Genomic DNA, 144,179 nt, shown 5'->3' on the forward strand with positions numbered 1-144,179 from the left:
ATAAGGTGTTCTACCTTCCAGGAGGACCAGTAAGGAAATTGTAAAGGATTCCAGAATAGAATTTGTATTCATTTACTCAGCCTGATATCAGTACTATCTTTTTTCTTTTATCTCCTCTTTTACTTTTCCACCCCATATCATACATTTTCACTTACTTCCCTCCTTTTCCTTATTCTGTAAATGTCCCTTCCCTTAGTAATAGGCAAGAAGCAATCACTTCTGAAATTGATTAAAACAAGAAAGACCATGCTTATAACTCATTTTTTAATTACATAGATTTTCCATGTTTATTGCAATGATATTTCCTTGCCTACATACATGCAAAAAGATATGGCAAAAATAAATTCTGGCAGGAAATATTAGATAAACAAATTGGCCTGTTAACTATTATCTTTCATTACACAAAGCAGATAGTTAAGAATATAGAAGTTATACATCAGACTCATAATATCCTTATCAGGTGTATATCTGGCTTCAGAGATTAATTCATGAATTTACTAAGTTTAGAATTCTGCCAAGTCCTAGATTCATTATTCTGTTAAGAGGATCTATGCCCCCACCCTGTACCTGAGGATTTAGGAGGACAATGTCCCCCTATATATATTATAAAATTTGAAGTTTTTAACTTAAAACAAAACTGTTTACTGGGCCCCACACAAATAGTAAGGACTGAAACCTTTGTTCAATATTGTTTAAGAACAAAATGATCAACACAGTTACAATCTACTAAATCACTAAATGTCATTAGAAGCCAGTTCCATACGCCAACCAATGCTATGACGATTCTTCAGTGTTGAAGAACCTGATCTTCACATATAATGTCTCTGAGAAAATGTGTAATGGATATGACATAGCCACTTCATCCCACCATCGTGCTGGTGAGGAAAGGGTATGTTACAGAATCCTTTCAGACTGAATAGAAGAGTGAAGTTCAAGGAACGAGGCAGCAGTTGGATCTTTTCAGAAGCTAGATGCCCCAAATTGGAAGATTTCCTCAACACCAATGAATTTGTACTAAGATAATACTTTCTACAAAAGGTTCATTATTTCTTGTCTAAGGTGGTAACGTGGAACTGAGCCTGAAATGTTCATAGTGCTTATGCTTTTAAGCTAAAAAGTTATTATATGATTTTAGCAAAGTCCTGTCTTCAGCAGCTGATGGTTTGAAAGAAACATCTTCATCTTCTTCATCTAGCTGTAGACTACCAGAAGACAAGCGGATTCTGGCCATGGGTGACTTTATTCCTTTACCATACAAAGAATAGTAGTCTGGTTTAAAAATCTCTGCTTCCAAATCACTGGATTCACTAGCTACATTCCTTTCTGCTGTACTCTGATCTGTTAGAACTGCTGGAAACTCCTGCTCTGCAAACATACATGTAAACAGGTCTGCCTTACGACTGAGAGCAGGACAAGGCCCTAAAGGTCTGAATTCTGACCCAAAAGGAAAACGGATAGTTTTCATGTCTGATTGGCTCTGGGACCATTTAGGGATTTGCTCTGGAATGTTGTATTCAAATGTATCTTCTAAATTCGGGTCTTCCTCTTCTAGATCTACATTGATGTTGGTTCTACCACTAGTTCTGGCCATTGCTTCTTGAAGTTCTTGAAGGTCTTGCTGAAAGCTCTTAATTCTGATACTCCTTGGGCTTCTTTTGGCTGACTTCATTGCCATGGACTCTATACAGCTGTCTGCCCTTATTCTTTCCTCTGCCAAGATTGGAGATCGTCTGGGCACCTGAGGTGGCTTGTCCACATAAAAAAAGACTTGGGGAGGCATGATATCAACCTGCTGACTAGTACAAGGAATATAGGGCACATCTGTATAAGTTAGTTGCCTCGCTGGACTCACTTTGCTTGTGAGGCAGGAAGATGTGCTCATCTGATTGTCATCAAACTTACAGCTTGTTTGGAAGGAGCTTAGCGGACTTCTCTCAAAGAAATCTCTGGGATCAGGGTCAAGATTGGGGTCAGTGTTAAAGACAGAGTCTATATAAATAAAAGGGAAAGAGGAACTGCTTTGGGACTGATGTAAAAATGTGGGATCCGCCTCTGGTTTGGAATACTCCAGTTCAGCTGCAAATGTCACCTCCACTGCAGAGTTCCTCCTCCTGCTGTCTAGTCCCGGCTCCGATGCATGCACTCCATTCACATTTCGGTAGTACCCACCACCATAAGAGAGTCTCAAATCTTCCACCTTAAGAAAAAGGACACATTGGTGAAAGAAAGAAAAAGACATTTGGTTGGGGTGGGGGTGGGGATCTAATGAGCCTCCAATTTTGAAAAGGTAGTTTTTGACACAATCATTTCAATCCAGGTTCTATCTAGGGTAGATAAATACATACAGAAAGGGTGACAACTTACACCACATCCCAATTTATGTGTGACAAAGTACACATGATGCTATTCTTTCTCAATGCCATCTCCCTTCCAAACTGTGACGGTTATGTACTTAAAATGTTTGGTTTGGGGGGGATGGGCAGAGGGAGGGTGATTGGTGGGATCATACCTACGGTGCATCTTACAAGGGTACATGTGAAACTTAGTAAATGTAGAATATAAATGTCTTAACACAATAACTAAGAAAATGCCAGGAAGGCTGTTAACCAGTGTGATGAAAATATGTCAAATGGTCTATAAAACCAGTGTATGGTGCCCCATGATCGCATTAATGTACACAGCTATGATTTAATAATAAAATTAAAATAAATAAATAAATAAATGTTTGGTTTGGTAGCTATATTAATGAACCAGGAATCCTGCCTATTAGTCCTGGCTTTGTCTCTGACTTGCTGTGTGACTTTAGACAAGTGTCCTAACTTTGCTGTTTCAGCCTTTTCCCTATTTTCTATAAGATGGTGCGCGGGAGTGCTATGAATGGCATGAGAGCTTCATATACTAACTGGTCCCTTTCATCATTATACCTCTGATGCCTTTGTATAAAAACTGCCTGTTACTTGAATGAAAGCAAGAGAGTTTATGAGACCTATAATTACTTTTTTAAAAAGAGCAAGAGGAAAATAATTAACAAGGCTCATACTATAAATTTCAAAGGAAGCCATCATCTCACAGTCCCAGGAGATCAACACTTTGTCCTTCAGTTAGATAATTACACAGTAAAAGTACTTTAAAACCTCAACCCAAGACCTTATACCTTCCTCTCAGCCTTAAGATTTTCATAGGTAAAGATGCAGAGCTCTAAGTTTAAAAATTCAAAGCCATAAAAATTCTTTGGGATCTGCATTTTGCAAGATGTTACCAATACAGGTTGAAATTTGAAGGTGCATCAGATCCTTCCAATCTAGAAAGTACACACCATCGATAGTTTACTAAATGGTCTTCTATTGGCAGGAAAGATTGAGCTGACAGACCTCCCCAGGAGGCTAACCTACTCCAACTGAGTAACCTTTTTACACACTGGGATTCTGGCAGAATCAATTCTTGGAAGCATTTGAACTTTGGATGAATTACATTTATCTAAAGAAGTAGGAATTTTCAGAAATCTTACTTGCTTTGACACATCAGAGAGGAGGTCTGGCGAGGACCTGCACTGTCGTTCATGGTACTGAGATGGATACTGTTTCCTGAAATCCCCAAACAGAGAAGTCACCGAAATGACCTTCATGTGAATACCAAGATACATATAAACCTCTAACTGCAACTTAAATCAACATGAGAGACAGAAACAAAAGCATGTACCTTTCAAATGGCAAGCTCTTCAACCTCCCTTTTTTCCCGTATTCCAAAAGCTGCCTTTGAGTTCTTCCACTATTATAAGGAAAAGCTAAAAATTATTAATCCCAGTCATAAGCCAATAGGCTACTAAAACTTGATTGCATCATTTTTTTGTTGTTGTTAAAACCCAAAGAGTCTGGATGGATGACATATGTTGTGAATCTTTGGACACTGCATTAATGATAATACCTACTTAGCCAAGGACCAGGCAGAGAGCAACCTCAACTCCTCAGAAGCCAAGCATTTTTAAAATGCTTCTGAACAGGGTTATATAAACAACTAAAAATTCGGGGCTTTGAAACTAACATACTTTCTTTTAAAGACCTTTATTCTGCCTCAAAATCAGAGTCAACTGACTCTTATTTTACATACTACTTCTAATGAGGTTATTTATCTGGTTTCTCAATCCATGGTAGAAGAAAAACAGCTAACTAAACAGAAGCAGAGGATTGCTCCAATCTGACATATGCTAGTAAAGAAAGCCAGCTTACTGCTGGGAGAAACACAAGAGCCAGAAAAGAAATCACAAGAATAATAAAACCCCAAAAGTCTGGGCTATTTATCACTGAAGTGCAGGGCCTGACATGCCTCCCCCACCCTGAGGCCATCACTGCACTACAGCTGCCTGCAAAAGATAATAAGCGATGTTTGTAATAACTCAGGTCATTAAGAAAAGGGCAAAATATGTTCAGTATCATCTGTTTAAGAAGGCAGAGGTTTATAGAATACGGTCTGGAATGACTCCATCAGAAATATGTAAGGATTTTAGATCTCAATTTTGACTAAGGCAAGTTTCCACGATTAGAAAAACCCTTCATGTGGAAGCATTTGATCCACATTTTTTTTTTTTATCTTAGCTAAGAGTTTTGAAAACTTCTTCCAAAAAATTTGTAGGCTGGTGTGTTCAGGTAAAAACCAGATCTTATTATTATTATTTTTTTTTACATTCTTACATTCTGTTTATTCTTTCTCTCACATACTAAAAACCAGATCTTAATTCAAACTCATTTCTTCTATTCCTCTGAGGTATGATCTACAGTGAGGAGCCTCCATGCTATATTGCTCAATCTTTTTAATCCTTTATCCCCTCCAGCACTTTGTCATTCTACATTTTAACACCAAAAGAATGCTGTTGAGCTTTCTTCTCCATGGCTTGCACATAAATTGGATATATGGGAAACAATAGATTTATTGAGCACATATTCTCAAATTGCCTATATCCCCCCCACCTTGCTGAGATTCTGATCCTACCCCTTAGGTAAGGTGTCCCCATTCTCCTGCCTCCTTGTTAAGAAACATTGACTTAATGTGTCACACAGAGAATGAGCAGCAAAGGGTATAATCTTTGATGTGATTGAAATGGATTCTTTATGGCTTCTGGAGTTGGAACAACTCCTATGTCTCCCATGTTATTATTGAAAAGAAGCAATGTGTGTAGTTTGCCTGTGTGCGAAATTTAATTACCTGTAGCGGAAACTGGAACCCTTGCTGCAGAGTAGGGTTTTAGGCTTTGATTTGGGCTCTTCAGAAAGCCTGAAGAAAGCATGGTACTCTACACAAGTCTTCCAGAAAGCCTTGCAGGCATCTCGACTGGCCATGGTGAACTCCAAGGTGTCCTTGCACAGAACCTGTATAAACCAATTTCCATCAAGCAACACATGCTCCAAGAATATCAAAGGCCTTCAAATCCCAACCTCTTCTAAAGTATCCGTCCAGCAGCCCATGCACCTTCTGATTTTCCAATTGGCTCCCTGCAGGCTTCAAACCTACTGAAACCTAATGATTGGCAACCCTCCGAGGAACAGACAGGGCTACTGCTCACAAACAGAGCCTTCTCTAAGAAGCAAATCTTGCTCTGCACACTCCCTTCACCTTAAATGCTTTTTCCCTCCCTCTTCTCTGCCAGGAACATTTTTATGAAGTTGTAAATTATGTTAAAATGAACATCAAAGGGCATCTGTTCAAGGTGACAAGAAGTTGTAAATGACCAACAGGAAAGGGAAGGTAGGAGGAGATTTCCTTACAGATGGAAGGGTTTATAGGATGTTTGTGTGTACATGAGTCTTTTTAATGTACCAGCTAGAAACACTTCTTCCTCTATGTGCTATGTTGTTCTATGATAGTCTGTATTGCTCGTTTAGCTTATTCTAATCTGTCTAGGAGAGCTTGGCTTTCCACACGCAAAGTACACATTTTCCCCATTCCCTGACTGACTATATACCCCCATAGGCCCAAGACTACACAGTATCGTCGCAGCCTTGTTTCCAGTCACACTTTCAACCTACTGCACTGATCCCCTTTTCTTACCCCTTTTAGGATTCCTATGTGCAGCCCCTGGAGCTCTCCATGAGCTTCACACTGGATCTAGTCTCCTGAACTGCTTAAGTAAACACTTTTACATAAGGCCAACATCCAGAGAATGAAGCCCAAACTTCTAGGTCTTCAGTAGGCCTAAGTACACATTTGTCATTTTTATATGGTCTTAAGGGAACTTCCTTTCTAGCACCATCGTCTCACCTATACAAAGCAGCCTTCCCCAATAATTGCTTCTTTTGCCTACATGTATACCCACCTCCCTCATCCTGCTTGGCTTTGTCATACAGTAGGTGTTCAATAATTTTTGCTTAAGGAAAGTGGTGAACATATTTTGTAAAATCGAGCAGATAACAACAAATCAATATGTCTATGGTCCTGGATCCAGCTATTCCTGTTTGACTTATCAAATCCCTAAAAAATAGTTTCCATTGGGTGGCGCCTGTGGCTCAAAGGAGTAGGGCGCCGGCCCCATATACTGGAGGTGGCGGTTCAAACCTGGCCCCAACCAAAAACTGCAAAAAAAATTGTTTACATGGAGATTTGCCTTTTAGCCCGGTCACCCCATTTTCCAGTTACCTTTTTCATTCTAAACTGCCAATCATATTTCTTAGTGTTTTGCCTTAGTAAAAATGGGACTAAAGTTCTGGTTGAATTCTATAGAAGCACAAGAGAAGGCATATCACCCCTCAGGGACAGCCAGCTCTAACCACTTGTATTTAAATCATCTACAGAAACAACAAAAAAATTCCAAGTGAACACAAAGTAAAATAAATATATATATTATAAAGCTACTTACCAAGATGTTGGCATGGAGTTTGATAAGAAAATGCTTTCTCTTAAAACTCAACTTGCGGATTTTAGCCCAATTGAAAGTATTAATCTTTGTATTTCCCTATAATGAAACACATGGCTGATTTCAGAATGTATCAGCACAAGTTGGTTTGTAAGACAGTGAAAACCTGATAGAAAAATGCACTTCATGAATGGGACCAGGCTTGACCCTTCTCTTGTACAGACTGATCAAGTCACACTATGTAGAAGTTATGGCCAAAGAAGCCATTGCAGGTGGAATACAAGGCTATTCTGGAATGCAAGCAAGAAGGGGTAGGCCGGGAGAAAATTTCTAGACACATGGAGAGATCACAATAGGAAAGGATTATTGTAATAGCTTCTCTAATCTCATCCCTTTCTTGTGTTTCCAGATTCATCTGTTTAAAAAAAAAAATGTCCTCTTTCTTTTGCCACTCCATTTGTCCAAACACCTTTAGTAGCTTCTCACTGCCTGCATCAAGTCTTGGCTGTATCTCACTGCCCTGTTTATAATGAATACACAACCTATACTCCCACAGCTCCCACAAAACACTCTTACATCTAACTCTGTACATTTCTCCTGTAGTGTGTTCATTCTCTTTATGCAAAATGCCTTCCACATAATCAAGCCTTCTTGCCAGCTCACATAGAAACTCCTCTAGCACATCTTCTATTTAATTACTGCAGCCTATACCCATTTCTAACTCCTTTAAACTTCCTTGGCTTTCCTGGTCTGCCCAAACAGCTTAGTTTTTATTTGGTTGATGTTTGTACAATAGGGAATATATTCACATTATTGAAAAATCAAAGGTATACAATAAAAAATATATATATGTGTGTTATGAAATCTCACTCCTACTACTGTCATTCCTACTTCTGTCCCCATCTATCCATTCCCTACAGGTAACCATATTTATAAGTTTGTCATGAATACTTGACATACAACCACAGGTAAATATAATAGATTTGCTATCAATTACAAGTAAATATGACCAACTACTTCCTTTTCCAGCTGGTGAGAAGACTGAGAGGTGGAATCACCTTAGGAAAGAACAACCAAGTTTGATCTGAGATGACTCCCTGCCCCCAAGCTGAAGGGTTTGAAAAGAAAGAGCTGTTACCCGCAACACCAATACTCCCATGTGAGCAACAGCCAGGTGAATCTGCATCCCTTCACCATCGCTGGCAGGGTGAGGCCTGATGCCATACATGTCCAGCTTCCTTGCTATGTCCAGTAGCAGAATGTCAGATTCAGCTGGGCTCCTGCCACTGAAAAGGGAAAGAATTTATGAGCCTAATAAATGCAGGAAGAATGACACTTCCACCCTGAGAACTCCACGAGGAGCTCGGCGTTTTCTTGAGCCTGAAGCTTCTCAAGCTTAAGGGCTTGCTTTCAAAAGGCTGTCCCCAGCTTTAGTGCTTTCTAATCGGGGAAGCAGGTCCCATTTAAAGTACTTACATGTGCTTCTGATGAAAGTGCATGATCTTACTCTCTAAACAGTCTTGGTTTGGTAAGTACCAGGTTTGCGCCAGATGCTTCCTATCTGTTTCTTCATGAAAGTCTCCCAGTTCGGCTGCAAGACAGAAAAAGTAACATTTTTCACAGTACCACTTAGGAGTTAGGCAGTGGAGCACTGAGCACACCCTCTGGCCTCCTTCAAACAGCTCTTTCTTTGCAGTCAGTGCAGTCCCATGTCTCTCACCCCATGCTTTATGTATATTTATGTTTCCATGGGGGAAGAGGGGAACTGACCCCTTTTTGAATCAGAATCAGAGGGTTGCTATGAGGTCTCAGTATAGAAAGTCACAGGCCAGTGTAGATCTTTAAAGGCTCCAAGATTCCAGTTGAATATTTTGTTAGATGTTTTTTTTCCCATGTCCCATTTATGATCTCTCCTACTACCAATCAGCTGCTACCCTGGTTCCCCGAAAATAAGACAGTGTCTTATTTTAAGGTGTGCTCCCAAAGATGCGCTAGGTCTTATTTTCAGGGGATGTCTTATCTGTCCTGTAAGTAGGTCTTATTTTCGGGGAATGTCTTATTTTCAGGGAAACAGGGTAGTGTAGGCTGAATTTTGGCCCCCTCCTACCACCACCAAGTTCATATGTTGAAGTCCAACACTCAATACCACAGAATGCAACTATGTTTGGAGATAGGGCCTATAAAGAGGTGAGGAAGGTGAATTGACACTATTACGGCAGTCCTTAATCCAACACGACTGATGTCATTATAAGAAGAGAAAATGTAGACACAGCACAAATGTGAGAAAGCAGAAAAAAGATCATGTGAACACACAACAAGGAGGTCATCAGCAGAAAACAACCCTTCCTACAGCTTGGTCTTCGATTTCTAACCTCCAGAACTGTGAGAATAGCATTTCTGTCATTTAAGCCACACAGTCTCTGGTATTTTGTTATGGCAACCATAGCAAACTAATATAGCCCCCCAATCTCAATCCATCTGATACATTATCAAAAAAGGGGAATGTAAATGTCAACTACAATGCAAACCAATCACGGCCAAGTCATCACACTGTAAATTAGGAATCTAGTAAATCCCCAGCCATATAGAATCCCAAGTAGATGAATCTTTTGGGTTTTCCAAATAACTGGAAGTTATCCAAGATCATAATTTACTCTTTTCTAGGTGTATCCATTATCAACATCTATTACAGCAGTATGCCTACAAAGGCAATTGAGGTAGTTAGAGTTATCTGCTCTTAACATAAATGGCCTCAGACTGTTTTGATTTGGGGATTCTTTTCTTTACAATTTCTATGCATCCTTCCTCTCTATCAGATGTACATGAATCACTTTATGGTCACTGAAGTCCCCTGAAATCAAAGTTTAGAACACTTCATAATAAATTAGGACTTCTAATCCAACATATAATGGGAGTCCAGATATCCAAACCTGTTAGCATGTTATGTTCTGTAAGGGCAAATAGACTCTCCATAGAATTCTATGGTGCTTTCCTATTGAGTAAAAGCATGGACACTGGGGTATCTACTTTGATTACTAGAAGACTATTTTTTTTTCTCTTCTATCTTGATTTTACATTTGTTTTAGACAAATAGTATATTCACTTTTAGAGGTGAGGTTTATATGTATATTTTGAAATCACAATACAATGAAAATTTCCATATATGTATAACCACTGTTTTAAAGACCAAAGCAATTGCTATTTTCTTTTTTCTTTATTTCTACCAATATTGATAAATGTACAAATCCCACTAAAATTCAGTGACTCAAATGGTTTCACTGATTAATTCTATCAAATCTTTGAAGAAGAAATAAATACCAATTCTACAAACTTTTCAAGAAAATAAAGGTGGAGATATTTATAAACTCATTCTACAAAGCCAATATTACCATGATACCAAAACCAAATAAAGATATCATCAGAAAAATATAAGGCAACATCCCTCATGAATGCAGAAAGAAAAATCCTCAACAAAATACTAGTAAATTCAATATAGTAACAAACAAAAAAAGATTACACACTGTGACCAAGTGGTATTTGTCTAAGGATTGTAAGGTCAGTTCAACATAGGAAAAGCAATTAATATAATACACTACATTAAGAGAAAAAATGGAAAAAAGCCCAACACGCATTGTCATCTAGATCATTGGTTCTCAACCTTTCTATTTTACTTTATTTTTTTAATTTTTATTTTATTATTTATTTATTTTTATTTTTTTTTTTGCAGTTTTTGGCCAGGGCTGGGTTTGAATCTGCCACCTCTGGTATATGGGGCCAGCGCCCTACTCCGCAATGTATTTTCATTGTTACAAAGGGGTCGCGACCCACAGGTTGAGAACCACTGATCTAGACAGATGCAAAACTAACATTGGGCAAAATCCAACATATGTTCATGGTGAAAAAACAAAAGAATAGAAAACAAAAACAAACAAGAAATTGAAGGGAATTTCTTCAACCCAATAAATATTATCTATGAAAATCCTACAGCTAACATCATAATAATCATACCAAATGAAGAAAGACTGAATATTTTCCTTTCAGACCAGGAACAAGATAAAGGAGTCTGCTCTTGCCACTTCTATGCCATATCATACTGTTCTAGTCAGTGCAATGAGCCAAGAAGAAGAAATATAAAGAATTTACACTTAAAAAGAGAAAACTGTGTTTACTTACAGTTAACATGATCCTATATGTGGAAAATCCTAAGGAACCCATGAAAAACTATTAGAACTAATAAATGAGTTCAGCAAGGTAGAAGGATAGAAGAGCAATATACATAAACAGTAACTGGATTTGTATACACAAGCAATGAACGATCTGCAAATGATATTAAGAAATCAATTTGGTTTATAACAGCATCAAAAAGAATAAAAATACTGAGAAATAAATTTTACAAAAGAAGTGTTAAACTTGTGCATTGAAAACTATAAAACATTACCAAAAGAAATAGTTAAAAGAGCTATATAAATGGAGAGATATTTCTGGTTCACAGATGAGAAGATGCAATATTGTTAAGATAGCAATATTTCCAAAAATTGATCTTTAAATTCAATGCAACCTCCATCAAAATCTCAGCAGACTTCTGTGTAGATGTTACTAAATCATTTTAAAATTTACATGGAAATGCATAGGGCACAGAATAACCAAAACAATTATTGTTAAGATAGCAATATTTCCAAAAATTGATCTTTAAATTCAATGCAACCTCCATCAAAATCTCAGCAGACTTCTGTGTAGATGTTACTAAATCATTTTAAAATTTACATGGAAATGCACAGGGCACAGAATAACCAAAACAATTTTTTTATTCCAGGTTAATTTGAGGGTACAAAGAATTTGGTTCTAATGTTTGCCTTTGTTAGGTATAGTCCCTGTTGTTGTTGTGTCCCACCCCCGGGAGGTGTGTCATATACCCCTACATCTTGCCCATGAAGTGGGAGCACACCAATCCCGCTCTTGCCTCCCTAACTAAAACAATTTTGAAAAAGAACAAAGTTGGAGGATGTACCTTCCCTGTTTCAAAAATTACTTATAGTAATCAAGATAGTGTTGTAATAGAATAAGAATAGACATAAATCAATGAAACCTAATTAAGAGTCCAAAAATAACTCCTTACATTTGTGGTCAACCAGTTTTTGACAAAGACACCAAGACAATTCAATGGGAGAAATAATAAACTTTTCAACAAATAGTGCTGAGATAAATGGACATCCACATACAAAAGTATGAAGTTGGACCCTTACCTCACACCATACACTACACAAGCATATAACAAATTAACACAACATGGATCATACACCTAAAAATAAAAGAAAAACCTATAAACAAATGTTCATGGCTTGGTGCCTGTAGCACAGTGGTTACAGCACCAGCCACATACACCAAGGCTGGCGGGTTTGAATCTGGCCCCGGGCCAGCTAAAATAATGATGACAACCGCAACAAAAAATAGCCAGGCAAAGAAAAACTGATAATTTCATCAATCAGAAATGGCAAAGACGAAATAACAGCAGATTCCTCAGAAATTCAAAAACTCCTTAATGAATATTACAGAAACTCTATTCTCAGAAATATGAAAATTTGAAAGAAATAGACCAATACTTAGAAGCACGTTATCTTCCTGGACTTAGCCAGAATGAAGTGGAAATGTTGAACAGGCCTATATCAAGTTCTGAAATAGCATCAACTATACAAAATCTGTCAAAAAAGAAAAGCCCAGGACCAGAAAAGCCCAGGACATCAAAATTCTACCAAACCTTTAAAGAGGAACTAGTACCTATATTATTTAACCTTTTCCAAAATAGAGAAAATGAAGGAATACTACCCAATACATTATGAAGCAAACATCACCTTGATCCCCACAACAGGAAAAGACCCAATAAGAAAAGAAAATTATAGACAAATATCACTAATGAATATTGATGCAAAAATATTCAACAAGATCCTAGCAAACAGAATACAGCAACACATCAAACAAATTTTTTTTTTTTTTGGCCGGGGCTGGGTATGAACCTGCCACCTTCAGTATATGGGGCCGGCGCCCTACTCCTTTGAGCCACAGGCACCGCCTCAACATCAATTATACACCACGACCAAGTGGGCTTTATCCCAGGGTCTAAAGGCTGGTTAAAATATGTAAATCTATAAATATAATTCATCACATGAACAAAATACAAAACAAAGACCATATGATTCTCTCAATTGATGCAGAAAAGCTTTTGATAATATCCAGCATCCTTTCATGATCATAACACTTAAGAAAATTGGCATAGAAGGGACATTTCTTAAACTGATAGAGACCATCTACAGCAAACCCACAGCCAATATCGTATTAAAAGGAGTTAAATTGAAATCATTTCTACTCAGGTCAGGAACCAGGCAAGGTTGCCCATTGAATCCACTGCTTTTCAACATTGTAATGGAAGTCTTAATCATGACAATCAGGCAAGAAAAGGCAATTGGGTATCCATATAGGGTTAGAGGAGATCAAATTTTCACTATTCACAGATGATATGATTGTATATCTGGAAAACACCAGGGATTCTACTATAAAACTCTTAGAAGTGATCAAGGAAGGCAGCAGCATCTCAGGTTGCAAAATCAACATTCATAAATCTGTAGCCTTTATATATACCAACAATAGTCAAGCTGAAAAAACAGTCAAGGACTCTATTCCGTTCACGGTAGTGCCAAAGAAGATGAAATATTTGGGAGTTTACCTAACAAAGGATGTGAAAGATCTCTATAAACAGAACTATGAAACTCTAAGAAAAGAAATAGCTGAAGATGTTAACAAATGGAAAAACATACCATGCTCATGCCTGGGAAGAATCAACATTGTTAAAATGTTCATACTACCCAAAGCAATATACAATTTTTTTTTTTTTTTTTTTTTTGGTTTTTGGCCGGGGCTAGGTTTGAACCCGCCACCTCCGGCATATGGGACCGGCGCCCTACTCCTTGAGCCACAGGCACCGCCCAGCAATATACAATTTTAATGTATACAATTTTAATGCAATCCCTATTAAAGCTCCACTGTCATACTTTAAAGTTCTCGAAAAACTAATACTTCATTTTATATGGAATCAGAAAAAAACCTCAAATAGACAAGACATTACTCAGAAATAAAAACAAAGCAGGAGGAATCGCACTACCAGACCTCAGATAATACTACAAATTGATAGTGATCAAAACTGCATGGTACTGGCACAAAAACAGAGAGGTAGATGTATGGAACAGAATAGAGAACCAAGAGATGAACCTAGCTACTTACCATTATAAGCCAATTAAAAACATTCAGTGGGGAAAAGATTCCCTATTTAATAAATGGTGCTGTGTGAACTGGCTGGTGACCTGTAGAAGACTGAAACTGGACCTACATCTTTCACTATTAACTAAGATAGACTCTCACTGGATTAAAGATTTAAACTGAAGACATGAAACTATAAAAATACTGAAGAAAGTGCAGGGAAAATTCTTGAAGAAATCGGCCTGGGCGAATATTTTATGAGGAGGACCCCCCAGGCAATTGAAGCAACACCAAAAATACGTTACTGGGATCTGATCAAACTAAAAAGCTTCTGCACAGCCAAGAACACAGTAAGTAAAGCAAGCAGACAGCCCTCAGAATGGGAGAAGATATTTGCAATTTATGTCACTGACAAAGGTTTAATAGCCAGAATCCACAGAGAATTCAAATGCATTAGCAAGAAAAGAACAAGCAACTCCATCTCAGGGTGGGCAAGGGACTTGAAGAGAAACTTCTCCAAAGAAGAAAGGCACACGGCCTACAGAAACACGAAAAAACTGCTCATCATCCTTAATCATCAGAGAAATGCAAATCAAAACCACTTTGAGATATCATCTAACTCCAATAAGATTAGCCCACATCACAAAATCCCAAAACCAGAGATGTTGGCGTGGATGTGGAGAAAAGGAAACACTTCTGCACTGCTGGTGGGAATGCAAACTAATACGTACCTTTTGGAAGATGTTTGGAGATCACTTAGGGATCTAAAAATAGACCTGCCATTCCCTCCTACAATTCCTCTACTAGGTATATATCCAGAAGACCAAAAATCACTTTATAACAAAGATATTTGCACCAGAATATTTATTGCAGCCCAATTCATAATTGCTAAGTGATAAAAGAAGCCCAAGTGCCCATTGACTCATGAATGGATTAATAAATTTTAGTATGTGTACATCATGGAATTTTATGCAGCCTTAAAAAAATGGAGACTTTACCTCTTTCATGTTTACATGGATGGGGCTGGAACATATTCTTCTTAGTAAAGTATCTCAAGAATGGAAGAAAAAGTATCCAATGTACTCAGCCCTACTATGAAACCAATTTATAGCTTTCATATAAAAGGTATAACCCAACTATATCCCAAAAAGGAGAGGAAGGGGAGGGGAGGGCAATTGGTGGGACCACACGTACTGTGCATTTTACAAAGGTACACGTTAAATTTATTAAGTGTAGAATATAAATGTTTTACACAATACCTAAGAAAATGTGGTGAAGGCTATGTTAACCAGTTTGATGAAAATATTTCAAATGATATATAAAACCAGCACATTGTACCCCATGATTGCATTAATGTACACAACTATGATTTCATTAAAAAAAAAAAGTCAAAAAAGAAAAAAGAATTAAAGAGTGAATACCAGAAAAAAAAAAATGGCCAGGCGTTGTGGTGGGCATGTGTAGTCCCATCTACTGGGAGGCTGAGGCAAGAGAATCACTTAAGCCCAAGATTTGATGTTGCTATGAGTTGTGATGCCTTAAGCCCAAGATTGAGGTTGCTGTGAGCCGTGATGCCACAGCACTCTACTAAGGGTGACATAGTGACACTGTCTCAAAATAAAAGAAAAAAAGAAAAGAAAAAATGTTAGGAGAAAATTTTACTACCTTAAGTTATGCAAAGAGTTCTTAGATAAGCATGATCCACTAAAAAATATTCAGAAAATAGCCTCGGCACCTGTACCTCAGCGGCTATGGCATCGGCCATATGCACCGGAGCTGGTGGGTTCAAACCCAGCCCAGGCCTGCCAAACAACAATGACAACTACAACAAAAAAACATAGAAGGTGTTGTGGCAGGCGCCTGTAGTCCCAGCTACTTGGGAGGCTGAGGCAAGAGAATTGCTTAAGCCCAAGAGTTTGGGGTTGCTGTGAGCTGTGACGCCACAATACTCTACCAAGGGTGACATAGTGAAACTGTCTCAAATATATATATATAGATATATAGTCATAAAATGGAATGCTATGAAAATTAAAACCAGCTATACTTCAAAAAATCATTAAAAAATGAAGAAATCATTACAAAATGAAAAGACAAGTCATTGATTAGAAGAGAAGTTTGTAAATTGCGTATGTCATAAAGGTGTTTTCAATCCAAATTTATAAAAAATCTCTTAGAATTCAATTATGATGGGGCAGCGCCTGTGGCTCAAGGAGTAGGGTGCTGGTCCCATATGCCGGAGGTGGCGGGTTCAAACCCAGCCCCGGCCAAAAACCACAAAAAAAAAAAAAAATTCAATTATGATGTAATTCTTCATTTTAAAATGAGCAAGATGTTTGACTAGGCATTTTGCCAAAGAAAGCATATGAATAAGCTCATGAAAAGGTGCTCAATATCATTAGCCATTCTGAAAATGCTAATTATAATTGCAATGAGATACCTGTTCATACCCACTGGAATGGCCCTAATCAAAAAGATACGCAATATCTTTCATATCATATGAAATGTCACTGATGCTGTGGAGAAACTGGAAACCTCAGACATTCCCACTTAGAATTTGGAAAATTTTGGAGACAATTTGGAAAACAGTTTGGCAGTTTCTTAAAATGATCAACATAAATTTACCATCAGTCTGATGAAGTACACTTCTAGAAGCAGCCCTATTGAAATGAAAGCATGTCTTCCCACAAAGACTTGTGTGCCAATGTTTATAGAATTTTCTTTTCTTTTTCTTTTTTTTTTTTGGCTTAAATAACAGAAATTTATTTTCTCACAGTTCTGGAAATTGGAAGTCCAAGATTAACGGTCAGTCTCTGGCTTTCTATAGAATTTTCTTAATAGCTAAACTAGGAATAATCCAAATGTCCATGACCATTTGAATAGATGAGCAAAATGTGGTAAATCCATAAGATGAAATACTATGCAAATAAGCTGCTGTGATTCATGCTAGAATATGCGTAAATTTCAAAAACATTATTTTGAGTGAAAAAAGCCACATGCAAAAGATCACATTTAATCATCCCATTTACATGAAATATCCACAAAAGCAAATGTATAGAAACAGACAGTAAATGAATGGTTTCCTGGTGCTGAGCATGGAAACAGGGAATGACTACAATGTGCATGAAAGATACCTTTTGGCATGATAGAAATGTTGTGAAACTGGCTGGTGGTAATGGTTGCACAATGATGCAAATTTACTAAAAATCGTTGAGTTGTGCATTTAAAATGCTTAAAACAGGTGAATTTTATGATATATCAATTATACTTCAGTAGAGCTATTTTTAAAATAAATCTCAATCTATCTATCTCTCTCTCTCTCTCTCTCTCACACACACACACATACACGCACACACACCAATCTTCCAGTTTATTAAACACAAGACCCCATGTCGACCCTAAGGAAAAGAAGAACACATATCACTCTTCTCATTTTTTTCTCCATACAAGTTATGACAACCTCAAATGACAGCTATAACATACAAATAAATAACACCAATAACAGAAGGTGACAAATGTTATGAGCACCTTCACTGTTATCTGTTGGTCCAGATGTTGGCCATCATCTCTCTCTCCTGCAATATCTTATCCGGTCCCCACCCCCACAGCCATCATTCCTTCCTCAGGTCTATTTCACCATAGTAGCCCACACAATCCTATCAAAACCTAATTTAGATCATTTCACTCCTCTGCTTAAACTGCTTCAATGGCTTCTCAGCTCTAGAGTCATTCTCTAGGTTTCATGGCCCTCCATGATGACTGTTTCCTTTTCTCGCTCAGCTCCAGCCAGACTCAAAAGCCTTTTTGATGTTTCCCAAACACCTTAGGCCTGCTCTTACCTCAGGCCCGTTGCACTGGATGTTCTCTCAGCCTGGAATACACTTCTATGGGATTTTGCTACATGGCTTACTTTCTCACCTCCATCAAGTCTTTGCTGACACACCTACGCAGTAAGCCTACCCTGACAACCTTACTTAAATACTCAGTTCCTACCCCAGAATTCCCCATCTTCCACCCAGGCTTCTCTTTTCTCCATTGCTCATATCCTTTTTCCATGTATTACATAATTTATTCACTTATTTTGATCATTGATTCTCCTCCACTGTGAAAATATAAGTTCCATGAAGGCAAGGATTTTTGTCCATTTTGTAAGATGCTATGTTCCCAGTACATATAATAGTATCTGGTATGTGGTAGGTACTCAATATATTTTTGTTGAATGAATTACCAAGAGTTACGAAGAGAGTTCATGAGAGGGAGGCTTCATTTGAAATGTACAAATTGTGTTTTGGAGACAGTGTCTGGCTAGAGCAGAGAGATGTATAAGAGATTGAAAGAGATGAGGTCAGAATGTGGAGGTTTTTGAAAACCTAGAATATAACAAGCATCTAACAAATGTTACATGAATAAAAAATTGAACAAATAAATGAGCAATCTGGTTGTGTTCTGCACACTGCCTTAGAGTCCAGTGCAAGAGTCTGACCAGGGTTGATTGTGAGAAGCTAATTTACTGAACTGTAGCTTTTTTCCAAAGAAAAATCTTCTGTTGGCAAACAAAACATTCTCTGGAAAAGCTAAAACACTCTGTGCTATGCCTGAAATGGCCACTAGGGAATGCCCAAATCCATAAGGCTGAACTGTTAAGAATGAAATTGGACTCCCCCATGAGACAACACCCAAGAGCCACAATCCCCATCTTTCTCCAGCATTACTTCTTCTATCTGCTTCACCCCATGTCCCCATCTCAATGCTAAGCACAATACTGGACATTAGTGTCCTAGGCTTTCGAAACTCTTCAAAATGGTGGCGCATTTTTCACTACCTCTCCTAAACAGGCCCTATGCTTGAGCTTTACAGGGTCATTCTTTGGTCTCTATATATACTACTGCTTGTCTCATCACCTTTTTTTTCCATGCTGTCACCTCTACTTATCACTACCTATCCAATTCCTGTATCCCTTTAAGGCAATGGTTCTCCACCTTCCTAATGCCGTGGCTGTTTAATACAGTTCCTGTGGGTCGCGACCCACAGGTTGAGAACCACTGCAAGGCACAGCAGAAAAGCCTCCAGCAGCCTTCCCTGACTAGTATTGCTCTTACTGCCTACTGCCTTTCTAAGATCCTGGGGCTCTCATCATCTGTCTCAGTCAGAAGTCACTCGGCAAACACCAATTCAGACCTTTTCCCTCTCTAAGCACTTAATTCTGGAAGTCCTGGTCAATTCAGAAAGCTACCATTGCTGGGCTGTCAGGAAAGAAAGGCACAAAGGTCAAAAATGAACTTAGGAAACAAATTAAAAAATGAAATTATGATTCTGCAGGATCTGTAAAGAACAGCTTATTTGGGGGGGGGTGTCTCTGTAAAAGAAAGGAAAATTCTAACTGTCCCTAGAAGAGATACTATATCCAGCTGCCTAAACCCTGCCTTTAGGGCTGCTAGAGCAGCCTGGCCTGACCTGCCCAGTGTCACCTCCTCTCTGGCAGGCCCCTTGCTGTTCCCCAGGCCACCTTCTATCTACTTTCATTATTCAGCTAACTCCAACTGCTTAGCTGCTAGCTAGCATACGGGGAAGTATACTAGATGCCCAGGGCCTTTTTCCCTTTTAGCCTCTCTCCACCGGTGTACTCTGTACTTTGTTCTCTAGAACCATGAATGTGACAATGTGCCATAGACAGCATGTATCAGAGATATATCCTGAGGCAAACAGAGGGAATGGGAGAATTCCTGGCAAAGTCTATGGCCAGATTAGCCTAAACCAGCTCCTGGACAGCAAGCCCAGGGACAGTTGGATTGAGGTAGGAGAAAATTACCATTTCCTTTTAACCTATAGAACCACCTTGTGAGAAGGTATTTTTTTTTTTTGATCAGAGTTTCACTATGTCGCCCTCAGTAGAGTGCTGTGACATCAGAGCTCACAGCAAACTCAAACTCTTGGGCTTAAGCGATTCTCTTGCTTCAGCCTCCCAGAGAAAGTATTCTTGTCACTATTTACTGACAAGGAAATTCGGGCTCAGAGAAGTGAGAGGACTTCACCCTATAAAAATTAGAGGGGTGGCTTGGCACCTATAGCTAAGTGGTTAGGGCGCTGGCCATACGCACCAGGGCTGGTGGGTTCAAACCCGGCCTGGGCCTGCTAAACAACATGACAACTACAAAATAAAAAAAATAGCTGGGCATTGTGACAGGTGCCTGTAGTCCTAGCTACTTGGGAGACTGAGGCAAGAGAATCACTTAAGCGCAAGAGTTGGAGGTTGCTGTGAGCTGTGACGCCACAGCCCTCTACCGGGGGTGACGTAGTGAGACTCTGTCTCAAAAAAAAAAAAATTAAAGGGTTTAGAGACAGGATTTGAATCCCAATCTGAGTAACCACAATGAGCCAGTCCCTTCCCATTGGACCACAGTGTGCCTCTATATCATATCCAGCTTTCTCTCCTCTGTAAGTCCTAACACAGTGATGGGCACACTGAAGGAGGTGAGCTTTTTTGCTTGGTTCTTTTTTTTTTTTTTTTTTGCAGTTTTTTGGCTGGGGCCAGGTTTGAACCCACCACCTCCGGTACATGGTGCTGGCGCCCTACTCCTTTGAGCCACAGGAGCTGCCCGCTTGGTTCTTTTTTGTTTGTTTTTCTATTTTTTTTTTTATTATTATTGCAGTTTGGCCAGGGCCAGGCTCAAACCCGCCACCCTTGGTATATGAGGCTGGCACCCTACTCACTGAGCCACAGGTGCCGCCCTCTTTTGCTTGGTTCTGTACCTGGCTGATAGCCCCAAAGCAGACATTTGCTACTTACATTGTAAGATGTGAGATACCATCAACGCTGTACAGTTGTCACTGCATGGAAGCCTTCCTAGAGCCAAATCCTTCTTTATTTGAAGAGTAAAAAGATATCTGCAAAGAAATTGGGAAAAAACTCTTGAGAAAGAAATAGGAATAAGAAAGAAGCATTTCCCTTCTCCCAGTTTAAAGATGATTCAAGAAAGGAACAGTGCTCCCAGTCAGTCAGATGCCTTTTTGGGGTGGTGAGTAATACATAAGCTTTGCTTTAGCCCCAAACCAGCCCCAGACCACAACTTGGCTGATCCAGCACTTTGGCAGCCATTAGGAATCACTCTGGCCAAATCCTCCCGCCAACTTGAGGGAGTTGGCCAATCATCCTCTGGTGGTTTCTGCCACGTAGCAAAGCCGTGTCCCCAGCTACAGAAAAAAAGGAGATCCAGCAAGAATAAGTACATTCAGAGTACCGGTAGTGTACTGTTTACAAAATGGCATCAAATACGCACCTTGATAATAACTTAGGAGGTTCATGAAGCAAAGAATGATCATGTCATTTCACAATTATGGAAATAGAGGGACTAGGCGATTTTGACAAATCATATCACCCAAAGCTAGTGAAACTGTGGCTTGAACTCGAGCCTGCCACTGAAGTTGGGCTGCCTTCTATCCAAAAGATTATGTTTCTGAAATCAAAGACTTGAGGGCTTATTCCCACCCATGTTATTCCCTTTGCCTACACCACTGCTCTGTATCACCAGAGCCCAGCGTAGTACTTTATACAGAGTAGCTACATAATTAATGTTTACTGAAAGTGAACTAAACCAGACTACCCTTTTTCCCACTGAAGCCTTATCAGAGACCCATAAAATGGAGGTTGATATCCAAGGCTCTGCCAACAGATAGCATTTTTCCCACATGTGTAAGCCTTTATCAAAAGAGAATGAAGTTTTGGAAGAAAATGTATATAACAAAGACTCTACCACTGACTGCCTTCTTCCATGGTCCAAATTAGCTCTCTTATATATTATTATTTTTTAAAGACAGGGTCTCATTCTATTGCCCAGGATGGAGTGACAGAGTTTCACTATGTTGCCCAAGGTGGTCTTAAACTCCTAGCCTCAAATGATCCTCCCAAAAGTTCTGGGAAGACAGGCAAGAGCCATACATGATACCCAGCCCTAATATTTTATTTGAGAAATTAAAACTCTTATTGAGTATCTACTGTGAGCACATCCGTATGCAAAATATGATTTTCTAAATAAAGTTCTATGTGGATTTTTTTTAAACCAATTAAGCCTTGAAGGCAATGTGGTAAATCAAAATTAATTGCAAGTGATAGATGAAAATTCAGATTGAAAAAACAGGTATACTAGCAGGTGATTATTCAGTTTACAGAAGCATTCATCATTATAATCTTTCAAATTGTGAACTCCCCTAATGCATTAAAAATGATTCCATTAGAAAAATTCTATCTGCACACACTCTCAGAAGCCCATGTATTAGCTTAAAATAGGCATCCTTGTAAACTCAACTACAGTTAAGTATTCTTTAATAGACCAATGGGAAAAAATAAAGGGAGCCTAACCTTTGCCATTGCCTATTTTCAAATGTAGGTGTAAATTAGAATAATCAGCTTGGGTTACTACAGGGTAAGTGAATTTCATTTTGCTTCTAGCAAGAAAGAAAGGAAATTTGTTGTCATTTGACACGGTCCTTGCTGATAAGAAGGCAGCTGCTTGCTACAAATACCAAATCCTTGCTCTGAACAGCTGATGAATTATTTACCATCACATTGATTTTCACATTCTTTTTTTTGAAAAAGTTTATCTACATCAAAATTGGTTACAATTAGAAACTCGACTAAAATGGGTTAGCAAATGCAAACTGATATAGATATAAAGATATGAAATTATTGGCTCAGCGTGTGTGGCTCAAGCAGCTAGAGCGCCAGCCATATACACCTGAGCTGGCGGGTTCAAATCCAGCCCGGGCTTGCCAAATGACAATGACAGCTGCAACCAAAAAATAGCCGGGCGTTGTGGCAGGTGCCTGTGGTCCCAGCTAATTGGGAGGCAGAGGCAGGAGAATCGCTTGAGCCCAGGAGTTTGAGGTTGCTGTGAGCTGTGATGCCACAGCACTCTACCCAGGGTGACAGCTTGAGGCTCTGTCTCAAAAAAAAAAAAAAAAAAAAAAAAAGATACAAAGTTATTTGGGAAAGCAGCCTATAACACACAAGTGTGGAGAGAATTAGAAGGGGGGGGGAGAGGGAGAAAGAAGCTTGTGACAAGTGACTTTTGCAAAGGCCCCTTAGAAAAGTCCTGTATAAAAGGGGTGAAGATGAACTATCCATGAACCACATTGGGGTGGAGGCATCAGGGAGAATACCTGCCAACAACCTGTGATCTTAGGCACGTCATGTTCGCTCCCAGGACCCATTTCCTCATCTGGAAACCAAGAGGACCGGACCAGATTATCTCTTAGATCCCTTCCATGTGTAAGAGTGGAAGTGGAGTAAGGTGTGGGCCAGAGTTATGTGTTGACAATGTATCTTTGCAGAAGTAGATTTACATTGCAATTCTGACGGACATTTTTCATAAGTGTATGTCATCATTACAGAATATTTTGCCTTCTACCTAAGTACTACATCAACACAAGCCTCCCGTTTTCAATATCCATGGAAATTGGCTGGCATCATACCTATACTGTTAAGCTGCCCTCTGAATGAAAGAGATGTCATGAAGGAGATGCCAAGATCCCGCTCCTTGTTGTAGCAGTTAATGGCATAACCCTCAAGTGGTCACCCAGGCCTGACACCACTTCTAGAACATCACCCCTCCTTCTTGCAGTTCTTGCCCTTTGGAACATTAACACCTGAGACCAGCCAGGCCCACCCCTCTCCAACTCCTAACCATTTCCCAGAGAGTGACTTTTAACATATTCTTCTTAGCAAAGTATCTCAAGAATGGAAGAAAAAGTATCCAATGTACTCAGCCCTACTATGAAACCAAGTTATAGCCCAAGATTATGGGGAAAGGGGATAGGAAGGGGAGGGGGGAGGTTGGGTGGAGGGAGGGTGATGGTGGGACTACACCTACGGTGCGTCTTCCAAGGGTACATGCGAAATTTACTAAATGTAGAATACAAATGTCTTAACACAATAACTAAGAAAATGCCGTGAAGGCTATGTTAACCTGTTTGATGAAAATATTTCAAATTGTATATAAAACCAGCACATTGAACCCCACGATTGCATTAATGTACACAGCTATAATTTTTTTTTTTTTTTTTGCAGTTTTTGGCCAGGGCTGGGTTTGAACCTGCCACCTCTGGCATATGGGGCTGGTGCCCTACTCCTTTGAGCCACAGGTGCTGCCCCACAGCTATGATTTAATAAAAGAAAAAGAGAGAGAGAGAAAAAAAGCCAAGCCAATGTAAAGAGGTCCCGAAGCCCTTGCCGTGATAAACAGGGAATAATGATTAGCATCATAACATCATAAAGCAACCGCACAAGTCAACACCATACCTTGTGAGTTCTTCACGCAGATGTCCAGGGTCCACTGGGAAAAATTTCACCATAAATTTGAAAACAACCTCCTTAGGATCTTAAAACACAATAGCTCCATAAGTTTTATATAAATGTTCATCAAAACAGTTACACACACATCCCTCTCCTTTTTCCTCCCCTCTCCATGACTCCCACACACTTTTATTTTAAATTTTGATTTTTCACATATATAAAATGTTCCACTTCTAAATTGTGTCTCTATGAAGATAGCAATTGGGAAAGTTCTCCCGCCCTTTATCCTTTTGAGTTTACTTTTGTAAAAACATGCCCCTTTGGGGCCTACTCTGTCCGCTCCTAAGAAATGTCCCATTCTAAAGAATATACTACTTACTACTTGGATTCTACGTTCCTGGCTGAGAAGAGCCCAGCTTCAGCTGGGGCAGGTGAATATCACCTGATCTACGGATCTCATAAAAGGAACTGGAAGCAGTTTGGACTGATGCCTCTATCTTAAAATAAACATCAAGGAAACACATGTACTATCTTCACACCTACTTACATTTGAGAATAAGAAAAGAAAAAAAAAGAAAAGAAAATAGTGATTAATTCTCACATAAATTGGATTTAATTTTGACCAAAGTACATTACTTGAACATTAATCTTTAATTCGACTTATTATGTTGAAGATATTGCCTCCTCATTTATAAGTGAAATATGTTTGTAATTTCCCTTTATAATGATATATTTTTTTCCAATTTTAATATCAGGTGTATCCAGATGTAGTAGAATGATTTTGAAGTATTTCTTCTTTTTCTGTCGTCTATAAGATTTGGCATGATCTGTTTTTTGAAATTATTTTTTATTTTTATTTATAAATACTACTTGTCTATGTTGTGAGACTTTGGAAAAAATAAGAAGTTAACTGATGACTCCATACTGAACCTCAAAGTCAAAGCATTCTATGCTAGACATACTCTTATATGACGATGTGAATGTTACTTTTTTGGCATTATTATTATTGCTCAATATTTTGTTGCAACAATCGTCTGATTTCTTTTCTGAATGTATTTATCTTCATTTGTTCTTTACAAGGTTTTTGTTTCTAGTCCTTATCTCGAAAATTGTTATTGTTATTAAATTTTAAGCCTTTTTAATTTTGTGAAGGCAAAAAATGGAAACCAAATAAACACACGTATATGTTTAGAGAAAATTAAAAAAAGGAAACTCTTTACATCAAAAGTAAACATATACACGCAGCATTAGCACCACTCATTCAGTAAATATTTGTTGGGTGCCTATTATGTGCATTTCACTAGGCAGGTACTGAGAGTAAAAGGACAATTAAGAGGTTGCAGTCAGGCAGAAGAGACAGACATCTACACAGACAAGTGCAACACCACAAAGTGCCATGTGACGTATAAGTACTGAGTACTAAGGAAGCACAAAAGAGAGAAAAGAGTTTGAAGGATGTTAAGGAAGTCTTTTCAGAGGGGTTGACACCTGAGTAGGGCTGCCAGATTTAGTGAATAAAAACTGCAGTACTCCCAACTCAATTGGAATTTCAGATTAACAATCTCATGGAACACACTTATGTAAAAAAAATTATTCTTTATTTATTTGAATTTAATTTAATTGGGCATGCTGTAGTTTACCTGTGAAGACTACACCTGAAATCACTTGTGTCATAGTCACCTGAGGTGGGAGGTAAAGTGTGGTGGCTCATGCCTATAATCGTAGAATTCTGAGGGCCAAGCTGGGATGATTGCTTGAGGTCAGGAGTTTAAGACCAGCCTGAGCAAGAGGGAGACCCTCATCTCTACAAAACATGGAAGAATTAGCTGGCCATAGTAATGTGTGCCTGTAGTCCCAGCTGCTCAGGAAGCTGAGGCAGGAGAATCACTTGAGCCCAGGGGTTCAAGGTTGCAGTGAACTGTGATGAGGCCACTATACTCTAGCCCAGGTGACAAAGTAAGACTCTGTCTTTAAAAGAAAAAAAGAAAAAAAACTGAGGTGGGCATACAAAGTGAAAGTGGTTGATTAGTCACTGGGAAAGGCTAGAAAGGTAATTAGAGTTCTAGCGCTTTGTGTATCATGCTCATGAGTTCCAACCTTTCTACCCTAAGGGCAATAGGGAGTCCTGGAAGCATTTTAAGGCAGGAGAGTGATGTGTTCAGGTTTGTATTATCAATAGAGCCCTCTGAGAGTGGTGGAGATGATGGATTGGGGGGAATCGGTGCAGAAGCTGTTGGAATAATATGACAAATGATAGTTACACAGTGGGAACACGCAGAATTGTGGGAAGCACAGCACACAAAGAAAGAGCAGGTGGCAGAAGAGGAACCAATAAAAGACACTAAAACAGTGTTTCTCCAAGTGCTGATGGAAATCTGCCTGCCTCAGAAACACCTGTGGAATTTGTTAAACCTGCAGGTTGTTGGCCCCAACCCAGGAATGAGGCCCAGGAATCTGCATTGTAACAAGAGGCCCAGATGATCCTAATGTACACTGAAATTTGAGAACCACGGCACTAGATTGTGAAATATAGGCGAAAAATATTTCATATATATTAGGCACTCGATTATGAACTGAAGCAAATGAGTAAGGCTTGTGGTGGGATAAAACGAAAGGACCTTCAGGCCGAAAGTGAACGGCATTGCAGATTGACATCAAGGATGCTTGAAGATTTGCGGCACCCGAGCATGAGATATATTCCTCGAGCCAATCCACAGAGTGTTGTAATTACATGGGTTCTTCAGATTTATTCCAAGAGCCAGCAGCACGATTTCCTTCATCTCAGGCAAAATTAAAACAATTTTCTAAATTGCTAAATTTACTGGATGTATGAAGGATTGATATATCAAAGCCCTTCTCCCCCCCCCCCTTACATTAAGGTGAGGAACTGTGCAGTGTGGCAGAAATATTTTTCAAGTTCTAACTGGTAACTATATTTCTTAAATGATTTTCCATACTTACTTTTTGCTTGCTTTGTTATGGGCTTCAAAAGTTCCAACCAAACCTGTAACAACAGTAAGGAAAAAAATTGGTAGAATATGGTATTGAGCAGAGCTTTTTATTTTCTTTTTGGTAACAGGAAAAGGTCAATATAAAGTAAACAAATGCTGGCTCATCAGCTGTAGCTCAGCAGTTAGGCCTCCAGCCACATACACTGGAGCTGGCAGGTTCGAATCCAGTCTGGGCCTGCCAAACAACAATGACAACTACAACCAAAAAAATAGCCAGGTGTTGTGGCGGGCGCCTGTAGTCCCAGCTACTTGGAGGCTGAGGCAAGAGAATCGCTTGAGCCCAAGAGTTGGAGGTTGCTGTGAACTGTGACACCACGGCACTCTACCCAGGGCGACAGCTTGAGACTCTGTCTCCAAAAAACAAACAAACAAAAAAGAAATAAACAAATGCCAGGACTGTTTGGACTTCTATAGATAAGTTAGAAACAAACAGCAATGTCACAGAGATGGTGTACCTTCACCACACTCAATCTGCCTCCTTACAGTTTCCCAATGACAGTGAATATTGTTGATCTATAAACTCTTTCTTGTTGACATTTCAATGACTGTTCCTTGCCTTAGTAGGATGACAGTGGTGTCACATATATGGCTCATCAGTTGCTATAAAGACTAATGAAGGCATTTAGTTCCCCATTTAAATCCTACCGTTGCCAAATGCCAGCTTAATGGACACAATGAACCTTTGTGAGAAGATGCCAGATTACACATGTGCCGAGGCAGGACACAGAGGAAAATTATCACGAATGTTAGAATCTCAGAGAGAAGAAAGGAGACTCCCCTGAATATTTATTGCTAAGGTCAGGATCTTAATTCAAGGGGTTGAGGTACAGTCTCTGGAAAGTAAAAATGTAGAGGGCACCAAAAAATGTATACATATTTTAAGCAAGGAAAAAAATCTGTATTCAAATTGTAATAGGCGGGGAGGCACCTGTGGCTCAAAGGAGTAGGGCACAGGCTCCATATGCTGGGGGTGGTGGGTTCAAACCCAGCCCGGCCCCAAACTGCAAAAAAAAAAAAAAAAAAAAAAAAGCTTTAAAAAATTGTAATAGGCAAGTCACGTTTGACGTCTGCAATTACAACAGACACAAGCTACAACATAGATAACAAGCGGTATCAGTGTATGCTGAGTATCATAGTTTTAAGATCGTTTTTCCCTTGCTTAAAATGTATATACATTTTTTGGCACCCTCTGTAGATAAAGCATGGAGAGCTGCTCACAGAGTGATAAAACAGGACGATGGACCATGGGGTAGAAGTGTTTGTGCTTGGCAAACTGAAGTGACTTTTGATCAACTTGGAGAGAAGATGAAAAAAATAGTCACTAAATTCAATCAAATGATTTTTTTATTTTTCATTCAGGGACTTGAGCCCTACGTACCCAGCTACAAATTGTATTTAGAAACAATTTTAGACACAAAGAACCCTATAATGAAACCAACTTACATTATTTCCAGAATGGCTGCAGAATTCTAATCCAAAATATTCCTTTTCTGCAAGATTTAGATGGCTGCAACTCAGGTTAAACAGTGCCCTTCCAGATGACTTTTGCTAAAGAAAACAAAGAGATCATATAGCACAGTTTGCGTTCCTAACCTGATATTGCTACTAAAGCGTGGAATAAAGCGCAGAGGCAAACAAACTCTCTTCAAGACCTGTTCCCTTTAAGCACCATTTAGAGAACCAGCATCCTCCTAAATAACGTTGAGCTTTATAGATAGATCCATATATTTATCTGTAGATTGTTTTAGGGACATCCCTTTTTTTAAAAAACCCTGAGACTAATGACAAACCCTCTTGGGAAAAGAGAGCCTTGCACTTAACTGTGTCTAGCTAGATCTGCAAATTTACCCTTTCAATGGAATACTTCAATCAATTCTTCCTACAGGCAATTTGAATGATTTTTTTTTTAAATTGACAGATAGTTTAATCAAGATGTAAATCTGACCCTGCTACTCCCCTGCTTAAAATCCTTCAGTGGCTCCCCTCAGGATAAAGCGTCTACTCCTTAGCATGGGAAGCTGGGCCCTCTCCTCCTCATGTGGCCCTTGCTGCCCCTCCTCCAGCCTCGTCTCATGCCCCTCCTGCCTGACACTTTCAAGAGCTGCCTACTGTTCTTAGGCATATTATTATTATTCCTTGCTCATATTATTCTACTAACCGCTTTTCCCACCTTGCTTTGGTTTGGCTTACTCCTACTCAGCTCAGATGTCATGGGGGGGGTCTCCAATGTTTACGATCTTTATCAGCAGCAAACTGCGCCAAGGGCAGGCCCCAGTACCCCCAAACGCCCTGGCTTACCTCAAACATGGCCCTTCTTACTCTGGAGGTCTATCTTCCCCACTAGACAGAATTTCTCCATAGCAGGGCCTTTATTTTTCTTGTTACTCACCAGGTCTAACTCAGAGCATGGCACTTAGTGAGGGCTCTTGAAACGTGTGTTGATCCAACATGAAATTGATCATAGGAGAAGATGAACCCTTGAGCAGATTCCATTTCACAGCTTTGCCTACCTACCAAATCTGCATACAGTACCGTGTTCCCATAAAGCCACATGTATTATTTTCCTTCATGAAGCCCACACACACTGTGAGCCCCAAACAGTCCCTTTCTCATTCTTCTCTGAGAACAGGAGATTTGAACCACTCTCTGTGAAAACCTCTCTGAGCTGAGTATGGCTGGCACTCATCTTCAGCCACCACCAATGCTAAACCAGAGGGTTGCTGCTGCAGGGAGGACTGTGATGGGAAAATTGAGCCCTGGCTGATAAAGACATGCTGCTGAAAACCCCTAGTTAAAGCCGAGTCACGCAGTGCCTATAGTGTGTTGCAAAGGAAGCCGGGCGCGGGGAAATGTAGTTGGAAATCACCGACCCACAGAATTAACAGCAACCTTGAGAGGTCAGAGAGTCCATCCACCACCCCCCACCCTCAAGGCAGTACCACACTGAATAGAGCCCACATCTGGGATTTAATAGCTTCCAGGAAGGTGGTCAACCTTACCCCCTTCCCCCACCAACCAAAAATATGCCCCTCTCGCCTTGCACTTCTCCCCACTTGGTTCCACTGCCCAGAGCTCTACCGACTTATGATTCGTTTGGATTAATCCGGGTCCCATTTTTAAATGCAAACTGTCGGCAAAGGGTGAAACCTATTGCATCCCTAGCACCTGGGGAGAGAGTTGCCCTGCTGAGGGAAAGGGGGTTGGAATTGATTTCAGAGATCACATTGGAGACAGGGTCCAGGAAAAGGGGGTCAGCCCCAGGGGCAGGGGGAGGGGGATGCCAAGGCAATGGGGGGGGTAGGAGGAACGTTAGGAAGGAGGGGGGTGTTTTTGCCTATGTGGCAACCTTGCCTAGGGCAAGTGCTGACACAGACCATTCCAGACAGATGAAATCGCTCCTATTTTTAAAGTCCTCCAGACAAGGAGCTGCCACAGGATTTTTATTATGAAAAAAAAAAAAGAATTTCTAAAGAGAGAGATGACAGCAATACTTTTTTCCAACACCAAAGAAACATTGCAGTCACGAGGACTAAATTCCGTCATAGACTCCAGTTTCTTTGCAAACAATTTAAGAAGCTCGAGATTTTCCTTTTTCCTCTTCACTTTTTATTCTTATTTTCCATTGGGGCACTTAATCCTCCCATATCAATGCTGTCACATTCCATGTGTTCGTATACTTAAATGTTTCTGCAGTCACAAAGAACATATAGCCATATTTTTTTTTTGTTTGTTTCAAATTAAGGCTTTCTTTTTGTTCCCTTCAGTAAGATCCCATACCGTGTTTATAAGAATAATTCCCTGATTCATCCATTCTTGTGTAAGTGTTGCCAACTGGCTCTAAAAGCCCTTGGCATTTACACATTTGGAGGTCAGGCGCTCACGAGGCTTAAGCTCTCCACCCCCATCTCCAGGAGAGGCATTTCCCTTCAGTCCTCCATAGTGTATGTTGTAAACTTGGCCAGCCTCATGGAATGTGTTGCATAATAGGTAAGGTCTTGATTCTGTCTCAACATGCAGACTTTAATTTTTTTCTGCCATTATGATCCAATTCCTCGATTTTGATGTTATGATTATCATGCTCATAATATCTCCTTGTATACAACTTTCCAATTTTCTCTTTTCTGCGCTTCTGATTCTCTGTATAATTGCTTGCTTGCTCTTGTTTAAGCTGGCTCTTTTCAATATTCTCATCAAGCTCCTTAGGGAATCTAAATTCGTTACCATCAGTCAGTCCTCCCACTCAAGGAATTAAAAGTCCAGTCCTGCAGCCTGTCTTGTCCTCATCTCCCTTGGATTATAGTAGGGCAGTGTCTGCTGTTTAAAATCTGTCCATACTGTGCTATATCATTTTAAACAAACTTTTGAAAACTTGTATTTATAATCTCTAATTTACTGCATTGTAACCATTGGACACTGATTCCTAGGGGATCCAAACTCATCTTCTCATGGGAACGATAATACTCAAAGTGGCTAGCTCTAAAAACCAATTTACCAAAGTTTCCATGCACTTGAGATTGTCATATACCAATGAGTTAAAATAATAAACCTGAATTGTAATCTTGCTCACTTATTAACTGGATGAATAGGGCAAATCATTTAGCTCACATATTGTGCTACCTTTTCAAGTACCTAAAGATGGAAATTGGAAATTATGTGTTTGAATACTTGGTATTAAGTACAGTGCCTGGCAAAGAGTAGACATTCAATAAATGTTTACTGAATAAATAGATAAATGGACCCGAACATTCAACTTGATTCATGTACATAACCTTGACAGTCTTCTCAGGAGGAAGAACAAATTAGTCATTAGGTGACCTTGGACAAACTACTGAAATGTTCTGAGCCTCTGTTTATTCATCTGTAAAATGGAGATGATAATGATATTATTTCAGGGTTGTTATGAAGATTATTCACATCAAAGTCTTAGTACTGTGCCTGGCACATCATATGACTTCAGCAATGCACATATATGGATAAATACACAGAAATGACTCTGCAAGGATATACATCAAACTGTTAGCAACATTATCCCTAGAAAGCAGATAGAATAAAGAGGATTTTAACTTTTTACTCTATACATGTCTAATTTTTTTTTTCTGAGCAAAGATAGTAGAACCTTTTTTTTTTTGACAGTAGAAACTTTTTTAACCAACTTCCACTCCACACACAGATAATGCTTTCCATTCCCTCTTTAAAATATTGGCAGATATCCACGTGGAGATGAAAGCTCATGGCCAGTAGGTTCTCTAATACAGTTATATACTTTGACGGCAACTGAGTGAATCCCATGCTTACTAATAATTTTCTTGAACATATTTTTGATAGTTCTCCTTGCTATTATAATACACAATTTAATTAAATCATATATAAAATTATTATGATCACTAAAGGCAAGAGTTATTTCCATGAAAATTAAGTTGATCACTTTGTAAACACTTAATAAGGGAGAATCCCCAAAACGGTGCTTTCAAATTAGTTTTAGATATGACAGCAGTAAAAGATTGGGGGAGAAAATACATCAAAATCTGGAAGGGGAAGGATTCTGTACTCGAACTGCTTTGCAAGCATCTACTTTCTTATTCCATGTTAAATAAAACAATACGGGAAATCAGAGATGACACAGTATGGGTTTGGTTTATTAAAGAAAGGGAAAAGAGCAACAATCAGAAGTCTATACTGGGAAAAAAAGAAAAGGCCTTGGCCCTACTTTAAAAGTTTGGCTATGTATATGTTTTATGTTAAAGTAACAAGTTTAAGGTGTTTGTGTGTATATGTATATGACTTATTATGAGTCTGCTTTAGCAAATTTTATCAATTAACTGAAGAATGAGGACTTTTTTTTTCTGAGAAAGAGTCTCCCTTTGTTACCCCTGGTAGAATGCTGTGGTGTCATAGCTCACAGAAACCTCCGACTCTTGGGCTCAAGTGATTCTCTTGCCTCAGCCTCCAGAGTAGCTGGAACTACAGGTACCCACCACAACACCCAGCTATGCTTTAGAGACGGGGTCTCACTCTTGGTCTGGTTGCTCTTGAACTCCTGAACTCAGGCAATCCACCTGCCTTGGCCTCCCCCCAAGTGCTGGGTTTATACGCGAGAGCCACCGCGCCCAGCCTTAAACAACCACTTTTGACAACTAGAAAAAATAAATTCTAATATTTCCATGTGGTGATTAACTTTAAAAGAACTACATAAAAGCCCTATCGACTATACAATTAAGTTTCAAAAAAAGGATAAATTTGAACAAAATATAGTATATCATTAATAGTAGCATAATGGGTTGTTGTTACTTTTTCCTTAAGCTTGCTATATTTCCAGAGGTATGCAATAGATATTATAAAAGTTAAAAGCACAGTATCATACCAAGTGTATTACAAATGCTTCTCCTGTGTCCAGTGCTGATTCTCGCGTTCATAATATTTCTTTTAGTCCCTTCAGCAAATTGCTCTCAAAGTCACAGATGACAATCATTCATTCTCCCAACTGTATGTTTATCCCTAATATTTTATTCCAAAATATGACTGTCTTAGCTTGGAATTCCATATCAGGATACTATCAACTGGGAGGCTTAAACAATAGAAATGCATTTTCTCACAGTTTTCCAAGAATGTGCTGGGCACTTGCAATAAATATGAGGCGGCACCACATCCTGGTGGCTACAAGTGTGGGCTCTGGATCCAGACACACCTGGGTCTAGTCCTCACTCCCCTACCCGCTAGAGGGGTGGTTTTGAGCAGGCTGCTTACCCTCTCTGAGCCTCAGTTTCCTCAATTGCAAAATAGGATTGTGGAAGGTAGACACAAAAGGTCCCATATTACATGATTCCATTTATATGAAATATCCAGAATAAGCAAATCCATAGAGGCAAAAAGCAAATTAGTGGTTGCCAGGGGTTGAATGAAGAGGGGGAAATGGGGAGTGACTGCTAATTAGTATGGGATTTATTTTAGGAGTCATGAGAATATTCTGGAATTAGATAGTTGTGATGGTTGCATAACATAATGAATATGCCAAAAAAACACTGAATTGTACACTTTGAAGGGATGAATTTGCTGGTATGCGTATTGTATCTCAATTTCAAAAACTATCATAGGGAGGATGAAATGAAAATATTCATGCAAAGTGTTTTACATAGTGTCACACCCGTAAGTAGAGCTCAACAAGTGTTAACTATTTGTAGGGTGACCGTATAATTTATTGACGAAACCTGGACATTTTTGAGGATAACAGAGGCCAGTAGAAATAATTATATTGTCAAGACAGGTATAACGAGGCCTTCTTTGGACTAATCTTAGTGTATGGTCAGCTAGCTATCAGCATCTGGACCATCCAAGGGGTCAGTTTTCCCAACAGCAGTATTGGTTTGCACATTCAAGATCTGCAATATTGAGGATCACACACGACTGTAGATTTCCTCTCACAGAAATGGTGACTGCTGATCCAACGGCAAAATTACCTTTTGATCATTTAAACCTCTGATTTCACATGTTCATAGGTAGGGCTCATAACAGCCACACAAAAAGACAGGGACAGAGAACTGCTTCATCAGTCTTAACCTTCTTCTTTGAAAACATTTCAAAAGCCAGCTCATAACATCTCCTTTAGCATGTTTTTTTTTATTTTGTTTTGTTTTGTTGCCGGGCGGGAGTTTGAACCCGCCACCTCTGGTATATGGGGCCAGCACCCTACTCCTTTGAGCTGCAGGCACCACCCATCCTTTAGCATGTTTTTTACTCCATTAATTGCTCTCTTTTTTGAGCTCTTTTTACTTTCCTGTTTGTAATTTTCATCTGCCCAAACGTTGGGCTTAATTTTGATGCACTTGCCTTTCTCCTTCTATATATGCCTTTACCTTTTTTTTCTTTTTTGCAGTTTTTGGCCAGGGCCGGTTTTGAACCCGCCACCTCCGGTATATGGGGCCGGTGCCCTACTCCTTTGAGCCACGGGCGGTGCCTCATATGCCTTTACTCTTTTGTGGCCTTTCCACTGTCCCTTCAATTCAACATACATTATTGAGAGCGCCTGCTCTGTGCCCAGTACGTTCCTAGGCCCCAGGGATAGTGAGATGAACAAGACACAGACATAGGCACACCAGGCTGGCAGACCGGGCGGACACATCAGTGGTTAATCACAGTAGTTTGAGCGAAGTGTCCTTGTGGCAGTATGTATGCAGGAGACAATATGAGACCACATCCGAAGGGCATCTAGCCCAAAAAGATGGGTAAAGAGATTCCTGACAGAGGAGACGCCTAATTTGAGACAGGAAACAAAAGTCGAGGATAGCCAGGTGAAGAAAAGGAAAGGAAAAGGGGGTCACAGGCAGAAGAGATTAGGAAACCTGGTGTGCACAATGAAACTGCAAGCAGTTTGGTGTTAATAAAGGAGAAAGTGAGACACAAGGGCTGGAAAAGTGGGCAGGAGTCATAGCAAGGAAGGCTTTTTATGACACGTGAAGCCATGTGGTGGGAGTTGGTGCAGGGTCGGGGCAGGAGTAGCTGAGTGATTTTAAGCAGGGAATTAACATGCCCACGGGTGTGTTTTAGAAACACCAGCCGGGAAGTGGTTAGGGCACCACTCCCCAAACTGTGAAGTGCATGTGAATCACCTGGTCATTGTTAAAATGCAGGTCCAGAGTCTATAGGTGTGGGGAGAGGCCTTGGAATCTGCATTTCTAACAAGCTCCCCCATAACACTGATACTGTGGACTGTGGCTTACACTTTGAGGAACAAGGGTAGAAGGGACATGTGGCAGAGGTGCCAAGCAGCCAAGTGGGGGCTTCTGTAGGAGTTTAGGTAGAGAGAAGATGGGAGCCTGGACTAAGCCAGTGGTAGTTAAAATAGTAAAGATAGGAAATGAGATGTTTCCAGAGGAGGTGCAATTGGACTTCAGGAGGTAAGAGAGACAGACAGTCCCAGAGATCCCTGGTACTCTCACTGCAGGCCTTAGAGGCCTGCTCCCGTTTTGCCTGCTGCCAGGGTAAAGATTTGGATGCACCATGGCTAAGCTGTGCTTACATTTTGCAGTCTTTCATTCACCTTATATACCACCTGGTTCATCCCTGACATTTCTTTACCACTTGGCGCCCCGAGCACATGTACACCCAGAGGCTACTCAGTAGCTTGCCTCACTTACTCCTCACAGACCCCCTGTTGCTGAATTCTGCCCACCCTGCCTATCTACAGAGAGAGGATGTGCAGAACATTCCCCACCCACGTGCACACACATCAGAGCCCCTCCTGCGACTTTCCCTACCCTCGTGCAGGTCTGAAAAGAAAACCACAGCTCGTTGTATCAAAAGCTCTCTGCTGGCATAAAGTCATAAAACGTTTTGATACTTCACCTCTGATGTGTTCACTATTTCCTTTTAAAGTCACCTACCTGGCATTTTCTTTCTGGCCTTTGATGTAAAAACTTAGCGCTTCCTCGTGTATCATGTCTTATCACTTTTGTCATTTACCCCAGTCACCCACTCAGGCACTGTCCGGCATCAGTTCCATCCATAACAATATAAGCACACTGTCACTCAGCAGCTTTGTGGGGACCACTGTGAACTAGTTCCTTCTGGCTAATTTCTGTCTCTCATTTACTCTTCAAATCCTGAACTCTCAATAGCATTTTGAAACCCAAAACCAAACAGAGCACTCTAGCAAGAAGATCGGACTCGTGCTAAGTAGAACAGGAAGTCTGGAGATATTTCTGCATTTTGGTAACTTTGGGTGCAGATTCAGGTTAAGCACGTTTTCGGTGATGCTGATTGAAATTCAGCCATGCCATGAAATCTTGCTCTGCACCTTGAATGACACTGCCTCATTTCGATAGAGCGCTCTGTTTATAAACGTCAATAGGCAGGCTCCCTATTTACAGAGAGCTTGGGCTCCTCTGAAGATAAGCCCTTTTCCTTTCCTATCATCCACAGGCTGCTTCCAGGAATCTCAGAACTTCATGGGGATTAAACCACTGGAAAGTCTCCTTTTAAAAGACTGTTTCACTGTTTATTAAAATTGCAAATTTTCTGACACTGAAAAAAAGGCATGCATCTTACACATTTGCCGATATAGTCAGATGCAACCAGTTTTCTAAGAAATAAACCGAACATAATTTTGAAAGTAAGTTTACACTTGATAAAACACCTCAGAGAACTGGGAAAAGAAGCTCCTTCAGGACAGGGCAGGAGAAATTCACTGACCAAACTGTACCCCTCTTGGGAGTTTAACTCCTGGGAAAAAGAGAACTGCTAAAACGGTGAGAGGCTAATTAGCAGGTAGCAGCAGTTTGTTCTAAAATGGAGCTCTCTCTGCAGGCAGTCTTGTCTTTTCGCATCTGGTGGAGAGCAAGGTGCAGTTAGACACATCAAAGAACAAAGAATAAGAAGGAAGTCAGCTGAGGCCTGGTTCCCCAGAGCCGTAGGACTCAGCGATAAACCCTGGGGGGCAGCACAGTTTAACTGACTACTTAAGATTTCTTGGTGTTGCAAGAGGAGAAACAGCCTCAATGCCTTCCTCCACCTTAGTTAAAAGTTACTTAATGATCTAACTAGTTATCAGAGGATTATATCAGCGAGTCCTCCCCTGTTCTGACATTGTGAAAGCCGTCATGACCCTAGACTAAAGAAAAAAAACACCAGATGCACAGCTTGGGAAAGTAATAAACACTGCTCTTCAGCTACAGACAAGAGGGTTGGATGATGTATAACTAAAGATAGAACTTCCGGGGAGGGTGTAAGAACTCTGTGGAACTCTCTCAAAGTAAGGTAGGCTTTGAGAATGACCTTCCTGTGTTCCTGGGATTCTGAATCTTGATATTAACAAAGGACAACTTTATCCCACATGGTGTTTGGCCCTTGCTCCTGGTTCCTGTGCCACCGTGACAGTGGGGCTAAGCAGAGAGAACAACCCTTATAGATGCTTGTGGCCATGTGAAATTCACACCAAATTACAACTGGTTTTTATTTTATTTCTGAAAACATAAAGCAGTTCAAAATGTTGCCTGTGTGAAAGATGGAAGGCTTAAAGTTGCTCAGGATTAACTTCCAAGAAAAATTTCTGGGCCACATGACTGGCCTGGAAGATCCTGGGGAATCAAACTGAGCAGCTGCCAGATCACCACCCCCTACACCCACGGCTGTGTTGATACTGACTAAACCAAGTTGGGCAGAGAACTCTGGAATCAGATAGCCAGTCCACTACCTGATAAACAATATTTTCTGGCAGACACAACTTCAAAGCTTCAAAGGAAAGTGAACGTACTGTTTGCCTGAGGCTTCATCGGGCCTGGCAATGACTTGAACAGGTTGCATCTGATTCACGGTCTTTGCTGGAGTTGCTGGATGGAGTGTGAAAGACTCACCCTCAGAATTACCCTTCATACTAAAAAAAGGACAAAATCTACAAGATTTCTACCCTAACAACAATCTTGCCCCCATTTCTAGGACATTGAAATTATCATGCCTATATTGAAAAGACTGTTGAAAAGTGACAGTGTAATAACAGCATTCTCAAGACAGTGCTCCCAAGTCTTGTAGAAATTACTAACTACTCTGGGTAATTAAAACAATTATAATTGTTTGTTTCCACGTAATGCTTTAGCACTAAATCCATGTGGCATGCATAATGCACAACCAGATTCTAAGTGGTAGTTTGAATTTTCTTTTAAAGTTGAAATTTATTCTGTATGTGTCTAGCAATATGAGACACACAGGACGAAACAGGGATCAGTGATATCATGTGCTCCAAGCCCCTCATTTTACAGGTGGGAAAGATTTAGATCCAGAGAGGGTAAGAGACTTGCCTAGGGTCTTTCATCAGGTTAATAGCAGACCTGGGATTGGAATCCAAGTCTTCTGGCCTCCGGTAATGGGCTTATTTCATTACACCAGGCTGTCCTTAAATGTAAAGAGAAATCTAATATCTAGGCATATGAAGAATAAGAGATAAACAGCTAAAAGTTATTTTTTTGATTCATTCCTTCCTTTCATCTTTACTGTTTTCTCCTAACTTTATCTCTTCTCACATTTGGACTGTATTGTCGACTCACTTTTCTCTCTTTCTGCTGATTGTCGCTTTAATGTCTCTAGCCTCCCTTTCCTTACTTGCACCAATTCTCTTCATTCCTAAAATCAGCTTTACTCCATTTAGAGAGTGCTATGTCGCTCAGCAGGGCTGTGGGTAGGTGGGAAGCCATGCTGTTCTGACGGGTTGTGAATTTCACAGAAGCCCTGTAAAGAAGTCATTAAGGAATAATGCCTTTTAAAACGTCTACTTAATAAAAGGCCACCACAGAACCCAGCGTCTTAGGGCTACTGTGGAGAAGCTGTGTTGACTATACATAAAATCTTTTTGAATATGTTCAGGAAACTATTCCGAACTAAGTGGAATGGGGAGGCACATGTGGAGCTTAGGGACGCATAAGAAGGCATTGCTTCAATGTATAACATCTACACCAAGATGTTAAAATCCGGGTGGTGAGATTATACTTGAATTTTATTTTCTCCACTTGCTTACTAGAATTTTCCAACCTATTCGTAATGAACGCAGGTTCTATTGTTTATTCAAGCTGGATGTGAAAATTTAAATTAAAAAAAGCCCAACAACCTATAAGGGCTTGTAACCGATTAGCTAAATGAGAGGTCACAGAGCTATCACTTGAGCTAATCTCCTGTGAATGAGTCACAGAGGTGCCTCATTCTCCATCCTTTCAACACGCTCATGGTAGCCAGGTGTGCTTTCTTGTCAACATCTGTGCACAACACTAAGGGACCAGTTCTACCCTGGCGCGGAAAGCCCGTAAGGGGCCCCCTTTAAGGGTCTCCCTCCACCTTGCAGTAGTCACTTAGGGCCTCTTATTTCACTCCTCCTTCCCTACCCAGACATCTGCCTGGGTTCCCAACCCTTGTTAACCTAGTCTCTTCTGTTGGGTTCCTGCTGCTTAGTACTAACTTGGACCCACAATGGCAGGTGGTTACACTCTGCTTTAGTCTGCACTCCTCTTGACTTATTGCCACATATGTTGTGCACACAATAAGTGACTCACAAAGCTTTTCTGGACCTGTGCCTCAGCAGTATAATAACTCCTAGGCCTGCTTGCAACTTTCTGTCCCTTTCCTTTTAGCCTACACTAGCATGTACTCATCCAAGTCCTGAGTGCTAATTCATACATGTGAGTGATCTGGACTCTATAAACCAAAGCCCAGTGGTTGCAGATTCTTCTCTGTCTGATGTAGTCTGGGGCTGGCCCCAGATTGGGGCACTTCTGTCATTTACCGTCCTCGACTATTTCAATATGGCAGCTCTATTTTTAGGTTGTGCAACATAAAACAGTTGTCTGGAATTCTCAAATTGTGCCCAGGTACAAGCACAGCCAAGCCCAGAACATTTTTAATACATGTATTTCTTTTAAATAGTACACATCTAAAATTCTAATGTATAAGAAAGAAAGAGAAAGTATGGTTTAACTTGCAAAGTGTAGAATTGTAGGGAACCTGGGAAGGGAGTTGCAGCAGGATTTGTAACTTATTAGCAATCTTTAGTGGGAAACTGGGTCCCTGGAGATACTAATCTTTGTGTCTTAAAATTAGTCGCAAACTCCCAACGAAACCTTTTCCAATACCTTTCTCCTTTAATTACTTAAGTGGAATAATTTGTGCAGAAGGATCTGGTGAAGCTGACTCATTGCTATTTATAAATCAAAACCAAAGATATATTATAAATCAAAACCAAATCCCTTCTGAATGTTGAATTTGACATTTGCTTTTCCCAACTTAAGAGGCTCCAATCTACATTCTTCCAAATGCAGAAACGAACAAACGTGTTCACAATGGTTTCCACAGAGAGAGACCTGAGAAACCTTTGTAGATTATTAGTAGAGATGATCTCTCCTTTGTTGTCCTTTGAGGGAGCCTGGGGTGGGGCTATTTCTGGCAACCTCATTTCAAACAGTCAGTGAGGGCTTACTGTGATCACACAGTTTCACATCCATGCAGGGCTGGTCCAGGGAAAATTTCGTGCTGTAATACATGAAATGTTTTGCATCTCCCTCCTGACTTAAAACTTGGCTTCCTAGAATATTTTATCAGCTAAAATAAGCTGATAAAATGGAGCAGGGATTGGCTGCCTGGTGGCCAAGAGCAAGAACAGAATTCTTTTGTTTATTCAACAGATATTGAGCATCTAGTATGTTTCAGGTTAAGCACTGACTATTCAACAGATATCCCTTGCCTTCACAAAATTAACAGAACTCATGGATTGCTTTTAGACTCATAACCCCACCCTCTGAGCACCGAAGAACCTTTCCTTTTGACCTCATCTATTTCTCAGATGCCACTTATCTTTCCTACTTTGTCCAAATCTCTGATCCATTTACATTACCCATTTGTCCCATGAAAACTCTCAGAGAACACTGGCAGGCCTGCTTTGCCCAGGTCAGTTTTTCCTGACAACTGCAGACCCCATTTTCTATACCAGCACCCCCAACACACACAAGACCTATTTAGGGTATGAAATGCTAAGATAAGTCCACAGTACCCTGGTGGCTCTTAAGGACAAGCCTTAAAATGTGGATGAAGTGGTCAAGTATGTGGGCTCTTACTCATACGGCCCAGCTCAAATCCTGTTTCTGCCTCTTACTATCTATTACATCACTTTAGACAAGGTACTTCACCTCTCTTTCCAGTTCATCTATCAAATGGAAGGATTGATAGTACCTATTTCATGCAGGATGTCAATGAGGTAATGCAGGTAAAATACTTACACAAGTGCCTGGCACATAGTAAACATTCCCTTGATACATTATGTATTTTGTATTTTGTTTTGTTTGTTTGTTTGCAGTTTGGCTGGGGCCGGGCTTGAACCCACCACCCTCAGTATATGGGGCCAGAGCTCTACCCACTGAGCCACAGGCGCTGTCCCCATTATGTATGTTAGCTATTATCATTACTATTTAAGTTAGAAAAGAATTGAGTGGTAATTACAGGTTATAGACAATGATATTTTGGGTGAGATGCCTGGAATTTCCACATCATGTAGTGTGGCCATTAACAGCTTAGAGAATCTGGCCTTGACACTATGAGAGGAACCCTGTATTCTTTTTTTTTTTTTTGAGACAGAGTCTCAAGCTGTTTCCCTGGATAGAGTGTCCCATGGCATCACAACTCACAGCAACCTCCAACTCTTGGGCTTACACAGTTCTCTTGCCTCAGCCTCCCAAGTAGCTGGGACTACAGGTGCCTGCCACAATGCCCGGCTATTTTTTTTTTTTTTTTTTGTAGAGACAGAGTCTCACTTTATGGCCCTCGGTAGAGTGCCGTGGCCTCACACAGCTCACAGCCACCTCCAACTCCTGGGCTTAAGCGATTCTCTTGCCTCAGCCTCCCGAGTAGCTGGGACTACAGGCGCGCCCGGCTATTTTTGTTGTTGTTGTTGTAGTTGTAGTTGTCATTGTTTGGCAGGCCCGGGCTGGATTCCAACTCGCCAGCTCCTGTGTATGTGGCTGGCGCCCTAGCCACTGAGCTACAGACGCCAAGCCAGAACCCTGTATTCTTATGTAGGAAATGGACATTATACAGACATCACTTTTAATTTAATTTTATTTATTATTTTAATGGACAATTATATATATTTATCATATCCAACATGTTGTTTGGAAATATATATAGATGGCAGAATGGCTAAATCAAGCGAATGAACATACGCCTTTACCTCACATACTTACTATTGGAGCTGTGTTTTAAAATGAAATTTATTTTATTTTATTTTTAGGCCCATTCAAAAAGCAACAATATGTGTTCATTTAAAAATCAGAGGGAAAAAAGAAACAGAAAAGCAAAAGGAAGTAAAGTGCCACCTGTCAAAAGATAGCCAATCTAAGGATTAAAGAGTAAAACTTTCCAGGTAATTCTCAATGAATATCACATAATACTCTTTGATGATCAACTTAAAAAAATACTTAGCATTATATTACGAATATCATCATTAACTCCTGTTGCATATAAGAAGCCACCGTTGGACGTGCGAGTTGTTTTTTCCATTTAGCTATTGCAAACAGAACTAGGGTGAATGATAAATGTACAGACATCTTTGCACACAGTCTTAACATTTGTGTTAGGGACGCATTTCCTTCAGATACATTCTTCCAGAAATTGAATTCAGACTGCATTATTGCTTATTTGTCTTATTTTTGTTTGAGAGTTTTAATGAAATACTAAATTTTCTAATTTTTGTGCAAAATTTTAATTAAATATGGAAATACGAATACAAATTGTGGGGAGGATTCAAGACAGTAATTTACCTTGCTTGGAAAGCATTGAAAGGATTTCACGAACCCAAACTGGCTGTCAGAATTCTGGAGGCAGAAGGCTAAGGAGGAGAGAGTTGGGGCTCTGGAGTCAACACATCTACTTTTCATTCCTGACGCAAATACATACTTGCAGCTGTATGAACTTGAGCTCATATTTAACCTTGCTGAAACTTCATTTCTTTGTATGAAAAATCTCTTTTATGACTTGGCTCCAGCTTTTCTTTCCAGTTTCAGTTCTCAGTTTCTCCCCACTCTCTCAGCACCCTCTGCACTCAGTTTTAAGATCCAATCAAATTGTACTACTCAATAGGCCAATTCTGTGCCTGCACGTCCCCCAATGTCCCGACACATATCTAAATAATTAATACTGGCCATTCAGAACTCAGCTTAGATGTCAACTCCCTGAGAAAACCCTGCCTGACCATCTTTTCCACGCACATACTTCGTAAGTGCGCCAGAAAAAAACCATCCTTACCACTGTCATTTGTGTACATCACACTGTGGGCCATGTGGTGACTCATGCCTATAATCCCAGCACTTTGGGAGCCTGAGGTGGAAGGAATGCTTGAGGCCAGGAGTTTGAGATGACCCTGGGCAATATCTCAAGACCCTGTCTAATAAAAAAAAATTAGCTAGCTGTGGTGATATGTGCTTATAGTCTCAGTTCCACAGCCTCCAGAGAAGTGCTTCTCTGAACGCCTATCGTCTCAGCTACTCGAGAGGATGAGGTAGGAGGATCACTTGAATACAGGACTTTGAGGTTGCAGTGGGCAATGATTGTGCCACTGCACTCCAGCCTGGGCAACAGGGCAAGACCCTGTCTCTAAAAACAAAAATTAAAATGTATATGAGGTTGGATAATTAAGTTCATGAATGCATCCTAGAAAAAGTGCTATATACCTCATTGCTGAATTGTCAGTCACCTTTGAAGTACTTGCCTTGGCCATCTGGTGCCTGTAGTAATATTCAGCAATGAGGTATGCAGCACTTTCTATGCTGAGTTCACTACCTTCATTCTCCGATCTCATATCACATATACATCACAGTGTAATGTTTGTAACTATTTACATTTATCATTCTTCTTCTAGCCTATGAGGTCTTTGAGGTTGTGCACTATTTCCTATTTATTCTTTGCACCCTCAGGAGTAGACACAGAGTTTAGAAGTAGGGAGGGCTCATGAGAATTTCTTCTTTATTTCAAAAGTATTACAGAGTACAGGGTGGCGCCTGTGGCTCCGTCGTAAGGTGCCGGCCCCATATACCGAGGGTGGCGGGTTCAAACCCGGCCCCAGCCAAACTGCAACCAAAAAATAGCCGGGCGTTGTGGCGGGCGCCTGTAGTCCCAGCTGCTTGGGAGGCTGAGACAAGAGAATCGCTAAAGCCCAGGAGTTGGAGGTTGCTGTGAGCTGTGTGAGGCCACGGCACTCTACCAAGGGCCGTAAAGTGAGACTCTGTCTCTACAAAAAAAAAAAAAAAAGTATTACAGAGTACAAATGTTTTGATTACATAGATTGCTTATGTAATGTTTGAGTCAGTGTAATAAGTGTACATATCACCCAGATGGTGTTCATTGCAACCATTAGCAGGTTTAGTCCCACTCCACTCTTCCTCCTCCCCTCTGCTTGATTCCCATTAAGTTTTATTTCTCTTTATGTACATGTGTGTTCATAAGTTAGTTCCAAGGTAATAGTGAATACATGTGGTATTGGCTTTTTCATTCTTTAGATACTTCACCTATATAATAGTCTCCAATTCTATCTGAATTGTTGCTAAAGGCCTTAAGTCATCCTCCTTTCTTTTTTCTTTATTAAATCATAACTGTGTACATTAATGCATTTATGGGGTACAGTGTACTGATTTGCTATACAATGTGAAATGCTTACATTGAACTGATTAACACATCCATCACCTCACTTATTTGTTGTGGTAAGATAATTATACCCTTTTCTTAATAGTTTTGATGTATACCATTGCTTTATGCACCTTAGGTGAGGTTCCACCAAACACCCTCTCTCCTCCCGGCCTCCCCTCTTAAGCCATCCTTTTTCATGGCTGAGTGGTAGTCCATAGTATACACACACCACATTTTGTTCATCCACTCATTAATCGATGGGCACTGGATGAATTCTACATTTTTACAATTGTGAATTGTGCTGCATTGAACATTCGAGTGCAGTGATGAAATGACTTTCTTTACTCAGGGTAAATACCCAGTAGTGGGATTGCTGGATCAAATGGTAGTTCTACTTTTAGTTCTTTGCGGAATCTCCATACTGTTTTACATAGGGATTGTACTAATTTTTAGTCCCACCAGTGGCTTATCTGTAGTTTTTGGACTTTCTAGTAAAGGCCATTCTAACTGGGGTAAGGTGTTATTCATTGTGATTTTAATTTGCATTTCCCTGATGATTATTGACATGGAGTATTTTTCATATGTTTATGGTTCATTTGTCTCTCTTCTTTTGAAAAGCTTGTGTTCATGTCTTTAGCCTACTTTTAAATGGGATCATTTGATTTTTTTTTTTTCTTGCTGATTTGCTTGAGTTCTTTGTACATTCTGGTTATTAACCCTTTATCAAATGTATAGCTTGCAAATATTTTTTCTGATTCGGTAGCTTGTCTATTTGCTCTGTTGACTATTTCCTTGGCTGGGCAGAAGCTTTTTTATTTAACCAAGTCTCATTTATTGATGTTATTGATACATGAAACCTTGTTAGAGTGATGAATGAATGAAGGCGCATAATCATACCCTGTTCACAAATGTATTAAGTAATGATCATGTGGAATAGTGTAAGTGGCAATTCCTGGCACCTACTTAGGTCAGGAAATGGTATCTTATGGCATTAAAGGCAATTGACAATAACTTTGTGACAGGATTTCTGGCAATCACTTAAAAGACTGGAGTGTGAAGTTCTGGAGAACCTTTGTCTTTGTTTAAGACTGTTGAAAGGTGAATTTCATCATCTTAAAAGGAATTTCAGAGGACAAAGGACCTCTTGTTCAAGACAGCTAAGCTCAGTGATTAGTGGTAAGGCGCCATGCCTAAGTGCTTCCAGGGCCTGGGGTCAGCTCACCCAGACAGACCTCCCCTTCCTGGCCCCAGACCTTGGACCCAGAAGAGAAAGAAGATGTGGGTAGAGAGCAAGAAAAAGAAGAGAGAAAAGGGGGCTGGAATTAGATTCTGTGGGGGTAATAATTGTAGCTTTTGCACTGCAGCTGTGTTTAGAATCAGAGATGCTATACATCAGAGGTTCCACGGCCTCCAGAGAAGTGCTTCTCTGAACGCCTGTCACCTTCCATTCTTCCTGAGCTTTGCAGCCTTTAGCAGATCTCCCCAATGGACCCTTGCCCTCGCACCAAATTGGCCAACTTGGCACTACCTCCTGGGGTGCAAATGAACAGTTAAGAGTGGATCTCTCAGCAGCAGAACTGGTCTCACAGAATGTTTTTCCAGTTCTGATAGTCTGGCACAAAGCCACTTAGTGTCATCTAATATCACAAAAGCTAGCAGCTCTGTGCTGCTGGGCTGGCAGGCTTGAGGTCCTTTTAGGAAATGGCCAGGCCAGTTCAGCCACCTCCCAGGTGATTTCACCCCTCAGGGCATAACCTTTGACCACAAGAATTTGGACTTAGCTCAGTGAGTTCCAGCTGGAAGAATTTCTAATTTTCAAAACTGCAATTGACATCTTCATTGTCTTCAAGTACAAGTTAAGGCTAAGCTCTTATTAGTGTAATATATTTGTGATCAGACAGGTCAAACAATGATATAAATGCAGAGTAACCAGCCATTTAAAGAGACATAAAAACTTCTATAGAATTCAGAGAAATCTTGCTCTTCAGCAAGTCTCACTCAGAGGGAAGTTAGTCCTCCCAGTACCTGGGAGCAGGGGGGCCCTGCACTATAATGAAAGGGAAAGGAGAGGCAAGGCCCCCACTAAGTGAAACTTCACAGAGATTGCCACAAGTGCAGACTTGAATAAACACCCAACCACCACCAACCTAGCTTGAAAGCCAGTTGCCCAATTCCTTCCCCAGCATCTCAAAAGTTCTTGTATTGTATTTGGATTTAGCTATGGGGATGGGAAGAGAAAGGGCCAGGCAGGGGTGGGAGCGGGAACCCTGGAGGCCTGCCTTCTCCTCTGAGCTCTAAAAGGATGACAGCCTGACATTCAGGTGACAGCTAAAGATGTGGGGCACCAAACCATACTTGGCCTACTACTCAGCCTGGCCCGGGGCCAGACAAAGCACAAACACTTTCTTTTTCAGATGGGTGTATTTTTCTGAATCAAAGGCATTCACTGAGCAGCATGGACCACACGTAATGACAAATAAGTCCCTGGCAAAAAGACAGCCAACATTGGCTAGGCTGAGATGGTATGGTTCCAGGATGACTTTTCTGCCTGGATATAGAAGCTCCCTCACTTGGTGTTCTTTGTACAGGCACAAAGTGGTGGGGAGCTGATCTGCTCATTCTCTTGGTCAGGCTATCAGTAAATATCCATCAAGCACCTCGTATAGGGCAGACTTCTTGGGACTAAAGGATACATCATGAAGTCCTGAAAGACCCAAAGACTTCACTGCACATACAGCAAACACACTTGAGTCAGAAGCCTACCATCTAACCAATGACCACACAGGGTTTTGAAGCTAGACAGACTGGGGCTTGAATCTCAGCTCACTCACTAACTTAAAGAGCACTATGATCTTAGATAATTCAAACTTTCTGTGCTTCAGTTTACATGCCTATAAAATAGAGATAAACATAGTATTTCAGGCCTCATCAGTTTGGTATACCAAACTGGTATATTGTTTGCTGGTTGGAAACAATATCTGGATATGCGTTCACCATCTATTGTTGGAGCCAATTCCATGAAGCATCAGTATAGCAAACATTTATATAGCACTTACTGGCACCATTCTAAGTTTTTAACATATACTGATTCATTTAAGCTTCATAACAAGCCTATGGAGCAGGTACTAATATTATCCCTATTTTATAGATGAGAAAATCCAAAGCACAAAGAGGTTATATAACTACCCGAGATAGTGATACTTACTTATTTGATTTGTGTGAGAACTATGTAGGATACTGAGTGCAAAATATATCTAGAATGTAGTTTGTAGATAAATTCTGTTTATGATCATTATTCAGTGATGTTGTTATCATTATATTAACCGTGTCAGCATTATTATGAGTAATGACCATGGCGTAATTTAGAATGTAGTCAAATGCAAAGGATTTGGCTATTTCCATCTGCTTCCTTAAAGGAAGCCCTACATTATTTTAGGTAACTCTAGACAGTTCTTATGGACCCTCCCAGGATTAATGACTCCTAGGGGAAGAGCAAATCCCCTGGGGCTGCTGACTAAGCAGAGGCCAAACCATGCAGAAAGGCAGGATAAATAAACCCCAGAAGCCCCAGAGGAAGTGCTGACCTAGGGGAGCGTAGCTCTATTGCCTGGGAGGTGGGTTGCAAAATCAAGCATTATCAAAAGAAACTCCAAGTTGAAGGTGAAAGACTGTTCTGTATTGGTTTGAAAAGCATAAAAATAAAGAGGTCTGTAAGCAAAGCAGAGGGGAAATAACAAACTTCAAGTACGCAGTTTGTGTTAGGAACTTTACCTTTGCTATCCCATTTATCTTCACAATGACCTCATGAGGCCAGGCTCAGAGAGGTGAAGTGACCCCACCTGAAATCCCACACCTTAAAAGTTTTGGGAGGTGGACCTAGAATTCAGGTCTGCCCAGCTCCAGATGCGTTTCTCTTTCCATAATCCCATCTATAAATCCGAAAGGAAACCCATCATTGTTCCCCCTCTACCTCCTTCTCCTATTCTGTTCCCTATTCTGGAGAATGAGGCCACCATCCCACCAGGCACCTAAACCAGAAACGTAAGGTCATTTAGATTCTACCTCCCTCATCTCCCATATCCAAAAGCGTAACATCAATTGGTTCTAGAAATTCTACCCCATTAGCATTTCTTTTATTCATCCTTCCTGTCTGTCTTTATCATTAAGTTTAGACTTCCATTAGGCTAAAATATTGATGTTTGGGTATATGTGTTAGGACATAGTTTGACCACCTAAAATTGGATCTACTAAACTTGATGCTGTTACCATGTATCCAGTTTCTACCTGGCACCTCCAGCACTTAGAACCATTATTTCATTAAATATTGGATGAATCAATGAAGACATAAATTAATAATAGTCAGATGATAATGTCCCTACTTCTAGGGTTTAAACCCGTTAGTAGTTCTCTATCACCTCTAGGATTAAGATCACACTTCTTCATATATAGAATACACTGCCTAAGTGATCTAGCTGCAGACCCATTTCTTTGGCTTTGCTTTTCAGCCATTCCCCATATCCCTTTCGCTCTGCTGCTCTTCACTCAGATTGTCTTTCTTTTTGTTCTATGAAAGTACTATGTACCCTTTGGCACATTAGCCTTCATCCTTGAAGGAGCTCAGGAAATTTTACCCTAAAATATGACTCCTTGGTATAAAGAGTATTTTAAATAAAGGTCCTTAGAGATCAACAGGCCTTTGGAAGGGGATTTCCCTCTATCTACATAAACTGACTGACTGTCAAAAGAACAATTGACTTCCCTTTCCTTCCCCTTATCTCACTATGTTGCAGGAAAGAAAAACAAGAATACAACCAGACCAAATTATTTTAAATATAATACCTATTTCTCTGAGTAGTTTAATTTGCAAAGAGATTCATTTACAAGTCAATCTGTTTTTTCCGGTCCATTCATCCTCCATAGAAATAGTTTATCATCCCTGAACAGAATTACCTATATTCCTCATCTCCCTCTGCCCTCTAAAAGAAGAGCATAAAAATATGTGAATCCCACTGGGATATTGGGTAATGCTTCTGTGATTCTCCCCATGTGCATGGTAAATAAACTTCTTCCTCTTATTAATCTGCCTTTATTGTGAGTTGATCTTTCAGGAAACTTTCAGGGGAAAGGGGAAGTTTCCCCTCACCCCACACTCTTTCCTTTATCATTACCATAACTTCCCCACACAGCCTAGCTCCCACTTTTCATCTTTTTAACTCCAACTCAGCAACTTCATTTTCTTTTCTTTCTTTTTTTTTTTTTTTAAACAGAGTTTCACTTTTGTCACCCTTGGTAGAGCGTGTGGCATCACAGCTCATGGCAACCTAAAACTCTGGGGCTCAAGTGATCCTCTTGCCTCAGCCTCCTAAGTAGCTGGGACTACAGGTACAATGCCTGGCTATTTTTAGAGGTGGGGATCTCCCTGTAGCTCAGGCTGATCTCAGAACTCCTGAGCTCAAGCAATCCACCCGCCTCAGCCTTCCAGGGCGCTAGGATTAGCCCGGCCTAATACTCAGCAATTTTAATGGTTTATTTTGGGGCAAGTTTTTTCCTGACACCCCAATTCTAGGTTTTTAAGAGTTCACAGAACTATGGCTCAGGTAGGCTAAGTAACTTGCTCAAAGCCACACAGATTGTCAGTGGCAGAGTCAAATTTAAGCTGATTTATCAGACTTCAAATATACATTATCTTATATTACTCCTCACAACTCAGTGGAGTTAAGGGAATAAATCACTGGCCCATGATGACACAACTAAAGTGGTACAGCTTTTGTAGCCCCAAATCTAGGTACATTCTATTACACCAGAGCAATTCTGTCTCATTGAAGTTGGAAGAACTTGCCTTCTGAAGTGACGGGAGAGTTTATGTATTTCACTACTGACCAAACTATAAATGATCCTTAAAACCACAAGTTCCCCACCCACCCCTGTTCTAAAGATATGCTGTCCCCAAGAAGATCAGTACCAGGGATGATGCTGATATTTGACAATGTTCAGTTTTATAAAATGAATATGAAGACTTGAAAAATAATATGAGATTTTCACTAAATTTATTTTCTTTTAACTTTTTTTTTTTTTTTTGCAAATTTTGGCCGGGGCTGGGTTTGAACCCACCACATCCGGCATGTGGGGCCGGTGCCCTACTCCTTTGAGCCACAAGTGCCACCCTAAATTTATTTTCTTTATAGTAAGCACATTCTAGCAGTTCTAAAGTTCCATACCTATCCTGCACTCCTAAACATTCTTGGAAATTCACAAAAGATTGACTAATATTTTCATAGAATTCATCTATAAATTCAACACGCAGTGCCTCAGAGTACAAATATGCAAATAAACCTCATAATAAAAGAGATTCCTCATGATCTATGTGTTTATGATTTAATTTAAAAAATTAAAAATTACAAAAACAAACAAAACAAAATAAAAGAGATTCCTCTGGGGCCAGCCACACTTTCCAGTAATCTAACTGAAGGTATTCACAAGTTAAAGACAGAGTAGAACAATCACAAAGGGGGTTCATCAATGATACGATGAGAAAAAAAAGGAAATCACTGAAGCCAAAATTGGTAGTTCCCAGCCAGCACTGCTCAAGCCAGAGTGTGCCATTTTCTAGGAACTTTGCCTACCAATAGAGTAGAGTCTACTGTTCCCAGAACAGGGCCTATGATATATTAGGTCCTCAATGATAAATTTGTTAACTAAATGACTAAATTAATGAATGAGTGACTAAAACATCTCAGTGACAGAGCCCTTGTGGCGATGGCTGCACTATCGAGCCATCAAATATTAGGATTACATATCTAATTCCTCCAGATCTGAGTTTTCTGAATAATTTGGCATCCTGTGTAACTGATGAGAGGACCTCAGTATCCCCTATCCCACTGTATATGGTAACACTGGCATTTTGATGTTAAATTTCAGTTTCTAACATCAATTCTTGTGGGGTACTGACAAATCTAGGTTCTGAATCCATAGGTCTGAGAAACATCCTGGATGCTGGCAAATTCACCAAGATAGTATTAGTGGGGGTGGAGTATGAGTTCTGGATGTCAATCAGCCTTCCCTGGCTGATGTTGTTCTATCTCAGTGGTTCTCAACCTTCCTAATGCCATGACCCAGAGGTTGAGAACCGCTGTTCTATCTGATCATATGCCCTTTTTATGTTGCTGCCATTGTACTTTCTGTAAAATCAACACCAATGCCCAAGAGTCCACTCTTTTCTCCCATGCAACCAATTATTTTATTGAATTTCTTCTTAAAGGATTATTTTCCCTGGGGATGATCCATACCTCTTGAGACTTCAGTAACATGTGGTATCAAAAGTTCCTCCATCTGGCTTTCTTCAGCTACAAATGGGTTCTCTTTATTATGGTTCCAGGCATTTCTTAGCCCTGTTTAGGATGTTAGTACTAACAAAGAGGGCATGCTTTAGGTTGTCTTTTAAATGCTTGAATCAATGAAAAGATTCATGCTGTGGTCTCCCTGACCTGTAGAGATCACTTTCCCATTTAGCTCCTAATCCTTGGACAAAGGAAGAAGGATCTACTAACTGGTTCCCAACAGTCATCAAAACCTCACTATGTGCCAAATCCTATGTCCTCGGAGGGCAACAGAAAATAAGTAATGTGCATGCGCAGTATTTCAGGACTATAAGGCTGCTGTTTGGTGAGTGTTCTGGTTACAGTTGTACATGGAAGTGTAATGAGAGTTCTGGATTGGATGTCACAGCTCTGTACTTAGACACTGTGTGATCCTGCACAAGTCACTTAAGTTCCTTGAGCCCCCATCTCTTAATTTGCAAAATGGGAAAAGATCATTTCCTTGCCTTCACCCAGAGGGTGGGATGGGGGAATCAATTGAATTAATGGATGTGAAATTGCTTTGTAAATATTAAAGTACTATCTCCACAGTGACTCACTACTACTGCTATCATCATCATCATTGTCATCGTCATCAGTCTACTATTGTTAAAGAGAGAAGATACAGTTGGATGACTGGATACTAACTTAAGGTTATGTCTCTTCAGGACAAACATGCTTATGGTACTGCAGCTAGTGCTACTGCCACTCTGGATAACACCACAATTGCTACTTAGAGAGCAGCCTTCCACAGAGCAAAAGGGAGCGGATGCTTTGACACCCGAATTGCTGGGTATCAAATCTCTCCCATTATCTTTCTAAGGAACACAATGTGTTGCAGCTGGAAAGATACAATCTGAGTTGAAGCCAAATCTGGCTGGCTTCAAGTTGCTGGAATTGGCTCTTCGGAAGGTAAATTTTGTGAAGCCACTGGACTGTGCCTCTCACATACACACCTCCCTCCATTTAATTGGGTCTGAATTAGACTGCACATTCAGAAAACTCTTCTGTCAGTTTTTGTCAAAGATTTCTCTTTGAGTTGCTCGAAACATCTATTAAAATCTTAGCCTAAAGCAGTGTCTTTTGAATATCCAGCTCACTAATTCAAGTCCTGCAGCACTGTGAGCATACACCACCAGCCTGCAAATGGATAAACTGTTCAAAAGACATTTTCCACCCCTTAAATATGATTCCAAGAAAGAATAGGAAATGTCTCATACCTCTAATGGAAGCTATTTGCTACAAAAACAAATCATTCAGGTCCGTGGACCTAGAAATGCCTTTTGCACAAAAACTGAAAGGAAGAGACAGCAAAACAGCAGCTGAAGCCATGAAGTCATCGCCCCCAAAGCACATGATTCAAATAAAAATGAAATGCTCATTGGAACAATGTACCACCCACACACCCAACATTATGACTGAGCTACAGTAGTTGTCAGTTTATGTATAAAAGAAAACAACCAACATTTTGTATGAATTTCTAGGAAAATATACTATTTGTTTCTTGTGAGTAGCTAATGTAAATATCAGAGCAAATAGCAGTTTGGGTTCCAGTAAAAACGTAAAACATTTCAAAATGCTCACACATAGATCCTGACATCAAAATGTACATATTGTAAGATGCCGGAATATGAGCACCAAATAATGTGCTTAATACATTTGTTCTTTCTTGAACAGATGAGGTATAATTGTATGCAATCATCTTGTAGCTAGGAATTATATTAAGAACCCTGAACTATAAGTACTAAATCAAACTAAATAGTCTCTTATCCTATTTTTCTCTCTTATACTTGTCATTACTTCCTGAAGTTCTCATTACAAATGCATAATTCTACCCCCCATAACCCATAGGTTTTTCTTCAAAAAAGGAAAGTAGTTTCCCCCTCTCCTTTTTCTCAGATCCACAATTTTCTTCCTACAAATGTTCATGGGGTGAAACTTACAGACAAATAATTTCAATGAACAATAATACCTTCTTGGGTAGGACCACTAAGTTATTGCTGCTTTGCCTTGTTACAAATAGTTAGCATATCTTTAAAATTTGCTTTTCTTGTCCCTTGAGAACCTGTTCTAGAAGAAAGGTTAATGGGAGAACATAAGCTACATTGTAATATTAAATACCGATTTCTTTTCAAAGCTAAAAACCACAATTTTCCTTCATTCAGTCCTAAAGAAGACAGCTAATGGGCTGTCCACAAATGACCATTATTGAATGAATAATAAAGGAATAATAGCAATGTGATTTCCACTTACATCAACCACAAAAATCTTCTGGGAATCATCCAAAAACTGCACTTTTAAATGGAGCATTCTCAGCGAGGCCGTTGGGCTGCAAGCAGGCTCAGAGTGCTGTGGGTGCTGCGACAGGAAGGGGGCTTTCTCCAGGAATTTCACTCCCAGCTGGATGTGGTGCACTCAGGTCCCCCCACCCCCATCCAGGCATCCCCACTCTCAGCAGGACACACTTCCGTTTGCTTGAAGTGATGCACACCCAAGGGCGTTTGTGCAGTCGAGAGAGCGCTGGAGATCAATAGCATCTGGGCATTCTCCTATTTGGTCAACATTGAATCCAACTGGACTTTCTCTAGCCTTCTTAAAGTCAGTGCTTGCTTTCAAAGAAAAATATAAAGAAAGAAAGCATTCACAATCCCTGGGGTTTTATTTCCTGGGGCACAATTTGAAAACCTTATATAAAGCCTTGATAAATGGGGAATAGCCATTCTCAAAAGTAAAATGATTAAAGTCAGGATCGTATGGTACTAGAAATTTCATGGCTGAGCTAGGAAGCTTTATATATATATGTATATATTATATATTACATATATATGTATACACACACACAATTCTCACAAGCAAAGTCCAAAGACAAATGGGAAAAATATTTGTAACTCATATCATAGACAAGGGATTAATTTCCCTAATTTGTACAGATTTACTAGAAATAAATGAGAAAGAAAATAAACCAATATTTTAAAATTGGTTTAAAATATTAAAGTAGAAGTATATCAACAGATCATACACGAACAAGAAAGAAACAAAGAAAGACACGTATTACATAGACATATATTACATACATACATATATGTGATATATATGATATATATCATTTTAATTATTTCGAACTTACAAAATTAAGAAATGAAAGCTATAAAAAGGAACATAAGCTTCATTTTCACTCATGCTCCCTCTATTCTGAATTCCCGTTACACTATCAGTAACCAATTTTATTCACACTTCGTTGTACTTGTTTAACCTCAGCGTTTGCTTATGCAAATACTATGCATGCAAATACAAATGTATGTATCCTATGTTGGTAGCATGCTTTTACACTGTATTTGTGCCTTCCTTTTCTTCATATATCAAGGAGATCTCCCTTAGGCTGTGCATGGAGAGCTTTTTCCATTTCTTTTTATAGCTGCAAAATTTTACACTGTGTAGATGATCCACAGTTCACTCAATCAGTCTGAAATTAATATTACAGCCTCAACAAGGCTGACATAAATATCCTCTTACATATGTCATTTCTCAAACGTGGAAGCATACCTGAGAGATAGATTTTCCAGAAGTCGCTGTCAAGGCTAATGAGTTTGTGATCTTGCTAGCTATTTCCAGATTTCCTTCCATAACGGTTGTAGTGGGTGAATTTTGTCCTTTAAAATTCAAATTCATTGAAGTCCTAACCCTATAACTAAGAATAGGACTGTATATGGAAACAGGGTCTCTAAGGAGGTAATTAAGTTGAAATGAGGTCATTAGGGTGAATCCTAATGCAATCTGAGTGGTATCCTTATAAGAAGAAGCGATCAGGACACAAACACGTACAGATGGAAGGCCCGGGGAGAAGACAGCAATCTACAAGCTACGGAGACAAGCATCAAAAGAAATGAGTCCTAGCAACACCTTGATCAGAGTTCTAGTGTCCAGAACTGTAAGATAATAATTTTCTGTTCTTTTAGCCACTGCATCTGTGATGCTTTCTTTATGGAAGCCCTACCAGATTAATATAAGGGTTGGATCAATTTGCAATCACACTGGCAATGTGTGAGAGTGCCTGTTTTCTACACATGCTCAACAATGGAATCTGGTATCAAACTTGTGGGTTTTTGCCAAATTGATTGGTGAGAAAAAATAATCTCAGCATAGTTTTATTTTATTTTATTTTATTAATTTTTTTTGAGACAGAGTCTCACTTTGTCATCCTCAGTAGAGTGCTGTAGCATCATAGCTCACAGCAACCTCAAACTCTTGGGCTCAAGTGATTCTTTTGCCATAGCTTCCAAGTAGCTGGGACTACAGGCACCTGCCACAACACCCGGCTATTTTTAGAGGCAGGGTACTTGCTCTTGCTCAGGCTGCTCTCCAACCCGTGAGCTCAGGTAATCCACCCTCCTCGGCCCTCCAGACTTACATGTGTGAGCCATTATCAGTGTAGTTTTTTTTTTTTTTTTTTTTGTAGAGACAGAGTCTCACTTTATGGCCCTCGGTAGAGTGCCGTGGCCTCACACAGCTCACAGCAACCTCCAACTCCTGGGCTTAAGCAATTCTCTTGCCTCAGCCTCCTGAGCAGCTGGGACTACAGGTATCAGTGTAGTTTTTAATTTAAAATTTTTATAATATGAAAAAAGTTGAGAATCCCTTTATATATTTAAGGTCCATATAGATTCTTTCCCTCCCTCCCTCCCTCCCTTCCTTCCTTCCTCAGCCTCTTGCCTCAGCCTCCTGAGTAGCTGGGATTATAGGTGCCTGCCACAACGTCTGATTATTTTTAGAGATTGGGTCTCGGTAGAGTTCAGGCTTGTCTCAAACTTGTGAGCTAAGGCAACCCGCCCACCTTGGTCTCCCAGAGTGCTAGGATTACAGGCATGAGCCACTGCACCCGGCCTATGTAGTGAAATATTTAAAAATGGCTTCTGGATTTTTTTTTCTTTTTTTCTTTTTTTTGCAGAGGCTAGGAAATGGTAACACTGTTAAGCTTGCCCAGGAAGGGAAGTTTTTTTTTGTTTTTTTTTTTTACGTTTCATATTTTAACATCTTTTTTATAACATAATCATGATAATGGCTTCTGGATTTTGAGTCAGAGTTAGGAAATGCTTCACTTCAAGGCTTTTAGTATTTTCATGGCATTATTTTTTTAAAAATGTAAATCTTCGATCTATTTGGATTTTATCCTGATGAGGTATGGATCCAATTTAATCTTGTGCCAGCTGGCCCAATATCTTTGATCAGAAAATTTATTTCTACCTCCATTGATTTGAGAAGCTTCCTTTATCATATATTAAATTGCCATAGGCACGTGAGTCTATTTTGAAGTTTTTACTCTCTTCCATTAATGCACAAATATCGTACTTGTTTTTATCGTCGAAGCTCTAGAGTATGTTTTAATATCTGGTAAGACTGTTTCCCACCCCATTGATCTATTTTACAGAATTTTCCTGACTATTCTTCTTTAATTATTTTTCTGTATACGCTTGTTGAGGTCCAGCAAATGAATGTTGGCATATTTATTACGTTAAAATTATAAATTTGCTTAGGAATAATTGATATCTTTATCATAGCATGTATTTCAATTTATTCAGATCTACTTTTATGTCATTGTCTTCTGGAATGTTACTATATTTAATATACATACACAAAAGCAAAAGGTGTACTACAATAAATTCCCATGCACTCAACATCATTCAAAATCGATATGTAACAGTTGGCACCTTAGAATGTGCCTGTATTTACATAGGGCTGTTAAAGAGGTAATAAAGTTCAAATAAGGTCATTAGGACAGGCCCTAATCCAATCTGATTGGTGTTCTTTTTTATAAAAAGAGGATATTAGTACAGAAAAACACTAGGGTCACGTGCACAGAGGAAAGACCACTGAAGACACATCAGGAAGGTGGCTATCTGCAAGAGAAACTAAATTTTGTTGACACCTTGATCTTGGATTTTTAGCCTCCAGAACTCCGAGAAATAAATTTCTGTTGTGTAAGTCACCCAGTCTGTTGTATTTTGTTATGGCACTCTGCTATAGTTTGGATAGAATTTCTTTGCCCCCACCAAAACTCATATTGAAATTTCATCACCAGTGTAGCAGTGTCGGCAAGTAGGTCCTTGTGGAGGGTTTTGGGTTATGGAGGCAGATCCCTCATGAATGGCTCAGTGCTGTTTCCATCCCAAGATAGTAAGTGAGTTCTTGCTCTCACGAGAATGGATTAGTTCTCATGGAAATGGATTAGTCTCTGAGAGAGTGGGTCATTATAAAGTCAGGATGCCCCGCCGGTTTTTCCCTCTCTTCATATGTGTCCACTTCCCCTTTGACCTCTGCCATGTTGTAAGAAAACAAAAAAGCCCTTGCCAGAAGCCAGGTCTATGCCTTTGATCTTCTTAGCCCGCAAAACAATATGCTAAATAAACCTGTTTTCTTTATAAATTACCCAGTCTCAGGTATTCCTTTATAACAACACAAAATGAACTAAGACACACCCCTAGAAAACTAATATAAATATTAAGTAAGATTTTCACTCTTTTTTCTCTCTCTCTCTACCTCCCACAAATTATTTTAAAGCCTATGTCAAGCAGCATTTCCCTTCACCCTTTAAATACCTTTTGTATGGATTTCTTAAAAATGTGGACATTTTCTTTTTTTCCTTTCTTTTTCTCATTTCAAATTTATATGAGGGTACACATTTTCTCACTTCCAAGGTAAAGTTCAAGTTGTAGGAGAGCTCTTTTTATATAATCCCAAAGCCATTATCACACCTAATAGGATTACCAAGCACTCTGTTACTATCATATACAGTTGACCCTTAAACAAAATGAGTTCAAACTGCATGGGTCTGCTTATACATCATTGTGCTCTGACTTTGCCATCCTGAGACAGCAAGACCAACTGCTCTTCCTCCTCCTTGGTGATCCACTTCCACTTAATAAATAGTAAATACATTTTCTCTTCTTTATGTTTTTTTTTGTTTTTTCTATTTTTGTTTCTTCTTGAAAGAGTCCCACTCTGTTGCCCAGGATACAGTGCAGTTGCATCATCATAGCTTACTACAAGCTTAAAATTCCTGGGCTAAAATGATCCTCCTTGCTCATCCTCCAGATTAGCTGGGATTATAGGCATGTCTAGAAAATTTTTCTTTTCCTTTCTTTCTTTTTTATTTTATTTATTTATTTTCTTTTGTAGAGATGAGGTCTTGTTATGTTGTTCAGGCTGGTCTGGAACTCCTGGCTTCAAGCAATCCTCACGCCTTGTCTTCCCAAAGTGCTAGGATTACAGTTATGAGATACCATGCCTGCTCTTATAATTTTCTTTTTTTCTTTTTCTTTTCTTTTTTTTTTTTTGAGACAGAGTCTTACTTTGTTGCCCTTGGTAGAGTGCTATGGCATCATAGCTCACAGCAACCTCAAACTCTTGGGCTCAAGCAATTTTCTTGCCTCAGCTTCCCAAGTAGCTGGGACTACGGGTGTCCACAACACCCAGCTATTTTTAGAGATGAGATCCCTCACTCTTGCTTAGGCAATCCACTCGTCTCCGCCTCCTCGAGTATATAATTTTCTTTTCATTTTATTATTATTTTTTTTATTGTTGGGGATTCATTGAGGGTACAATAAGCCATGTTACACTGATTGCATTTGTTAGGTAAAGTCCCTCTTGCAATCGTGTCTTGCCACCAAAAGGTGTGGCACACACCAAGGCCCCACCCCCTCCCTCCTTACCTCCCTCTGCTCTTCCTTTCCCCACCCCTCCCCCCTTCTTTCTCTCTCTGGTCTCCCCTTCCCCTACCCCCAACATGACCTTAATTGTCATTAATTGTCCTCATATCAAAATTGAGTACATAGGATTCATGCTTCTCCATTCTTGTGATGCTTTACTAAGAATAATATCTTCCACTTCCATCCAGGTTAATACAAAGGATGTAAAGTCTCCATTTTTTTTAATGGCTGAATAGTATTCCATGGTGTACATATACCACAGCTTGTTAATCCATTCCTGGGTTGGTGGGCATTTAGGCTGTTTCCACATTTTGACGATTGTAAATTGAAGCTGCAATAAACAGTCTAGTACGAGTGTCCTTATAATAAAAGGATTTTTTTCCTTCTGGGTAGATGCCCAATAATGGGATTGCAGGATCAAATGGCAGGTCTAGCTTGAGTGCTTTGAGGTTTCTCCATACTTCCTTCCAGAAAGGTTGTACTAGTTTGCAGTCCCACCAGCAGTGTAATTTTCTCAATAACATTTTTTCTCTACCTTAGTTTATAATGCATATAACATACAAAGTATATGTTAATCAATTTTTTATGTTATCGATAAGGCTTCCAATGAAGAGACTATTAATAGTTAAGATTTTGGGCAGTCAAAAGCTTCATGGAAGTCCAGTTTCCATAACCACTGCACTGTTCATGGGTCAACTGTAATACATAGTCCATATTCAAAGTTCTCCAATTGTTACAAAAATCTCTTTTACAAGTGATTAATTTGAATCAAGATCTAAACAAGAGCCACATGGCATTTGGTTGTTATACCCATTGATTCTGTATTAATCTACAGCAGTATCCATCCCCCATTTTTATGTGTTTGTTTTATTGAAAGAATTAGATCAATTGTCCCCTGGAATATCCATGTTCTGCATTCGTCTGCTTATTTCATGTGTCATTAAATTTATTCTTCTTTTCCCCATATTTCTTAGAAATGCTTGATGAGATTCACTTTTTTTGTTAAGGATACTTCATAGCCTATACTGGATACATTTCGTTGGAAGTTATAAGTCTGATTGCTTCATTTTTAGTAATGCTAGGATTCATCAATGGGTCTAGGTGATGAACATCAAAATGATTGGAACTATTCCTCATAAGGGGTTTGTGCATTTCTTACACATTCATTCCTAAGTATGTAATTCTTTTGGTTCCTTTTAAAAATGCATTATCTATGGCTCAGCACCTATAGCTCAGCGGCTAGGGCACCAGCCACATACACCAGGGCTGGCGGGTTCGAACCCAGCCCAGACATGCCAAACAACAATGGCAACTACAACCAAAAAATAGCTGGGCATTGTGGCGGGCACCTATAGTCCCAGCTACTTGGGAGACTGAGGCAAGAGAATCACTTAAGCCCAAGAGTTTGAGGTTGTTGTGAGCTGTGATGCCATAGCACTCTACCAAAGGTGACATAGTGAGGCTCCGTCTCAAAGAAAAAAAAAAAGGATATCTTCACTGCCATTGTATTTTCTAATTGGAAGTTGTTTTCATGTGTGGAGAAATATACATTAATTCTATATCTTACTAACACACTGAATTTTCTGAAATGTTTACAGTAGTTCTTCATTTGATTCTTGGATTTTCAGGTACAAAAAATTTCCATTATTTGTGACTAGAAATGGTTTTATCTCTTTTCTTCCAGTTCTTGTAACACTAATTTTCTTTTGTTTCATTGGCTTGGCTAATACTTTCAGTGAAATGTTAGATTATAGTGGCAAGAGTGGGATTTCTTTTCTTCTTCTGGACTTCAGTGGTAAAGCCTCCAGTACTTTCCCATTAAGTAAAACAGTGGCTTTTGAAGGAAACATTTTTAAAAGTAAATTTAAATCTGATTAGGCAAGAAGCCAAAAACACTACCATTTGTCTATATTGAGCTGACTGATTCTATGTCACTGAATAAATACACTGATAAAATTAGACTAATGAAATGTTGTCATCTGATGGCCAAAGGTGCCTACCTTTGTTAATATTTTCATAGTCTCCACAACAACTCCAGTTGGAAAGGCAGCTGCAAGGCTGGTAGAAAAAGCAGTAGTTCTGGTGACCAAAGAGTCTATGTCGAATCCTACTAGCATTGTGACCCAGGGCAGATCACTTAACTCCCTGTGCCTCATTTCCTGACCTATAAAATAAGGTAAGAATTCTAACTCACAAAGTTGTTATGGGAAAGAAAAAACTAGATTTGGGAAATCATATATTTGAGTGCTTGGCATACAACAAGTACTTAGTAAATGTTTTCTGAATAGGTGAATATCAAGAAAATAAACATGCATAAATCACTTTTTTGCCAAAATTTAAAATAGTAAATGAAAAATGGATTATCTCTTTTCCTCTCTCTTTTTCCACTGAGACTTTATTCTTTCGGTTTTTACTGGCAATTGTTTTTACAAATAAACCGTGATCCAAAATAAGAAAGTGTCCTAAAGGAAATTTTCATATTCTACTTTAAAGTAAAAATCCAGAGTTGAGCTCGCCCTTGGAAAAATCAGCCTGGCAGCTCTGTCTTCACTTAGTCTCTCCACACACAGGAAAGTGCAGAAGTCAAGTTGGGCAGAAGGCCAGAATAGGAGCATAGGAGATTGGGGAATTAATTCTAGGCCTTGTGAGCTGGATAGAAATATGCAGAAGTATGTGTCTACGTGTATTTTACTATTATTTAAAATAAATAAAATAAAATAAAGAATGAAAAGCACCACCATATAACTGAGTGATCTGTGGTATAACTTGAAGATAACAGTTAAAAATCCAGACCAAAATCATGGTCCCAATTCTTGGCATCTCATCATTAATGCCTTACTCCTTTGGATGTTAAAGTCTATTCATCTTGAGTTTCCTTTTTTAAAGTGTCGATACTCTTGAATATTAGTCAACCTTATTACAAAACAGTGGATTTGATAGAATGTCAGAACTTAAAGGACTTTTCTTATGTGTATTCTTTTTTTCATTTTCTCTACCCCCTTGAAAATAGCTTTTTATTCATAATATAAAAAAGTCCATTTTTTTTTAAAGTTTAACAACCCACAAGCATAGTGTTAAGGTCCCCTGAAATTAATTTAACCAACCTAAAATAACCACTATTAACATCTTAGTAACTATTTTATATATACATACATACATATGTATATAATATATATGTAACCACTAAGTACAGTTATATTATATGAAATGTCCAATATTCAACAAAAAATTATAAAACATGCATAGAAAAAAGAAAGTTTGACCTATGCTTGGGGGTAAGGGAGGAAATCAGTTCATAGAAAACATTTATGAGAGTTCCCAGATGTTGAATCTGGTAGAGACTTAAAAACAGTCATAATTAATATGTTTAAAGAAATAAAGGAAAGTAGTCATGTCTAAGGAATTAAAAGAAAATATGATGACAATGACACAGAGAATAGAGAAAATAATTATGGACATATAATTTCTACAAAATAAACACATGCGAATTTGGGAAGTGAAAAGTAAAATAACTGAAATTAAATATTCAATTTAGGAGCTCAGTAATAAATCTGAGCTGGAAAAAGAAGGAATTAGTGAACATGAAAATAAAACAATAGGGTAGTCTGATAAATAAAACAATAGGTAGTCTTTTCTTTTCTCCAGTCTGAAGAAAAGAAAAAAAAGGAATGAAGAAAAATGAACAGAACCTTATAGAGCAGCAGTTCTCAACCTGTGTGTTGCGACCCACAGGAACTGTATTAAAGGGTTACAGCATCAGGAAAGTTGAGAACCACTGTTATAGAGTGTGTAACACCATCAATTTTACTAATATATGCATAATGGAAGTCCTATAGGAGAGATGAGAGAGAATGGAGCAGAAATAATATTTGAAGAAATAATGGCAAAAAATTGCCCAATTTTTTTATTACTTCAAAATATTACAAGGGTACGAAAGTTTTTGGTTAAATGGATTGCTTTTGTTATGCTTGAGTCAATATTATAATGTGCCCAGCACCAAAATAGTGTTCACTATACTGGTTAGGTAGGTTTTCACCAATCCTCTCCTACCCCACCCCTTTTTGATTTCCACTGAATTTTACTTCCATCTGTGCACATGTGTTCATGGTTAGTTCCCATTTAATAGGGAGTACATGTGGTGTTTATCCATTCTTTAGATACTTCACTTAAGATAATGGTCTCTAATTCCATCTAAATGGTTGCAAAAAAGTCTAAATTCATCCTTCTTCATGGCTGTGCAGTATTTCATAGTATAAATGTACCATGTTTTGTTAATTCACTCATAAATTGATGGGCAGTTTGGTTGAGTCCATATCTTTACAATTGTGACTTGTACTGCAATAAACATTCAAGTACATATGTCTTTTTGATAAATTGATTACTTTTTTTCCTTTGGGTAAACACTTAGTAGTGGGATTATGGATTAAATGGTAGGTCTACTTTTAGTTATTTGAGGAATCTCCATACTGTTTTCCATAGAGGTTGTACTAATTTGCAGTCTCACAGTGTATAAGCATTTCGTTCTCCATTTATGCCAGCACCTATCGGTTTGTGAACTTTTCTTTTTTTTTTTATTATTGCAGTTTTTGGCCAGGCCGGATTTGAACCTGCCACCTCTGGTATATGGGGCTGGCGCCCTACTCCTTAAGCCACCTGTGCTGCCCTGTTTGTGAACTTTTCAATAAAAGCCATTCTAACTAGGGTAAGTGGTGTCTTTTTGTGGTTTTAATTTGCATTTTCCTGACTATTAGTGACGTTGAGCATTTTTTTCATATATTTATTGGCCTATCTTCTTTTAAAAAACTCTTTAGCCCACTTTTTAATGGAGTTATTTGCTTTTCAAGCAAGTTGATTCACTTGAGTTTTTTGTAGAGTCTGCTTATTAGCATTTTATCAGATATATAACTTGTGAATATTTTCTCCCATTTGGGAGGTTGTCTATTTGCTCTGCTGATTATTTCCTTAACTGTGCAGAAGCTTTTTAATTTATTTGAGCCTGATTTCTTTATTTTGCTGTGATTGTCATTGAGGTCTTCAAAAATTCTTCATCTAGGCCAATATCTAAAAGAGTTTTTGAAACATTGTCTTCTAACATTTTTATTGTTTCATATCTTACATTTAAGTCTTGTATCCATCTTGAATTAGTTTTTGTGAGTGGTGAGAGATGTGGATTCTGTTTCAATCTTCTGCATGTAACAATCCAATTTTCTTAGCACCCTTTATTTAGCCCAGTGTATATTGTTGTCTGCTTTGTCAAAGATCAGTTGGATGAATGCGAATGGTTTTATATTTGGGCTCTCTGTTCTGTTCCATTGGTCTATGTCTACATTTTTGTGCCAATACCATGCTATTTGGGTTATGATAGCCTGGTAATATAGTTTGACATCTGGTGATATGCTGTTTCCAGATTTGTTCTTTCTGCTTAAGATTGCTTTGGCTATTTAGGCTCTTTTCTGGTTCTAAACAAAGCATAGAATTTTTTTTTCTAGGTCTGTCAAATATGATGTTGGTATTTTGATGGGAATTGCATTGAATCTGTATATTACTTTGAGTAGTATGGAAATTTTAATAATGTTGATTCTACCTATCCATGAGCATGATATGCTTTTCCATTTATTTGTGTAATCTGTGATTTCTTTCTTCAGTGTTTCATAGTTCTCTTTGTAGAGATCATTCACCTCCTTGGTTAAGTATATTCTTAGGTATTTTAATTTCTTTGTGGCTGTTGTGAATGGTGTTGAGTCTTTGATTTGACTCTCAGCTTGACTATTATTGGTGTATAGGAATGCTACCAATTTGTTTACACTGATTTTATAACCTGAGACTTTGCGGAATTTATTTCAATTCTAGGAATCTCTTGGTTTTATAGATATAACATCATATCATCAGCAACTTACCACATTTAATTAAAATATTGAGTGGCACCTGTGGCTCAAAGGAGTAGGGCGCCGGCCCCATATACCGCAGGTGGCAGGTTCAAACCCAGCCCCGGCCAAAAACTGCAAAAAAAAAAAAAAAAAAATTAATCACACATCCAAGAAACTCAGTGACCACCCCAACCTCACACAGAGATTCCCTACCTAAAAATATCTTATGCAAATTATCAAATGCCAGAAAACAGGAAAATTTCAAAATAAGAGTAGCAAGAGAGAAACATCAGGTACATAGGAATAACAGTATGATTAATTGTTAACTTCATATCAGAAATGATAGATATCAGGAGGCAATGGAATTATATGTTCAAAATGAGTGGATAGAAGAGAGTGAGAATCTATTAACTATCCTCTATGCAGGAAAATTATCTTTAGAAAATGAAAGTAGAATAAAGACATTCCCAAATAAATAAAGACTGAAAGAATTTGTTGGTTGCTGGTCTGCCTAATAAGAAATTCTAAAAGAAGTTATTAAGCTGAAAGAAAGTGACAATGGATGATAACTTGAATCCTCAGGAAGAAAGTTTTGGAAATGTTAAATATGTTAGTAAATACAAAAGTTTCCGTAAGTATATTTCTGCTCAATTTTCTATTTATTTTTTTATTTATTTTTTTATTTATTTTTTTAAAGAGACACACTGTTACATAAACCAATAAATGTAACACTATATCATTAGGTTTATAGCATATATAAATATAATATATGACAATGGTAGCAAAAAGGAAGGTAGAGGAAAAGGAAACATGTTTGAGTAAAGTTTTGAATTTTCCTCAAATTGTTAGCATTATTCTGAAACAGATTATAATAAGATAAAATGTATATTGTAAATTCCAGAGAAAAATTAAGAAAACTGAAAATAACATAGTAAAGGCAGTATGATAGATGCTTGGAAATTATACACCAAAAATATTTATTTAGCCTAAAGAAGGCAGAAGAAGCAAAACATGCATAAATAAAATGACATATAAAAATACAATAAAATGACAGGCATAGAGCCAATCATGTCAGTAAGAGCATTAAATGTTCATGAAATAAACATTCCACTTAAAAGGCAGAGATCAGCAGGCTAGATAAACAAAAGTAAGCCCCAATCGTATCCTGTCTACAAGAGACACACCTTAGAATGAAAGTTTGTAAAATAACAGAAAATGACATCCCACATAAGTAGAAACCATAAAAATGGTGTTTGCTATATTATGATAATATTCTATAGAAGATATTAAGAAAAGAAATGTTACTGGAAACAAAGAGAGATAATTTATCTGATAAAAATTTTGATTCATCAAGGAGATATAACAATTATAAACACACATGCACTTAACAACAGCCTCAAAATACCTGAAGAAAAATCTTAACAGAATTGAAAGGAGGAATAGATGAATCAACAATATAGATATTTCAATATTTTACTCTCAATTACTTACAGAAAATAAGCAAGGGTACTTAAATATCATTGTTAACCCACTTACCCTATGTAGTCCATCCAATGACTACAGAATATACATTATTTTAATTGGATATGAAACATTTCTAGGATTTATCATGTACTAGGCCAATAAAATTGAAAAGACTGAAATCACTTAATACATTCTATGAGTGCAACAAAATGAAATTAGAGGTCCATATCAGAAAGTAATCTGGGAAAAGTCTAAATATTTGAAAATTAAATGAAACACTTCTAAATAACTGATGGGTCAAAGGGAAAATTTAAAAATCATTTGTAAATATTTTGATTTGAATGAAAATGACACAATATATACAAAGTTATTAAATGTAATTAAAGCCATGATTAGAAGGGAATTTATGGCTTTAAACATTTGCATTAGAAGAGAAGAAATGGTCCATGCCTGTAATCGTAACACCGTGGGAGGCTGAGGCAAGAAGATCACTTGAGGTCAGGAGTTTGAGACCAGCCTGACCAAAGCAAGACCCTGTCTTTATTCAAACTAGAAAAATTAGCCAAGTGTAGTCCCAACTAGTCAGAAGGCTAAGGCAGGAGAATTGCTTGAGTCCAGGAGTTTGAGGTAGCAGTGAGCTAGGCTAACACCACTGCACTCTAGCCCAGGTGACAGAGTGAGACTGTCTCAGAGAGACAGATAGACAAGGAGAGAAGAGAAGCAATGTCTCAAACTAAACTTCGATGTCAAGAATCAAGAAAATGTAAAGCAGGCTCGGCACCTATGGCTCAAGTGGCTAAGGTGCCAGCCACATACACCAGAGTTGGCATGTTCAAATCCAGCCCGGGCCCGCCAAACAACAATGACAACTGCAACCAAAAAATAGCCGGGTGTTATGGTGGGCACCTGTGGTCCCAGCTACTTGGGAGGCTGAGGCAAGAGAATCGCTTTAGCCCAGGAGTTTGAGGTTGCTGTGAGTTAGGATGCCATGGCACTCTACCCAGGGGGACGGCTTGAGGCTCTGTCTCAAAAAAAAAAAAAAGGAAGAAGAAGAAGAAGAAAATGTAAAGCAAACTAAAAACCAAAGCAAGCAGGAAAACAGAAATAATAAAAAAATACAACATCAGTGATGAAATAGATGGAAAAACAATAGGGAAAATCTAGAAAACTATAAATTGGTTCTTTGAAAATATTGGCAAAATTGATAAATGCTTGCCAAATTGAAGAACACATTAAAAGAGAAGATCAGGAATGAAAAAGACTATCACTTTTCTCATCCTACAGAAATTAAATGAATACAAGGAATATTGTAAACCAATTTATGTCAATTAATTAGACAATTTACACAATGATGTTATGTGACTGTAGTCCCAGCTACTTGGGAGGCTGAGGCAAGAGAACATTCTAAGCCCAAGAGCTGGAGGTTGCTGTGACCTGTGATGCCACGGCACTCTACTGAGGGTGACAAAGAGAGGCTCTGTCTCTAAAAAAAAAAAAAGTTATAAAAGTGAAAGAGGGAGACAAAAGAGAAATGAATCACAATGATGTTATGTGAGAACTGGACCTACCTTTGTTGGCTGAAAGATGGAGGAAGAGGGTCCTGAATCAAGGAATTCAGGTAGAAGGTATAACAGGCAAGGAAATAAATTCTCCAGGAGAGCCCTGAGAAAGGAACACAGCTTTGCTAACATCTTGATTTTAGGCCAGTGAAATCTGTATTGAACTTCAGAACTGTAAGTTATCAAATTTGTGCTTGTTTCAAGCCAGTACGTTTGTAGTTAATTGCTAAAGCAGCAATATAAATTCATATACCCTGACAATATGATAAAAAACTAATAAACCATATGATTACCTCAATAGGTACACAAAAATTCAATGCTCATTCATTAAAACTCTCAACATATTAGGAATAGAAAGATTGTTTCTAAACTTGATGAAAGGCATTTATGAAATACTTACAATTAATAACAGTCCTTTATTTTTGAGACAGAATCTCAAAAAAAGCAATGTCTATGTCATCCTTGGTAGAATGCTGTGGTGTCACAGCTCACAGCAACCTCAAACTCTTGGGCTTAAGTGGTTCTCTTGCCTCAGCCTCCCAAGTAGCTGGGGCTATAGGCCCCCGGCACAATGCCTGGCTATTTTTGTGTTGCAGTTGTCATTGTTGTTTTACTGGCCTGGGCCAGGTTGAACCCACCAGCCTCAGTGTATGTGGCCAGCACCCTAACCACTGAGATACAGGCACCAAGCCAGTCCTTTTTTTTTTTCAAGACAAGATCTTTCTGTGTTGCCCAGGCCAGAGTGCAGGGGCATCATCACAGTTTACTGCAACCTCAAACTCCTGGGCTCAAGTGATCCTTCTGCCTTAGCTTCTCCAGTAGCTGGGACTATAGGTGCACACCATCACACCTGGCTAATATTTTAACTTTTTGTAGAGACAGGATTTCCTTATGTTACTCAGGCTGGTCTCAAATTCCTGGCCTCAAGTGATCCTCCAATCTCAGCCTCCCAAAGTGCTAGGATTACAGAAGTGAACCACCACACCTGACCAATAACATTGTTAATTTTGAAATAGTGAATGCTTTCCTTTCTAAGGTCAAGATTAAAACAAGAATGTCTACTCTGACCATTTATATCGAACATTGTACTTGAGGTTCTAGCTGGGCAATAAGGCAAAAAGAAAATATAAATAAGAGAAATTAAAGGAATCTAGATAGAAAAGAAAGAAGTAAACTTGTCATTGTACATGGATGACATAATTATCTATGTAGAAAATCCTATGTAGGAATTCACAACAATTACACTACTGCTAGACCTAAAATATCTAGGAGGCTCACAGGCTGCAAGAACATTATACAAAAAGAAAAAAAAAAAAAGTTTCTACATAGTAATGGTGACAAACCTAAAAATAAAATTTAAGCACAATTTCGTTAAAAATAGCATCAATATTTAGGAATAGTTTTAACAAAAAAAAGTGCTTTATTTCTACAGTGAAAACTAAAGAATATCATAGAAATTATTGAAATAAGGTCTAAATAGCAAAAGGTGAGAGATTTACATGTTCTAAAGAGAAACCAGAGTATAAAATGAGATCTAAATAAATGAGGAAACATTCTATGTTCACAGATTGCAAGACTCGGTATTGTCAGATGCAATTTTCCACTAATTGATCTATGGATCAATATTTAAGTTCAATGAAATCTCGGCAGATCTTTCTTTAAGAAATTGACAAGGTGATCCTAACATTTCTATGGAAATGCAAAGGACTTAGAATGGCCAAAACAATTTTGAAAGAGGACTTTGTAAATTTCTGAAACTTACATTGTCTGGTTTCATAACTTACTGTAAAGAAATAATAATGAAGATGGTATTCACGTATGGCTAGACGTAGATTAAGGGAACAGAATGGAGAATTTAAAATTAAACCCTTACATGCATGGTCAATTGATTTAATTTATTTTTTTGACAAGGTACCAAAACAGTTTACTGGAAAAAGGATAATTTTTTTTTCTCTTTTGAAGGTAATTTTTTATTATTAAATCATAGCTGTGTACATTAATGCAATCATTGGGCACCACACACTGGTTTCATAGACCATTTGACATATTTTCATCACACTGGTTAACATAGCCTTCCTGGAATTTTCTTAGTTATTGTGTTAAGACATTTATATTCTATATTTACTAAGTTTCACATGTACCCTTGTAAGATGCACCGCAGGTGTAATCCCACCAATCACCCTCCCTCTGCCCATCCTCCTTCCTCCCTCCACTCCCTCTCCCTCTTCCCCATATTCTTAGGTTATAACTGGGTTATAGCTTTCATATGAAAGCCAAAAATTAGTTTCATAGTAGGGCTGAGTACATTGGATACTTTTTCTTCCATTCTTGAGATACTTTACTAAGAAGAATATGTTCCAGCTCAATCCATGTAAACATGAAAGAGGTAAAGTCTCCATCTTTCTTTAAGACTGCATAATATAGAAAAAGGATAATATTTTTAAGAAATAGTGCTAAAATAACTGATAATCTATATGGAAAACAATGAACTTCGCACCTTACTTCACACCATATACAAAAATTAATAGACACTAATACCATAAAGTATGGTATGCAAAAATTGATAAATGCTAATACCATGAGGAGCATCTTCCTGACTTTTGAGTAGTCAAAAATTCTTTGGTAGATCACAAAAAGCATGAATTTCTATAGGGAAACAATGTTAAATTTAACATAAAGGTAAAACTTATTCAAAAGATGCTATTTTAAAATAAAAAGACTTAGCCTTTGCTTTGTTGCTGTAAAAATAAAAATGAAAATGGAAAGGCAGGCATCAGACTGGGAGAAAATATTTGCAATACTTCTATCTGATGAAGGACTTGTATCCAGAATTTAGAAAGAACTCTTAACAATGAAATAATAAGAAAACAATCCAATAAAATATAGGAAAACTTTGAACATATAATTTATAACAAATATACAAATGACCAATAAACACATGAGAAGGTGTTTAACATTATGTAATCATTGGGGAAATGCAAATTAAAACCACAATGGTATGGCATTTTAGATCCACTAGGATGGGTGAATTACAAACACAACCCTCCCAAGTGCTATCAAGGGTGTAGAGTAGCTGGAAGTCTAACATATTTCTCATACAACTCATACATTAGAATATTAAATGACAGAAAAACTGTCAAAAATTCAGCAACTTTTATATGGTTAAACATATATTTAATATGCCATCTGGAAATTCCAATTCTAGGTCTTTACGAAGGAGAAATAATTTCCACATGGAGATTGTGCATGGATATGCATAATAGCTTCATTCAAAATAGCTCCAAAATGGAAAAAAAACCCAATGTCATTAACAGATGAATGGATAAATAAGTTGTGGTATGTCCCATAAGAGAATACTGTTCAGCAACAAAAAGAAATCAACTACCTATATGAGCAACAATATAAATTAATCTTAAAAATATTAGCCTGAATAAAAAAACTAACACAATAGAGTATACACTTATGGTTCCATTTACAAGAAAATTTATACAACATTAATTGAATTGCTAGTAATAGAAAATGAAATATTGGTTGCCTGGAGCCAGCAATGTGGAGTACTGACCATGAAGAACCAAAAGGGAATATTTAGAGATGATACCAATATTCTATATGTTAATTGTATTGGTGGCTATGTATTTGCAATAACTCATCAAACTGCATTTTTAGAATTGATGCATTTTTCCACAGATGTATTTTACCTCAATAAGCTTGACTTTTTAAAAAAATTGCTAAAATAATAGAAGGCAAATGCTTGAATTGTTCAACATCCTTGTTACTTCGTCATCTCCTCTAGTCAAAAGCAGTAATCAAGAGATTTTGAATTTTAACTAAAATTACATCAAGTCAGAGGCTTATGGAAAACCTTTGAAGGAAGGGCCAGGCACAGTGGCTCATGCCTGTAATCCTACCACTCTGGGAAGCCGAGGTGGGTGGATTGCTTGAGCTCACAAATTCAAGACCAGCCTAAGCAAGAGCAAGACCCCATCCCAAAAAACTAGCCAGATGTTGTAGAGGGCCCTATAGTCCCAGCTACTTGGGAGACTGAATTGCTTGAGTCCAGGAGGTTGAGGTTGCTGTAAGCTATGACACTAGGCCAGGGCACTCTACCCAGGGCGACAAAGTGAAACTCTGTCTCAAAAAAAAAAAAAAAAAAGAAAAAAAACCTTTGAAAAAGAAGAGAAACACCAGCCAAAGTCATTGTGGACAATGTACTAGCCCAGGAATCAAGAAATGTGCTGAATTGGTTAGTGTGTCTGGTTGCAAGCAACAGAAAGCCTGACAGAAACTGTGTTAAGGAACAAAGGAAAAGTATTAGCTCCTTTATAAGGAAAAGTCCAGAGGTATATACACATCAAACAGTATTTGTTCAAGGGTCCTAGGAAACAAAGATTTACTTTCTCTCTTTCTGTATCTTGTGTCTTATTTCCATGGTGCTGATGCCATTTTTATCAGACTCTCCAATTATATTCCTAAGGTAGCTGCCAACAGGGAAGGGGAGTTTGTTTCCTCCAAACTTTAGCCTTTATTTGTCTGAATTGATTCATAATCACTGAAGTCATAGGCATGGAATGTACTGATGAACTTGGGCCATCCATGCCCACCCTAGATACATAGTTGGGTCTTATTTGGTAGGAGATCGGGAGCAATAGATGCTAGGGAGACAACAAATTAATACCTATAATGCATGAGTTCTAGTCCTAACACAATAACTGTGTGGCTTTTTTTTTTATTGTTAAATCAAAGCTGTGTACATTAGTGCAATCGCCTGTACCCGTTCTAAGATGCACCATAGATGTGGCCCCACCCATTACCCTCCCTCCACCAAAACCTCCCTGTGTGGCTTTTGATAGATTGCTCTCTGAGCCTGTTCCTTTACCTTTAAAATAGGGATAATGTGCTCTGGGTAGCAAACATTGTCATTGCTCTGCCTAGATTCCCTTCAGATACCTATTGATATTTGTATGTGTCCATCTTTCCAGTTTCTATGTATTTTGCTTTATTAAAAAAGTGTTTTTTAAGAGCAGTTTGAGTTTCACAGCAAAATTAAGAGGAAGGCACAGAGATTTCCTATGTACCCTCTATCCCACACATGCATAGCCTCCTTCATTATAAACAGCTTGTACTAAAGTAGTACATTTATTAAAATTGATGAGCCTACATTACAATTACCCAAAGCCCATAGTTTACATTTGTGTTCACTCCTGCTGTTGTACATTCTATGGGTTTGGACAAATGGATACTGGCATGTATCCATCATTGTAGTATCATTCAGTTTCATTTCTATAAAAAGCCTCTGTGCCCCGCCTACTCATCCCCTTAGCAACCCCTGGTAGTCAATGACTTTTTATTGTCTCTATAGTTTCTTGCCTTTTCCAGAATGTCATATAATTGGAGTCATACAGTATGTAGACTTGTCAAATTGGCTTCGTTCACTCAGTACTATGCATTTGAGGTTCTTCCATGTCTTTGCATAGATTGATAGCTCATTTCTTTTTAGCACTGAATAATACTATATTGTCTGAAAGTATTACAGTTTATTTACCCATTAACCTGCTGAAAGATGTCTTGGCTGCTTGCAAGTTTGGACAGTTAGAATAAAGCTGCTGTAAACAGCTAGGCACCCGTAGCACAGTGGTTACAGTGCCAGCCACATACATACAGGCTGGCAGGTTCAAACCCAGCCTGGGCCAGCTAAACAACAATGAAAACTGTAACAAAAAAGTAGCCGGGCATTGTGGCAGGCGCCTGTAGTCCCAGATACTTGGGAGGCTGAGGCAAGAGAATCGCTTTCACTTAAGTCCAAAAGTTCAAAGTTTGAGGTTGCTGTGAGCTGTGATGCCACAACACTCTACCGAGGGCGACATACTGAGACTGTCTCAAAATAAAAGCTGCTGTAAACATTCATGTACAGGTTTGGGATTAGACATACATTTTTAAACCCTTTGGGTAAATATCAAAGACTGTGATTGCTGGATTATATGTTAAGAGTATGTTTAGTTTTATAAGAAACCCTCAAACGGTCTTCCAATATGTTTTCCTTTTAGTGGCCAATACTTACAACTTTTTAAAGAGCAGAGACGATGAACTTTTGTTGACTATTCATAATGTGCTAGGTATTTTGCTAATCAGTTAACTAATAGTTCATTTAATTTTCATACAAGCCTATGATATAGGTAATATTTTAATAAGATAATGAATAGTAATTGTTTTGGAGATGGAAAAAGTGAGGTTCAGGGATGTCTTTCCCAATAGGCACCCAACTAATAACTAGTAAACCTGGAAATGGGGTAAAGAGAACTATGAAACTCTAAGAAAAGAGATAGCTGAAAAAAAAAAAAAAGAAAAGAGATAGCTGAGAATATTAACAAATGGGTCTTGTAGATTCCAATGTTTGCATTTGTTCTTTTCCACCAAGTTGTCTGTTAACTTTAATTATCTAAGTCTTGAATTTGACTTGTTGGCTACAGACCTAAATATACTGCCTCTTTTCTTGCTGATATGCTATTATTAAAGAGGGTGTTTGCTTAATTGTGGCACATATTTGTTTTGCACCAGGTGCTCAGTTTTGATTTTTTTTTTTTTTTTGAAACAGAGTCTCAAGCTGTCGCCTTGGGTAGAGTGCTGTAGCATCACAGCTCACAGCAACTTCAAACTCTTAGGCTTAAGTGATTCTCTTGCTTCAGCCTCCCAAGTAGCTGGGAATACAGGTGCCTGCCACAAGGCCTGGGTATTTTTTCTTTTTTTGGTTGTAGTTGTCATTGTTGTTTGGCAGGCCTGGGCTGGATTTGAACCCGCCAGCTGCGGTGTATGTGGCTGGCCCCCTAGTCTCTGAGCTACAAGTGCCCAGCCCTCAGTTTTTATTTATGCAAGCTGTATTATTTGTTTGGAGGTGTTTGAGAAGGTGGAGAAGGAGTTAGAAGACCAAAGTCACTCTACCTAGTGTCTCTTTGCTCCCTACACAGCCAATCTCCCGTTACACTCTTGACCTTCTTAAGAGAGGTCTTAGAAGGCAAGAGGGATGACAAGGTAGGTTATGTGACCAGGGAGAGTATGATTCTTCTCCCAGGTTGAAGTTTTCATTCTCATCATGTCACTTGACTTTCTAAGGGGTGGGAGGGGGGTTAGTTAGGTAAGAGGCATTAAGATTTTCTTGGGTGCCTATTATGTACCAGCCTTTTTTATATGCTATTCATCCGCCATTCATTCAAAACTATATATTGAGTCCTGTCAATGGGAGGCAATGTTAATGACACTGGGGTTGCAGCAGTGAGCAGAAAATGCAAAATACCTACTGTTCTGGAGTTTACATTCTACCGGGAATCACATGGAGTCCTGTTTCTCTTTCTCCAGCTCCAGCCTCAGCTCCAACTTCTGCGCCTTTTATTTATTCAATATATTGAGGTTTCCAACTGCGAACTCATTTGAAAAAAGAACTCTGCTGCCTAGAATATAATGAAATTTGAGAAAGACCATTCTAAACAATATAAACAAATGATATAATTAAATAGAATTTGATATATATCTAATGATATAATTAGATCTAAAATAGATCCATAATTTAAAAATAATCCTTTGGAGTCTTAAAGACTTCTTTCACTGGATAATAAGTAGATTATTTTTCCCCCTTTGGAGAACATCATTTAAAGTATGAATCAGTTCTGAGTAGAGACTTTGGGCTTATACAGCATGAAAGAGATGTGAACTCTTTTATGGTCAAAATTGCACCAATGCTCCAAATAAATTAAAATATTGTATTTTAAAATTATGAAGTGCAGGTTTTTTCCAGGAAAATTGCTTTCTCATTTGAATTTCATTGCAACTGCATAAAGTGCATGCTATGATCATCTGATGCTACAGATAAGGAAATTAAAGGCCAAGAGCAGAAGTAGTAGGGCTCGACTGGAGGTGTGTCTGTAATTCATCCATGCAGTCAATATTTGGAAATGCTAAGATTTGAATCATAGTCTGTTTAACTCCAAAGCACAGGGATTTTTTTTACTTGAACAGATACTCTCTTTTAAAACTGAACATGTCTATGTTTTTGTTCCCTACACTGCTACCAATAAAAAGCAGTGTTTAAGAAATTTTTACTGGGCGGCGCCTGTGGCTCAGTCGGTAAGGCGTCGGCCCCATATATCGAGGGTGGCGGGTTCAAACCCAGCCCCGGCCAAACTGCAACCAAAAAATAGCCGGGCGTTGTGGCGGGCGCCTGTAGTCCCAACTACTCAGGAGGCTGAGGCAAGAGAATCGCTTAAGCCCAGGAGTTGGAGGTTGCTATGAGCTGTGTGAGGCCACGGCACTCTACGGAGGGCCATAAAGTGAGACTCTGTCTCTACAAAAAAAAAAAAAAAAAGAAAGTTTTACTAACACGTTAGCTAAAAAAAGAGCAAGAACAGTGTGGATTCACAGTGCACACGTGGGCTGGGCTATGTATGGGGTCATTTGACCTGAGGTCCCTGGGATTGACCATGCCAGGGAGGGCCTGCATTTGAAGGAGGGCAGTCTTGCCTCCTGTCAGATTCCAGAGATTGAATTTCAATCAGCTATGAAGGAAATGACAGCAATTTATTAGTTCCTTTATACCCTTTTGGTCTTTGCAGAGGCAATTCAGGTTCTCAGAGGTACAAGGAAACTCTAGGAGAAGGAGAATGAGGGCACATTGTGCTGTTGAGAAAAGGCAACCAACGTGCACATATCCACCTGACTGTGCCAGGATTTCAGCTTAGAAGCATGAAGCATAATATCTTCTCTTTTATTTGTTCCCCAACTCCGGTGTCTTCAAACACCAACCTTAAAGTCAATGAAAGGCTGAAATACCCCAGAAGTTATGGATGCTCTCAACTGGCAAAACACAGCCAGGTCTTTGAGAGCAGATACAGTGAAATCCACCAGATGGTGATGTTTCCAAACAAGGTGATGTAGAGCACGACTTTGAGCTGCTTGGTAGGTCTGAAATGTTTACTGATGCCAATCTAACCTTTAGATGTTGCTTAAAAGTCAAAGGGTACCTCTAAAAAGCCAGGAAGATGACTGGGTCTATGCAGAGGGAGAGAACAATTTGGGACAAGCTGCCTGGGGGCAGAAATCATTCATTTTCTAAATAAGGAACACTTTAGCCTGCTGAGGACTAAGCCTATTCTCCCTGAGGGCCCCCAAGTACTTTGTCTTTGAGAAAGAGATACGGGACTAAAAATTAGGGCTGTTGTCAGAGATTTCAGCGAGAAAGCAAGTTCTAACATCTGTCCTAAGATCAGCCCAGATGAGGCCCCATGTCCCACGTGATCTATATCAGTGGTTGGCAAACTTTCAGAAAGGGCAGGCCACAGCTTTATTTAGCCCCTCTAATTTAAGGTTGTACATGCCAAGAATACATTTGAGCATTTGAGGTCTCTTGACTCAACCCTTCACATATGTACAGCAAGCATGATTTCTTAAGTATTCAAGGAGCTTCTTTAAAAATTCAACTGCAAAGGCAATCTGGCCAGTTTTGTGTGATCCTGCCTTAACTCTTCTTTGCAGAACATTGTTATGGATGCCTTAACCTGCCTTAACAAATGTATCCCCCAGCAGTCACCTCCCCGCAGCCCTATGCCATTCTCCTTCACAATTTCTCGGGAGATCAGAAGACTTGTATCTGAAGGCCAATCGGTGGTAGTCTGTGGTATTCTCTCTCCCCTGGCCCTTAAGGCTCTTTTCTATCAATTGGGGAGCACCTGCTGTCCTTCCCTGTAGGCAGCCTCAATTCCTGCTAGGAATGTTGTGCAGCAGCCTGAGCACTGCAGCCCAACCTGAGACCACCAAAACTCCCAGGTTCTCTGTCCCTCCTCTTTGCTTTAGCCCTCTTCCCCAGGCTAAATTATTCAATCTCTATGTCATTACTTGAATGTCTCTGGTGCATATACGCCTTACCTGATTTCTCTTTTATGCATGCTCATAAGCCCCTTAAACATCATTTAACTATAGCTTAATGGCTGCCCTCTGTCATAGACCGTAAGATCCATGAGGACAGGGGAAATGCCTATTTTGTTCACCATTATACCTTTAGTAGGTAATAAAGTTAATAATTATAATATTTACTAATAACAGGCACTGACATGTGCCAGGCCTCATTCACTGTGCTTATGTGTGTTAATTTGTTTAATCCTCACAACAATTCTATGCTGTGCAACATTATTATCACTGCATGAGAACTGAGGAAATTAAAGCATGAAAAGGTTATGTAGCTCTCCTTCACATAGCTAGGAGATGATAGAACTGGGATTTGTACCAAAACCCCAAACAAATGAAAATATTGTATTTTAAAATTATGAAGTAAGGGTTAATTACAGGAAAATTGCTTTCTCCTTTGATTTTCATTGCAACTGCATGAAGTAGGTGCTGTATCCTTACCCATTATACTCTAGAGCCTCTCCTTGGGACTAACACATAAGTGGAAATGAGTGAAATGAAATCACTTCTTCTAATATAGTCTCATTATGATCAAAAGTATTGGTCTTCTTGGACCTCAGAAATGGCCTTTGGTGTTAGAAACTGGAAGTCATATGAAGACAAGCGCATTTTGGTCAGCAATCTCAGTTCAGAGGGGTCCACGAAGCAGACTCACCCTCTGCCAGACTAATGAGAGAATATCTTGGGCTGATCTTCCTTTATATGACACATTAAAAAATACCTCCTTACAAGTCAAATAGGGATTAAGGAAAGACATCATCTACAAGACAGGACAGTGGATTATTCAGAAGTAGGCTGTTTGAGCAACAGAAAAATCCTCAGATATAGAAGTTTGTATCTCTTTCATGTTCAATAATTCCCAAGTGCAACAGTCCAAAACTGGGGCATGATGTTTCGTAGTGACAGGCATATAGATGGAAATGGAAATGAGGGAGCAGTAAATAAAGAACTGGAGCTCAGAACAGAGGTCTGTTCTATTTATACAGAATGGAAAATCATCAACATAGAGGTGGTAACCAAACCCAGGGAGTTGGAGATCAAGTTATTTCTCTCTTGTTGCTATGACACAGATAGCTTTCATTTGCAAAGTCACTTTTTGGTCCAAGATGACATTTATTGCTCCAGCCATTTTTTTTCCTGTTCTGGCCAGTAGCAATGAGGAAGAGAAGAAGAAAAACATTCCCTTTTACCTTGAAGGACACGTCCCAGAAGTTGCCTATACCACTCTTGCTTATAGCCCATTGGTCATAATTTATTCACAGGGCCAAATCTATCTGCTAGGGAAGCTGGGAAATGCAGTCTTTATTCGACATGGTCATAGACCTACGTTAAAAATGCAGTTTTATCACTAAGGAATAAAGGGAGATCTGATATTGTACAACAAGTGGTGGTCTCAGCCACAAATGTAATAGATTCTATGCAAGGAAAGATCCAAGAAATATAGAAGAGCAAAGCACATATCTGGTTAAGGGATCAAGGAAAAATTCCACAGAAAAGTGGATAATTGAAATGGGCTTTGAAGCATGACAAGAATTTTTCTAGGGCAGATGAGTTGTAGGGAGGATATTTTAGATAGGGAGAAGAACAAGAACAAAGGCCTGGAGATTGAAATGGGCAGAACGTGTTATCTTGTTTGATTGGAGCTTAATGTCCAAAATGACAGCAGTAGAAGGTGAGGCTGTAAATGAAAGGTTGGAGTCATTTGAAGAAGGGTTTGAATGTTAGAACAAAGAGGCTGTATTTAGTTTGTCGGTCCAGGAGGAAGAACTGAAGGCTTTTGAGCAGAGCAGTCACATATGTTGAATACTACTGTAACAAGGGTATTACAACTTTTGAGCAGGGGAAGGATGGGATCCGAAGACTATTATAGCAAAAAATTGTGGTTTGGAGTACAGGAAGCAGAGACACAGTGAGACTATTGTAATAATCTAATGGCAACACAGGCCTAATCAAGCAGTGGCAGTGGGGGTGGAGGGAAAGAGGCAAACACAAAGCACATTGGAGATGGCCTCTACTGTTAGATTGTTACATTGTGATGAAATTCACTGTTGATTGGGGAGGAGAGCATGAGTCAGATGATCTGGAGTTTTTGAGTCTAAATGGCTAGAAGAAAATTGGCCCATTAATCAAAACAGGGAATATAAGAAAGAAGTGGGGAGTAGGGCATAAAATGGAGTTGGTGAGTTCTGTTTGAAGTTTAAGGAGTTAGAAGAATCTTTGTGATATCCAGACGGAGATGTGTATAAGAAAGTAAGACATGAGAGCTTACTCATGGGAGAGGGCTAGACTACAGACACATTGAAGCAATAATGGAAGCCCTTGAAGGGATAAACTTTCAGAATTTGAAAGCATGAAGACAAAAGAAAATAGCCAATATCATGAGGATTCCAAAATATGAAAGAGTTTCAAAAAGGAAGGGGAAGAATGTTCAATAATGTCAACTGCTATAGAGGACCTGAAGATGAAAACTAAGAAAGGAACAATAGAGGTAACCAGTGAAACTGAACTAAACAGTCTTGGGTGGTGAGAACTTGTGGGAAGAGTTGGGGAAGGACATATAGGTAGCAAGGCAAGGCAAGGAAAAAACAGAAAGACCTGGATTGCAAGTACGGGCAAATTATAAAGAAGTTGACGTGCTGGTGGTAGACCACACGCTGAGTGTTTTGTGTATGAGTAGGGCTGGCCAGCAGATATACTCAACATTTACAAAACCATGAATATCAGAACTGGAAGGGTCCTTAGAAACTTCATCCATTCCCTAACTAAACAATATTAAGAGCAAAATCTATGCCCACGGAGAGAAAACTAACCACTTCAACCCTTGGCTGTTATTTACTAAGGAACCAGCACTTCCTTGGACCCATAGGAACTCATGTGAACAGGACTTGCAAAATACTCTTCAATCCTATTTACCAATACAGGGAGTATTTCCAAAGATGTGAAGTTCAACACCAGGAAATGAATTATCAATATTCCCTGAGGAGATACAAGATCCCCGTCTATGAACACTGATAGAGATAAATGTTCCAATTACAGAAAACAGTGTCTGGGATCCAAAGAAGACAGAATTTTTGATGTCTGCACAGCCTTGAAAACTAGAATGTGGGCTTAGTCCACTGGCTTCTTTGACTTACCCTCAAGCTCCCTCTGATCAGTCCTGAGATATCAGGGTTATAGTCTGTGGATTTCCAGAAATCACTTCCAAGTGGTTCATGGCAGAGGACCTAGAAACCAGGTGAGAGCTTCATGCTTTACACATGTTCTTTTTGGACTATTTCCAAAGGAAAGAATCAGGATCCAAATCCCAACAGACTGTTATAAAAGGCCAAGTATTTACAGGAGGAAATAAAGGCCATACATAAGGAAAGAACAATGTAATTTTTGAAAAATTAAAATAGTGTTCTACTCACCTTTTTTTAATTGCAAAGTAGAAACATAAAACCACTATTCAATAAATTTAACAAACACACCTGAGGTCATCTCAAACAGAAGCTCCGTAACCAGCAGGCAATAACTCCCCATTTCTCCAAGTCCCAGGTAATTTCTAGTCTACTGTGTTTTGCCATCAATTTGCCTATACTAGATATTTCATATAAATGGCATTATGCACCTATAATATGTGGCTTTTGTGCCTGACATTTGCACTTAGCACCATAATTTCAAGGCTCAGATGAGGGGAAGGAAGCAAGATGGGGCATGGGAGTTGGGGATCACAGAGAAAGAGAAAGGACCAGCAAGACCCTATAGGAGATGGAAGCAGCTTGATGGAGACAGAGATTTTAAAACATAGACAGGGATAGGGAAAGCAGACAGTAGAGGGAAGTCCATCTTGCAGTTGTGGGAGTGTGTAGCTCTACAGAGAGGGTGGATAAAGACAAAGTGCTAGTCTTGAGTAATCACTTGACCTCTGAAACGCTCACTAGCTCTGCAAAAATCCAGGGATCACCATTTCTCCACCAGGCACATACTTGTGTATTTATTTTCAAACTGAAATTTTATTTTTTATTTTTTGAAATTTTATTTTTGAAAGAAAGGTTTATTTACCCATGGAGTAAATATCTTACTTAAATTGTAGAAATCTTTCAAATCTTAGTAGTGTCAAGCTTCTGCCTTCACACATTTCCTGTAATAGCCTCCTAATTATTGTGTTCAATCAGTTTTGTTCAGGCCTTATCCTGCTTGACTTCACAGTGCCACACAACTATCAAGCTTTTCTGTCATTGTTTTAAAACTGCCATTAATTAAATATTTGTAGGTTTTTCTATTTAATGTCTTTCTCCCATACTGGACTTTGGGCTAAAATAAGGCAGTGCAGTTTTTTTGTGTTTCTCCCTGTTTTGTACACTGCTGTGTCCTTGGTATTTTGTAAAGTGCTTGATGTATAGTTCTCGGTCAATAAATATTGGTTGATTGAGCAAATTCAGAGGGAGAGAGAGAGAGAGAGAGAAAGAGGGAGTGAGGGGCAGAGAGCAAGAGTGCATTTTATAAGTTTTTAGAAAAAGAAGCCCCTTGCAAGTTGGGGACTGTGCCCAGGAGCCAATGGAGTGAAAACAGTCCTGTTCACCCATCTGCTTTTGAGTCAGGCCCGAAGACAAGGGAAGGTCTAACTTTTTGTGGAACTGGGGGGAACTGGAACCCCCCAGCAGAATACTTCACAATGCTGGCACTCAGGGCCTGGAGAAACTGTCAGTCTGCCAGCAAGAGATCCAGCCTGAGAACTTGGCAGCCTCATAGCCTCACCCGGAACTGACACACATCCGGAAGAGTCCACCACAGAAGTTGTCTTTGCCCTGCAGCTCCTGGAAGGGATCCAGCATCACTGTGCCATAATGCTCCAGAGTCCAGATGCAAAGGGGGTAACTGACGAACAGCATATCTGCTGGAACGTTCCTGAAGAGTAAGCTTTCGCAGAGGTCCACTTCTATCTCATCTTCAGACAAGAGATCTGGCCCTGAGCCTTTTCTAAGTAGTTGGGGTAGAGACGGAGAAGCAGTCCAGGCAGGCAAAAAGGTTTAAGTAAAAGCATACAACTGGAGTGCACATTGGGTTCCACTAAGTAGTGTGATACGACTCACGCTTTGAAGAGGAGATTGAGCAAACCAAAAGATAAGGTTCAAAGTGCAAAAGTCCACCTTCACTAAGGAAAGTGAACTTTACCCTGCAGGCAATTGAGAGCCAGGAAACAGTTTCATGCTGTGACATTTTCACTCTGGGTACCAGATGAAGGAAGGTTTGCTATGAGAAGCAAACCATGGGGTAGACTCTTAAAATAGCCCCAACAAAGTATTTAAAAGGCCCAAACTAGGGTAAAGGTAATGAATATGAAGGTAAAGGGTCAGTTAAGAGAGGCAGAACTTATAGACTATAAGTGAGGGGTGCTTGATTTGTGGGAGAAATCGAAGTCCTCAAATGAGTACGAAGCAATTGCTTTTCTTGAGGTTTTAAGTTTTTCCTCTCAATGTGTATGATTTAAAAGAATACATTAAAGCTCTTAGCCTGGCTTGGCACCTGTAGCTCGGCGGCTAAGGTGCCAGCCACATACACTGGAGCTGGCAGGTTCAAATCCAGCCTGGGGCTGCCAAACAACAATGACAACTACAACCAAAAAATAGCTGGGCATTGTGGCAGGCACCCGTAGTCCCAGATACTTGGGAGGCTGAGGCAAGAGAATCGCTTAAGCCCAAGAGTTTGAGGTTGCTGTGAGCTGTAACGCCATAGCACTCTACTGAGGGTGATATAGTGAGACTATCTCCAAAAAACAAAAAATAAAACTCTTAGCTCCTTGTCTATCATATCTGTTACAATTATTTTCCAAGTTTTAAAAAAATTGTTAAATCTAATAATTGGATACATTTAAAAATTACAGACCAGTTATTATATAGAAAGTGCCCTATTTGGCTTGGTGCCTATAGCTCAGTGGTTAGGGCGCCAGCCACATACACTGGAACTGGAAGGTTTGAACCCAGCACGGGCCTGCCAAACAACAATGACAACTACAACCAAAAAACAGTGGGGTGTTGTGGTGGGCGCCTCTAGTCTCAGCTCCTTGGGAGGCTGAGGCAAGAGAATTGCTTAAGCCCAAGAGTTTGAGGTTGCTGTGAGTTGTGATGCCACAGCACTCTACCCAGGGCAACAAAGTGAAAAATAAAAAAAACAAGAATGTGCCCCATTTGAGTTTAATCTAACATTTCCTTGTACTTAGGTTCAGGTTATGTCTTTTTTTTTTTCATGATTATCATAGAAGTGATGCTTTGGTCTGCTCATTGCTTCCCATCGGTGGGGTACATGATTTCAACGTCTTCTATTACTAATGATGTTCTCTTTGATTACTTGGATAAGGCAGCATCTGTCAGCCTCCTTTCCTCTTTGTGTTATTTAATATTTTATGGACTTCTTCCTTACTCTGTTTGGACTTCAATATCCCACACCAGGCTGCCCCTCCATGGGAACCTTCCTCACCCAGGAATGGGCAACAACCTCTTTACCTTTTTGGGTTCTGACACCCCATGCTGAGCTCCTATGTGTGGACACCATGCTCACACTGCTGAGACTCTGACCCCCATCTTTCTTGGAGTCTGCACACCTTGCTCAGGTTCTGCGGGGACACTCTTCTCACTCTGCTCAGGCTCTAACTCCTATCTCCAAGCTGCTTTGCATGCACCTTGCCTCATTATGGCTTGGAGACTAATGATTGGGAAAGGAAAGAAAAGAAAAGGAAGAAGAAGTAGATTTCTGCCCATTTAAAAAGCTCCACTCACTCAACTACCCTCAGAATCTGAGGCTACTATACCTCTCACCAGGATTGCATAGGCTACTGTAAAAAAAAAAAAAAAAAGCTCCATCTTTTTAAAGGTTCGATTCAAATGCCATCTCTTTATGAAGCATTTTCTTCTCAGTCCATCCATGTGGTCTGCACTAGACTGGAGGCAAGGGAGATGAAGAGAAACTGAAGGATATAGACTATATAATTGTGGTAGAATTGACAGGCCCAACTCATGGATTAGGATGTGAGGGGGAAAGACAAGAGTTAAGAATGACTCAGGTTTGGGGTTCAACCACTGGGTGGTGCCAATAACTGAGATGGAGAAGACTAGAAGGGAGGTTGGATGGAAGGAAAAGATCAAGAATTCTATCTTAACAAGGATATTTTTTTTTCTTTTTTTTTTTTTTTTTTAGAGGCAGAGCCTCACTTTGTCACCCTCGGTAGAGTGCTACGGCATCACAGCTCACAGCAACCTCAAATTCTTGGGCTCAAGCGATTCTCTTGCCTGAGCCTCCCAAATAGTTGGGACTACAGGTGCCCTACACAATACCCTGGCTATTTTTAGAGATGGGGGTCTTGCTCTTGCTCAGGCCATTCTTAAACTCCTGAGCTCAGGCAGTCCACCCACCTTGACCTCCCAGAGTGCTAGGATTATGGGCACGAACCACCACACCCAGCCATAACCAATGTTTATGAAAGCATCTTGTGCATATCTGAACTACAAACCACACATTGAAAATGAAAAATGTCTGAATTTTTGATAGTGCAGCATTTTCTCCTTTGAAACAAGTTGAGAAGAAGGGTCACCAAAACAAAGGCCTGGAAGCAATATGAAGTGAACTTAGACTTCATAATTAGCAATTGATTCAGTGTGTTTTGCTGTAAACATACTCCTGAAAATATTTTGAGAATATTCAACTGTAAATCTCCAGGCACTGAGCTGAGCCAGACAAGGAGGGCTTCTCCTTGGGTGGAATGATGAAATCCAGGATGTGTTTTTCTGACTCTGCTGCATCCAGCCCCACCCCCACCCCCACCCTCACATTCCATCTAGGCCCTAGGTGTCCCTTACTGACCAAGTCAGAACGTATCTCACCCTCCAGAAATGTGGGAAGGTGGAACAGCCTGGGGGAAGAAAGGGGCTGAGAAAAGGCAAACAATCATCCCTGTCTATTTCCCCTCCTTTTACCTCTAGAAGTCATGTCTCCACCTGGTTCTCTCTCTTCTTGTCAACTTCTTTTTAGCTGGCCCAGGCTGGGTTCAAAGCCACCACCCTCGGTGCATGTGGCTGCGCCCGTAACCACTGTGTTATAGGCACCCAGCCTTATCAACTTCCTTTTTACCAGGGAGCTTTTCAGTTTCTTGAGGAACTTTTGAAAACCCATAATCTCTCCAGACCCAAATGAAGGAATTGTTCATGGTGTTATTCTAGGTAATGTGACAAACAGTGTATGGAAGTAAAACCTTCTTAGCACATTGAAAATACAGCCTGATGTTTGCTGTCTTGCCTTCCTCCTCTAAAGATTAGCCTTGGCGACAGAAAAGAGAGCTACAAATCTTGAAATTTCTGGTCAAATCTACTCTCCCCAGAATTGTAGTCACTAGGGTTGTTGGCTTAGGTAATGAATAAATACTGAAGCATCACTGGCCTCTAGTTGACAATTCTTCAGAAATAGCTAATGTTAAGTAGTGTCGTGTACCAACTATGACTGAGCTCATGGTGTAGTGCAATGGTGCTCAAGGCAGAGCATGTGACAGAATCTACTTGAGTGGCAGGTAATTGGAATCAATTGGGGCTTAACCCCAGAAAGTATGAGTCATTTGTTTGGCACTGTGGGATAGGTGATGAGCAGGGCATTAGCAAATTCTAAAAACTCCCTGGATAAAACAGTCCAGCAGTTCTTCAAATGGTTAGATATAGAAATGCCATATGACCCAGTGATTCCATTCTGAGGTATATACCCAAGACAACTGAATACGTATGTTGAACAAAAACATGTACAAGAGTGGTTTATAGCAGCAATGTTATTCATAACAGTCAAAAGGTGAAAACAACTTAAAATCTATCAAGGGATGAAGAGCTAAACAAAATTTGGTATATACGTACAGTGGAATACTGTTTGGCCATATAAAGGAACAATTTCTATTGCATACTACAATTTGGATGAACTTGAAAAACATGCTAAGTCAGTGTTTTTCAACCTCATTTATCTCATGGCACACTTAAATCTATAGTTAAACTTCCATGTCACACTTACATTGTGTTGATCAAAAGAAAACAAACAAAAAAAAAAAAGATTAGGACTGGGCATGGTAGCTCACGCCTGTAATCCCAGCGCTTGGGAGGCCGAGGCAGGTAGATTGCCTGAGCTCACAGGTTCGAGACCAGCCTGAACCAGAGCCAGACCTCGTCTCTAAAAATAGCCAGACATTGTGGCGGGCACCTGTAGTCCAAGTTACTTGGGAGGCTGAGGCAAGAGAATCACTTGAGCCCAAGAGTTTGAGGTTGCTGTGAGCTATGATGCCATAGCACTCTAGTGGGGGCAACAACAACAAAAAAGAGCAAAAAAAAGAAAAGAATATACTTACTGTGCTTGAAACGTCTTTTGAAAATAATTTAATTAATGAACTTTAAAATTTTTCATGGCTTCTTAAAATCTTCTCACAGCACACCAGTGTGCTGTGGCATACCAGTTGCATATCACTGTGATAAATGAAAGAAGCCAACCATAAAAGTCGGGATATTGTATGATTCCATTCATGTGAAAGTCCACCATAGGGAAATCTATGGAGACAATAAGTAGATAAGTGACTGCTTAGGCTGGGTGTAGGCCATGGAGGATATCAAGGTGATAGCTAATGGGTATAGTACTCCTTTCTAATGTGAAGAAATATTTTATTTTGTAATTTTTTTTTTTTGAGATAGAGCCTTACCATGTCACCCTTAGTAGAGTGCCCTGGCATCACAGCTCAAGAAACCTCAAACTCTTGGGCTTAAGCAATTCTCTTGCCTCAGCCTCCCAAGTAGCTGGGACTATAGGCGCCCACCACAACACCCAGCTATTTTTTTTTAAATTTTACTTCTTATTTGCATATGGAACACAAGGTGGAGCTATCTGGTGAGGTCACGTGGCCATGAATAACTGAAGTATTCTGCTGATCAATAGGTTAGTGCATGGTACTAATACAAGAGTGTAAGTGGAGTGATACGGGCTGTGAGTTCAAGTCTTACCTGGAGCACTTTTTTTTTTTTTTTTTTGAGACAGACTTTCACTATGCCACCCTCACTAGAGGGCCATGGCTTCACAGCTCACAGCAATCTCAAACTCTTGGTCTTAAGCGATTCTCTTGCTTCAGCCTCCTAAGTCGTTGGGACTATAGGCGCCCACCACAATGCATGGCTATTTTGTGTTGCAGTTGTCATTGTTGGTTAGCTGGATTGGGCTGAGTTCGAACCCACCAACTTCGATGTATGTGGCCAGAGCCGTAACCATTGTGCTATGGGCACCAAGCAAGCCTGAAGAAATGTTTTAAAATTGACTGTAGTAGTGGTCATATCTATCTCTGAATATATTAAACCCATCAAATTGTATACTTCAAATGGGTAAATTATACCGTGTGAATTACATCTCAATAAAATAGTTTAAAGAGAGAGAGAAAATACTCACCAGATAATTTGAATGTGCAGCTGAGTTTGAGAACCCCTAAAGAAGTTGAAAAAGCACGTGCCTGAAGTTCAAACAAAACAACTGTGCCATTAGGTGACCCAGCTGTGCATTCTGAGCCTCATTTTCCTCGTCTGGAGAATGAAGATAATAATTTCTGTCTCATGAGCTTGGAAAGAGGATTTAGTGTGGAAAACAAATGCAGGCATGTGCAGGGTACTTCACATGGTACTTTATTAAAGGGAGCTATTGCCATGGCTGTTTTCCTTTTCTGCCTGAAGGCTTGCAGGGCCAGCGTTAGAAATATCAGTTGTCACTATACCGGCTGAGGAGAAAGTGCTCTGAAGAGTGGTGGGGACCAGGCAAAATGCATTATCTGAACATAGACTCCAAAAAAATGTCCTGTGTGCTTGTAATAATATTTTTGGCCACTTCACAAAGCCTGTGTTCTTCCCGCCAGTAAGACTGCAGTGTCACTGTTCACCAAGGAAATGTGATTGCTTCTTTTTTTTTTTTGTCATTAAAGCTTATAGAAGACAACACTGGCCCATGGTGGGATCTCCTGGTAAGTGCTTGCCTTTCATCACATTTTGTCATCAAATTCTGTCAAATCAACTGTGTAATATGCCTCTCAAATCCACCACGTGTATCCCTTCACTGGTACTACCGTAGACCAGGTCTCTGGCATCACTTGCCTAATGATGGTAATATCCTCCTTAGTTGCTTCTACTTTTTCCCCCTCCAAATCCTTCTCTACATGGCAGCCAGAGTGATCTTAGTAAAATGTCAATCTTCTCAAATCACTTTTGTTCAAAGAGCTTCCAATGATGTAACACCCTTTAATGGTTCCCTATGGCTTTTAAAGTCCAACCTGTGTCTAACCCTCCAGCCTTAGCTCTTGCTACTCCCTACCTCCTACATATCTTTTGAAATTGGCCATTTCTTTCCAGTTCCACATTGCAAATCCGGTCTTTATCACATTCAATCTGGGTTCTTGCACAGCTTGCTAATCGGTCTTTCTGACTTCAGCAATGCCCACTTTCAATCCACCTTCCACTTAGAAGCCAGTGTGACTCCTTTGCTTAAAAGACTTTTATTCCTCTCAACTTTTCTAAAGATAAAGATCAAACCTCTTAACAGGGCTACAAGACCTTCCATGATCTTCCTCTGCTGACTTTTCCCCTTCATGCTTACTCACTCCAGACATCTGAACTACTACAGTTTTCCATACTCATTACTTTTTCTTGACCCTAGAACTTAATGAACATTCCTGCCTTCTGGAATTTCTTGCCTCTGTCCTTTCATGTCTAAGTCCCCTACATCCTTCAAGGCCTAGTTTAAATGATACTCTATTCAGGAACTCTGCCTCAATTCCCCCAAAGATCAGTCCTTTTTGGATTTTGGAAACCTTGTTATAAATTATCTTTGTCTTACTACTTTCTTATTTAGTTTATCATTATGTCTAGGATGCATCTCTTTGCCTCAACTGTAAGACTGCTGAGGTTTAACCACAAATTCCTAACTGAAATTTAAACAAAAACACACAAAAAAAGAGGACTCCAGTTCAGTGCCTATAGCTCAGAGGCAACAGCCACATACACTGGGGCTGGCGGGTTCGAACCTGGCTGGGGCCTGCCAAACAACAACGTCAACTACAACCAAAAAATAGCCGGGCGTTGTGGCGGGCACCTGTAGTCCCAGCCACTTGGGAGGCAGAGGCAAGAGAATCACTTAAGCCCAAGAGTTTGAGGTGGCACTCTACCAAGGGTGACATAGTGAGACTCTGTCTCCAAAAATAAAAAGGACCTAGGAGATACCTGAAAGTATTGATTGAGGGGTTAGCAATCAAGTCCAAATATGAGGGGTAACAAGCTTTGAGAAATAAACTCCTTAAATGACTAAAATGGATTAGATTCATCCCTGCTAGGTGGTGCTATGTGTGAATTTAGATTGGCAGAGATGGGCATTCCTGCCTTCCGGAATGCCCATTCAGGCATTCCTGCCTGCTATGTGTGAATTTAGATTGGCTCAGTGGGTAGAGCGCGGGCGGGTAGCAGGGTCAAACCTGGCCCCGGCCAAATTGCAACAAAAAAATAGCCGGGTGTTGTGGCAGGCACCTGTAGTCCCACCTACTGGGGAGGCTGAGGCAAGAGAATTGCCTAAGCTCAGGAGTTAGAGGTTGCTGTGAACTGTGTGATGCCACAGCACTCTACCGAGGGCGATAAAGTCTCTGTCTCTACAAAAAACAAAACAAACAAACAAAAAAATTGGTGGAATAAAATCAAAAGGAGAGTTGCCATAGAGTTGAAAAATGAAATCAAGATCCTGTTCAAGAGACTAACTATAAGTGTGTTAGAAAGATGTGCAGGACATATACCACCTCTGTATTTGCATGTATGTACATAAATGTGCACTTGCATGCTTGTATTTTGTAGGTACAAGTGATTACATGTATGTGTGAGTTCAAGTGTGTGAACGTGTAGCTCTGCATGAATAGACATGTATGCACCTGGGAATGGTTATGAATCTGTTAAATGTGGTTATATGTGTGTATAGTTGGGGTGGGGGTAAGGAGGGTTTTAGCTTGAGTCTAAGCTTTGTCAGTTGCTGGTGTTCACACATGTCTGGACATGGCTGGGAAACTGGTGGGGCAGGCCTGTAAGAAATGCATTTATCTTGAAAGACTAAGGAACCTCCTGGGAGATAATTTATTCTGGAAAAACAGTCAGGTACACAAACCTGGCCGAGTAAGAAAGCTTTAGTCACTAGAAGGCAGGGACATTTCTGAATAGAATATAGTGGCTGTCATTTGGATATCTCCAGACCTGGCCCCATAGAGTCAATGTCTGAGCCTTATAGGCATATGAGAAGTTACTTTAGTCTATAAAAAAAGAGAAGAGCTGTTGGGTGGTGCCTGTGGCTCAAAGGAGTAGGGCACTGGCCCCATATACCAGAGGTGGTGGGTTCAAACCCAACCCTGGCCAACTGCAAAAAAAAAAAAGAGAGAGAGACACTAAACATTTTGTCATTAGGCAAATGCATGACTACCTTGGAACTCAACTAATTAATTCATTTTTTTTTCAGTAAATAAATATTAATCAAACACCTGCTCTGCCCCAGATACTGTACTTTGTGTCAGGGATACAGCAGCGAACAAAGTGACAGACCTTACATTTGAGCATAGCCCCAAAAAGAGAGAGACATTTTCTGCCACATCATACCAAGCACCATATACTTTGACATCTATAGACAGAAACACAGCTAGTCTATACTGTGTCTTTGTACAAATTAGAAAATGGCACCTACTCTAGGCAACCCCAAACCTTGGTGAGAAGACAATGCCCTCTCTGGGCAGATGAATCAGAAATAGGTATTCACCCCCTTCTCTGAGACAGATGCAACCCCACAAGCTTACTGCCTGGCAGGGAAACACAGGCTGAATTTCTCACTCCCCCTTGTCCTCTCGGCTAAGTATCTTTTTCAGAATGTACAACATGTACAACTGTCCATTGTGACTTTGGTTGCAAAGCTCCAAGATATCAACAGTAGCTCTGGGCACAAGATAGTGATATCTGGAAAAGCTACTACCAGAAAGAAACTATTATAACTCCATACAAGTAGCATCATTATTTAGCATGAATTGCAGAGCCAGTAGAGGCAGCTGGTATCCAGTGGATAGGGTACAGTACTTTCCAAATGCAGCGCTACACAGTGTAAGTGTCAGCTATGCCCAGAAAATATAACAATGCTTAGATCATACAAGAGCACCCAGAGGATATAAGCTGGAAGAGAAGGATGGGGGAAAGAAAATACAAAAGCCATGTACTTATACTGACACGACTAATTCATGAGCACATATGAGATCCCCCTAAAAACATCCAGAAAAATAACTTATGGTGGTAGAAACCACTCTACCACCATGTTACTGGCTGCCCTGACAGCGAGTAGAAACCTCTTCACTGGGAGTGAAGGTGGAGGCAGGAGCTAGAAAACTGTGTGTGTGCATGTGTGTGTGTGTGTGTGTATGAGAGAGAGAGAGTAGACAGGCATGTGTGAAAATGTGTGTGTACACAGGCAGACCAGGGGCTTCGCTTTACAAAGGATTCTCTATATAAAGGATAGAGCTAAAGGGTGTAGCCATTGCTATCTGGCCTCTCCAAGTAGATGGGTAGTTTTCCTTTCAGTAAAAGAAAGTGTATTTTTTTCAGCTAGGCAGCTAGGCAGGATTGGTTGAATCTTTGAATTATCTAAGTGCTACTGATAACATAAGGATATCTTTATAGCTAGAGTCTTAAGGCTTTGTTTGGGTTTGTGTGAGTTCTTTGTATAATAAGAACATCAGCCATTTAAGAAATTTCTGTAGGGCGGTGCCTGTGGCTCAAAGGAGTAGGGCACCGGCCCCATATACCAGAGGTGGCGGGTTCAAACCCAGCCCCAGCCAAAAACTGCAAAAAAAAAAGAAATTTCTGTAAATATTCATAGTTATTCTCAATGCATTTTTACTAATAACCCTTTTTTCTGATGATAAAAGCAATATATGATAGCCTGATGAATATGCAAAATTTATAACGAAAGAAATAAAAATTACTCATAATCCCACATATATGGGGTACCAAAAAATGTATACACATTCTAAGAGATCTTGTTGGAAGTAAAATCGATCATTCCCTAAAAATGTACAAATTTCAGGTAAAATTGATATGTGTAGTTACACATATCCTAGGTACACTTGACCAGTAACAATAATGTCAATCCAATTTCTAAAAGTAAGACATAGATAATATCTCTTAAAATGTGTATACTTTTTGGACACCCTCCTTATGGCCATATATGAGGTCTGACACTTAAGTTCATGCACTTGCCACTGTGTGCTTATGTTAGAAGTGCTGTACAAACTACTCAATAAGGTTTTGTAACTGTTATATCAGTGTCTCACAGTTATGTCTGTGTCAACGTGTGGCGGTGTCTTGCTGAGTGGTGTTCATTATTGTTGCATGTTTTTCCATGCTGTTGCGAAAATGCTAGAGCTTGAATTAGAGCAATGAACAAATGATTTGTAAATTTCTTCTTAAACTTGTTAAGAGTGGAAATGAAATCAGGGATATGTTGGTCTGAGTTTATGGGGATAATGCCATGAAGAAAATGGCAGTGTACAAATGGATTCAAAAGTTTTTCTGAGGTGAGAGAAAAGTGTCACTGATGAAGAGGAGTCAGGGCAGCCAGTAACAAGCAGACCTGACCAAAACATTGCAAAAATTTGTCAAATTGTGCATCAAAATCATAGGCTGACTGTGAGAAGCAGAGCAGAGCAAACATTGAGAGAGAATCAGTAACTTAACTGATTAACTTAATCTTAACTGAAAATCTTGGCATGAGAATGGTGTGTGCAAAAATGGGCTCTTGCATCATGATAATGCACCAGCTCACACAGCACTGACTGTGAAGGAGTTCTTAGCCAGTAAACAAACAACTGTATTGGAACAAGCTCCCTACTCACCTGATCTGGCCCCCAATGACTTTTTTCTTAACCTGAAGAAAAAAGAAACTTTGAAAAGAAGACATTTTGATAACATTCAGGACATCAGGGTAATACAATAACAGCTTTAATGGGCATTCTAGAAAGAGTTCCAAAATTGCTTTGAAGGGTAGACTAGGCACTGGTGTCAGTGTGTAGCTTCCCAGTACTTTGAAGGTGACCATTGTGATATTCAGCAATGAGGTATGCAGCACTTTTTCTAGGATGAGTTCTCAAACTTAATTGTCAGAACACACATAGCCATCACCTATCAATCTATGTATATACAGACAGGCCTTTGAGTTTGTGGGTCCCTCATCCAGGGATTCAACCAAACACAGATCAAAAATACAGTTGAACCTCCATAGTTGACCATCACCCTACACTGAACACCCCCTTAAATTGACCTAATTTTCACAGACCAGACATGCACCACATGTACATACCAGTATAAAAGGCCTAGTTTCTTATGTTGACCACCTGTGTATGGTGGCCACTTTGTTACAGTCCCTTGGGTGGTCAACTTACAGAGGTTCTACTATATTTATATATAGCATTTGCATTGAATTAGGTATGATGATTTAAAGTATACAGGAGGATGTGCACAGGTTATGTGCAAATGCTATGCCATTTTATATTGAGCATCGTGGGTCCTGGACTCAATCCCTCACAGGTATGTAGGGATGACTGCATGTGTGTGTGTGTGTCTATACATACAGAGGGTACCAAAAATGTGTACACATTTAAATAAAGGGAAAAAAACTGTATTAAAATTGTTAATACTCAAATAGAGGCTGATAATGTTTGTTACCTTGTATCTCTTGTAATTGCAGAAGCAAACGAGTCTCAAGTATTATAATTGTAAAACAGTTTTTTCCTTTCTTAAAATGTGTATACATTTTTGACACCCTCTGTGTATGTATACATAGGTCACTATGAAAGTTTTGAGGCAGACCGTGTTATATTCCATTTCACTTCCAAGCAACACAGCTGATAGAATTCTTTCTGATTCACCTGTGCAAGTTTCAACTTACTGGGCTTATTGGTGTTGCTGGGAAGTTTTCTTTTGTTTCTGTCTATGTAGATTTTGTTTCTTGATTTTTGTATCTCTCAAAACTTTCATAATGACCCACATATATAAACATTTTGATGTATTTCCATGCATATATACCTATACATATTAAGATTATGCTTCTCTGTACAATCATGGTCTGATTTGCACTTAACCTTGTATCAAGAACATTTTCCCATGTCATTATGTATATTCTATTAAATATATTTATTATAATAATAAATGACTTCATAGTATTTCATTTTATGGATATAGCATAGAGGGTTGTTTTTTTTGCTGTTATAAATAACATTTTGATGAACATCCTTGAATATATATGTTTGTGAGCCCCTTGGCTTATTCACTATTATATCTTATTGGAAATGGAATTATTCAATCAAGTTTATGAACATTTATAAGATTACAGAAACATAATTATTAAACAACCCTATATTTAAGGTTGAGATAATTATATTCAATGTACAGTCTTACCAGTAGTGCATGAGTACTCTTTTCACCACCTGCCTGCTAACAGGATTATATTTTTATAAATATATATTTTTTATTTTATTAGTAAAAAGATGTGTTTTAGTTTCAGATAGTGGAAAGTGCATGGTTTCCACTATCTGAAATGGCTGGTCTAAGCAATTTCAAGTAAAAACAATTAAAACTGCTGTATAAAAAAAACAAACTGCTGTATAAAGTATATACATATACATACTTATACTATGTATGGTGTATAGAGAGTGTATGTATAGATACATATATTTGTGTTTGTGTGTATATATAAAGAGAGAGAAAGACTTCTTTAAAAAGTGTCCCAAAGCTAGTAAGATAGTAAGAAATTGTCAGGCTCAAATCAAAGTAGAGGCATTAACCCAAAGGGAAAAGCCAAGCACAGAAACTCACTTTTTCCCTAACGACATTTGCCACACCAGTCCCACTTGAGCTTTGCTCTTTGTGTGTATATGATTTCTCCAGGCATGCGGGACAGAACATAAAGTTTGGGGCTCAACCAAGGTAGGATGTCTAATTAGAAGTCCACACCTCCTCTATCCTACAGGGCTACATCCTCAGTGTAAAGATGAACCAGAAATAAACACCTATCCTCAGGAAAATGTGAGCAAAGTTGCTTTGTTGCCTATCACAGCTAGCTGGGTTGGGGTGGGGGGTAAGTGATCATCCTGGGAAGTTGTAACCACAGACTAGCTTTTGTGTGTTTACTGCCCCCAATTCACATTGTCTGCGTAGCCCCCCCAAATTTCAAGACATGAATTTAGTCCAATGTAGTCCCAGGCAAGTAGCACCCCCAAGGCATTGGCGGAATCCTCCCTGGAAAAACATATCTTATTTACAGCCACAAATAATTTCCCAAGGTCAATGAGCAGATAAGATTCAAAAACAACTAGACACACAGTGAGATGTGATGCCATGAGTAAGAAACAAGATAAAAGAGAAACATCCGTTACAAACTTCAGATATTGAGAGGTTCAGATACACTTTCTAAACAATTGTGTTTAATATGTCCAAAGAAACACAAGAAAAACTTTTAAATATCTTCAGAAAACAAGAAAAAAAATCTTGTAGGTAATAAAAGACTCAAATAGAACTTTAAAAAATAAAGAAATCGAAATTTAAAATTAATAAATAGGTTTAACAAGGTTCAAAACATAACCTTGACAAGAGATGGATTGATTGATAGGTGATTTCAGTAACAATAATGGAATTCAGAACACCCTGGAATGAAATCCCGAATGTAATGAAAGAAAATAACTGCCAAACTGGAATTATATATCCTATAAAAATGTCTTTAAATGATGAGGATGAAATACAATTTTCAAACATTCAAGGACTTTGCCACCAGCCGACTTACAATATAGGAAAAGGTAAAGGATGTGTACTCCGGGCAGAAGGAACATGATTTCAGATGGAAAATTTGAATCCCATGGGAAGCTGAGGCAGGAGGATTAATTGAACCCAGGAGTTCAAGCCCAGGGTGGTCAACCTAGTGACCCCCTCCATCTGTAAAATTAAAAAAAAATTCTCTTTAAAAAAAGTTTAAATATCAATCAGGATTAATGAGCATGGTGAGCAAAGAAAAAGATAAGTATGTGAGGACGTAGAAACATTAATTGTATAAAATAATAGTATCATGTACAAGTTTATTTTTTAGATAAGAGAATTTAATTACAAAAGAATAAAATTATATTTCTCTGTTGCTTTATTTGCATATTTTTGTTACCAGTTAAGCTTGAATACTTTTTTTCTTTTTTGATACAGGGTCTTGCTCTGTTGCCCAGGCTGGTCTCAAACCCCTGGCCTCAAGCAATCTTCCTGCCTTGGCCTACCAAAGTGCTGGGATTATAGGTGTGAGCCACCACACCTGGCCCTAAACACATTTTATATGTAATCGTATTTTTTCCTACAAATTTTTTCTTTGTTCAGTTTTCTCTTGGAGATTTAAGTTTTTTTTCTCAAACCATATGTGTTTTAAAATGTATATTATTATTAATCCCTGATTTATCATATTTGTTACAATTTTTTCCAAATTTTAAAAATCTAGTTAAATCTAAAAATTTTATCTTTTGTTACTTCCTCCATTGCTCGTAAACTTAAAACGTTTTTTTCTTACTAGGAAATGTGATGAATAGTTCTTTTGGTTTTGTTTCTATGGTTCTTTGTTTGGTTTTTCACATTCCCTTTTTAGATCCTTCTGGATCCTATACTGATACATGTTGTGAGATGACGCACTAAGAAAATGCCCGCCAAAATAGTGTGAGACAAAGCAGCAAAAGTAAGAAGCCACGTTTGCGCATTTCTGCTTGCCAACATAATTTCACAAAGGCCTTGACTCTGTGACAATGTGCAGCTGTCCATAAAAATGCTTTGAATAAAAAACAGAATAGGACACATGGCCATGGCCCCCCAATGTCTTTTGCCTGAGTCACTAAAGTCCTTAAAAGATAAATGACCTTAATCATTGCCTTTTCTTACGCAAGAGATGACATCTGACAGGGTTAGTGACTATGCCTCTGTAACCTAAAACCAAATTTATTCTTATACCCAAACCTTGGTGTGATTCAGCTTTAATGTAACTTCTGAGCAAGTCTGATATTGAACTAAACCACCTACATATAAGCGGTGGGCTGAAATACTGGGCTAGAGCAGTCTGACTGAATTGCCTCTGGGTTATAGGCCCACTAAGTAAGACTTCTGAGTAAAACTTTCATTCTTTAAAGGTATGGCTTTTTCCTTTAGTGGACGATAGTTCAGTTGTATAATTTATGACTTTCCCACGTATTTTAATACATTCTTATAAAGTTATATGAACAAGTGACCTTTGGGGGGATCGTTCCTGTGGTTCACTGATCTGTTTATTCATAACAGTTGTATCACACTGGTTTAATTGCTATAGCTTTGTAGTATATTTCCATGAATGCTAAGGCTAAGGTTTTGTGCATCTCATTACTCTTCTTAAATAATTTGAAAATAGAGGTGATCAGAAAATTAGTTTGAAATACATTGATTGATTTGACCTTGAGGCCATGTGATTTCATTTGATCAGATCATCAAAGCAATATGCCTTCACCAAGTATGACAGAATCAGAATAAAAAATTATCTCTAATTTACCTGTTTCGAATACCCCCAAAGAACACGAGATTTGGAGCAGAGAGAAATGGCTTTTCCTTTTTCATGCTAACTTTTAGGATCTTAATAAACTCCATAAATAAACATACTAGTTGAAGGTTGTATAGTATACGTTATCCCGCTATGAGGTGTGGAAGAACACCCTGATGGAGCTAGTGCACAAATGCAGGTATTCAGAAGTCTGGTTCTTTGAGTCAAAGGTCTTTTAGTAGCAGCTGCCTTGTCTTGTTTGTGGTATGTTTCTATAATGTACATCACTGGGTCTCTTAATGACACACATTCAGAAAATAACACACAATAGGATGAAGTACCATGCTAGACAGTGCAGACACCTACTATAGAATGTCCGTCCTTTACAGGGCGAGTGATCTCTACATTGAGTTTAATAACACTGCTATGTATTATTTTCTAATGACAAATAAACAAACATATCACAACCTGAATTATTTGCCAAAGGCACTGGATATATTTGTTTCTAATATCTCCATGGGAACCTTAATAGGATGTCGAAGCCCTGAATTTTGTTTACATCAAAGAAAGATACTTTAGCACTGATGTGCACATCTACATAAAAGATGGGAAAATGCTCTTTCAGTAACAGACTAGGAAGCATCTTGATTTGCTGGATGGCAAGGGAAAAGGAAAGGGGGACTGGAATTTACCCATATAATTTGTAAAGGTTGCAGGAATAAGAAAGCCTGATATTAGCATCAGTTGACTTTGGCTACAACCCCACTTGAGGCTGATAGAAGAAAACAAGTCCTTATCATTGTATTCCAATACCCATCTTCAGGCACAGAGCCAACTAGAGGCAGCGAGGACTAGAAATTTGGCTTGGCTGACTTTTCTGCATTGAGGGTGGACTTGGTACTGATATAAGTTGAGAGGCTGACATCCACCCTGCTTAAATAGAAACAGTGTTTGGATCCGCTTTAAGAAGGCCACTCAATGAATGGGTAGAAGACGGAGGCTTATCCCTGGAGATAATAGCAGAAACTGACCACCATACCTCCCCACCTGTCACATGCAGTTCTGCATTCCCCACTCCCCAACTATCCCAACAACCGCCTCCTGCAGTATGAAGGTCTACTAATACTGTCATCATCCACCAACTGAGTTTAGTTTAACAGATTTTTATTGATCATCCTCTTTGTGCTAGTTACTGAGATAACTAGATAACAGAGCTTACCATCTAGAAAAAAAAAATAGAGAAAGACAAGCAATTTCAGTGCATAAGTAGGAACGAGGAAAAGAAGAGGAAGGTGGTTTCAGATGGGAAAAAGACAATGAGCAAAGGCTTGAGACTATATGCAAGAAATTACAAAGCCATGTGATATTCAAGGGGAAGATGTGAGGGCAGAAGTTGTGGAAAACAAGGATGAACAAGTAAGCAGGGGCTGGTCATGCTAGGAATTTAGACCAAGCCTGATAGTGATGAAGAGCCATGGTGGGTGGGTGGGGGTAATCATGTAACAGGAGAAAATCAGGATTATATAGTATTTATATTTGTAACAGATCACTCTGGCTGCATTGTAAAGAAAGGATTAGGATTCAAGAGGGGAAGCAGAAAAACCTATTTAGAAGCCAAATTATTCAGGACTGTTCACGTTTCCCAAACCCCAAACTACTTACTTTATACTCCCCATCTCTTTATCATAACCAATAATCACATCAAGTCCTATCAGTTCTACCACCAAAATTCATTTGCTCTCTCCGTGTTTATTGAACTCTTCCTTGTATCCAATGCTGTGACAGGTAAAAATAAGTGCATTTCTCTACTGAGAGAAGCTGATTGCCTTGTGGGGGCGACAGACATGTAAATAGGTAATTTTAAAATATGTAGTAAGTATTCACTGGGTGCTACCCAAGCTGGAAGTGGGGAGAGAGGGAGGGAAGGAGAATAAGAGGGAAAGAGGGAGGGAAGGAAGGAGGAAGGGACAAGAGGGTAAGGGGGGGGGAAGAGGATAGAGAGAGAGATACAGATTGAGAGAGAGAGAGAGAAATGGGAATGAATATCTGACTTCCAGCAGGTAATGAGAGAGAAATAGGGATCCACAGAGATGAAGTACGAGTTAAGAGGATGAGTAAGAGTTCCCTAGAGGGAAGAAGTTGGGGAGAGGGCATTGCATGTGATGAGGATAGTTTATGCAAAGGCATGGAAATGTGATGAGTAGGAGACTTATTCAGGAACCATCAAGAAATTTGGGGTCAGTGAAACTACAGCTTGGGTTATGAGAAGCAGCATAGAAAAGATCAGGTTGGAGAGGTGGGTCAAGTTGGATCCTGGAGAGTCATGTGAGATTTTTAAGCTGAAGAATATGATAAAATCAGATTTATGACTTAAGTTCATATCTTAGGCCACTATAATTTATCACTGTCTCTTTACTCTCCTTGATCATGCCCTATTAAGACTCTTGTGCTTTCTCATTCATGTGATTGCAGTGGTCACCTTACAGATCTCCTCATCCCAGGAAAACCCCCTCCAATCTGTTCTCCACTTTGGTATCTTTCTAAAACCCCAATCTGTTCCTACCAGTGGCTCCCAGTTGCTTCCAGAAGAAATCCTCAAATATTCAGTGTGGCATGCAAGACACTCAAGCTCCAGCCTACATTGCCTTCTAGCTTCATCTCCTATCTCTCTTATTCCAGCTGGCCGCCTTGCTAACCCTGCTAACTCAAGGTCTTCCAAGCCTGCCAGGCACACTCAGGGCTCCATGACTTTTTTATAATCCTCTCCCAATGTCTATCTGAAATGTCCTTACTACAAATTTCTCCTTAACCTTCAAGAATCAACCAAGGCAATTAACTCTGGCCTTCCCTTGACCCCTAAAGGGAGAACAAATCCCTTCCCTTCTCTGAGTAAACTGGCATATTATACACCATGATATTAGAACATGCTATTGCCTCATAACTATTGTTTGCATATCTGTCTCCCAGGTTAGAATGTAAGATCCACCAGTGGATGGGGCCAATTCTCATTCCTCTTATAAACTCAGCTTATAGCACTATGCCTGGCACATACTTAGTCATCCTCCTCACCAAGCAAATATTTACTGTCAAAGGGAAGTCACTATTTTGTGGGCCAGGTTTCCATTGCCAGGGCACTGCAACTATTCTCTGTAGCCAGCTGGAGAGCAAAAGGCTTGTAGCTCGGGCTCTTGTGAGTTAGAGATCAAAGGCTTCATTCTCCATGCCATAGCTGCTAGATGGACTCAAGCACCCACCACAGACTCAGCTTGCCATCAAGCAGCATGGTAAAGCCTGTGTCTGCCTTTTAAATATCCAACTGTTCCGTTCACTTTTGCATATTTTGGGGCCTGAGCAAAGGACCAAAAACCTTCTCAGAGATATGGGTATGGCATAATATCTACACTTCAGCTGGGATTTTTCTAAGGATAGCCACACATATTTCCAAAAGAGGAAGCACTGGAAACTGGAAAAAAATTGCACACACAGTAGTATTGGGGCTTCCTGGAAACCCCTCTTAAATGAAGAAACAATGAACTCCTAAACTGGGATTCATTGAAGGATCAGAACCTCAGGAATCCCTGTATTTCTCAACTTTAGATTTAATACCTGTCCACTTTCAAGCTCCAAGAAAAGTTTAGCAGGGCTTTACCTCCCACTGCCTGCCTGCCCCAACTTTTTAAGCTTACAGAAGCTATCCTGTTTCCCCGAAAATAAGACAGCGTCTTATTTTAAGGTGTGCTCCCAAAGATGCGCTAGGTCTTATTTTCAGGGGACGTCTTATCTTTCCTGTAAGTAGGTCTTATTTTCAGAGGATGTCTTATTTTCGGGGAAACGGGGTAGTAGGAGCTTCAAACGACTAAGCCCAGGGCATCCCCTGGGGCTTGCAGCACCAGTAGGAAAGTATCTAGAGCTGAAGCCAATTCCTAGAGGGCCTTCTGGGGCATCTGGGAGTCTCCAGTTACATGGCAGACTGCACAGACCACTGATGTTGAAGCACATACATAGGGCTGATATTTTGAGATAATCTTTGGTTGTTTTAAGGGCAACCTGAAAATATCTCTAATTATTTCTGTCAATAGAGGTGGAGACTGAGTCTTGGGGATTGAAGGAAGCAGAGTAAAAATAATCTTACTTCCAATAGCTTTATTACTCATGATTCATATAGAAAAAGGGCGGGGTCAAGGTAGTTTGGTTACACGGGATACAAGTTAGTTGGTAGGTATGATGTGGGAATGGGGCAAGGATAAAGGACAGGTAGAGGAATTGACTGTAGGGAGATAGATGGGGGATTACATGAAGTTTTGGTGGGGAGAAGATGAGAGTACAGGAATTATTGCTTCATTAAAGGAGAAATGTTTGAGATGTTTCCATATAGACATTTCTCTGACTTGTCTAAGAATGAAGTAGGAACAAGTCTACATAAGCTCCAGAATCTACTAGAAACCCAGTCATGGGGAGGAAACATCCTTTTATGATTGTATTCGTGTTCCTAGAAACTTAGAGAATTTAGTCTTAGACTAAAGGCCCTATAGTCCATATTCACAGTGTGCCTGAATGGACCATCTCTCTTCCATATATCTTTTCCTTGGAACTCACTTTAGAAACAACTATTATAAACAAAACCCAAAAGCAAAATGAACAAAAAATAATTTAATGTTGCAGAGGATGAAGGAAGATGGGGGGAGAAAATGCATTTCCCACATTAAAAGCTATAAATGAAAAACACCAGCAGGAATTGGCAAGGTTAGGCTTTCCTCAAGTGCAAACACCCATCTGCCTTACTGATTCTGTAACCATAATTTCATAAAATATTTCTTGAAGCTGAATAGGTAATTTAGGCAAAGTTTCTACCTTCAAAAAGCTCACAGTCTATGGGAAAACCTCATAAATTATAACACAGTGGCAGTACCATTGAGTTTGGGAGTGGGGTAACCTGGGCCATGGAGAAAAATGCCTATAAGCATGGCTCTTTGGTGACAAAGTATGTTGTCTGGGATCAGCTACATTTCTGGTCTTACATTTGAACTTTAAGTTTAGGTAGGAAAAGGGTGCAGCTGAGCTTTGCAATTGATTCAGGATACAGTTGCTAAATCTAACAAGTTATTTTGGCACTGCTAACTGGGCTGGTAGCCAAAGGCACTGATTCTGCCTGGTAGCCAAAGGCTGCCAAATCCCTGGTTTAAGACATTGCCTTTCCAAGGAAAAATAGCTATAATGAAAATAACTTGTGTCCTACATAAACCCTTAGGATATAACATCAAACACATTATCTCTAAAAAGTACCAATAATATTATGCTACGTATGGATTATCATGTTGACTTAGAAGTTATTTCTTTTTTCTTTTTCTTTTTCTTTTTGAGACAGAGCCTCAAGCTGTTGCCCTGGGTAGAGTGCTGTGGCATCACAGCTCACACCAACCTCCAACTCCTGGGCTCAAGCGATTCTCCTGCCTCTGCCTCCCAAATAGCTGGGACTACAGGCACTCACCACAATGCCCAGCTGTTTTTTGGTTGCAGCCATCATTGTTGTTTGGCGGCCTGGGATGGATTCGAACCCGCCAGCTCAGGTGTATGTGGTTGGCGCCTCAGCCACTTGAGCCACAGGAGCCAAGCCTACAAGTTATTTCTTGCTATATGTCTTTTATCTTGTGTCCATGAGCTTTATTAATTTTAATAGTACCCATCTGACTCTACCTACTGGTAAACTTGTAACCTTCTAAAAAAGAAACTATCTCAGCATTTTAATCATTTCACCTTGCCTTTATGAACTTAAGTCCCAACTTGGAACCTTGGTTTTATCAACAATAAAATGGGGACAATAATATCTAAACACTAGCTAGCAGTAAAGTTCAAATGAGATAAATAACTGTATATGTAAAAAGCAGGAGCCTATTTGGAAAACTGATTCTGTTTTAAATCTGAATGAGAAGTCTTATTTTTACAGCCTTGGATCTTGACCCCAAAATGCTATAACCCAGAGGAATATGAAGACTAGATGATTCTTCTCCAAGGATAAGAATGGCGTGAAGAAGCCAATGGGGAGAAGATAAAGGTAGTCTGGCTGGCTGTGACCAAGTCCTGTACTGACATTCAATGCTGACTTGGCTCCTCTCCACCCTCTCTGTTATTCACTTGGTTAAATATGTTGATTCACTGGATAAAGTGATGCCTCTCCTTTAGGAGAAAGGCCCTGAAATCATTAAGTGTCCTCCTTGTAGAAAATGGTTTTTGTACTGCAAAGACAACATCTAAATATAGCTTATTACCAGGTATTTGGAGCCCAACTGAAAACCAATAAGGTATTTTCTATATGTTATAACAGTGATAAAAACCTACCCATTGATTTACAAATATTTTTTACATGCAGTCCCCATGCATTTGGACAGATCTTTCCAACTTCAAAAGGTTATAGGTTTAAAAAACATTGATTTTAAAAATCTGTTCACTTTAACCATTTAAAAATACTAAGTTAGATTCAGCCATAAAAAGATGGATATATTTTTAATTTTATATTAATATAAGGGTATATATAATTAGGTTACATTGTTTGCATTTGTTAGGTAAAGTCAAAGTTGTAGTAGAGCCCTTCTTCACCCAGGAAGTGTGCCATATACCCTTACATTGTGCCTGTTAGGTGAGAGTTTACCAACGCTCATCCATCCTCCTGCCCTTCTTGAATTTGTTTTTCTCTGGTGTGGGCTTGTAGTTGTTCATCTACTAGTTTCATGTTAGTATTGTGCCTGTCAACTCACGAATGGATGAACTGTGGTATATGTACACCATGAAATACTATTCAGCCAGAAAGATGGACTCTTCACATCTTTTTTATTTACCTGGATGGATTTGGAGAACATCCTCCTAAGTAAAGTATCGTAAGAATGGAAAAGAGAGCATCCAAGGTACTCAACACACATTCTGTATCTTTTTGAAAAACCTGGATGAATTTGGAAAACCCTCTCCTAAGTATCGCAGAAAACAAGTATAGAAAAACAAGCATCACATGTACTCAAGACTAATTTGAAACTAGTAGATTAACAACAATTGAGAGAAAAATTCAAATTTAAGAAGTGGGTAGTGGGGAGAGGGTTTGGCAAGTTCCCACCCAACAGGAACTATGCACGGGTATATAATACACTTTCTGGGTGGTGGGCTCAACTACGATTCGGACTTTACTTTAGGAATGAAAACAATGTAACCTAATCATATATACCCTCATATTAATCTGAAATTAAAAAAAAATACTGAGTTAGGGCAGTATATTAAAGTGACTGACAAAAACTTTCACTGGATAAAAGTGATAATTGTGTTGGATTTTCTTAATTTGGCATTTCAAAATTTAATTATATTGCTTAATATTGTCTGACACATTTTATACATCAACAACTCCCAGTCATCAAATTTGTAGTGGTCCATTTTCTGCAGATGAGTCAAACTCTTTTTTCACCCTTTATTTATAATTTTTGTACTTATAATTTACTTACAAACTATTCAAATTTATCATATATTACACTTTAGAGTATATATCTCAGTTTCCCCCCAAATATGGCAGAATGGTGACTGAAGAAATAAGTGAGCAAATGTTTAACTTCTGTTTAAACATATAGTTCAATACATATTATCATTTTGATTAAAAAGTAATGATTTTCAGTTGTGAGAAAGATTTATAAGTTAAAAGATCTAGAACATGAAGCAATACACCAAATAACCAAGAAACCAACCTCAGTAATACAGATGTCTAATTTTATTAAAAAAGTTACAAACAGGTGGACTGCAGGGTTGTCTTACAAAATGACAAGAATGAAATCTATTGGAAAAATTTTACTTTTACAAATCTTTATAGGTAATTGTTCAATGTTTGTACTTGTTATTTAAGATTTTACCTTTCATTGATAAAGTTACAGTACATTAGATCCATGATAATAGGTTACATGATTTTATTTGCAGAGCCCTACTGCAGTGATTTGAACAACTCCTAAACAGATGCCATAGTAAAGACAAGACATATATTGCATTTAATATTAATTTATTATCCTAATAAGCAACATGCAATCTACTGAGGAAGCTAAAATAACTTTTGGTCCCTTTTCTTAAAATGTGCTGGAGAAACCACCTTTAAAATCACTTTCCCCTGATTCCTATAATCTTAAGTGAATTCAAGTTAAATTTGCTGCTGAGGTCAATGACAATGACCTCTGTAATTCTGACAGAGAGGGAAAGAAGAAGAGAGAGATGGGGGAGAGAAGGATGGGGGAGAGGGGGAGGGAGAAGAGGGGAGAAAGAAGGGAGAGAGCACAGGGAGAGGGAAAGAAAGAGAGAACACTATCCAGAGGAAAGAAGTACTATATAAAAAAAAAATCAATAAACTGCAGAAAATTTAAATCATCATGAATCATTTGATTCCTTTATAATTTCACAAAACTAATAAAGATGAACCATGATCAGTTAACCTACTTTGAAATAAGTGTTTGGTTTTAAGTTTGGTATTAAAGTGCAAACTTAAATTGTTTATTTCAAGCAATGTATAAATAAGTAAGGAACAATGTTTCAATTGCCTCTACCCTTACAATCTCACCATAAAATTCAAAATTTAAGTACAAGAGTTCACTGTAAAGGAGTTTGATTAGGAATCAAATGCAACACCATTTAAAAAAAGGAAATCAAAGTTTAATCAATTTCTACTCAATAATTAATGGTCATGCTGACCAATAAATCACATGAATGTAGATATCTCTTTATTTGAACATCACACACAATATAAATTTAAAATTGCCACACCCTTCCATAAATCATCACTGCATATATTAGAGCTTTCCTTGACAAAGTTATTGAGCTATTATTATAGATCAAAAGTATTGTTTTGGTTTTTTATTTTGTTTTATTTAGAAACATGTTCAAATGACTAAAGCTGGGCTCCTAAAATCGAGAACTTTGGTGCAGTAGGTGAGCTGCAGTTACTAACTTCTGCAAATTATAAGCACACAACTAAAAACAAATAAAAACCCAACAATAAAATACTGTCAAACTTATACAATTTAAAAATCATTGCTAGAAAAAGCGCTCATTGTCAAGGTGTTAAAACTGAACCAAAAGATTACTCTATATAAGTTTCATTTCTGTTTCTATACCTGTGTTACTGTTAAAATGTTCAAGTATTCAGACAAAATGTGCTGATTAGGTAAACAACATGGAAGGCAATGGCTATTAGAAAGCACATTTGCAAAAATAAAAAATAGCCCAGAGACTTGGCGCTATTCTTCCTCCTGTTACAGATTTTTGTCTCTACTACAAACATGCTTATTGAGAAATAACTAAAAAGCAATTGTGATAGTGCAAGAAAACTTTAACAAATATTGCTTTAAACTATTATTTAGAAAGACAAATATTAAGAACTAGAAAGTGTATATGATTTTATTTGAATTCAATTTTACATGTGCAGAAGTCTACTAGATGTCAATTACAAAAGCTGAGCTATCTCTGTTTAAGTATACAATTAATTTACCATGGATACAATATCCCTTTTCAAAGGCATTGCTAAATAGGTCATAACTAAATTTAGAACTTCACAGAAAGGAAAATGTTACTGCCGCAATTCAATGCGGTAAATGAGATTAACACATGTGAAAACCTAATGGAATTGAATGCTTAACTCTTCACCTAAATGCTCTACAGTCAATTTCAAATATGAATTGTAACTTTCACAACATGTTAATTACAAAAACATATCACAAACTGCACTTGAAGAAAAGGGATATCCCATCCGTACAGGTAAAATGTGATCTTTAGTTTCTTTTTACAACACTGCCACACGTAAACAAAGTCTCGAAGTATTAACCAACCACTTAAAGGAGAAAGATTTTACAAATAGGATGAAGCACTGGTACGAGGTAATATACAGAAGTAACCATTTGTTTAAGGCTCAATTTTTCTCCATTATAACTTTCTTTTAAAAGGCATTGAGTAGGTAATACTGAGTTTGAGTATTTAATAAATACAAGTTGAGAAACTGATTAAAGAAATCAATTAAAACATTAAAAATTAACCCTTGCATATTAGCCATCAATAAGAACTTAGAAAGCTATAAAAGAACTGATTCATAAAGAAAGGATTTTAAACATATGGTAAACGTGCTAAGCATTCCTGTTTAAGGTCGATGGATCTTGAAGGCCAAAGACCTTATGCACTTAATTAGATGTATGGCAACATGCTGTAATAGAGACAGGTTTACCAAGGCTCAGTTCTGCAACCCAGGTTGTAAAGTTCTCCAAAGCAGCATCTGTGCAAATTTCCTCTGAGTTTTATCTGTAATTAAGATAAAAATGTCATAAAAATGTAGAAATATAGATTATGGCTTAAATAGAGAATACTGACAACATATTTATATACACATGGAAATGGTGACACGATAAAATGATCTTACGGTGGAATTTCACTGTTAGTTTAAATAAAAAGGTAATTTTCTGTAGCCCTGAAAAGTCCTTAAGAATTAGAAAAACAGTAATGGTGCATTGTATATAATGTACTGTGTGTGTGTGTAGCCACTGTAGTTTATTTTTATAATATTATTACATTTTATACTTGTATTATACTTACAAGGTTCTTACTGGTTTAAATGATCTCGCAATATAAAAGTTATGGCGAATGTTCCCTCTACTTTGAACTTTATCTCTTCATATTTTAACTGGAAATGGTATTGGAATTAATTGCAAATTAATTATGACTTAATTGTCAGTTTACTAGACTTTCTAAATTTAGTCTTTTGGGAATTTAAAATAAGAAAATGTGATTCCCTCAAGGTCTAGATATTGAGCACCTACTAGGTGCCCTGAGCAGTTCATATTTCTTACTCTGCTCTCCCCTTTTTTGGGGCATCCTTCCTACCACAGGAACCTCTCCTGTGATTGGGATTCCTTAGTCTCTGCTCTTACAGCTGATAGATTTCCGCCCTTCCAGTTAATACCGGTGTGGGGAGAATCTATCATTCTGACAAACACAATGTCCTTCAACTGTGCTGAATCACCAAATAGCTTCTAGGGGAGGGAATTGTATTTGTTTTTTTAACGTGGAAGATAAAAAATGTTATCACAAAGTCAGAAACAAAAGAACAGCAACTATGAAAGAATGCCACGTAAAACCAGTTTAAGATCATTTATGGGTTCTATCAATGTTTATAAATGCATAATTTTAATTTCACTTGACAGCTACACTTTTATAAGTGTTCAAAGACCCTGAGTGAATACTTTACTAGCAATTCTATGATAAAACAATTACTTTTAAAGAACATCACTCTGCTCATAGTTATTGAAATTCTGTCAACTAAACACATTAGAACAAAAGTCTACCTCTTTAAAAATGATTATATACACATCTTTTACAATTAAAATTAAGACTTTTTTTGCATTAAAGTTGTTAAGACACTGGTTATTTAAGCTTAAGTCCAGTTTCATCATCATTGAAAAAAGGATAAAAATTACTTTCCTTAAAGGGTTGGTATAAATTTTTCATTTCCCAATTATTCTGTACATTTCTAGAAGACCAGAATTGTATCTTTGATATCCAGACTAAGGACCTTTATATTCTTTTCCCCTAATTGAAATTTCTATACTTACTTAAACAGTATTTCATTATATATGCAATTCCTTGTGAAGACTTTTTAGTATTCCAATTAGACTTCACTCAACCTGAATTAATATTGCTATTAATTTAAAAATAAATGATTTTATTTAAAATAAAATAAATTTTAAAAGAAATTATAAAAAGCTTAGGATTTTCAAATGATCGTCTTAAATACTGAAGACTTGTAACATGTGAAGATTTAGTAGTTCAAGCATTCTTTGAAATCAAATTAAGATATTTTTTTCTAGCCAAAAGAAACATTACTAATACAAAGCATCTTACTAACCATAATCAAGGTGACATATTCATAACCTTCCGCCTTCTAAAAACCTGGTTAACATTTGGTCCATCTACATTCCACAGGATGACAATACTTTGGTGAAATCAAGAGATATAGATAAATCCTGAGTCAGATTCAACACTATTAACGTTAGACATACCTTTAAACAAAGTAGTGGCACTTGCTACTTTTTTAGAGAGTAATAAATTATAATTCTCTGCAGTAATAAATCTTGAAGCAAAAGCTTGCAATAAGCAAAAACAATAGGCTCTTTTAGATTAGGATTTCATAGAATGCAAAATGTGAATATTCTTGCTCCACAGTGACAGCAAAATTTTCTCATTTATTTAAATAACATTCTCATTTATTTTAAAAAAAATTGTAGCTGGGTGGGGTGGCTAACGCCTGTAATCCCGGCACTGTGGGAGGCTGAGGAGGGAGGATTGCTTGAGCTCAGGAGTTCTGGCCTTGTTTGAGGGACAGCAAGACCCCGACTCATTAAAAAACATGAAAAACTCAACCAGGCACCACAGTGAGTGCCTACAATCCCAGCGGCTTTGGGAAGCTGAGGCAATAGGATGCCCCCAGCCCAAGTCTGAGGCTGCAGTGAGCTATGATGCCACTGCGCTCTGCTCAGGGTAAAGTGTGGGTCTCTGTCTCAACAGCAACCCAAAAAAAGTAAAAAAAAAAAAAAAAAAATCCTAGAAGCTTTAAAGGTAACTGGTCAAATTAATACTTTTTTAACTCAAAGGATATGACATCTAGACATGTTGTAAAACTATAACTCGCTGCTTTCAAGTTATCCTTGTCCTCACTCTTGAGTCTCCAGCAAGACACCAAGAAATCTAAACTCAAATTCTTTCTTGACTGTTTGGTTTCATTTTTTTCTAATATGATATGGCAGATTACAAAATACAACAAATGGTCCAAATATTTTGCTCAGGAAATTATGAAATAGGGTCTCCCAAGTGAGGTAAATAGTATACAAGACAAACACATAACTGAAAGAACAAAGATCATTATGTACGTCAGCCTGAAGAAAAAAGGACATTCTTGATTTAAGACTAACACATCATTTTACTTGGCAGCAGAATGTCTGGGAGGGTAATGAAGGCTCCTGAAAAGATTAACAGTTTATGAATGTCTTTTTAGCTTAATCGGACTTACCATATCATAATCACTTTTAATTTTTTTTCTAGTTTTAGATATATAATGTTCTGGGGATTTAATAAAATGAATTTTATTAAAAATTCACATTTTTCAGGGTGGCACCTGTGGCTCAAAGAAGTAGGGCACAGCGCCCATATGCCGGAGATGGCAGGTTCAAACCCAGCCCCAGGCAAAAAAACCTGCAAAAAACCCCCAAAACAAAACAAAATAAAAATTCACATTTTTCATTCAGCATTTTCATATGCCAGTTACATTAGCAAAATAGCAGACTGAATTCTGATAAAGCTTATATTTTTTGCTAAGTTATCTTTTTTCATTTCTCTATCCTAATTTGCATAATACTCATGAAGCTTATTGGAAGTACAGTGAGAGGACTAGGTGGTTAAAAGAGCTCACTGTCACTCATCAGAGAATGAAAGTTGAACCTAAGGCACACAATTCTTGAACAGCGGTGGAACCACACTTGAAGAAAAGCAGGCACACTAAATATTTACAGTGAACCAACAGAAGGGAAAGTATTAGCTATTTTTCTTATGGGTCAGACCTAAAATCTCCAAAAGTTTAAATTAATGAATTCAATTCTGAGATCTCAAATAGTATGACAATGTCCAGTGATAATAAACAGTAATATAAGCCTAGTGATCTGATTCCAGCTGCTAGCTTTGAATTCACCCAGGTAAGATACTGCCCACTTCAACTCTAAATTGCTTTTTCTAAATCCGATATTCCTAAAACTATGGCTAATTAGAGAATGTTTTTGACTGGATAAGTTTTTCCAGCAGCTGAAAGGACTTAACTTGTTCTTATTGATATTATCTTCTGAATTGTAAACTTCCACTGAGAAGTCTACTCCCACGAGGAGAATCTTTCCTATAGTATGCCTAGAACACTTCCGCAGTGGCAATTCTCCAACTCCATGACGCAATTTTTGTTAAATCTACTGATGGTTCATTCTAAGCCAGAGAGGTAATGGAGTAAAACAGAATGGCTCATGTGCATTTCATTCTGCAATAAAAACCTAATCTTGAAGTTAAAAGGAAGCAATTAAAGAGGGAGCAGATATACAAAGAGGCATTCTAATGACCTGACACCTCCACACCCAGAGCAGGTCTAACTAGGCACCTGTTCACTCTGAACTGTCTCAAACCATGAATCTTGTGGAGGTCAGTGAAGGTCTGGGAGAATTAGGAGTAGCAAAAAGACAAAGTAGCTTTGTAGTTCCCTTCTTCCCTAGGTCACTGTGGGCTTTCATTATACATAATACCCACAACACTCTTCTTCCTCCATTCAAGTCGTTCACCACATATTGACTAAACCATGTGAACTGGATGACAGTATTGTAAATAAGCCTTTTTCCCCACTCAAAATGATACGCAAAATGGGGAAGAAAAAAAAAGGAAGTATCAAATAAAACCGTAACTTCTAAAACATAATTCAACCCCAGTATTTTAATGATGATTGATAGTTAACTTGAATAGGAAATTTTGAAGTGCACAATGGGAGTTAATTTTGAGGATTTTCCCCTCACATTTGCTAAATCCCCAGCATACCATATCTAATAAAAAGCTGGAAAAAAGATTAGAAAAAATTATGATTATAGATTTTTATTTTTTATCTTGAAAATGTAATCAATTGTATTATATTTAGAAATATTAAGTCCAACTACACTAAAATGACATTCATAGATGGTTCAGCCTTTCAGGAGCCTTTGTTAACATCCCAGGCATTCTGCTGCCATGTGAAATGATGTGCTAGTCTTGACTCAAGAATCTCCCTTTTTTCTCCAGGCTGACATAAATAATGAACTGGAGCTGACATAAATAATGATCTTTGTTCTTTCAGTTTGCTTCCTGGTGTGTGGTACTCTTACATACCATTTACTCTAGTTGGGAGAATCTATTCCATAATACACTGAGAAAAATGGTATAAAATCTTGCAGGATCTTACAAACTATAATGAAAAACACCCATTTTCCCCAGTTTTCATTCTGTATATTAATTTCCATCAATACTGAACTGAGACATAGAAATCCTTGAAAACTCATCTATTTTCCAAAAGGGTATACCATACTGTCATACTGAAGAGATAACTTTACTGTACTTCCCCCCTTGCTTTCAGAGATTTTACAGAATATTTTAGGACATTATTATGCTCTCCTTGGCATTCTTTCTATTTGGAAATCCTCCTAGCAACATTGTCATCCCTTCAAGTCCTACTCATTCTTCACAGCCTGATTCAAATGCTATTGCTCCCCAATTCATTTAACTTAGTGGTTCTCAATCACGGGTGATCTTGCCCCTCCCCACCAGGGGACATTTAGCAATTTCTGAAGATACTCTTGTTGTTATAATGGGAGGGACAAGGGATATGCTACTGGCATCCAGTGGGTGGAAGCCAGAGAGGCTGCTAAAATTCTGACAATGCACAGGAAAGCCCCAAACAGCAAAGATCCCAGAACGCTGAGAAACTCTGCTTTAACTGGATGTGGCCTCTCCTTTCCCTGAATTCTCAAAGCACTGTGATTTACTTTTTTTCTAGTATCATAGGATTACTGACCAAACATCTATCCTTCTCAATATACCAAATATACCAAAACAATGAACTGCCAATTATTTATACCAATACAGAAGAGCTATGATGTAGTGAATAAAATTAGACTAGGGCTTTAACACTGATTCGGGTTTCTATCACACCACTGCTGCACAGTGAAAGAAGTCCTTCAAAAAGCACTTGATGATAAGCCTCTCGAGGCAGTAAAGAATTCAAGATGAGGACAGTATATAACAAATCTGGCCATGTTTCTGGACTTACACCAAAATTATTGCCAACGAAAGGATAAAAGGTGAGGAAACAATCTGAGGAGTCATGCAGATAAACAGGTATTGCGTAAGAGACTAGTGACCTAAATTAAAAGGTGTTAAGAAATAAATGTGAGGAATTATCAGAAGCAAACAGCATTAATAAATTTTTCCTCTCAGTTCAAAGGATCCAATTAATAACAATTGCAGTTTTTCCGACTTAAGTCCTATTATTTCTAACTGGGACAAAGTACTATATTAAAGACAAACATTTCTCAAATAACCTTTACGTGTTAAAGTTTGATCATCAATCTAGATCGGAGACAGACTTCAGGATTCCATTAACTCAAGCTACAAGATTCAAAATCTATCATCTATTTTTTCAGTGTAAGACCAACTACAAACTTTACTAGCTTCAGATTACAGACGTCCATATGCTCAGTTCAATCTTATTTGATGTGGGGGGGGAGGGGAACCACATAGAATGTGATCTGTTCTAAAAGATCTTAGGGAGTTCCCTTTAATATTTTTAGAAATTCAGCTAATTGGTTATTTTATTTCAATGCCCATACCATCATTTATGTATTCTGCTTACAAAACATAAACCAAACAAAAAACTATACAGGGCAAGTGAACCATTACTATAAAAATGAGTACTTATTGGTACTGATAGTAGTAATTTTTGGTTTTTAGTATATAGACAAAAATAAACATAGTTGGCTTGAGATATGAAAAAGAATATATACTCATCCATATAGGTAACTATATACTCATCCGTATAGCTAATTAAACAGATCAACAATAATTCAGATCACAAAAAATTACAAAATGAAATAATTCAGTATAAAAAAAGATTTAAAATAGCTTTAGAAATTATCCATTTGCCAATAAGGCTGAGATAGCTGGCCCCTTTGCATGTGAGACCAATTTTATTCAGTTTACTTCCTATAGTTGTCTACATAAATGACAAAAAAAAATGATGGGAACATTTTGTGGGAGTTCGTTAATTTTTTATAAAGATGATAAAACTAAAACAAAATGTGTATGCTTATGTCAACTGCCCAGTTAAAAGTATCAGAAAAAAATAGGGCATAATGATAAAGATGCAATCACCACACAAAACTTGTTCAAACTTGAAGCTGGTTTATGATTTAAGAAGCAAGATTACAAAAGCAAGAAACCTGGGACTCAAGCCATATGCTTGTCCTCTTCTCAAAAGGCTATGCTGCAAGTTCAATGCTATCAACCAAACATAAGCTGCAGCACAGTCTGAACACTGACTTCATAACGTAACAGATGCGCTAGATACAAGAAAATAAATGAGTTTTCATCATATTCTGGTATGCTAAAGGCTGATGAGTGAAAGCATTTTGAATAAAGCACTGTGGTCATTCTTCATTTCCGAAGATGACACTATCTGACAGGAAACCTTGTCTGAAAAGATAAATTAGGGACCGTTAGTCTTTTCTCCAGGGAGCACATATAAAGCCAGACCTTTGATTAGGAATCATCACTGTGATCTGAAATGCCTGTTGCCATTTACAACACTGCCTCCTACACTCGAGGTCAGCCTTGGCTCAGGAAGATCAATTTCATTCCTGATACTGTCAGGCTAGTCTGGCATTTGCTGTGGTTTCTCAGTCATCCACAATATTGGTTGTTTTATTATCTAAGTGTTATTGCCTAAGTGAGACTATTTGCTCAATTATAATCTAGATGGAAAAATCATGATATGAATAAAAATAATTTTGTTTTAAATGTTCAGTAAATTTTATATACCTGTACTTTAAAAAAACCTCCTTCATTTAAAAAACTGTTATCATTTAACTCAATGAAAGGCTGTAAGGCTTATTGTTGTTATTAATTCCATTATTTACTAAGCTGAACAAAAAAAGCTTCTTGTGCTTGGGATTGTTCCTTCTAATATAGCACAGATGATTTAACCAGATTCTCATGTGGACCATATATTCATAATGAAGTCAAGGTATATGTACTAGTATAATCTGTTATTATCAGAGGTCACTTAAGTGCCTCCAATACAAGGTACAGATGAATTTGATTAAATAATCATTCTGTTAAATCAAGTACTTGGGTGATTAGTAAATTGATTATTTTAATTATAGCAATTCTCTTGCCTGAGATGTAAAAATATAAAAGGGTTGAAAACATCGCAAAACGAATCATCTTCTGAAATTATTATGGAATGCTGTCCTCTGCATTTTTGGTGCTAAATCAGAAAAACAGAGAAAAGGTGCTTTAAATCAATCCAACGAAATGTTATTAATAAAGCAGAGAATTTATTTTAAAAAATCTGTTATGAAAATATAGGCAATTTCTTACCTTCCTTTGATTATCTTTATTTTTTTCTTCATTTAATGTTTACTATTTTGTACTAAAGAAAACATTATTTTAAAAATAAATAAATTTGAGGTACTTCCATGTGTATCAATATTAACCAGCTTTTTGTTACATTTGATCAAAACCAAAATACTATCTGGCACATACAGTTCCCTCAACAACTAACCTGCTCGGTATGGCCATGATTGAGGTTATCTTTTTTACTGGACAACGCAAGTTGTACAACACTGATCTTGCTTCTCGGGCAGGGACGAATAGTTCATTTGCCTGACGATCTCAGCAAAAAGTTCATCCACCATTGATTTACTTTTTGCCGATGTCTCCATGAAAGGGCAGCCCCATTCTTGAGCAAGAGCTCTGCCTTCTGAAGACATAACCTCTCTTTCTGGTTCCAGATCCACTTTATTTCCCACTAGGATCAGTGGGACTTTTTCATATCTCTTCACTCTGACAATCTGATCTCTCATTGGCTTGATATCCTATTCAAACAATCACAAAGAGAAAGAAAAAAATGCTATTTGCAAAACCATAATATCAATATTATAACATTACAAAAAGTCAGCTCTGAGTATATACAGCTTAATTCAAAATAAAATCACACAGAGAAAATGTTGGCATTTTGTCAACTGATATAGGAGCTCGATAATTTCCACAGTCCCTACTTGTGGGGTTTACATCAAGAATATAACATAGGTTGCACAGTATCCTTAATACTCACATAATCACTTCCTTCCACATATTGATTAAAAAAGCAAGTTCCTAAATATGAGTAATCTATTCATACATAAGGATGTTTGGCATTCTCCCTAAACCTGCCTGCTTGTCATCACTTCTTGTAACACCTGTTATCCTAGCACAGGATTACAGCATCTATGCATTCCCAGCCATGTAGCAAGAGGGTTTGAGAGAAAGTGTTTTAAGCGGGGGATAAAAACCCTTTGTAACACTTAGATTATCAGAAATAAGAACAGATTAATACAGTTAAATGTTTCATTTTAAATTGAATGGTGTGCCTTTACTTCAGTAAAACCAAACAACTTAAAATACACTAGAAATTATTTTAACTGTGAGCAACTACTTGGGAGTCTGGTTGGAGGAAGTCATAATTTTCTTTGCCTACGTTTGTTTTTACTGCTCGATTTTTCCCTCACATGTATAATGTTTTCCAAGTAGTTATAATTAATTACAGAAGTGAAAAAGAGTCTTAGCAATTCTGCAGTAGCATCAGGTTTTGGAGGGGGAAAAGTACCAATTTAAGACACTAATTCTAAAAAAAAATCACAATTTTTTGTGATTCTTCATAACTTACAAGGTTTGCCTTAAATATAAAACGTGTTTAATTTGGACAGTTATCGTAAAAAAAACATTTACACATGGGTCAAAGGAAAAAACAAGGGGCTGTGAAAATTTTTAAAAATACAGTCACTAGATATTTGCAACAATTTGGTTTGATCACATAAACTCAGTCTCCTAGGTTAACCTTCTTTTCCCTTTGTCTTCACGGAAACCCAGGTTCAGCTAAGAATCCAAACTTATGGTATCTGGGCTCAAAAGACTACGTCTTCATTGAAATACTGGCACAGTTTTTCAATTCCAATTTATGTCTATAACAGAAGTAGATATCTTATGGAAACAGCCTTGGAAAGACACTCAGCCTCTGGAGAGTAAGCTGATAGAATAACAAATATCCGGAGGATCCTTTAGAAAGAAAATCCCCATCAAACAGCACCTTTAGCACTTTGGTACTTTCTGAGGAAAATGCTTTTATCATACTATTGCTTTGGAATTTAAGCCTACATAAAATGAACTTTAGTTTGGTCATAATAGCTTCAATTCTTTTACCCAAAACTTATTATCTTAAAAAAAAAAAATCCTTGAAGTTGCTACATCAGGTTCCTGGAAAAGTTCACTATCGGACTTTAATTTAAAAAGTAGAATTAGCACATCGTATTGGCTGAAGCACTTAAGGTCTCTTAAGTAAGCAACATTAAGTGCATACCTTTAAATGCAGAAAAATATCCATTTCCTAAATCAATGAAGGTCAATATAATGGGTCAATATGAGGTTATTTATTTTCAAGGAATAAATAGCAACATTTATTGCATCTCTTAAAATAACGTTAAACTTTCAATGTGTCTCCCAGTGAAGGACAAGACAGATTTTCCGAGGAAACTGAACTACATCTAGTTTAACCAACTGGCCAGGGTAAGAAATCTGCACTTGTTCAGCGTTCCCAGGTCCATGTCTTTTCCATAAAACAGGCTACCAGAAACAATTTGGATCAACTGGAGAAAAGCGTCATTCTTAACTTTTGTTGATTATTAATTCTAGCTACAAGTCTTTTCAATTAATAACCTCTCTTTATTCTACATGCCCCAAGTAAGTAAGTAAAATGTCTAGAAGCCAGTTTTAGAGTTCTTCATCTTGCAACACTAAGATTTATAAATCTAGTGGAGAAACTTGGAAGAAGAGAGAGGCATGGAAGGGGCGGCAGACACAGAGGACTTAATCTGTGCAACAGATAATGGGCTCCAAATAATTTTCCTTCCAAAGTGCTCTATTTACCCCAGATTATCTACTCGATGTTTCGCTAAGTTAATCAATACTTGAATTGAGCAAGCAACTTCAGAAGTTTATACCAGTCTAAACATACACAAACTGACCGATTTCTCTTTCACTTTTCTTTGACTTAAAAATAGCTTTAAAATATTTGTTGACGTTTGTTACTTCAGTACTCTCTGTAGACACAACCCGATACTTTTCCATGCCAGGAGTAACCTCAAGAATGCACCATGTCTAACTTGCAAAAGCTAAACATAGTCATTAACTCACGGTTCAAGCAAACCAGAAGTAGATGTAGGATTACCACACCCCCTTCTAACAAATTACAAGACTTGGTTTGGTTACCTGAAAAGACTGTTGATTAACCAGACTATAAACCAGGATGAAACCTTGGCCGTTTTTGATGTAGAGATCTCTCATGGAGGCAAACTGCTCAGTTCCTGCAGTGTCCAGAATTTCCAGCACGGAGGGGGAAGAGTCCACTTCGATCTCTTTGCGGTAGAAATCTTCAATGGTGGGATCATATTTCTCAATGAAAGTCCCAGTGACAAACTGCACAGTAAGGGCAGATTTGCCAACCCCTCCGCTCCCTAACACCACTACCTTGTACTCCCTCATGAGTCTCACCTTCACCAACTCCTACCACACCGGGGGAAAATAACACCCCGCTAGCGGCAGCGCGGCTAGACTAGGCGGAAGGTGGGAGGAAATCTGCGAACTGGGGAGGAGAGTGCAGAGAAGCAGAGGGCCCAACAGGGGAAGAAGAGGAAGTTAAAGGAGGGGGGGAGGGGAAAGAGCGGAGTGTCGGGGTGGGTGGGGATGAGATGGTAATACCCTTCCTATAGGAACTGAAGCCCAGGCAGGGGGCGTGGGGAGGAGGGCGAGCCTGGGAGAAGCCCAGCGAAGGTGGGGAGGAGAAGCGTGCCCCTAGGAGGGAAGGGGTGGGAACTGCGCCTGGGGGTGCCCCGCGGCGAGGCAGGCGTCCCAGGAGCCCGCAGCCAGGGGCTGCCCAGCGTTCTCCCCCGCCCTTCACACAAAGGGGCCCAAGGACCCCGCTTCCTGCTCGCGCCGCCGAGCCGGCCCAGGCCTGAGGGCTCCACTCCTGTCACTGCTGCCGGGGCGGGTCTCTGGGCCCCGGGTCCCGCGGGGGTCGTCCGGCCTGTGAAGGGGAAAGGGGCGCACATTACCCTCCTGACCCCCCAACCCAAAATAGCGGCTCTGGCTGCCGCCTCCCCCAGTTCCCACCCGGATTAGGCTGCCGCCGCCCAGCCGTCACAGCCGCTTACCCTGCCGTCCGCACCCGCCCGGCCGCCCGGGAGGCTCTGTCACGCCAAGGCCATGGCCGCCCGCTGGTCCTGTCTCAGCGCGGCCCCAGCGCGACTGCTCGCGGAGGGGAAACGGGCAGGGGCCGTCCGGCGGCGGCGGCCGCAAGGCCTCCAGGCTAACCCACCTCTTTTTTTTTCTCACCCACCCCCCACCCCCCCCCCCCAGCACACACCCGGAAGGGTTTCCCCGACACACTGGCTGAGGTGCCCCAGTTCCCCGAGACTGGACGGGATCACTTCCGGTGGGGAAAGTCCCACCTCTTCGGGGAGAGTCTGGTATCGCTGGGGCCGCGCCCTGCGGAGCTAGCGAGCCGGCCGGGGACGGTGTTGAGTCGGACTATGGCCTTCGGAAAGGGCCTTCGTGAGCAGCGTCCGTCGTTTCCCGCCCGCAGCTACTGCTGACCGTCCCACCCACAAACCTGCAGAAGCCCCTCGGCCTCTCAGCCTCCGCAGCCGGGCCAGAGGACTGGAGCCGCTCCTTGGCCGGTGCCGGACTGCCAGCTAATAATCTAGCACCGAGAGGACGTCAAATATCCCTGGACTAGAACTTGTAGGGAAACCAAATCAGCCCAGAAAGTTTATTCTCTTTGCTGGTATTTCTCACCCTTGGTTATTTTTCTGAGAAATGCAAACTACCCTTAGACTAAAGTATTGCTCTGATTTTGTACGTGGTGCGTTTTAGCCGTGCCAGACAAACAGTACTTTTATCATTTAGCAAACCTGCCTCGACTCCTCCGGCAAATACCAAAGTCACTCTTGTTTTGTTTTGTTTTAATCACAAGGCTTGGAAATAGACTTTATGGTAACTCTACTCAGCTTTGTCTCTTGATTCCAACCACTACACAGCACAAAAGGTAACCAATATTCAGGGAAGAGTTAATTGGAAATGGCTTAGGTTTACAGACTAATTTTTTCATTTTTGATATCTGCATGCATAGCAGTTTGCATGGCTGTCTCTTTCATGTTAGAGTTTTGTTGTAAAGGCCATCCATCATACTGAAAAGTAAATAACAACTCTAGTTTTAGACACTCAGTTTCTATTTTTAGATAAAATTGTTACTTCTAACATTCCTTTCCTTTTGCTAACTTTAAACTTTGTGTTAGATCACAGGGCCCTTTTTGATTCGAGCATGCACCCGGAAACCTGACAGACTTGGCCAGCTTAGTTAAAATGATTCCAAATTCTCTTACTTACAAGCCCTAAATGGCTAAACTCTACAAAAAAAAAAAAAAAAAAAAAAAAAAAAAAAAAGATTTATTACTCAACCCAAATTGTTAAGACATAAGAACCCTGGCAAATCACTGTAGTGTGAGGTCTCACTTTCCCTCCCTGAGGATTCCCCAATGTCACTTACAGTATTCAAAGGACAGTTTAGTTCGATTTCTTGTTGGTCACACGCTGGTGTAATCTCTCCAGCGAAGTCCCCAGCTCTGGCTCCAGCTGGCCTGGGTCCTGCCTGATATTTGAGGCACTGCCCTCTGCTGGAAGAGGTTTGGTTTATGAGTTATGAGTCTCCCATAGGTCACTGCTCCTTCCACACGTGCTGTTGCCTGATTTGGAGCTTTGCTGCTCATCTCCCTGACTAGCTAGCTGTCTCCAGAACGTCTAATGGAATCCACAGCCCTCCACCAGCAGTGCTTGTAACTGACTCTGGAAATTCCTCTTCTGATCCAGCCAGTGTTGAGCAATCACAGCAAGTCTCTGTTCTATTACTAAACTGTCAAAACAGGGAGTTCTTTTTGAGGTCGTTTCACCTGTTGGCAACTGTATCTGAATGTGTTTTGGAGACAGTTGTTTCTCTACACAGTGAAACGTACTCTTCCCTCAGAACAGACTCCTTTGGGGGCACTCTCATTAACTGTAGGGTGGACAACTGTCACACAGTCTGAAGATCCTTCTAAACTTTCTTAGGGAGGATATTCATTACAGCATTGATGAGAAAAGCAAATAACTGTAAGTAACTTAAGTGTTCTTCATTATATGGTTTTTAAAATTATATACATATATAGTCACAAAATGGAATACTGTGCAGCTATTAGAAAAGTATAATAGATTTGTAAGTGTTGATTTAAAAAGATGGCCAAGATATATTGTAAAGCTGAAAAAGCAAAAGACTGAAAGGTGTTCCCATTTATATAAAGTATGTGATTATGTGCAGTAGTTATATAGAAATCTGAAACAAAGTAATTATGGATGAGAAGTATTACGAAAGGACTTTATTTCTCTATATCATTTTAGTTTTTAAACAATGATCAGGTATTAGGGAGAAGGGAGAAAATATAACTTTATAATATTTTAAAGGAGGAACAAAAGAAAGTTGTTGATCTCCACTTCATCAAAAAACAATATCCCACTGTCTATGGGTGAGTGGACAGATCTGCTTAACTTAAACGTACTCCCTGTCCCTGCCCACCCTCTCCAAACATCTCTATACTTAGAAAAGTATTTTCAAATACAGTATCTCATCAGACTCCAGTTGTTTGCCAGTGTACTTTCAATAGGGAAATGAGAGTATAAAAACCAATTAGAAGAGTATGGGCCTGGAAGTTGAGACCTAGGGCTCTGAAATTAGGCAGAGGGACATTGAAATTGTACCACCGCCCACCTTGCAGCTGTGTGACCTCAAGCAAGTGATTTAACCTGTCTGAGCCTCTAACTCCTCACTTGTAAAAAAATTTAAAGTGAGAATATAATGGGGAAATATAGGTAGAGTGCTTGGCACCGTCCTTTGACCATTATGAAGCCTCAATAAATGCTAGCTATTTGGATTTTATTTAAAGATTTAATGAAGTATTACATTTTTTAATGGAAAAAATAGGGAAAACAAAATTTTAAGAGCCCAAATATTTCCAAATGGCACAAAAATAATGACTCAGTTATTCTTTCCAAAGTTACCTACTGTTGATAGCTTCTTGCATTTCCTTTCAGGGAAAAAACATTATTTATATGCCAATGTATCCATCAATCCACTTTCTATATGTATTTTTTTTTTTTTTTTTGAGACAGAGTCTCAAGCTGTTGTCATGGGTAGAGTGCTGTGGCGTCATAGCTCACAGCAACCTCCAACTCTGGCTCAAGTGATCCTCTTGCCTCAGTTTTTCTATTTTTAGTAGAGATGGGGTCTCACTTTTGCTCAGGCTGGTCTTGAACTCTTGAGCTCGAGCAATCTACCCTCCTCGGCCTCCCAGAGTGCTAGGATTATAGGCGTGAGCCACCACTCCTGGCCTCTATATGTATTTTTTAATTACTATACTACAAAAGCAATAATACTATGCATACTATCTGTACCTACTTTTTAGAAATTTACTAAATCGTAATGATTTTTCCATTTTGGAATATATAGATCTTCTTTTTTTTTCATGGCTGCACCATAATTTAACCGACTCCCATCTGGAGGACACTAGTTGTTAGTTCTTTACACTGAACGTCTTCCACTTATACCACTGCCAGTTAATCTTTAGGGTGAATTTCTAGTACTTCAATAATGAAAACAAAGGGTACTAGCACTTAAAATTCTTCTGGTAAATATTACAACTTGTCCTTCAGGAAGGTCACTTCTATTGATGTTCCCACCATGCAGTATGACCATATCACTTACTTTATAACCTCAGTGTAGGTATGACTAATTTTAGCATTTTATAGCAATTGTTACTTTCTTTAAGGTATTTCTAGGACTAACTAATGAAGGGTAATGTTTTAGAAGAAATTTGGGCTTCAGAATCAGTTCTAACGTTGCCTTTTGCTGGCTACACCTCCATTTCTTCATGTGTAAAGTTGAGAATAATAGCAGTATCTAACTGTAGAAGAATAAACAAGAAACTATTCAAAGCATTTAACCTTCCGAAATACTAACTGATCAATGAATGTAAACTGCTCAAATAACAATTTCTACTCCCAAGGCTCAAAAAAGATGGGGAAAGGGGAAGTGGAGGACTTCTCCAGAGGGCATGCCCTTGAGTTTCAGAACTTTTGCTTTAATTCTATATTAACTTCCTCTCCAAAGTAACTATTGCTTGGGCATTATTTTAAAGAACAAAAGCAATTTTCACCAGACTGTGAAAAAATCTTAGGGTATACACTATATGCAGAAGATGTAAACTACAAAGCCGTAATCTCATTTTTGCAAGATTAGTTTGGTGCAAGTTTAAAGTGCTAGGTCGTGTGCTCCAGGCACCAGTTGGCTTGCTTCTCTTATTTCTTTTTCTTACCTTTAAGTTATCTCCTTCAGTTGAAACCCTGAAGGCATTAACTCTCCTGGATAATTTACCCTCACTTCCATTCTCCAAGTTAACCCTCTTGCTTTCATTCCCTTCTCTTTTGCTAGAAGTTGTCATTGAGCTATGAAAAAGTTTGACTCGGTAGTGTTCCAGCTCTTTGCTTCCAGAGATATTCTGGGGAGTGTCTCTTCATAGGAGATACTCTTCTTACTATAATGGTTTAAGAGCCCCAATTGATGTCACCTAGATTGTCCTGGGTTCTTTCCAGATCTCTGGTCTTTAAGATTCCATCCCCCCTTTCAAATCCTGCCTCCAGATAAACCAGCCATTGATTCTGAATGTCAGGTTCTCCAGGTACAGAGAACTAACTTTATACCTTTATTATCTTTTTCTCATGATAAAAAAAAATGTTCTTTTAAAAAATCATAAAATAAAGGTGTAATCTCACCACCCAGAGACAACAATTTTTAACATTTTGGTGTCTTTCACAATGGTTTTTTCCTATGAGAGTTAAAGAATTTTTTTTTAAAACTAAGAATGGGATCATCATAATTTTGCAAGTCCTGTAACCGTCACCACCTATTTGAGGAAGGCTTTTTCCTTTAGCTTTAACTTTTCTACAACTTCCAACTATAAGATTTCATTGGTTGTTCTTCTTATCACGGAGGGCAGCACCCCAGCCTGGCCAGGCAAACACTCTTTTAGTGACACAAAACTCATTATCCATGGATGACTGCTGAGAATGTTTCTCAGAACTCAGATATGAGCCGCTTCATCATTTTCCTCTTTTCTTTTAATCTTTAATTTCAAAGTTGTTAGGAAAGTGTTCTGTTATCTCTTAAGTACCAAATCCATGTAAGGAATTTGTATTAATAATAATTCTACCTCTGATTCACATGCATAAGAATCACCTGGAGATGATGTTAAAACTCAATGGCCAGTTCCCACCCTCAGAATTTCTGATTCTATAGGTCTGGGTTAGGGCCAATAATTTGCATTTCTGTGTTCCCAGGGGAACCTGTTCCTGCTGGCTAGGGACCATGCTTTAATGCCAGTGTTCTATAAAGCAGTAGGACTTTATTTGGGCCTTCCCTGCTCAATATTTATTATCACACCTTTATTGAATTCCTACTCTGTGTGAAAAACTTTGCTAGTACATTTAAGGAATGCAAACAATACAATCAACATTTACAGAACAGCATAGCAAGTCCTATGATACATATATCACCAGGGTGCTTTGGGAGACTTGGAAAAGGCATTAGGGAAGGCTGTGTAGAGAAAGTGACTGAGGAGTGGACAAGGAGGCAAGGTGGGTTGGTAGGAGCTGGAGGTATAGAAGCAAAAGCCTTGGGTAGTATGCTAAAGGGTTTCACCTTTCTTCTGAAGACTATAGGAAGTCAAGAAAGGTGTTTTTACTAAATGTCTGACAGTACATTGCAATGAGCAAAAGTAGGGGCTGGGGCATCCAGGCCAGGTTCAATTATTGGCTGTGCTGCATGTGTGATCTGGGTCAAGTTACCTTCTCTGAGCCTCCCTTTTGTCGTGTGTAAAGGGAAAATAGAATCTACCTTATTCAGGTGTCGTCACCATTAGGTAGGAAAAATCACCTACACGTCTGGTAGGTGTTTAACAAATGGTTATTATGATCACGTTTGAACCTTAGAAAGCTAAAGGCATGCTTCTCAGATTGCTACAATTCATTCAAAATTGCCAGGCTATTGCAAATAGCAAATACCAAGGTCATATTTGATGTGGTTGCAAGTTGGATGATTTAATGGTATATTGATTGTTTATTACAGATATTTGTCAGGCATTGTACAAAGTGCTTTACACACATCATCTCATTTCATCCTGGAAATAACCTTAAGTGTTAGGTACTATTATTATTCCCAGTTTTACAAATGAAGGAATTAAGGCTCAGAGAAGTTAACTTGTGGGAGGTCAAATAGCTGGTCAGTGGTAGTGTTTGGATTCTAACTCAGGTTAGCCTGACCGTAGAGTCTGTGCTATATTAACTATCTTGTTCCATGGAAAGCAATTATGTTTCTTTAATGCATAAGGAAGTAAATGGACAGTGAGACAATGTTAAAGAATTTGGACTTAGGCGGGGGATGGTGGCTCACACCTGTAAGCCTAGCACTCTGGGAGGTCGAGGCGGGCAGATTGCTTGAGTTCAAGACCCGCCTGAGCTAGAGTGAGACCCCATCTCTAAAAATAGCCAGGTGTTGTGGCAGGCTCCTGTAGTCCCAGCTACTTGGGAAGCTGAGGCAAGAGAATTGCTTGAACCCAAGAGTTTGAGGTTGTTGTGAGCTATGATGCCATGGCAGGGCAACAGAGTGAGTCTGTCTCAAAAAAATAAAGAATTTGGACTTTATTTTTCCTGTTTCTCTGAACTTTTGCAAGGGTGATTGTTCCTACATATTTCATATCCCTTCTGGAAGCACTTCTCTATAACCTGCCAGGGGCCACTTAACCTTGCATCAGCAAGTATGTTTGAAGCAATCCTGAAGCTGAAGATGAGGTGGTCACAGTTATCTCCCAAAGAACTGTTCTGTAACATTTACAACAGGGATCCTCCTTCTCTTGCCACTGGGACCACATTCAACTCCATGGGAGGGAGGCATGAGGTAAGCCTAATTATTTTTAATACTACAATTACTAATTGCATCTTTTACAACTTATATCCTGGTTGTGACAGACAGGACAGTCCCTACACCTATTGTTCATTAGGCACTTGCCAGGTGTTAGAACTTTTTGGAATATTTCAATTCTTACAGTAACCCTAAAAGGAAAGCATTCTTATCATCATCTCTAGCTTAGAGATGAGGAAACTGAGGCTCATACAGCTAAGTTCACACAGCCAGTAGATGCAGGTTCTAGAAGGAGTACTGCTACATTCATTTTTACAAACCTTACAATTTTTTATTTCTTCCTTCGCATCTGTAGCTATTACACCTCCAAATACCTCTGTCATCCTGTTGACTGCTTCCACTAGCTCCATGCATTAGTTATCACAAATAGTTCAAACTTTTTTCATGATACACAAATTGTTACTGTTTCTCCTCAAAATTATTTCATACCAAGGAGGTCATTCTTCCCCTCCCACTATTTACAAGTTCATTCTTCTTTAGAAATGATAACTTATATTAATTACACACAAGGCTAGACTTTTGCTGTTTCATATAAATGCTTACTGTGAAATTGAGGATTCTTCAATAGTTGAAAGGTATGGTTATGAAAACACTGTGACCCCAGTCCCATCTGATACAATTGCCAAGGAGAGTTTATCCTAAGTTCTTAAAAGTTATATAGAGAGAAATTCTGATCTACTTGGGCCTCCATGTCCTCCCAGGGATTTCCCCAGCAGGTAATCAAAAATAAAAATAGAAACATTAGATGTTTAAGAATTCAGCCTAGTGTCTGATACGTCTAAAAGGCTGATACTTAAATGTGGGAAATCATGTAAAAAATTAATATGAAGATAAGCTATATATCATTTAATAAAATAGATCATCATTATTTTCTTTTTCATACTCATGGCAATTTTAAAATCATGTAACTTTTTTTCTTATTTAGAGCAGGTAACAAAATATGCAGAGTTCCAGCACTAGGTGTCAGCAAAAGATTAAATTAAAAACACTTTTCTCCTTTCTACTTTTCTTTTTCAAAGTTTTTGTAACAATAAAAATAAAATTCATGTCCTGGATTTTAAAAAAAGACACAATACACTTCCTTGTTGCTGTGCGAATGTCAGGGTAAGAGAGGCTGGGTTGCTGCTGCTCAACATAGCCACCTTAGAGAGGTTATCGTGGCTCAAGAAGTTATAAGACTAAGTTTGTCTTTTAGTCTTAAATGGTCTGGGACTCAATTTTGTGTTAGAAAGCTGAGAGATCAGAATTATGGAGAGGAAACTGGGGCGATGAAGTACACTCCTGTGAAACAGTTTCTAAAAGTCCAAATAATAAATTATTTTACACAGAGAAATATGTCAAGCCATGTCTTTGCTCATTAATTCAGTGAATATTCTTCCCACATGGATGAGAGAAATAAAATTAACTTAGGGGATCACTTTGAGAGCCAAGGGAGTTGGCTGTTCCTAAGGGCATCTCAAACTTACTATGTCCAGTATTTAGCATATCATTGTTTTAAATCTCCAGATCTTTTCCCCTTCTCATGTTTCCTATCACAGTAAATAGGACCACCGTGCACCAGTTATTGAAAACAGAACTTAGGGTATTATCCTCAACTCTTCCTTAGTCCTCACTTCCCATAACCAAACAACTATTAAGTCCTACCAATTCTACCTCCTTAATATTTCTCATATTTGTCCCATACTGTGCCTGCTCTAATGTGTACAGAGATTGGAGAAACATTTGTGTGACAACTCTTTCCTAAACTTTGGAATAGCTTTTTGCATGGTTTGTATGCCTCTGATCCTTCCTTCATGCTTCTACCAGCGTCATGGAGCAAGTATGTTTGAAGCAAGCCTGACTGCATATTTCTGCTGATTTCACCAACTCTCTATCAGGGTAAAGTCCAAGCTCATTTGAAATATAATGTCTTTTATAATAATATCCTTACCTAACTTCCAAGCACATCACCCACCTTCACTCAACTCATCATGGTTTCAGTAAATTTCCATTCAGTCTTATGCCTTTAAATACCATCTTATATATGGCAAACTCTCCAGCATTTATATCTCCAGTTCAGATTGCTCCCCTCAGCTCTAGATTCATACTTACTCTGTACTTCCTTCTTGTATGTATGTAGACATCTCAGATTTAACATGTCCACTGCTGAACCTTAATAACCACCTCTCCTCAAATATAAACCCATGTCCCTCCTGCAATCTTAAAAATCTCAGGAAATGGCAACCCCATCTTCCAGTTGCTGAGGACACACACGTGCAGTTGTCCTGGCATTGTCTCTTTCTCTCATGCCATACAATCCAATCCATCTGGAGATACTGAAGGTCTTACCTTCTGTAATACCTCCAAAATGTGACCAATTCTTTTTTTTTTTTTTAACCAAAACAAAATATTTCTTGTTCCTTCAACATTTTTTTTTTTTTTTTGAGACAGAGTCTCACTCTGCCACCCTGGATAGAGTGCTGTGGTGTCACAGCTCACAGCAACCTCAAACTCCTGGGCTCAAGAGATTCTCTTGCCTCAGTCTCCTGTAGCTGGGACTATAGGTGCCTGGCTATTTTTTAGAGATGGGAATGCTTGGCTATTTTTTAGAGACAGGGTCTTGATCTTTCTCAGGATGGTCTCCAACTCCTGAGCTCAAGCAATCCACCCACCTTCACCTCCCAGAGTGCTGGGATTACAGTTGTGAGCCACTGTGTCCGACATTCAGCATCCTTATTACCCTGGCTTGTCTTTCATTTTCTCTTCTCATCTAAGCTTCTTTTTTTTTTTATTAAATCATAGCTGTGTACATTAATGTGATCATGGGGCACCATACACTGGTTTTATAGACCGTTTGACACATTTTCATCACACTGGTTAACATAGCCTTCCTGGCATTTTCTTAGTTATTGTATTAAGACATTTACATTCTACATTTACTAAGTTTCACATATACCCTTGTAAGATGCACCGCAGGTGTAATCCCACCAATCACCCTCCCTCCGCCCAATGTGACCAATTCTTATTGCCCTCACTGCTATGAATCTGTTCCAAACTACCACTTTCACTTTTCTGAGTGATTACTGTATTCTAACTGCTCTTGTTGGTTGTAAACTTACCTACCCCACCCCGAGTCTACTTTCAGTACAGTAGCTAAAGTGATTCTGTGCTGAATTACCCTCCAGTAGTTTCCCATCTCAGATTAAAGTCAAAGTTCTTACAATTATCTCTAAGGCCCTGTGTGATCTGACTTTCCCAGGATTATAGGTACACTCTGACATAAACCTTTGTATTTTCTGTGCCATCTGTCTAGAAAATTCACATAGTTCCCTTTCTTTCTGTAGGTATTTTACTTCAAATCTGCTTCTTCAAGTGATGCCACTCTATATAACGTTGAACCTTTCCCTTTGTATTTATTTTCTTTCTTTCTCAGTGGCACTTATCCTTTTCTAATGTACTATGTTAACTTTTGTCAGGGTCTCGCCCCAGGGGCAGGGTCCACTAAGACCTATGGAACTGGAACACCCAACTGAAGAAATAGAAAGGTAGGAATGGCGATAAAGAAAGAGACATGAGACACAGAATAGAATTTTCAAAGGTGGGAGCTCAGAAGACAACTGCTCGGTGGGTTCCCGTGAGTGCACCTGAGTCTCTGTTCTACTCAGCTTTTATTCAAATCTCTTTGCCCAGGTGGTAAGCTGAGAGAGGGAACAAAGATTTCAGTAGTTTCTCTGAGAGTGCATATCAGCTCCTACTGTTGTTGTTATTAATTTTAAGGATTTGAGCAGTTTTGAGGAATCTGAAACTTGAGCCTTGTGTGGGGGAAGCCTCCTATCTGGAGTCACACACACACAGATTCCTAGCGAGGTGTTAAACTCTGTTAGTTCACTGTGAAGTAAAACACCACTGACATTAATCTCCTCTGAGGAATCTGTGGGAGAAAGGCATTTTCCTCTCATCACTACCACAGAGGATTTTCCTCTGCAATAAGGGATATAAGCTCTCCTGCTCATATCTTAGGGCTCGAGCTGTTCCCTTGGTCTCTGCCCCAGCCAAATGCAAATCTCCACAATGTTTATCTGCTTTGTTTGTTGAATGGGCAAGAAACGACCTTGAAGATGTATCTTTTTCTAGGACTTGCCACATTCTCTTTTATGGCCATTACTTTCTTCAGAGTGTTTACAGATTCAACAGGGGTATTTGTGTAAGCTGTATCCCCAATAGGCCAGAGTTTCAGGAAAGGCCGGAAACTTATTCAGATAAGAAATTTAGCAATGGCTAGCTTAAAGGTAAATTAGCTGACTTTTCTTTATTTGGACTCCTTCAGCTTACTTTTTAATTTTCCCTTTTTCTGGGGGTGCCCTCCCCGCCAAGAATGGGGTCTTCAGTCCCCATTCTGCCTGCAACTTTAGCTAGGGATTTTAAGATATTTTTCCTGTTGGAATGTAAGCCCCATAGGACAGGGATATTTGTAAGGTGTTCATTGAATAACCCAGTGTCTGGAATAGTGCCTTGCAACATAGTAGGTGTTAAATAGTGATGAATTTATTAAACTGTTAGTACTAGTCTGCACATGTATTCTTTCTTTCCTGTGTGCCTCTGTTTATGGTACTACCTCTGCCCAGAAGGCTTTCCAGCATTTTCATTTTGTCCCCTATGGATTTTTTTTTAAAAAAGCTTTACTGAAATATAATTCAAATGTCAAATAATTCATTCATTTAAAATATACAATTCCATAGTAATGCTATATTCAGAGTTATACAACCATCATCACAATTTTAGAACATTTTATTTACCTTAATAAGAAACCTTGTACACTTTAACTATTGTACCTCTATCCTCCTATTTAGTGAGGCCTAAGTAAATACTGTCTAACTTACTGTCTCTATGAATTTTCCTCTTCTGCACATCGCATATAAATGGAATCATATATGCGGTCTTTCATGACTGGCTTCTTTCACTTAGCATATTTTCAATATTCATCCCTGTTGTAGCATGTATCCATACTGTGTTCCTTCTCATGGCCAAATAACATTCCATTTTATGGATATGCCACATTTTTTTTTTAATCCATTCATCAGTTCATGAGCATTAGGGTCTTTCTACCTTTTGCCTATTATGAATAATGCTCCTAACACACATTTGTGTACAATTTTTTTGTGCGGACATATGTCTCATTTGCTATTCAGAATTGTTGGGTCATATGGCAATGCTAGGTTTAACCACTTGAAGAACTACCAGACCATTTTCCAAAGTTGGTAGTACCATTTCACATTCACACCAGCAGTATATGAGGGTTGCAATTTTTCCTCATCCCCTTCAACATTTGTCATTATCTGACTTTTTTTATTCTAGTCATCCTAGTGTGCATGACATGATATTACATTGTAGTTTTCATTTGAATCTCCCCCATGACTACTGATATTGACCATAATTTCATGTGCTTTTTGGCTATTTCTATATCTTCCTTGGAGAAATATCTATTTGATCCATTCCCTATTTTCAAATAGGGTTATTTGTATTTTTACTATTGAGTTGTAAGAGTTCTTTACATGGTCTAGATATGAGTCCCTTTTCAGACACGTGTAATTTGCAAATATGATCTTTTTTCTGTAGGTAGATAGTGTCTTTTGAAACACAAACATTTTTAAGTTTGATGAGGTTCAACTCATCTATGTATTTTTTGATTATTTGTGTTTTGGGTGTCATGTTTAAGAATGCTTTGCCAAATTTGAGGTCATGAAGATTTACTTTATATTCTCTCCTAAGAATTTTATAAGTTTAGCTATTACATTTAGATCTTTGATCCATTTTCATTTAATTTTTGTATATGGAGTAATGGTCCAATTTCATTCTTTTCCTTGTAGCAAAAATGCTGTTTTTCCCTATGGAATGGTCTTGGCACCCTTGTCAAAAATCAATTGACCATATGTGTCTGGGTTTATTTCTGGACTCTCAGTTCAACTCCATTGATCTATGTATCTTTCTTTATGGCTATACCACACTGTCTTGATTACTACTGCTTTTTAGTGAGTTTTAAAACCAGGAAGTGTGAATCCTCTAAGTTTGTTATTTTTCAAGATTTTTTTTTTTTTTTTGGCTATTCTGGATCTATATGAATAATCAGCTAGTCAATTTCTAAAAAGAAGTCAGGTGAAAATATGGCAGGGATTAATAACCAGAATCCACAGAGAACTCAAATGTATTAGCAAGAAAAGAACAACTGATCCCATCTCAGGGTGGGCAAGGGACTTGAAGAGAAACTTCTCTGAAGAAGACAGGTGCATGGCCTACAGACATGAAAAAATGCTCATCATCCTTAATAATCAGAGAAATACAAGTCAAAACTACTTTGAGATATCATCTAACTCCAATAAGATTAGCCCACATCACAAAATCCCCAAACCAGAGATGTTGGCGTGGATATGGAGAAAAGGGAACACTTCTACACTGCTGGTGGGAATGTAAACTAATATGTTCCTTTTGGAAAGATGTTTGGAGATCACTTAGGGATCTAAAAATAGACCTGCCATTCAATCCTGCAATTCCTCTACTAGGTATATATCCAGAAGACCAAAAATCACATTATAACAAAGATATTTGTACCAGAATATTTATAATTCATACTTCATAAGCCCAATTCATAATTGCTAAGTCATAGAAGAAGCCCAAGAGCCCATCAACTCATGAATGGATTAATAAATTGTGGTATATGTACACCATGGAATATTATGCAGCCTTAAAGAAAGATGGAGACTTTACCTCTTTCATGTTGATATGGATGGAGCTGGAACATATTCTTCTTAGCAAAGTAATTCAAAAATGGAATAAAAAGTATCCAATGTACTCAGCCCTACTATGAAACCAATTTATAACTTTCATATGAAAACTATAACCCAATTATAGCCCAGGAAGATAGGGAAAGGGGAGAGAAAGGGGAGGAGAGGGGGAAGAATGGGTAGAGGGAGGGTAATTGGTGGGACCACACCTACGGTGCATATCTACGGTGTAGAATATAAATGTCTTAACACAGTAACTAAGAAAATGCCGTGAAGGCTATGTTAACCAGTTTGATGAAAATATTTCAAATTGTATATAAAACCAGCACATTGTATGCCATGATTGCATTAATGTACACAGCTATGATTTAATAAAAAAAATATGGTATGGATTGCATCAAATCTGTATATCAATTCAAAGAATAGTGCCATCTTAACAATATTAAGTCTTTTAATTCATGAGCATGGAATATTTTTCAGTTCATTTAGATATTTATTTTTAACAATGTTTATATTTTTCAGAGTATAAAATTTGTACTTCTTTTCTTAAATTTCTCACTAAGTATTTTTATTCTTTGTGATGCTATTATAAATGAAATTGTTTCTTAAAACATTTTTAAAGAGATGGGGTCTCATTCTATGACCAAAGCTGGAGTTCAGTGGTGCCATCATAGCTCACTATAGCCTGGAACTTCTGGACTCAAAGCGATCCTCCCGAGTAGCTGAGACTACAAGCCTGCACCACCACAGAATTGTTTCTTAATTTCATTTTTGGATTGTTCAGTGCAAGTGTATAGAAATACAATTGAATTTTTATATTGATTTTGCTGAACTTTTTTATTAGTTCTAATAGTTACATTGTGAATTTCTTAGCACCTTCTACATACAAGATCATGTTATCTGTGAATAGACATACAGTTTGGGATAGGGATAGTTCCTTTTCCAATCGGGATGTCTTTTATTTCATTTTCTGGCCTAATTGTCCTGCCTAAAAATTCCAGTATAACATTGAAAACAAAATTGTGAAAACAGATATCCTTGTCTGTTTTCTCATCTTAGAAGAAAAGCATGCACTCTTTCACCACATAGGGGTGTCTGACCTGTGGGCCTGTGGGCCACAGGCTGATTTTGTGAGGACATTTTTGCTTATCTGTGGTGTCAACATCACAGAAAGTATGTATGGACTTTTTTTTTCCAAATCAGCTTTTGTTAGTGTTTGTGTATTTATTTTGTGGTCCAAGTTAACTATTATTCTTCCGATGTGTGGCAGAAAAGAAAAAAGCTTGGACCAGCTGATAATATGATGTTAACTGTAGGTTTGGGGTAGATGCCTTTTATGAATCAAGTTGAGCATATTCCTAATCCTAGCCTGTTGAGAGTGTTCTTTTGAAATCATGAAATATTGTTAGAATTTTTGTCAATTTTTTTTCTCTGTATGTTGAGATGATCCTATATTTTTTCTTCTATTAGTATGATGTATTATATTAATTGAGTTTCAAATGTTGAAAAAATCTTGCATTGCAGTGATAAGTGTCACTTGGTCATGGCATATAATTCTTTTGATATTTTGCTGGATTTTGTTTGCTGATATTTTGTAGAAGATTTTCGTATCTATATTCGTAAAAGATAGTAGTCTAGAGTGATTTATTTTTTCTTGTGGTAGTTTTGTATGGTTTTGGTATCAAGATAATGCTGGTCTCAGAGTGAGTTGAGAGGTGTTCCTTCCTCTCCTTTTTTGGGGGAAGAGTTTCTGAAGGATTGTTATTAATTGATCTTTGCAACATGGAGATAGGGGATTTCATTAGAATTGGTGGTTTTGTTTTGCTTTTAAAGCCATTGGAAAACGCCACAGCCTTACCTCCAAGGGAGACACAGCACTGAGTTCCAGGGGGTGGGGGTCAGGGAATAATTTTTATCTAAGTTCTTCCACATTGACTTGCTAAGTGACATTTTTTGTACGTGTACTTAGTTTCATTTCTAAAATAAAGAGAAATGTCCTCAAAACAAAATTGATCTTCAAATATTTGGGAGAATTCACCAGTGATGCTATCTGAGCCTGGGCTTTTCTTTGTAGGTAGTTTTGGTTTTTTTAAATATAGAAAGAATCAATCCTTACTTGTTATTAGTCTGTTCAGATTGCCTATTTCTTCTTGAGTTAGTTTTTGTAGTTTGTGTCCTTATAGGAATTTGCTCATTTTGTCTAAGTTTTTTATTTTATTGGCAGATAATCATTCATAGTATTCATTAATAATCCCTCTTATTTCTACATAGTTGGTAGAAATGTTCCCCCTTTTTTGTCTGGCTGATGCATATTTCTGCTTCCAAATCCAACTCACATATCGTCTGTTTCAGGACATTTTCTTTCACATTCTCCTCTCCCTAAAAACAAACCCTTCTGAAGGAATATTTCCATGCCCCTCTTCATTTCCTCATCATAACATTTTCCACATTGTATTATTGCCTCCTCAGCAGAGGTGGGGAACCTATAACCTTCTGATTTTAAGATTATTCTTTTTTAAACACCAAAGGAGGCAAGAAAAGCTTCATCTTTCTCTGTTGCACCTCTTTTAATGACAGGACTTATTTTCTAAAATTTGTATCCAGTCAAAAAGTTGCCATTAAGGATCTAGAAGGCCACATATGGCCTTAATGCCCTAGGATCTCCATCCTGATCATTCTCAATGACAGAAAATGCTTAATGAATGTTTTTGAAATTAACTGGAATTAATGGCTATTAAATTGCCCCAAACTAATGCACCCATATTCACTACAGAACAATACCTATTAATCAGAGTAAATGTTCTTATTTTCTTTTTTTCCTTTTTTTTTTGAGACAGAGTCTTACTATGTTGCCCTGAGTAGTAGAGTGCTATGGTGTCACAGCTCACAGCAACCTCAAACTCTTGGCCCTAAGGGATTCTCCTGCCTCAGCCTCCCAAGTAGCTGGGACTACAGGTGCCTGCCATAATGCCCAGCCATATATTATTATTTTTTTTTTTGTAGAGACAGAGTCTCACTTTATGGCCCTCGGTAGAGTGCCATGGCCTCACACAGCTCACAGCAACCTCCAACTCATGGGCTTAAGCGATTCTCTTGCCTCAGCCTCCCAAGTAGCTGGGACTACAGGCGCCCGCCACAACGCCCAGCTATTTTTTGGTTGCAGTTTGGCCGGGGCTGGGTTTGAACCCGCCACCCTCGGTATATGGGGCCGGTGCCTTACCGACTGAGCCACAGGCGCCGCCCCAGCCCAGCCATATTTTGTTTGTAGTTGTCATTGTTGTTTGGCAGGCCCGGGCTGGATTCGAACCCACCAGCTCTGCTGTATGTGGTTGGCGCCCTAGTTGCTGAGCTACAGGTGCCAAGCCAAATATTCCTATTTTCTTATGTTTCCTCTTATTTTTATTGTTGACACTTCCCTTTGCCATTCTTTACACTTTTCTAATATCATGACCCCTCTCCTTACTCCAGGAGTTACCAAGAACTTTGTTAGAAAGCTATATCTCAGTTATCCTTATAGATTATTCATAGTTCCTTTCAAAATCTCTGGCTAAAGGAAACATAAATGGCCCTTAAACATAGGAAAAGATATTCAACCTCATTCCCTAATAAGAAAAGTATAAATCAAAACCACACCAAGACACCATTTTTTACTTATCAGATTGGCAGGGGACAAAATGTTTGATAATACACTTTGTTGGCAAGAGTGTGGGAAAACTAACACTCCTAGACACTGATACTGGGACCATAAACTGTCAGCTTCTACAGAGGGCAGTTCAATAATTTCTATCACTATTATAAATCTCCATAACCTTTGACCCAGCAATTCCAGTTCTAGAGATTTATCCTATAGATATACTCAAATGCATTTGAAATGACATAGGTAAAGAGTATTTAAAAAGTTAATTCTTCTTGATATATAATAGTTATGCATATTTTTGTAGTACATGTGAGAAATTGATATATTCACATAATGAAGTCAAGGTAATTTGGATAGCCATCACCTTAAACATTTGTATTTACACTAGGAATATTTGAAATATTGTTTAATTATTTTGAAATGTAAAATCAATTAATATTAACTATAGTCACCCTACTGATCTATCAAATACCAGATTTTATTCCTTCTAAGTGTATATTTATACCAATTAATCAACCTCTCTCTCATTACCCCTACTCCTGGCCTCTGGTAACCACCAGTCTCTCTATCTTCATGAAATCCACTTGGTGAAGAGTATTGATTGCCTTTTCCAGAGCATCAAAATATTGAAAACAATTTAATTGGTTTTTCAATATGGGATTGGTAAATCATGTTTATGTAGTAGGATATTATGTGGCCCTAAAAGAGTGAGCAACACTTTATGTAATGGTTTGGGAATAATCTTTATGACGTATCACTGAATTTTTTTTTAAAGCAAAGAACAGAACATATGCCACATATGCTACTATTTGAGCCAAAATGAAGAAAAGATGCAGTATTTTGCTGCTATAAAGAAAATACTCAAGGCTGGGTAATTTATAAAGAAAAGAGGTTTATTTGACTCATGGTTCTAGAGGCTGTACAAGAAGCATTGCCCCAGCAACTTCCTCTGGTGAAGGCCTTAGGGGGTTTCTAATAAGGGCAGAGGGCAAAGGGGGAGCAGACGTTTCACATGCTGAGAGAAGGAGCAAGAAAGGGAAGAGTTGTGCCAGGCTCCTTTAAACAATCAACTCTCGATTGAACTATTAAAGGGAGAACTCATTCATTATCATGGCGAGGACACCAAGCCATTCCTGAGGGATCCACCCCCATGACCCAGAACCTCCCATCACTGGGGATCAAATCCCAATATGAGATTTGAAGTGGCCAAATATCCAAACTGTATCAGATACACATACATATTAGCTTGTATGTGCATGAAATATTCTCAGAATGATAAATTAACTGCAATCTTTGATTCCCTCTGGGGAGATATAATGGATAGCTGAGGAACTGTATTGTCTCCCTTGTTCTGCTATTGTAATTTTTAACCATATTAATACTTGTGTATTGCCTATTAAAAAATTAGATGTGTGCAGTCTCCTCTATCTTGTGCCTTGAGATTGTGTGATTAGAAAATTCAAAGTCATGCATATATTATTATTTTTTAAGCAAACAATAGACTAAATAAAAGATGATCCTAATGACCTGTCTGCTGCAGAAGATGTGATCTATCCCACCAGTAGTACAGTGGTTCTCAGTATGTGTTGCCCAGATGACAAGCATTATGTATCACCTGGGAAACTTGTTAGAAATGTGAAGTCTCAGGTCCCAGTATAGACCTACGGAATCAGAAACTCAGGAGTTGTGCCCAGTAATCTGCGTTTTTAATAAGCCCTCCAGGGAATTCTCATACATGATCAAGTTTGAGAACCACTGCAAAGTCAAACCATCTGATGAAGTGCACGTACTTCATGTACCTGTTATGCAGATCCTCTTTCTTTGCCTCTTACACTTGGTCAAGGCATCCAATCTTGTTGATTCTTTCTCTGGAATATCCCCTGCACCCATATGCTACTGCCTCTTCCCACTCTCAGCCTCATCATCTTAGTTCAGGTCCTTGTCACCTCATTACAAGAGCCTCGTAATTCCTGTCTCTGCCTCTAACCTTGTCCCGTCCAGTTCAACCCAAGATCCCCAGAATGTTGTTCTGAACAATTCCTTTGTACACATTAGTCAATGCCCTACTCAAAAATAAATGAAAAATGCCTCATTGTCTCCAAGATGAAGCACACATTCTTCAATTGGATATTCAAGGATCTCCTTAATTAGGCTCCAAACTGACATTAAAGTATTTTTTATTTTACGAATCCTCAACAGTACCCACTTCTACGTATCTAAACTGTGCCTTCATATATACCATGAAAATTTTTGCCTGTACACCTTTTCCTTTCCAAACTCTTCCCATACCATAGTCACCAACTTCCCCAGCTAACTTCTACTTACCTCTTAGATTTTAGCTTAGATTCTTTCTTTCTCTTTCAGGAAGCCTTCCCTGTGTGAGTCAGACTAGGTAAGATGCCCTTCCTCTGTATTCCCACAGCACCCTGTACTTCTACACTGTATTTTAATTATCTGTTTGTTTGTCTCCTCTACTAGTGTGCAAACCATCTGATGACAGGAACTTTATTCATTAACTCAACAAATATTTATTGAGCACTACTATGTGGCAAGCCCTGTATCCCTGGCGCCTAGTAAGTATTCAATAAATATTTTTAATGGATTGAAATGAGCTTTATCCTTTTTTAATGCTTGTCTGTTTAGTCACTTATTGCTATATAAACTGTGATTTGGAGGGATGAATTTTTGGACACTCAAGATCACATCCAAGAGCAAGTAAGTGGTAAGTAAGTGGTATAAAAAACTACAGTCAACCAGGAACTTTATAGGAAACAAACCCATTTTTTTCCTGCTTCGCCATTATGTTGATCTGCAAACTAAAATATGTATAAATAAAGAGAATTTAGTTCGGAAAAACAAGTCTTTTTTGAGCATATTCACTTATTTGTCAGAAAAGATGAGTGTTTCATATTAAAATTAGGTTTTCAAGTGTGAATAAGGTTCCAATATTCATAATTTACAGTTCGATTCTAAATCTACCTACTACTTACCCTATTCTCCTAATCGTCATTAATTAATGACATCAATTGGGAATGCATCTAATTTAGGCAAAGTAGCAGAGAGTAAAAAGGGGAATTCCAATAAGTTTTCAGACAACCTGGAAGGTTCAGCCTCCTTTCAGTGTGATCAGGAAAGACTGGACTATGAACAGGATTCCAGATTTATATAAGATTAAGGTTAAAGTTTCCAAAGTAGGGGCCGTGGATCCCTTAGGGGCTTGCAAATCCATACAAATGCCAAACACTGTATGCAATAAATATATCTGGTATATATAGGCAATGTTTTAAATGTTATGTAGATGTTATTGTGAAGAATAAAGTATCAACTCATATATTTTACAAATATTAGCTTTTTTCTTATTACTAAAGCAATACATGCTAATTGTAGATAACTATAGATGGGCAAAAGAAAGAACATAAAGTTCATGTACAATCTACCACCCAGGAATAAACTTATTTTTAATAGAAAAGGTTCAAATTTACAGAAAATTTGTGAAGCTAGTACAGAGAGGTCTCATATAACTCACTCCCAGTTTCCCCTATTATTAACATCTTACATTAGTAGAGTAATTTGTTATAATTAATGAAGTCCATACTTCATTCAAATTTCCTTAGTTTTCCACTAATGTCCTTTTTCTTTTCAAAGATCACATCCAGAATACTGTATTACATTTAGTTATCATGTCTCCATAGACTAGGTAGGTGTAACAGTTTCTCAGGCTTTGTAGTTGATGATTTGACAGTTTTGAAGAGCAGTGGTCAGGTATTTGTAGACTATCCCTCAGTTGGACTTGTCTGATATTTTATTTCCTGATTAGACTAAAGTTATGGGATTTGAGGAAGAAAACCATAGAAGTAAAGTGCCATTCTCATCACACTATATCAAGCGTACTACATTTTGTTTGTGTGCACACATAATATACAAATAATTACAATGTACATACTGACCTACCATGAAACCCTTCCATGTCATTAACAATGGTGTATGAAAATCTGCAAGTTTACAATTTTTTTTTTTTAAATCATAGCAGCATACATTAATGCAATCATGGGGTACAATGTGCTGGTTTTATATACAACTTGAAATATTTTCATCAAACTGGTTAACACAGCCTTAACAGCATTTTCTTAGTTATTGTTAAGACATTTATATTCTACACCTAGTAAATTTCACATGTACCCTTGAAAGATAGACCTGCCATTTGATCCTACAATTCCTTTACTAGGTATATATTCAGAAGACCAAAAATTACATTATAACAAAGATATTTGTACCAGAATGTTTATTGCAGCCCAATTCATAATTGCTAAGTCATGGAAGAAGCCCATATGCCCATTGACCCACGAATGGATTAATACATTGTGGTATACGTACATCATAGAATATTATGCAGCCTTAAAGAAAGATGGAGACTTTACCTCTTACATGTTTACATGGATGGAGCTGGAACATATTCTTCTTAGCAAAGTGTCTCAAGAATAGAAGAAAAAGTATCCACATGTACTCAGCCCTCCCATGAAACCAATTTATAGCTTTCTTCTGAAATCTTTAACCCAATTATACTTTTAAATTTTAATGGAGCTTTCTATCTCCATGTCTTTCCTCAAATGATGGATTCCTTCGTTTCAATTCCTATCATGTGGAACACAGAGCAATTTGTTCACATTAAAAAAGTGGTCCTCCTGGGGCCTTGGTGTGTGTCACACTTTATGGGGGCAAGACATGATTGCAAGAGGGACTTTACCTAACAATTGCAATCAGTGTAACCTGG

At 38.7% G+C, this 144,179-nt stretch overlaps 2 protein-coding genes across 4 annotated transcripts; both read right to left on the reverse strand.

Annotated features, from left to right (window-relative positions):
• Positions 1-1,105: 1,105 nt before the first annotated feature.
• FRMD7 (FERM domain containing 7) lies at positions 1,106-84,299 on the reverse strand. The gene is made up of 15 exons (XM_053579100.1): positions 84,166-84,299; positions 39,476-39,601; positions 38,634-38,753; positions 37,430-37,463; positions 28,832-28,936; positions 27,339-27,381; positions 24,384-24,462; positions 20,877-20,974; positions 8,321-8,435; positions 7,983-8,130; positions 6,848-6,943; positions 5,200-5,363; positions 3,700-3,768; positions 3,509-3,584; positions 1,106-2,197 (listed from the first exon to the last, which is right to left on the reverse strand). The coding sequence occupies exons 1-15, from the start codon at positions 84,297-84,299 to the stop codon at positions 1,106-1,108; spliced, it is 2,499 nt and encodes an 832-aa protein (XP_053435075.1).
• Positions 84,300-107,757: 23,458 nt separating this feature from the next.
• On the reverse strand, positions 107,758-123,624 carry RAP2C (RAP2C, member of RAS oncogene family). Of its 3 annotated transcripts, none has more exons than XM_053580333.1 (4): positions 123,500-123,624; positions 121,165-121,978; positions 118,424-118,736; positions 107,758-110,337 (listed from the first exon to the last, which is right to left on the reverse strand). In XM_053580333.1, the coding sequence occupies exons 2-3, from the start codon at positions 121,435-121,437 to the stop codon at positions 118,458-118,460; spliced, it is 552 nt and encodes a 183-aa protein (XP_053436308.1). In that variant the 5' UTR covers positions 121,438-121,978; positions 123,500-123,624; the 3' UTR covers positions 107,758-110,337; positions 118,424-118,457. The 3 variants fall into 3 exon arrangements, with proteins under 3 accessions (XP_053436308.1, XP_053436307.1, XP_053436309.1); XM_053580332.1 differs by lacking the exon at positions 123,500-123,624 and adding an exon at positions 122,106-122,288; XM_053580334.1 differs by lacking the exon at positions 107,758-110,337 and adding an exon at positions 118,035-118,126 and having other exon boundaries at positions 123,500-123,621.
• Between the last annotated feature and the right edge of the window lie 20,555 nt (positions 123,625-144,179).

Source organism: Nycticebus coucang, chromosome X, assembly GCF_027406575.1.
Source record: "Nycticebus coucang isolate mNycCou1 chromosome X, mNycCou1.pri, whole genome shotgun sequence".
Taxonomy (NCBI): domain Eukaryota; kingdom Metazoa; phylum Chordata; class Mammalia; order Primates; family Lorisidae; genus Nycticebus; species Nycticebus coucang.

Coding starts and splice junctions, on each gene's coding strand:
- FRMD7 (XM_053579100.1), bottom strand. CDS start 84,299: ATGCTGTTCGTCAGTTACCCCCTTTGCATCTGGACTCTGGAGCATTAT. Junction 28,937..37,429: donor CTGACTATATCGGCAAATGT/GTAAGATGCATG, acceptor TGTTTTCTTTAG/CAAAAGTCATCTGGAAGGGC. Junction 3,585..3,699: donor AAGAGCTTGCCATTTGAAAG/GTACATGCTTTT, acceptor TGGGGATTTCAG/GAAACAGTATCCATCTCAGT.
- RAP2C (XM_053580333.1), bottom strand. CDS start 121,437: ATGAGGGAGTACAAGGTAGTGGTGTTAGGGAGCGGAGGGGTTGGCAAA. Junction 118,737..121,164: donor TTAATCAACAGTCTTTTCAG/GTAACCAAACCA, acceptor TTGTTTGAATAG/GATATCAAGCCAATGAGAGA.